Source organism: Drosophila serrata, unplaced genomic scaffold (genome assembly GCF_035046125.1).
Source record: "Drosophila serrata isolate PLE 108 unplaced genomic scaffold, ASM3504612v1 contig_21, whole genome shotgun sequence".
Lineage (NCBI taxonomy): Eukaryota > Metazoa > Arthropoda > Insecta > Diptera > Drosophilidae > Drosophila > Drosophila serrata.
In genome coordinates, this window is record NW_028256919.1 from 1,007 (window position 1) to 145,185 (window position 144,179).

Sequence of the window (144,179 nt, forward strand, 5' to 3'; positions counted from 1 at the left end):
GAGTTGGTGCTGCCGCAGCTGATCCCGGAGTTTCGCTGCTGGCTGCTGTCTTAATGGCAGATAATAATGACATCAATTTTGCCTTGGTCACGATGCTAAGTTCTTCCAACTCGTCGCCATATTCATCGCCACTATCTATTTCTTCTATCTGTTCTTGGATTTGATTTGCCTTGCTAATTGAAGCATTTAAGTTTTCGAGTCGACATTTCAATTCTTCTTCTAAAATCGGAATCGAACCCTGTTCCAGCCGCTCGTTTAATCGGCGAATGGTTCTGACCCTATTTTGAAGCTTGCTTTTTAACTCCTCCAGAAGAGATTTATTCTTTGTATCCTGGCTCATTTTTACGAATTAATTAAATTAATTTTCCCAAGAATGATAATAATGGCCGAAAATTATTGTTTAAAGCAGAAAGACGACGAAAGTATTAATTATAGCTTTCGAATCTAATATAAATAATATCAAATAAACACTCAATTGAAAATAATAAAAATATATATATATATATAAATATTATTTTTAATTTAATAAATATTTAATATTAATAATTAATTAATTAATATTACAAATTAATATTTTTATTTTGTTCGAAAAGACTATTAAATATTTTTTCTGATGACAATAATTTATTTAATTGAAACGAGTCACGCAGTATCAATAATAATAGTGGGTGCAAGTGACGCCGAAAAGTGTATACCCGACAAAAACAGGGTAGCGCGTCACTTGGCGGTCCGCCAATCAAATGACCGAAAAAGAGTATACCCGACAAAAACAGGGTAGCGCGTCACTTGGCGGTCTGCCAATCAAATGACCGAAAAAGAGTATACCCGACAAAAACAGGGTAGCGCGTCACTTGGCGGTCTGCCAATCAAATGACCGAAGAAGAGTATACCCAGCAAAAACAGGGTAGCGCGTCACTTGGCGGTCCGCTAAATGAAGCGCGCCAAACTAAAAGAGCCCAACAACAACAACGACTACACCGGTGAAAAAGTTCACCGCTGCAGCTGCTAGTATATAAGGCTTTATGTATTGGTGCGCAAGCTTGGATTAACTTCCCAACTATTAAAGATAGTTCTAACGAGAGAGGGGGGGGGGCGACAGTGATTGCAATATAATACAATAAATAACATAAATAAATGTTGCGTCCAAGTGCGGTTCAATTTTATGTATGTATGTATATGTTAATTTTAGACAATATATATAATTGAATAAATACATGCAATGTTGCTCTACTATAATACGTATATGCCAAGAATTGAAAGCGAGGTGCAATATTTCAGCACAAGACAATAAACAATAAATTTATTTTACTCCAGCTTTCAATTTTTTGCACAAATACCTCTGATTGGTGATATATGTATATCAATATATTCCAGCTGCCACTTTCCTGTGCTTCTTGCTCCCTCGTTGATGGCAGTAGTTGGCGCAGCAGAGTTTTTTCTTTTCCGACCGACACGGTTAATTTATTTAAATTATTTAAATTAAATTTATTTCACACAGCGCGTCGCGGGCAACAATTTCTACAAGCACTAACCACTGGCTTGTTAAACACACTTATGTATTTTTATACCATGAATTTTTTATATATATGTATGTATTTATATGTATCTATATATATATATTGTGTCACTGTCACTATTATTAATTATTTAATTATGTTGCCTTTTTTTGTCTAGTCCACCCGGGGGCGCCATGAATTTTCTAATTAGTTTATTAGAAAAATTAAATAATTAAATTACGAAAAAAACCGAGTTGTGGTGGCAGACTTTTGGCGAACGAAAAAAAGTGGTGCGTCGCTTCGAGTTCAAAATGCGAATCCTCTATTTCATATGCTTAGCCTAGCTTATCTAAGGTTGGCGAAGGCGAGGCGAATTCGCGAAGAGCGCGAGAGAGCTTTATTGCGCTCTCGTCTTCGCCCTAAACTAACTACACTAGACTTCAAAAATTGTGAATTCTGTAGATCGCTGTGCTGGATGTCACAGTGCGCTATGCCCCCAGCGTGGAGCTCCTGCGCGCACGACCTTCTTAACGCCAGCTGGCAAAATGTGGCTCCAGATGTTGTGGAGCAATTGTTGACCGTGTGAATTGCTCCATTGCAATCAGCTATTATTCTGTCCTCCAGCCTGAGCATCGTGTCATGATGGGACACGGGAAAAACAGTGATTTTAATACACGACGATTTGATTATTGGAAATTTGATGACAAAATACAATAGGTTAGCGGACTGTAATATTTTAACGGAAGCAACGGACAATAAGTCTTTGATGGGGGTATCTGTGGGCTCTTCTATCCATATATCTTCTAGGTCTGCATGATCTAGTATACTAGGGCTCACAATGTTGGCCTTAGCTAGAGCTATCGCTAGTAATAAGTTTTGCAGCTCCATACTAATCATTCTATTTCGGGATAATAACATCTCGTAAAGATGCCCCGTGTCAACTTGGGTTCCCTTGGCTGACCTCAGAAGTTGGTTGACGGTGGTAGTAATATTATTAATTTGGTCTTGTACTTTACTATTGATGTTTATCTGCCTATTGTTTGCATTTATTAACTGAAATTCATTAAGTTTAATTTTCTCGAAATCCTCTGCATCTGGCGTTCCCGCCACTACCTTTAACGCCGCTCCTAGGAAATCCAAACTCCTAGCTACTCTGTGGTGGATGCTCAACGAGTCGAGCAGGTCACGCAGGTGAGCGACATCGACACTCAAAAGTTTCTGCATGTGTGACTGGGGAAACTGGCTGGTCATGCCATCCGTTTCTTCCACCACGCTCCTATATTCTGAGAGATTCGCCGAGTGTGTAACGGATGCGAATTCCTCCCAAATTAAAATTCTACCATCAATGATGGGAATATATTTGGCCTGCGAGTAGTCCGTGACGTGCCCCGATATTACGGTAAGCAGGACTAACAGGGATACGAATGCGAACCTGTAATATCGGATGTATTGTAGTGTTTGTTTAAAATATTGTAGCCCACCACCAAAGCATAAAGAAAAAAAACACAATTATAACAACAACTTATACCAAGTGAATAGGGGTGAGAAAATATGGAAAAAACTTATGCCAAGTGGCTAGGGATAAAATAATGTGGAAAAGAAAACTTATGCCAAGTGGCTAGGTGTAAACATTAGAAAAAATGAATTATTGTCTAATGTTGTCCTTGTGGACCACCCTCCCCTTAATGAGGACCGTGGTCCCCAGGTCCGCTTCAACAGCTTTTTCCTCACACAATGGCGTGAGTTTATTGCCAAGCCTTCGGTTTGACTTAACCAAGACTTTCTCGCCGACTTCGAACGTTCTGCATTGTCGGGAGGCATTTTCTCTGGCCCTGAGCGTGTTTTGTGCCCTAACGATCTTATTCTGGACATCCGTCTGTGGGTCATCTGGGTGCTTTTGCACGATATCGACTGGCCGTTTGTCAACGACAGAGTGAATTTATTTATTATATTTTGCGGTTGCCAATAAAATAATTTCCACAGTATCGGTTATCCCCTTGTCGATTTTTAGGCAACGAGCAGGCTCCAAGAGTGTGCTGTGAAAGCGCTCTACTTGCCCGTTTGAGACGCTATGAAGTGGTGGGGCATTTGCAATGCTAACACCAAAATGGTTGTCAAGCATGGCTGAGATAGTGTGCGAGTTTAACGAAGGTTCATTATCGCAATAGACTACTCGAGCCCTGGGGAAAAAGTTCATTATTTGGAGTATGGCCGGTTTAAGATCCTCGATTGTCCTAGAGTGGACATGTTGCACAACTGCAAACTTCGAAAACTTGTCGATGCAAGTGAGGAAGTATCTCTTGTCCGTGGAAAAGATGTCAATATGTAGCAGTTCTCCCACATGAGAGGGGATCGGAGTCTCGCCTAGCTCATGCTTCTTTGGGTGCCTATCGTATTTGGCTTTAGCACACGTTTTGCAGTTTGCTACAATCTCGGTGGCTAGCTTGGCCATTTTTGGAAAGTAGTACTCGGAGAGTATCTGCTTAACGTTTTCTTGGGCCGATCTGTGAGCCCTGTTGTGCTCGACGGTGAGGATTTCCCGTCTCTCAGGAACTGCAAAAATATCCGTTACACGGTTTTTGCAATGCCAAAATTTGGTGGTTGGAAACTGCCGAACCAATTCGTCCTGTATCATTGCCAGCGTGTGCAAGTCACAATGGATGGCGTTCACGCCTTTAGGAACGATTATGTTTGCACGGTCATCAAGTAATGACTCTTTACAGGAGAAGTTAATCACATGCCGCCTCTTGTTTCCAAAGAGGACGAAGCTGCGTTTTAACGGAAAGCGTGCCTCCTCCAGAGTTATCTGGTTCTGGAAGCAATTCAAAGGCTTGTCTGTGGTTTCAATGGTATAGGTTAGTGACAGCTCACTGTGAATCGTGGCCGCGCTAGAAAAAGCTTCTTCCTCTTCCACAACGTTAAGTTGCTGCCTTGAGAGGGCATCCGCAACGAGGTTATCTTTGCCGGGCTTGTAAAACATTTTAGCGCCGGACTCGTCGATGCGGGCTTTCCACCTTTTGATTTTCGCATTCGGATTGGATTCCGACACTGCGAAGGTCAACGGTTGGTGGTCAGTAAAGATATTTATATCTTTGACTGCATATAAATAGTGGCGTAGTTTGGCCAGTGCCCAAACTATAGCTAACAGTTCCCTTTCATTGGTAGCGTAGTTAACTTCCCTTTCCTTTAAGGTTCTAGAGATCATTGTTATGGGTCTCCCTTCCTGGGATAGGACTGCGCCAATGCCAAATGCCGAGGCATCCGTCGTTAGATCGAATGCCTTCTTATAATCGGGGTATCTGAGGATGACGTCCTCTGAAGCTAGAATGTTACGCAATTTTTGGAAAGCAAGTTGTTGCTGTTCACTAAATTGCACCTGGATATTTTTGGACCTGTGCCTACTGACACTTCCATGTTCCCCTTTAAGAATGTCGGAGATGGGCCTAGCTATTGCTGCAAAATCCTTAATGAAGCATCGGTAATAGCTGGCCAGGCCAAGGAATGATCTAACCTCAAAAACATTTTTGGGTTCTGGGAATTCTTGAATGGCCTTAATTTTTTCTGGGTCGGTGGTAGCACCGTTGTTGGTGACGATAAAGCCCAAAAAGCTAACGCTTTTTTTGAAAAATCGCGATTTTTGTGCTGACACCCTCATGTTGGCGTCGTGTAGGCTCTTAAGAACCCAATCTACGTGCCGTATGTGGGCATTTTCGTCTTCCGAGAAAACAATTACATCATCGACATAGACATAGCAAAATTTGCCAATCTGCTCTCGCAGTATGTCGTCGATGGTTCTTTGAAAGATGCTGGCAGCATTTTTCAATCCGAATGGCAGTCTGCGAAACTCGTACTTTCCTCCATTGACGGAAAAGGAAGTTTTTTCACGATCACGCTCTGCCAGTATGATCTGGTGGTAGCCAGACTTCAAATCGAGCGTTGTGAAGTACTTGGCTTTGCCTAAATTCCCTAGTATCATAGAGATATTTGGCATGGGATAGCGATCAGGTATTGTCCTCTCGTTCAACTTGCGAAAGTCCAATACTAGTCGCATCTTGCGGTTGCCCGTTTCGTCAGTGCCCTTCTTATCTACTACCCATATTGGGTTATTATAGGGGGACTTAGACTTCTGGATTATGCCATTTTTTAGCAGGTCTTGGATTTCATTGTTCACAAAATCTGCTGCTCCCATTGGGTATGGGTAAAGCTTGGCATAAATGGGCTCCTCGCTAGTCGTTCTGATGGTAGCTACCACCGACGTATTGTAAGGGAAGGCCTCATTTGGGCTTGCGAAGGCTTTCTTCCTTTCGCCAAGCATTTTTATGAAGGCTTCCCTAACCAAAGGCGATGCGTCCGAGCAGTCAATGTCAGTAAAATTGACTTCGGGGCACGATTGGAACTCTAGTTTTTCTTCTTCGGAGCCCCATTTGAGGTGGCCGGAAGCTAAACAAAGTGATGCCCCGGCCTCTTTTAACAGGTCGAGACCGATGATGGCATCAAAGGAGGACAAGTCTGGTAAAATGAAGAACGTGGCCTTCAAGTTGAAAAGGGAAATGAAGCACTTCTTGGTAATGGTTGTGACGCCATGGATAGAATGTATCGTAAATGGCGATTCTACTGGTCGGACGCCTTTCAATCCTTCATATGGACGGATGAAATTTTTTGACGCGCCCGTATCTATTAAAAGCCTCATATTCATCCCCGCTACTCTTCGTCTGATGACGGGTAGCAGGGATTTTCCCCTAAAAAATTAATAACGTCCGAATCATATTCATGAATCGCGTCGTCATTGATTTCTTGAACCGCGCTCGAGGCTGTGGTTGTGTATTTTTCTTCAGTTTCGTCTGCGCTCTGCGTGACGTGGTTAACCCTTTGTCTTTTAACGGAGCCTGAGCGGCCGGATGCAGCTGACCTCCCGTTTTGGGTCGGTTGTCTAAATTTAGAAAGAGATGGATCGATCTCCATTGGTTCTTGGGCATCATTCCGCGGTGCAGGATGCAACTGGGCTTTGTGCTGCTTTATGTAATGTGTATTTTTGCCGCCACTATATTGGGAGTTAGCATGAGGGGCGGCCTGCTGACGCTCTTGCGCCTTAGGAAATTGTTTCTTCTCCCTATCTTCCTGGCTTTTTGCAAATGATGATGCAAAGGTATACCTATCATGGTTCGCCTCTACCTCTTGAGCCAAGGCAAGTGCTGATGGCATGTCCTTGGGCTTCGCCGCGAAGAGGACGTCAGTGAGGTTGCGTTTTAATCCAGAAATAAATACGCGAAGGGCATCATCCCGGAATTTTTCGCATAAAACCTGTGCAGCCGAGGCTTCGTACGACATGGTCGCCTTGTTGGTGAGGAGGGTGAGCTTCCTTTCAACTTCATCATAATATTGTAGAAGCGAGAGATTCCCTTGTCTGAGGGTGCCCATCTCCTGCTCTATGACATGCATTGTACGCTTATCACTATAAGTAAAGTCGATTCGATTTATAATCGCGTCGAAATTAAGCACTGTGCCAAATGAGGACAGTACTGCATCGGTCGGGCCCCTTATTTTGCTCCTAATTATAATAACTGCCTGATAATGGCGTGAACTTCCTACGAAATCTTTAAAAATATAGTATGCGCCTACTGCCGCCTGCCGCCAAGAGACGTATGTTTCTTGGGCTCCCGAAAACTCGGGCAGGCATTTGACAGCGTCTAGTGGTTCATTACAAATGACGGTGTTATTAATGTCTATGGGTGTATAAACTTTAATCTGAGGAGTTACTGTAGGGGCGGGTGCGACCTGTATCGCCGCCACTTGGTTGGCCAGTTGTTGAATAGTCTGGCGCAACTCATTCTCCCTGCGCTGGCCGTCAATGGCCGCTTCTTGTAGGGCATGGTTGACGGCAGCCTCTACTACCGCCTTTATTTGATCTGGGTTAAATGCCATGTTTCTGACTGAGGGAGTGCCGACGTTTACACTCTTTGGTGTAGAAGTTCTTGCCGGCCCTTCGGTCTCGGATTCAGAGTCGCTGGGGACCTGCCTGTTGTTTCTATATTGCTGGAATGGGTTGCTCATATGGAGCTGCGCAAGCTAAATTGGCCCAGCGATTTAATGCATGCTCAAGCGGTCTTGCCCATGGATATGGCGAGGGGGCCACGGGGGCTGAGATGCCGCTTGGTAACGATGGACGAGAGCTCGTTGAAAACTGAGTTGTTGCCTTGCCAAGTAATGTCAAGCGGAAGGGGATCGCGGGGACCGGGTCTCCGCTATGGCAAACAAAAATATAAACAACAAAAATTGACACAGTAAAGATCCGTGGTGGCAAAGCTGCCGTTTTGGAAAGACAAAGAAGCGAAGCTAAACAAAATCGGAATACAAACGTCGCGGTGTCGAGTTCGAGTGTCGCAATGGAGTGGGTAAGCGATGGAAACAAAAACAAACCCAAGATTATTTCAAAGCTAACACAAAGAATTTAGGTGTAAGCAAAAAGACGACTACATATAAGGGGTAAATTAAATGCACAAATTTAAATGAGACAGTGTCCGTCGCCAATAAAAATATATCAATAAATGCACAATTAATAAATTTATTTGCTGGCGGCGCCTTTGCGTCTAGGCTGGGTATTAAATATGTAGTTTGGTAGTTATATTGGCGATAATATTCGGCACCAAGATATTTTTTTTTTTTTTTTTTTTTTTAAATGCAAACAATGGAAAACATAAATAATATCACTTATGATTACACCAATAAAATTGTCAAACAATTAGTGAGTATGTTTATTTAAAATGTTAACACGAAACTCTAATACAGAGCTGCAGAAAATATAGCGTATTTAAATATTTCACAATGCAGATGCCGGAAAATTTTTTTGGAACAGAAGTGCTCACTTACATGATTTCCCCGACTTAGATGGGTAATTTAACGTTGGGCGCCAATTAATATTGTGTTGGGCGGTAATGAGTCGTCGTCGACAATTCCAATTCCGCCACGGATCGTTCCTGGAGATGTAAGGTCGGGGCGAGAGGCCCTTTGATGTCTTCTAGCCGGCTGGCCGTAGAATATTTAGTTAGGATGATTATGTTGGAGGGATGACTGTCCCTCTTTATCTGCTGGCCTAGGGACTCAGTCAGATTTGTAATAATAAATGCTTTACGACGGATCGTCGGAGTTACAGTAAGAGAGCGATGGCTCTTTATTTCATAAGTGTCAAAACAGAACTGAACTTAAAGCTAACATAAAAAGGGACTCATAGCGGCCACTCCAATGGGTAGTGTTTGCCGGCTATGCACGCGCTTCCGGCCAGACGCTGTGTCAGCAATTTGGCCGGAGCGAGCTTTCGGACGATCGGTCATTGCCGTCGCCCGGTTAACTTAGTTAACTTGTACATACATACATGCAGGCACCTAACACGCATTTGGTCAACTTTGAGTGCCTACCTCACCAGAAGACGATTTCGGGTGTATTGTTGCATACATACATAAGTATGTATGTGAGTACGTTCTGTTATTATTATTTTCTAGTTTACAATTAATTAATTAATTATACAATTAGTTTCCACTTATAATTTTATAAATATGCAAATGTACTGAAACAAATAAAAATGTTTTAATACAATATGGAATGCAATAATAATTTCTGGTCGGTCAAAAATGCCTTTTGGGAAAATATTGTCAGACAAAAAAAATTAAATTAAAATAAGTGGTAATTATAGTTAGATAACTTAAATAATTTGTCCCCCAATGCAAGCGCTAGCCGCTAAGCATTGCTGTGACGTCATAAGCAAGTGAGCCGTCGCTTCGGCCCACTGGCTGTGGCCGTCCGAAACCTATGAAAAAGACTCTGCGAACAGAAATTTGCACACGCATACAAACGTGTGAGCGCTTGTACACATATACACATATACACAGAAACGAGAGTACAGCGCAAAGAAACGCACCCCTGCTCATCCTTACACAGCCGATCTGCCACTGAAAAGTGAATTCTTCTTGTGCTCGGTTTCGAACGACTGCTTCGAACTCGAAAAAGCCGAAGGCACTCTGGGGTTCTAGACATATCGTTCGAGTGCTCTGGGGTTCCAGGCTCAGCCGTTTTTGTGATAGTACTTTTTGGTACTGTTTGACTCCTCTATGTATTTCTTGCTTAGTGGTCTTACGTAGCCAGCTTTTTTATACCCTTGCAGGGTATTATAATTTCAGTCAGAAGTTTGCAACGCAGTGAAGGAGGCACCTCCGACTATATAAAGTACATATATTCTTGATCAGGATCAACAGCCGAGTCGATCTAGCCATGTCCGTCTGTCCTTCTGTCCGTCTGTCCGTTTCTACGCAAACTAGTCTCTCAGTTTTGAAGCTATCTTAATGAAACTTTGTAGTTAGCCTTCTATATACTCTCACTCGTATATATTTATGTCGGAACGGGCCGGATCGAACGACTTAATCATATAGCTGCCATAGGAATGATCGGAAATTTTTGCAAAAAATTTTTAATTTTTTCAGTTTTTAATGGAATTGGATCAAATTTGAGATATAGCCATTTTACAATACTGTACAATTTTGCATAAAATTTTATGAAAATCGGACTACTATATCATATAGCTCCCATAGGAACAATCGAGAAATTAATACAATTAAATTTATAACTTTTTCAGTTTCCAGCTGATTTTCATAAAATTTGAGGTATAGCCATTCTGTATTAGTCTTAAAAGTTGTGTCAAATTTCATGAAAATCGGACGACTATATCATATAAGTGGCATACAAACAATCTTTTGATATAGAGGAAAAATGCAAATCTGAGATTGTAAAACTGCAAATATAATATGTATAGGTGAATGAAATGAAAGCAGGTATTACTTCATTGTTTTTTAACACAAATATATATCATTTATATTGTATGGATTCCTATTCATAGAAGTTCTATCTACAAGGGTATATAAACTTCGGCGTGCCGAAGTTAGCTTCGTTTCTTGTTTAACTTTTATTCTGATAGTCTTTCGTTCTCATCTCCGATTATTGTTCTCACAGAAACCTGGTTAAAGCAGTACATTTTTTATCTTCAAAGTTTTTCCAGCTATGTTATGGTATATCGCCTAGATCGGCTTATTAGACGTGGGGATGGGGTTCTCATATCGGTTGACTCAATGCAACGATGTTGAATTTCTCTATGTTAAGATATCAGGTTACGCCCTTTTTTATTGCATGTTCCTGCATTTCTCCATTTATTGGAAACACCTTTCCGCTATTCAGATGGTTTCCAATAGACTTTAATAATTTTAACAACCCTAAGCTATTTGGCCTTCAAATAATTTCACAAATACTTTTCTAACTTCAACATGATTTTTTTGCTTGCTTGTTCATTTCCCTGTCCCAAGTCAACCATGTACGAAATTTTGGTTTGAGTGTGATGCTTACGGAACGCGAAGATCCCTATCATCCCATTTATATGTGACTCTTTAGATTGGGACTGATTTACGAAATATATATGACCAATCAGTGTTATAATAACTATTTGACTTTTTTTTCACATGGTTACATAAAAAATTGGTTAGATTGATCAAGAATAAGAGAATTGTTCATTTTGTAAAATAAATTTCAAAAAAAAATCGAAGTCAAACACGCGTAAACGCAATTTATGTTATTTTTTGTCAAAAAAAAAGGAATGTTTTGTTTTGATGCCAATTTTTTAATCAAAAGCATTTTGCTTTGACATTTGCTTTCTAATATCACATAGAAAACCCAAAGAGTCAATATAAAATGCAAAAGGACAAATGCGTTTACCAATAGTCGTACAGTTTTAATTTAAATTATCGCTTTCAAAAATTAATGTAATACAATTTTTCATCGCGTTTTGCTGAAATCTTAGGTTAAACTTTTTGCCAATGAAACTTCTGTTTTTGTCGCGTGCGAATGCAGTACATTTTAATGAATATCTTGGGAACGAACAAGGGCCCAAAATCGATCTTAGCACCAATTATAGTGCTAAGAGCTATACGTTTCATATTTTGTAAAATTAAAATAAAGTCGGCACATGTTTTTTTTAGTTTGAATGCGTACGAATGTCGCATTCGACACCAGAATATTTCCCAAATGGGCAATTCGATTTTGGGACCACAAACAAGTTTTCAAGATATTCACTAAAATGTACTGCTTTTGCACGCGACAAAAATAGAAGTTACATTTGCAAAAAACCAGTTTAAGCTGTGACTTCAGCGAAATGTGATGAAAAATTGTTGTACACTAAATTTTAATGAATTACGCACGCGACATTTTGGAAAGTGATAATTTAAATGAAAACTGTACGACTATTGGTAATCGCATATGTCCTTTTGCATTTTATATTGACTCTTTGGGTTTTTTTTGTCATATTAGAAACTGTTTGTAGGGGGGCGATCCTGCCGCTGAAGATGCTGTCTTGTCAAATGTAGCCCAATGGAAATTCCCACGTCGCAAGCGAAGGTGAAAAGTAAAAGACGGGGGCGTCGTGGGCAAATCAAATGGTCAGCTTTATTGCGCTGCATACCTAAGACTAACTCTAGCTTAAATGTAAGGGCCGCGCTCCCGACCGATAAGCTACGCTTGACAGTGGACAGCGGGCCCGAGAAGTGGAGCGCGAACAAGCCGTCCCTCAGCTCGCTTAGCAGCGAGCGAAGCACGGGAATTCGGGAGCGGGCGTTCGCGAACATCGAAGAGTGGGCGCGGGAGCGCTTAGACTAGCCCGATGAGCAGTGCTTGAAGAGCCGACTTGCGGGAGTGCAAGAGCGGCCAAGGCTTTGGAGGCTCGGTGGACAGAGGCGGCGCCGCGGCCGCCGCGAAGGGCCTTCTGACGTGAACATTCTCCCCCCCTTGCAACTACTCGGGTTGCAACATATTCGTCCTGTATAACTGCCGCGTTCTGCAGGGGGTCCTGGCTAGCGGCGGAAATTGCCTATGCGCACCGGACTGGAGCGGTGGACGGAGGCCGTGGAGTGGCTGAGGAGGGGCGCAGGATCCTAGAGGTGACGTCGACGTCGGAAGCGGATGAAGCTCGGTGGCAACCTCGGAATCGGTTGGATTGGACCTCTGATCAGAGCGTTCGCGTGGTGCGAAGCGGTGGCATCTTCTCGAAGCGGACTGGAAAAAAAGTATCATTTAGAAGAGCGGTCAGTAAATAAGCACGGAGTCATCCGATGCTGCGATCGGGGTGCGGGAACTGGACTTCCCGGCATATGCAGGAGCGTGTGGTGATGCTGATTGCACGTCTTGCATCGGTCACCACTGCGGCACTTGCCTTGGGAATGTTCGTGGGCCAAACAGTTCGAACAGTAGCGGTTGGTGGACACCGCGCGGAGCCTCTTCTCAGCACTAAGCCTGAGGAACTTGTGGCATTTTCGAAGCGGATGGATTCTGCTGCAGACTCAGCACGGGTAGAATAAAATCGGGAACGTCTGCTCTTGATGTCGTAGGGTACCCAGTAATAGAAGGCGTTGGGAGTAGTGATTCGCGTGGAGAACGCGGATATCCTTTGGGTCGGTGCAGTTACTGGGCTGGAAGGTTCAGGAGGAGTCTAAACACCGGAGGAACAGTTTCTGGGAAGCAGCAGGGTGTGTGCAGCTTAGCGCACTCTTGGACTCTTGGGGGATAGCCTGGATGTTGAAAAGGATTTTCAACTGGCTGTTGACCAACAACCGCCGGTTCTCGAAGCGGTCGGTAAGGCTTTGCCAAGCTGCGACGAACCCCTCATTGGTGAGCGGGGCTTTGGAAACAATGGCGTGCGCTTCGCCAGTTGTCTTGGATAGTAGGTGGAACAATTTCTCCACCGGGGTGAGACTAGGGTTGTGGATATATACCGCCGTGAAAAGGTCTCTGAATGTGGGCCACCGAAGACAGTCACCAGCGAAAGTTTCGGTGTCCACCGGTGGCAGGCGACAACCAGCGGACTCTGGGACGGACGAGTTTGGGGAAATCGGCACGGACTGAGAAGATCCCTTTTCCATCAACTGTTGGAGGTCGGCACTATATCTTTCGTAGACCGAGAAACAATGCTCATATCTGGACTGGAGCATTAGCCTGCTGGTGTTACTCTCACCGGATGCCGAAATAAGATCCGAACAAATATCGTAATCCCTTTCGACCTTTTCCCACAGTGCGCGAATCTGATCGCGACGCACTTTACACGTGGAAGGAGAGGGCTGGGCGGTTTCTGGGGCGTCTAGAGGTTGGATCTTTGCCTCGAATTGACTCAGACGGTCTGTCGTGGCAATAAACTTCCTCAGCGCTATGTCGATGGCGGTTTGAGCCATTTTTGTAGTCGAGCAGTGGATTTTAAGTTAATCGGAGAGGGTCGCGGAAATGCGGACTGGGATCTTCCCAAACGGATTGACGGAATCGGCCGTAATTAAAATACAGGAATAATTTTAATTCGAAATTAAAAAGCCTTGTGTATTATAGAATATATAATATATTTCGGACGTGGAGGTTTGCTTATATTTTGCTCAGAAAATTGGGCACGAATTGTGGATGGATCCCGTAATAAATTAAATACGAATTTAGGAACGTATTGGTCGGAAGTAATTAATTGTTGCCAAACATATTGATCACGGATGAAATGGTCGAAATAAACCCTTGGCTTTAGTTCGAGAGAAAAACCTCAGTGGGTCATGCCGTCGGCAAAGCCGTGCGGAACTCAAAAGAACCCAGAGGAAAAAACAACACGACCGTTGCGGCGACTCAGTTGAAAGGATTGAATTTAAAATTAATTAACTTAAATTAATTAATTAAATTCAAATTCTGGATCTATTAATGAATGTTTAACTATGAGCCGTAGATGTTTAATTATTTAAACGCTAGGAAGGTAGAATTTAAAAAACAAACATCCGTTTCTGGTCGCGGAGAAGAGCTCACTGGGATAAGCCGTCGGCAAAGCAGTGATGAGTGAGGGACCCAAAGAACTTAAGGGGTGGCAACAACACAGCCGTTGCGGCGGTTAAATCGAAGACAATTAAAAACACTCGTTTGTGTTTGGGTTTCGATGCTCAGCGAAGAATAGCGCGAAGCTTGTATGTATGGAGGTATGTGTGTAAATTTGTATTTCTTTCACCTAAATGAAAATAGGATAAATAAAATTCGGATAATTTTAAATTCTTGGCTCACGAAATTTCCTTAAAATTGTAGGTGGCGGATTTTATCTCGTCGGCACTGTTCGGCTGTGGAAAGTATGAGTGCAGGTGCTTGTACACGCTCTAGGCACAAAGAGGAGACGAAAAAAAATTACAAATAATTACTTGCCCTTATGCGGGCGTGGGTATATATGTATGTAATAGCTTGGATCGGTCAGCGCAGAATAGCGCGAAGCTTGCCCAATATATACGTATGTATGTAAAAAAAAAATTGAAATAAATAAAAACAGGATTTATAAACTTCGGATAATGTTAAATCCTTGGATCACGAAAGTTGTGGAAAGTTGTAGATGGCGGATTTTGTCTCGTAGGCACTGTGCGGCTGTGAAATGTATGAGTACAAGTGCTTGTACACGCTCTAGGCACAAAGAGAAGGCGAAAAAGAAATGACCAATAATAACTTGATATGCCCTTATGCGGGCGTGTGTCTATACATATGTATGTATGTAATTGGAGATCAATGCTCAGCGCAGAATAGCGCGAAGCTTGCCCAATATATATGTATGTATGTATGTAAATAATTATAGAGATCAATGCTCAGCGCAGAATAGCGCGAAGCTTGCCCAATATATGTATCGTAAATTGAAATAAATAAAAAATAGGATTTATAAAATTCGGATTATTTTAAATCCATGGTTGACGAAATCTGTTTCTTGAACAACTGTAGGGTTTGTATTGGCACAGTGGAGCGTCGAGAAGTGGACTGTATTGAATTGTGCGAACAGAAAAGTGTGTATGGATACAGCATACAAAAAATATCGTGACAGCGGCAGACTGTTCGGCGATCAGGGTGAATTCCCGAAACAAGCGCACACCGGCTGGCCAATATTAATTATGCCTTTCTTTTTGAAACACAATTTCACTGTTCACGGAGAACTTTTTTTGCACGGAAATATTAGCACAAGTTTAGAATGCGTGTGTGTGTATGTGGCTGCACATAGGCCTCGACCGTTGGCAAGTGGATGAACAACGGGGAATCGAAGAGACGGCGAGGAGGATGGCGGCGCACACAAAACGGACACGGATGGAAAATTTCGAAGTTCGGAGGCGAATAGAAAAGTGGAATTTCTCACTACCGTGGTGTCAGGAAAACTCGGACGGGGAGTTGACACGAACGAAAAACAATAAATTTTGCAGCGGTGCGACCGAAATTAAATGTTCGGCCCACTGTCTAAGACCGGCAGCGAGAACAAGACGGAATCAAGCATATACTTATCTCAGCGGAAAAATCACCGGGAACTGCTGGTGAAGGGACGGAAGGATATCCTCATCCGGCTCGAAGGACCATGTTTGTAGGGGGGCGATCCTGCCGCTGAAGATCCTGTCTTGTCAAATGTAGCCCAATGGAAATTCCCACGTCGCAAGCGAAGGTGAAAAGTAAAAGACGGGGGCGTCGTGGGCAAATCAAATGGTCAGCTTTATTGCGCTGCATACCTAAGACTAACTCTAGCTTAAATGTAAGGGCCGCGCTCCCGACCGATAAGCTACGCTTGACAGTGCGAGAGCGGGCCCGAGAAGTGGAGCGCGAACAAGCCGTCCCTCAGCTCGCTTAGCAGCGAGCGAAGCACGGGAATTCGGGAGCGGGCGTTCGCGAACATCGAAGAGTGGGCGCGGGAGCGCTTAGACTAGCCCGATGAGCAGTGCTCGAAGAGCCGACTTGCGGGAGTGCAAGAGCGGCCAAGGCTTTGGAGGCTCGGTGGACAGAGGCGGCGCCGCGGCCGCCGCGAAGGGCCTTCTGACGTGAACAGAAACCAAAAGTCAAAGCAAAATGCTTCGGTTTAGGAGATTGGCATCGAAACAAAACATGCCATTTCGTATTCCTTTTTTTTTTTGATAAAAACAACATTATTTGCGTTTGCGCGTTTTTGACATCGATTTTTTTGAAATTTATTTTAGAAAATGAAAAATTCTCATAGTCTTGATCATCCTGACCAATTTTTTATGTAATCATTTCAAAAATACTAGTTTTTAAGCAATTTTAAGTTTTTGGCCGCGGTGGACCTTTCTGGAGAATTGCCCATATACTTTATATGGTCAGAGGTGCCTCCTTCACTGCGTTGCAAACTTCTGACTGAAATTATAATACCCTGCAAGGGTATAAAAAGTAGTTTAGGGTATACATGATTGTAAAGTCTACAAAAAGGATTTTGTTTTTAATTTCTGTGTGGTGAAACCTTTTATTAATGTTAGTTTTTCATAGTATTTGCAATATTTGGATTCACGAAAAATTGTGGACTAATTTATTAATTAATTAATTAAATTTAATTAATTTATTAAAATTAATTAATTCTGAAGCAATCGTAACCTTAAACAAACTACAACAAATATTTTATAAAAAGAGTATTTTAGAAATAAGTTCGCCTGCAATGTACATATGACTATAATTCGTGTTGTCAAGTACGAGTAATGAGTATAAAACTAAAAAAAATGTGTTTAGGCTTCCATTTTTTGTATGTACTGAAAATCATTTCTCTAATGTACTTGAAAATATATTTCAGATATTTCGCAAGGAAAGATATGATAAAATAAGAAACAGTATCTTAGGAGATATTTTATCTTCAATTGATCGCTTACCTTCATCGAAAAAAAATCTACGACCGTACAAACTTACAAATAATGGTGGAAATATTCAAATGGTTACAGCCCTTGTACTGCAATTAATTCAATGTGCTACTATATTACCAGACTCACTTTGTGATAATGGAAAGCTTATTAATAAAACTCAAATGATTAATTTGGCCGACAATCTTTCAAGCGGAGCTAAAAAAGTAGTAAAACCTAATACGGATATATTGGTTTTAAAAAAGTATGATGTCGCTGTCAGTATCGGAGGAAATTTTTTAACAACTTTTTTAAATAAATGCAAATCTCGGTCAAATGAAACTGATTTTCGACCTCTCTTTGAAAATTTCATTCATGATTTGCTTGCAACTGCCAACAAACCCGAATGGCCCGCATCTGAATTGCTACTTTCACTTCTCGGAACAATGCTAGTTCGCTATGTTTCTGATAAAAGTATAGAACAAAGTATTCGCTTGGTCTCTTTAGATTACCTTGGAATTGTGGCTGCACGATTACGTAAGGACACTGTTGAATCTCGATGTAAGGTTAACATAATAGATTCTATGATTAAATCAATACAAAAAGAACAGGAAAAGGAAGGCGATTTACCTGTATGTATTGTGAGTAACATTTTTTTTCTTGTTATGGAAAAACTAAACCTATAAACTTACTTTACAGTCTCAATCGGAGTTACATGGCGAGGATCAAAGAACAGAATTCCTGCAAAAAATGCTTCTCGATTTCTTAGCTGTAAATGCTGAGGAAGAAAATTTAATATGGGATTATGCTCGACACTTTTACTTGGCACAATGGTATCGGGATATTATTTACCAGAGGAGAAGGATAACAAATGATGATAAAGGACAGATTTTTAAAAAATCCAAATGTCAAAGTACTCGGAGAAGTGGTATGTATATAAATATTGATTATCAATGAACATTCCGGTTCAGTTCAGCTCAGTTATTTCCACTCTCTGATGCTTATCTCAAAATCTATCGAGATGAGGGAGCTTAGGATGGATTTGACCTTTATATAATTGCACATTTATGTCTAAGAAGGTAACCATCGCGTATTCTTTGTATTGATTTATCGACGTGACTCGCCACTTCATATGGTGCAGTCTCGGTTAATCGTTCTTTCCTGTATGCAAGCAACGAGTCCAATAGGTGATAATTATTTATCTTGTCTCTTATTGACGTGCCGGCAGGTTTTGTTTATTGGGCTTGTGTATTTTGGCAAGGATTTTTACTATCTTTTCCTAGTTCCACAATCTGAAAAGCTATGTTGCAACGACTCTACTGGCTAGGTCACTTCGGACACCTTCTCCTACCCTTGATAAATCTCCGTGCTAGAAAATACAAAGGTAAGAACTTTCTTATTGTTATCGTTACGATATAATAATAATATAATCTAATCAAAAAGTGACTCACCTCTTTCATTTGGTTCCGCGCTTTCCCAGAGCGTGTGCTTCTATGCGTATCATCCGAGCACCAGGGTCTTATTTGTGCCATCGGTCCGTTGCAGCAGCTGAACTACCGATTCTAGTGGAACCTTATGCCCGTGGGCCATATTTTCTGACGTAATAAACATTTCAGTCCCTTTTGCTGTCATAAATCTGGAAACTATTAAATCAATGTTCTCAGTATAAAATAAAAAACTGCTTATAGTTCTTTATTACTATAGTTGCTCTCGTCCTATCCGCCAAGCTCGTAAGAAGAGGGTATCCGGATACTTTCCGTCCTTAGTCCATTGTTCTTGAGTAGCGAAATATTGATATCGTTCTCTCTTAAAAGGAACGTTAAGTATACCAAAGCGTGCAATCTGCGCTTAAGATTAATTTGTACGACTGACGGCATCGATGTGGGTGGGGGTGGAGCGATTTGACGTCGATAAATATTTCCCCAAAAATCCCCTAATATCTCGTCCGCTTAGGCTCTTGCGGATTCTGCTTTCTCGCCTTACCCCTTTGGCAACTCTAGTGTGGCCTACACATTCCTCGAGGAAACTCCTTAAAAACCCGTGAACGCACCTGATTACAGAATGTCCTATGACCATATTCTTAATGTTGAAAAAGTGGAAAAAGAGGGAAAAAAATATACGATTGGCTGACAAAGGTTGTTGACGATGGAATGGGATGCATTTACTTTCTCGATGCTCTCGGTGGGATTGGGAGACATTAGTCATTTCACTGATTCTGTCAACTATTCGGCCAAGATCACGAATAGATGTTGGATCAAATGGCATTGCTGGCAATGGCAATCTTCTTTCTGTTGAAAATTCAACGTGCACAATAGCCAAAAATTCGGAGACAACAAAATTGATGCAAGAATGAAAAATGTATATTTGGGTTGAATGCACGATGGAGCATAAATGAGCTTTGAAAGCAGTAGACCGATCGATGAAGGATTTAAGAGGTGATTTAAGATTGTATCGTGGGACTTTGATATTGCTATCCGGAGATTTTCGTCAAAAACTTTCCGTTATCCCAAAATCTATAGCTGCAGATGAGGTTGTGGTGCGAACTTAAGAAATTGAAATTGAACGCAAACACGATAGACACTTTACAGACGCCTGGTTGAATTCTTAAGGCATCTGTGGGCACTTGGCAATGTCAATACTCCTGTTGATGCTTCAAATGGATATCGTTCCCGGAAACTTTTTGCGTATATACGTCATTAAAGGAGGAACTCATCAACAACGTTTTTGCCGGCATTTCCCAAAATTATAAAAATTTTGATTAGTTTAGTGAACGAACAAAACTAGCATCGAAGCATAAGGATGTCGATAGTTTGAATTCCATTATTCAAATTCAAATTGCTGGAGAACTGCATTTATACAAATCGGTCGACAGCGTGACCAATTCATGCTGTGGAATCTGAATAATGCCAAATTGTGCAATGTCCGTCAAGAAACTAATGAACAATGTAACTCGAGCAAGAATCACCAAGGGATCTCAAAAAATATATTTAATAGTATTGCTCTTAATTAATAAGATTTAAATAAATAACCTAGGCATTTGAATTATATGCGTTTTATTATCACCCTGGGACTATAAAAAACATCAATTTGGGCCGAGACCAAGTTCGCCAGCCCAGCTTGTTTCTGTATATGTAGCGCAAGGAACTAAGTAATTCCAACCAAGTTTTTTTTTTAATTTGACTGTTTTAATATTTGAATTTGAAAAGGGACAATATATATGTAAGGCATTAAATCCGGTTTATTAATTTTATTATGAGCCATGAAAGAATCAACGTACTGTAATGCCCAGACTTAATCCCTCGGTGACTTATTGGACTTTTAGACGATTGAACTCTAACTTGCCTACATCGATTTGCCACTTTTCTGTAACGCTTCTCCACCGGTTTTTTTTCGACGCCAAGTGCCTCTTTTCTCTAGAGATGTTCTAACACAATCGTGATCTTCCCAGTCGTACTTTTTAGCCAGATTCCTCCTGACTTTCGTTCAGTGGGTCGGACCCACCGTTTATTTAAAGTTCTCATTCGCTTTTATTCATGCGTGAGCGGCGTAATTCATGATGCCGCAGCGCTCAGTGATAAAAAATACATATATATGAAGCTTCTATTTTTGTACAAGCTGATTTTTTTCCATTGGTTACATTTAATTGTAGTAAATTATTTTTAACCATACTTACAAACTTTTTTAGAATATTATACGACTAACTGGAGATTGAACCTGCTTCATAATGTTTAACAGTCCGGTCGGTAAAACATCGCCCAACGCAGACAACTTAAATTGCGTCGGCGATGTACAAATATGTGCATATAGCGTGTAAGAGGGACCAAAACTGGCAAACCCTTTTAGGACATTTATTTTTTTGCTCGCTTGATATTTGATATTGCCGTCGCCTCCTTCCAAACAGGCTAGTTAATTCAATTAAATTATTTTTTTTTTATTTATGTTTGTGTTAGGGATTAACCAACAAATTTCAAATAAATCAATACATGTGGTTAAAAAGGATTATAAAATTATTATACATAAAAAGTACACAAATTCTTAAAAAAATATTTTGAAGTTCATAGATAGATGCTCTAGTTATTTTCCGATTTTCATTTAGAGGAATTCTTGGTAGTTTAAAGAGCGAAACGTAATATAATTGCTGAGTTTTTCGTTTTTATTATCGCCGCACTTCGTGTTAAAAAAATATCGCGAAATGGAAATACTTTCCTGAGCAATCAGCACTGAATTCTACATTCAACGGAGCTGCGTTCGATTCTGGTACTGAATGCTGCGTTTGCCACATTGCTGAACTGGCCATGCGTAAGGCCATCCCTGCTCGACATAGTTTTCTAACTTGAGTCGTTCACCGCATGAAGCAAAGTCCAACTGGGTCTTCTTACACGTTAACACGTTATTAACCATCGATAACTGCAACTCTGCTCTACATATACTTTTATACAGAGGTGGTCAAAAGTAGTTTCACAACTACTTTTTTCACAGTAAAATGTCTTTTATTTGTTATTCTTTTTGTTGTTGACCGATTTCCCCTATCGTGTAGAATCCATTATAAGCTGATGCAATATTACCATTTTTGTGAAATTAGTATTTCTGACGAAATACCCGAAAATGTGTATTCGTACACAACTACGCAGTTTCAATGCACCGACACGGCCATCCTGGCCCTAACACGACCTCGTGTAGAAAATAATAGCATTATTATTTCCTTTTCCTTTTTTTGTTTATTAGACTGAACATTAAAAAGTTTCATAACAATAGCCAATTTTTCAATCTTAATTTACAACAAATTATCATATTAACAATTTCACAAAAGAGTATTGGTTTCCATAAACATAATTTTCATCACTTCAATTCAATTTATTCATTCTTCTTCATTATTCACTCTTATTGTCAGATAATCAAATGCCCCACATGCCATGATCAAAACAAACAATATCTTTTGCAGTTGTGCTTGCATACTATTTTATGGTCTCAGTTCTCTGCCATTTCCGTTGGCCAGCAGTACAACTTCGTCACCCTTCTTGGTGCATTTCACTTTCTTCTTCTATACTATCAATACTCTCAGTACTTGCATTTTCACTCTCTTCACCTTCTGCAACGGCTATATTACCTTCAACAATATTATCATAATTATCACACACATTTAGCTCTTCGGGCACTTGCCCCTCTGGTAATTTTCTTAAATCCTCATATGCATATTTATAATTTCTTTTATTAGTTAAGGACTTTAAAACGTATTTGTCATTGTCGACGATCGAATATTGTAATCGATAGGCGCAGTTAGTATATTTAGTATCGACGAGAAAAAAATTATGGATTTTGGGCCCAAGTTTGTACGGCATATTTTTATCGATAAGTTAACCGCCAAAATTGTAGTGCGAAAAGCTGGAGGACACACTGCGCTAAGCGCGTGTAAGAGTTTAATGAAATGTAAAATTAAGCTTAAGTTCATTTCCACAGAATAAAACATACGTAGTACTTCATATCTGACTGTCGGCCTCGGGCCAGGAGTTTTCCCTTTGTTTGGCGGGAATTAGAGATGTGGAGCCGTTAAACGCAAATCAAAGGGACGCACGACAACTCCTTTTATTCGCAGTCCGAGGGAGACTGCGAAGCAACGTGGAAGCGCGGGCGGCGCCCAACGTGTCGATTGAGGAGTCGCAGAGACAACTCCTTTTATTTGCAGTCCGAGAGAGACTGCAAGAGCAACTTGGGAGCGCAGGCAGCGCCCCAAGTGTCGGTTGCGAAATCGCAGTCAGCGACAAGGAGACGCGGGCAGCGTCAGTTGAGTCGCAGTCAGCGACGTCGAAGAGACGCGGGCAGCGTCAGTGGAGTCGCAGTCAGCAACAAGGAGACGCGGGCAGCATCAGTTGAGGAGTCGCAGACAGCGACAAGGAGTCGCAGACAGCGACGTAATGGAGACGCAGACAGCGACAAGGAGACGCAGGCAGCGTCAGTTGAGTCGCAGTCAGCGACAAGGAGGCACAGGTACGCCATTTGAAGCGCTCACCGAGGAGGAGCGTCCGGCTGAATGGAGGGGAAGCCACCCCTATAACAACCGAGTGGAATGGAGGGCAGCCACCCCTATAACAACCGAGTGGAATGGAGGGGAAGCCACCCCTGTAACAACCGAGTGGATCAGCAGCGCCATTTGAAGTGCGCTAAGTCAGCGCCCTATTGGAATTGGGAAGATGCAGCGCTCACCCAGGAGGAACGCCCGGCCGACTGGAGGGGAAGCCACCCCTATAACAACCGAGTGGATCAACAACCAGTAGTGAAACAAAAACCGCTTGTAGACATAACCACGGCAGCGGCTATACCTAGCAAATCCACTACGGAGATTACATCAGCTCTACAACATGGAAGCACTATGTTTCAAAAGGACACGGAGCAGTTAGAGCCATAGAGCTGCACGTGTTCGTGGATGCAAGTCAATCTGCATTCGCGGCGGTGGTCTACTGGAGAGTCACATATGAGGACGACAACGTGCTGGTATGCGCAAAGACGAAGTGCGACCCGATGAGAACGATGTCGATCCCACGGCTGGAACTGCAGGCAGCAGTTCTTGGAACCAGACTAATAAACAGTGTCAAGGAGGAGCACAGTGTGGTCATCGATGACGCCTTGTTGTGGACAGACTCGAAGACGGAGCTGAGATGGATTAGCAGCACACACCGCTGGTTATGTGATCCTGCCTTGCCCGACGAGAGTGGCGCAAGGGTATCCAGGAGGAGGTCTACAGCGACGATTGAATATTGTAATCGATAGGCGCAGTTAGTATATTAAGTGTCGACGAGAAAATACTGATGGATTTTGGGCCCAAGTGTGTATGGGCATATTTTTATCGATAAGTTAACCGCCAAAATTGGGCATTCTTATTGTCGTGCGAAAAGTAGGAGGACACACTGCGAAAAGCGCGTGTGAGAGTTTAATGAAATGTAAAATTAAGGCTAAGTTCATCTTTTCGCAGAATAAAACATACGTAGTGCTTCGCATCTGCTTGTCGGCCTCGGGCCAGGGGTGTTCCCTTTGTTTGGCGGGAACTAGAGATGTGGAGCCGTTAAAGGCAAATCCAAGGGACGTACGACACTCACCTTCTAGAACTTTTACTATTTCAAAAGGCCCCTTGAATTTCGGACCTAGCTTGGTTTGGTGTCTTTCATTTTACATTTACATGTTACATTTACCTTACTTCTATCAAATCGTTTTTTATCATAAACTACATTGGCTAATACATTCTTTGAAGCTTGCGCTCTTACGTTTGGCAAATCAATAACATTTTCTATGTCACTAGGTGGAAGTAATCCTTATGGGCGTGCTACCTTTTCCAATAATATTTCTAAAGGACTTGCTTTCGTAGTGCGGTTGGTTGTGCAATTGATTGCCAATTGCACCTCTCCCAACACATCCTGGCAAGACTGTGTTCCAGTTTCAACCGCCGTTAACATATTCTTCACCGTGCTCATGGTTCGCTTCACTTGACCATTAGCTCGACTTGCAGCAGTGGCTATCAAATGCAAGTTTATTTCTTGATCTAAAGAAAATTGACTGAACCTTGCGCCTGTAAAACGCCTTCCCTGGTCAGCTATTATTCGTTTTGGTTCTCCAAACAATGAAACAGCAGATTGAACGGCTTTTAGCAACTCTCACTGTCTAATTTAAAACTATGACTTAGATAGACGTATTTGGTAAACACGTCCACCTGAACAATAACATACTCCTTCTGGTCACTCTTGCCACTTAATTTTCCTGGTCACCACCATCGATGTTTTTTCACACAACTCCGAAAAAGAAAACCTTGGAGAAAATGAAGACACTTTAAAATATTGGAAGGAAAGACTTTAAAATTGTTATGCGGAAAATGCTAAGTAACCATTTTTTTTTATAGATGAGTACTGATTACTGCTCTTTAAAATTGGTAGCAGCCAAATACTTGTCTAAACAAGTCAGGCGAAGCGGAAAGAGTGTTCAGCAAAGCTGGACAAACCATTAGTGACCGCAGGACAAGGCTCTGTGAACAAGCTTTTATTTAACAATAAGAATTCACATTTCAATAATACTATTGATAGTCCTGATATCACAGATCTCGAATAAAATCTAGTCATATTGTTAAATTCAATTTTTTTTAGAAACATCGATGTTTCACTCGATGTTTTTTTTTTAAACATTGAAAACATCGATTGACGCACACATCGATGTTTCTGTATCCCTATTATGTTCGTCTTCCATTAGAGCGAAGCTTGTGAAGTTTACTCCAGCGACGACGGCAGTACGCAGTAAACTGATCTGTCGTCCTCATCGCTTCTATCTCTTTTTCTTAGAAACACATTTGGCGACAGCGACACAACGCTGTCGCCCCGCTAAAACGGTTCTTCCCAAAACTACACTACACAGACACAGCACAATTATAAGCTGATGCAATATTACCATTCTTGTGAAATTAGTATTTCTAACGAAATACCCGAAATTGAGTATTCGTACACCTCTACGCAGTTTCAATGCACCGACATATATATATATACGATTGCCAATTTTTTTTTCATAAGCCTCTGCGTTAGTTTCGATAACAAGAAAAGAGAACAAGCGAACAAGATTAAAGCAAATGTTTGAAAATGTTTTGTGTATGATTTGTGCATATACAGTGACGCTCAAACTGTTGGCACAGTTGTAAACTTGAACTTTAAGTGATATTTTCAGGCGTTTACATTATTTTATTGAACAAATTTTTTTTTTTAATAACTATGTATTAAATAACCTTTTTTTTATATTTTGTTTCATATATTTAAAACTATATCAACTTTTAAAGAAAATTACCATATTTCATGACACAGAAATCTTGGCACAGTTATTATTTTTCCTTGATTTATTTTAGACTTAAGGCCTTTATGTTCTTATTTTTTTAACAAATGTAAAAGGGGACTTTTTTTGAGCACATTGCGTCACAAAATTTCCAAAAATATTACATTTATCTACAGTTCTTTTGCCTTTTGCCTAAATTTTTTGAAAATGGAGAATACGCGAAAAGAATCCAACGTAGCTCAAAGAAAAATTGTCCTTCATCTGCACAATGAAGGCAAATTGTATGGCGAACTTGCCAAAATTATGGAACTAAGCCGATTTTCCATTAGGAGCATCGTGCAACGCTACAACGGAGTCGAAAGTTGGAGAGCGCACCAAAATCTGGGCGTCCCAAGGCTTTAAGTCACCGGGAACGCAACGCGGTGATCCGCAAGGTCAAAGTGGACTCCAAAACATCGTCCTCCCAGACCGCCGCTGAAGTTAAAACCGAGTTTGGGAAGGATAATCATCCGAAGGCCGTAAAAAGTGCCCTGCCCGAAACCAACTTACATTGGCGTGCTGCTAGGCGAAAGCCGTTCATATCTAATATCAATAAAAACAAGAAAGGAAGCTATTTTCAGCACGCACAAGTTTATATACCCTTGCAGACAGAACTTCAATGACTAGGAATCAATACAATATAAATTAATGTTAAACAACAATGAAGTAATACCTGCTTCCATTTCATTCACCTATTTATATGATATTTACAGTTTTACATTCACAGATTTGGATTATTCCTCTATATCTGTATGATATAGTCGTCCGATTTTCATAAAATTTTACAAAAAATTTTAGAATATAAGATGCCTATACCTACAATTTTATCAAATTCTGTTGAAAACTGAAAATGTTATAATTTTTGTTGTAAAAATTTTCCGATCATTCCTATGGCAGCTGTATGATGATAGTCTTCCGATCCGGCCCGTTCCGACATATAGGTATACGAGTGAGAGTATATAGAAGACTAACTACAAAGTTTCATTCAGATAGTTTCAAAACTGAGAGACTAGTTTGCGTAGAAACGGACAGACGGACATGGCTAGATCGACTCGGCTGTTGATGCTTGGTCAAGAATATATGTACTTTATATGGTCGGAGGTGCCTCCTTCACTGCGTTGCTAACTTCTGACTGAAATTATAATACCCTGCAAGGGTATAAAAAGCGTTTGGCCTACGCTAAAGGGTATCTGAGCAAGCCAATTGAATTTTGGGATCAGTTACTTTTTTCGGAGAAAACCGAAAACTGAGTTGGATAAAAGTAACTTGGCGCAAAAGTCAAACACGGTGGCTGAGGCGTGATGGTATGGGGATGCATGTCATCCGATGGTGTTGGTAACCTGGTGTTCATCGAGGGTATCAAGGATAAGGTATATAACTCAATATATAGAAGTGTGCCAAGACTTTTGTTTCACGAAATTTGTTGTTTTTGTTTAAATTTAAATAGTTTTTAGTACGTTAATGAAAAAACCGAGCAAATGGTGCTTTTAAGAAAATGTTTAATTTAACTATGTAAAAAAAATTGACTTATTATAATATCTGAAAAGCCTGGAAATGGCACTAAATGTTTAAGTTTACACCTGTGCCAATAGTTTAGTGCGTTACTGTATAGTGCTTCTAGATTAAAATACCTGATTTCTAATTTATTTTTTAAGGTGAATATTTGGATACATCAGATTCTGGATCATGTGATGAAACCGATACTGAAGGATTACAAAAAAATGACAATTTAACAAATAATGTTATGGATTTGGAATTAAAAGTCGAGATGTTTAATACATTGGATGCCAGAAAACAATATTTGATCAGCAAAATAAAGCCATATTCAATATCTGGCGAACAAAACCTAATATCCAATCAGCACATAAAGACATACATAGATTATAATAATGCACAGCTTATTGCGCAATATTTAGCTACCAAAAGGCCTTTCAGTCAATCATTTGATGGATGCTTAAAGAAGATTATATTAGTCGTTAAGTAAGTATTAAATATTATATTATCTGCATTATAGTTGTAATAATTTGCGCTTTCTATTTAATACAGTGAACCGTCCATAGCAGTAAGGACACGTGCAATGAAATGTCTTGCAAATATTGTAGAAGTTGATCCATTTGTGTTGAAACGAAAAGATATGCAAATGGGTGTAAACCAAAAATTCCTAGATACAGCTATTTCAGTTAGAGAAGCAGCTGTAGATTTGGTTGGAAAATTTGTACTAAGTAATCAAGAATTAATTGATCAATATTATGACATGTTGTCGACACGAATATTGGTGAGTTTCAATATAAATTATATCCTTTTAAATATATAATAAAAATTGTATTGTTTTTTTTAGGATACTGGTGTTTCCGTACGAAAAAGAGTAATTAAAATTTTGAGAGATATCTGCATCGAGTATCCAGACTTCGGTAAAATTCCAGAAATTTGCGTTAAAATGATACGGCGTGTTAACGATGAAGAAGGCATTCAAAAACTTGTAACTGAAGTTTTTATGAAAATGTGGTTTACACCATGCATCAAAAATGACAAAGTAAGTATTAAAAACTGAATGATATTTTCTAGTAAACAACTTTAACATTAATCAAAGCACGAATTTTTAGAAGATAATTATATTTCAGTCAGATATACGCCCCGTAGTCCAGGAGACATTTTCAAGTCTTTAATGTATATGCATATATGTTTGATCAGTATAAAAAGCCAAAAGATCAAATGTTGTCCCTTTCTTCAGCTTTACTCACTTTTTGAATAAAATGGTGAAGATATTTTCATTTCTTTTGCAGGTATACATATGGGCAATTCTCCAAAAAATTAAAAGCTCTTAAAGTTCTTAAAGTTCTTCTTGTCGTATTGATTAAGATTAAAAGAATTTTTCCATTTTCTAAAAAAATTTCGATTTATGTTATTTTTATTAAAAAGGTCATAAAAAGGCATGGCAAAAGCATTATGCTAGATAGACTAAAAATGAATTTAAAAAATAACTGCCTAATATTATATTTTAAAGTCAAACAAAATACATTATTAAGATAATTCGTTGCATATTTCATTAAAATGTACTGTTTCACTGAAATCGGAGCTTAAACTGATTTCTTGCAAATATAACTTCTGTTTTTGTTGCGTGCGAATGCAGTATATTTTAGTCAATGTTTTGGAAACGAAGTGCCCAAAATCAATCTTAGTACCAATTATAGTGCTAAGCAAGAGCTATACGTTTCAAATTTTGTAAAATTAAAATAAAGTCTTGGCACATGTTTTTTTAGTTTGAATGCGTACGAATGTCGCATTCGATATCAGAGACCATACATATATATATATTGAAAAGTTTAAAAATCTATGTTTCATTATTTACCTGGCAGTGGAACAATCGGTAAATGGATATAACTAAATGATAACATGATTTTTTAACTTTGTTCATAATTTAATGTTAATCTAACGATTTTTCTTTTATAGCCTTCATAGAACACATTTGGAAAATAAATAGAAAAGAATAAGGTTATGTAAGTTAAGGTTAAAGTGGTGAGGCTACCCAGTTAACCTTTTTTTTTATCCACACCCTAGGTCGTAATTGACTCCCCATCTTCAGTACCAGACCGTGTCATTTAGGTAGGCTAGGATTTCAGTCACTGACTGTTTCCCCACTTCCCCTAGTAACCTGAGCTGGTGAGCTCCGAAGTGACGAGCCCTGATTTGGTTAAGCACTGAGCAGTGACACAATAAATGCTCTGGTGTCTCCTGCTCCACCGGTTCCTTGCAACTTCTGCAGTGTGTGTTGTAGGGTAGGCCCATCTTGGAGGCGTACGTACCTATTGTCCAGTGGCCGTTATCCTTCTGATGTCTTTTTTACTCTTGTAGATCAGTTCCCCTGTCCGTCTCCCGTTGTAATTTGGCCAGCATAGCTTTGATCCTCTGTGCTCTGCGTTCATTGACCATTCCTTGCTGGCAAATAGTTTGAAATGGTCATGAATTTCCGTCTGGACTGAGTTCAGAGAGAATAGTGTGACTGTTGTTTTGGATCTTTCCTCTGACCCTTTCCTTGCCAGCTCGTCCGCTTTCTCGTTTCCTGGGATGTTGTTTGTCGGGGTACCCAGGCTATTTGTACCCTATTGTCCTATGCTAGTCTGATTAGTGTTTCTTTGCATTTGGCCACTAGTGTAGGTGTAGACCTTGCTGTTGCAAAAGATTTTTTGGTGGCTCGGCTATCTGAGTGGATCCTTACCTTGGAACTCCGTAGGTCTCGAATTAATGTTGTCATTGTCTTTGTTGAGTTCATCGTGGTATATGGGTTCCCGAATTGTAGTTCGGTTGTCATTTAATCAGTGTCCTTTGTCATCCGATAGTTCATTTCGTGAAGGATCGTACAGTGCCCTGTGTCGAAGCTCTTCCATCTCTGGCTTGCCTTCAGTCGTACCGCACTTTGGGTTGCTGTGTTCCTGATGATATGTTCTATTGAAATAATGTTTAGGATGACATTCAGTGCTGTTGCGGGGCGTAATCTAAGTGTACCCGTTGCACCGGGGCATTATTATCTTGGGGAGGATGCCCACGTTTTTTTTCGAACAACCACCTACGGGAGTAAAAAGCTATGCTAGCTTATTTGACTCTTTTTTTTGATGTTTTGTTTCCATAACAGCTTCGCATCGAGTATCACTCTTAGATACTTTGCTTGTTGCGATAGTCCTGACTCTATAACTTTTGTCTGAGGTTTTTTGAAATTGGCAATCCTTGTTCCTCTTGTGAGCAGCATAAGCTCCGTTTTACCTGGGTTGATGCCCAATCCACAGTATTTTGCCAATGCATTGAGTTTGGTGAGTCCCCTTCGCTGATGACGTCGGGGAAGGGTCCTGAAGGACTAAGTCGTCTGCGTTTGCTACCACTTTTAGACCTTCACTGTTAAGCGCTTTTAATATGTCATCCATGTTTATCAGCCATAGCAGCGGAGACAGAACTCCTCCCTGAGGTGTGCCTCTCTTCACAAATCTTGTGTGATGAACACCACTCAGTTCGTCTGTTATCCGTCTGCTCGTAAGCATTGCGCCTATCCAGGTTCTAATGCCATCGTCAACTCCTACCTTGTTGAGGGAGTTCAAGATGGAGTTTGCGTTTACGTTATGAAAGACCCCCCCTCTATTTCTAAGAAGGTGGCCAGAGTGTAATTCTTGAAGAGCAGTGCCTTTTCTATGTATCGTATCACTTCATGTAGTGCGGTCTCTGTGGATCTGGCTATTCTTGTATGCATGTTGTGTGTCGAAAAGGCTTCTACTTCTGATGTGGATATCTAGTATTCGTTCCAATGTTTTCATGAGGAATGAGGTCAGGCTAATCGGCCTGTAATCCTTGGCTTGGATGTGCTCTTCCTGGCTTGGGTATGAAACCTTCTCTTGTTTGTGGTATTTGTGCTATTTTATACATGCTTTGAAAATTGTTGTAGCCACCTATCCATGTATGTTTTTGTTTTTTGTAGCATTGCTGGTATAATTCCGTCCGGACTTTTGTACTTGTCGAAGGAGTCGATCGCCCAATGGATCCTTTCCTATTTATCTATTCCACTCATATTTGTTGGTCTGTTCTATGCCTTTCCGCTGTTCCAGATTCTTCTATCTGGTTTCCTTGAAAGTGTTTGTCCTGTAGAGTTTCTAGTGACTCTTCAGCTGAAGTCGTCCCTGTTCCGTCAGGCCTGTTTATAAGAGTAGGGCTAGTTCGCCCTGTTGCTAGTATCTTGCTCAGCCTAGCCGTGTCTTTTATTCCTTCTAGCGATTCGCAGTATGTGCTCCAAGATAATTCGTTTTCTTTCTGTATCTCCATGTACGGTCGCCAATCCTTGGCCTCGTAGCTTGTATTAAAGGCCTTCCTAACCTTTTTCCTGAGTACTCTTAAATCTTTGTTCGACCATTGTGGGTATTTTTTCTTTGAGTACGTGAGTCTGCATAACTCCTTGTACGCGTTTTTTAGAATGTTACTGAAGTCCTCGACATCCTTGTCGATTCCTTCTGGGGTAGACCGAACCTTTGTTCTTCTGTTTCTCGCCTTAGACTGAAAAATTTTCCCGTATCGCTGTCCCATGTGTCGGTATCGAGATTTCGAAGAATATGTACCTATGGTCTGAAAATGAGTGATGTGTCGAGACCCTCCATATTCCTTCCTTGTAATTGCTGTGGTCTACTCTGAGAGTAATATCTAGGACCTCTTTCCAGCATTGATATTTTTCCGTACTTGGAAAAATGAAGGTGGGTGTGTCGCCCTTGTACAAATAGTAACGTCACAACATATAATATAACATATATAACATATAGTGCGAAAAAAGACATCCCTATCGTTTGTTTCCTTACTTCCCCTAGCGTTGTGGGCCATGTAGCCGGAAGCTATGAGTATGGCTGTCCCATTTTATGCTTCAAACCTGACCAATGCTAGATTTGAGTTGCAAAGGTTGGGATATAGAAGTGCGTTAAGGTTGTTTTTGGTAATTATACCCGCCCGCCGCCTACCTGTTGAGTTGGTGTATATAATTTTATATCCTTTTAGAGCCATCCCTAGACCATAGATCTTTTATTAGGACGATGTCGATGTCCTTCTCTCGGAGAAGGACTGCAGGATTTGTTGAAGCGTGCGAGCTACACTTCAGGTTTATCTGCATCACAGTCGGCATTATTGCGGGGTGGTGTTAGGGGTATCGTCATCGATAGCTAAGTCGTCCAACAGCTTGTTGGTGTCGTCGACTTCGTCTTCGAGAACATCGTCCGTCTTGGCTAGAAAATCCCTAATCTTCGCCTTTCTAATGCCATACCGAACCTTGTGGTCTTATTCTGACACTTGATCTAGGCATCGCTGGTTGATAAGGAGCAAGAATGGCTGGCCTGTCTTCATCTCCCGCTCCGCCTTGAGGATAGCCCAGTCCTCCATAAGGACCCCTGGATTCTGTGCCCGCAGAGTCTTGAGCACCCTTTCATGGTTTGATTGCCCCTTTGGCAACCAGCTGCGAGCCCGGTGTCTCCCTGGGATATCATTGGCAGGGACTAGCTTCATGCTAGTGCCTTTCCATGCGTTGCTAATTTTAGCAACGCGCTTTGCCAGAAAGTCCCTCAATGACTCGTCGTCGCAACTGATCACCCGGTGCCCTCTAATCATGTCTGAAGAGTCAAAAGTGTCGGACCAGATGGCTTTAATAGTAATTTGTCAGTTACAATCTCAGATAGTCTGGTCTCGACCTCCTCCCATTTCTCCATCAGCAGGCGCCCATCGTCATTGAGCTCGTCCACCACTGCTATGGCAAGACTTTCTCTAGCCATCTCAATGACGAAGGATGTGGCTCTCCGGGCCCCTTCTGGTTCTTCGCTCTCTTCGGGGCGCTCTCGCTTACTTCATGCGAGCTGTTGAGCTTCGGCTGCGTGGGCAAGAAAGCTTCTGAGTGCTTCTCCCCGTACCTCTCTAACTCCTCGACCGGGCTTGCTGGCCTGCGACTTCGAATGGCTACCCCTCTCACCTTGACGTGGCTCGTCTTGGCGGAGTTTATTATTTGTTGTGCAGCTTGGGGAGTGCTTGCCTTAGCACTGCCTTTCGAACTTTACGGAGTTAGAGTCTCGTCATACGAGCGCAGCAACTCATCTTCGTCGATTTCGGAGATGGAGTGGGGTTTTACCCCTCTCAAGAGGTCCGAAGCGGACTTTTCGTCGCTTTTCATGTTCATATGTATACGCCCGCGACGCTCGGAAAGGCGAGCCACCCTCGCTCGCCTCTGATGATGCAACATTTTTTAAATTTAAATTCAAACTCTTATAACTAACAAACGGAACGAGATATACAAAAAATGTAAATGCAGTTTTGTTTAGTAGGAGTTATTTATTAATTTAGATACTTTATTATTTTTAAATACCATTAGTTAACTCCTAAATCTAAAAAAAAACTAAAAATACCGAATTTTTTCATGTCACAGCTTATTTCGTGCAAGAACTTTAAGTACACTAAATTTGTAATTTGTTAATCTTAAATAACTTTTTCTTGTTGCAATCCATTGGAGAAGATATCAACTTATATATTTATAACTTTTTGGCGTTTGATTACACTAAAAAAAAGTTTTCTTTGATTTACCAAAATAAGCACGCGTACACCCATGGAGCAAAGCAAATTGGTCCTAAATCACATCAAAAATGAAAAAACTAAACTTAATTTTGCTGAAATAGTAAACGTGAGCTCTATTCCTGTTCAATATATCATCCAATGCTTCAACCGAGAAAATCTATTAGCAGATAAAGGCCAAATGCTCAGAATAAAACTTTTACAGGTATGGAGAAAAGGCGAATTATACCCAAAAATTAATTAAATAAATTAATTCATCGCCAAAATTGGGCACCAAAACATACAGTAGATATTGAGCATGAAATGGGAAAAGGTGTCGTCCGCCGCGACTTGCGGAAACACAACTTTAATGGCCAAGTAGCCCGCAAAAGGCCTTTTATTAGGCCGAAGAATCAGAAGCGCAGGCTTAAATTTTCCAACGACCATGTAACTCATCCGTTATCGATCTGGAATGATGTTATTTTCATAGACCAAGATTAACATATTTGGCCAAAATTGGGAAGGGTGGAATGCAGTATTCTTGGTGTCAACTAATTACAGAGCTGCACAATAAGAATTTAATACCTACGGTCAAGCATGGTGGCGATAGAATCATGGCTTGGGGATGCATGGCGGTATCCGGAGTTGGAATGTTGGCGTTAATCGAAGGAACTATGCACAAACATAAGTACCTTCAATAGTTGAAGGATAATTTTTACCATGAAGCCAAGAAATTGACCATAGAGAAGAACTACCAATTTTACCAGGATAATGACCCAAAGCAAAAATCAGATTTTACAGACCTGGATGCAATGGAATTACCCAAACTTAATAGATACACCTGCCTAGTCTCCTGACCTTAACGTCATTGAGAATTTTATTTATTATTTATTTTTTTCCAGATTTTCATATAATTTTTGGTACTTTCTCATCAGTTCAGAACGTCTGAACCGATTTGCATGAAATTTTTTTTTGGTTGTTTGAAAACTGCCAGCGAATGTGTTGGTTGCTAATAAATGTTGGTAAACCTTTTTTAAAATTCTTTAGGGCCTTAACAGATTTTGACAACACACTGTTAACGTATACAGTAACTTTAGAGAGCTCAATTATCTAAGTCAGCTTTGTGAGAGTTTTTTTTTTTTTTTAATAATGCGTGCTATTAGTCGATCAAATATTTTACGGCGTACACGTACCGAATAAAAAGCCTTATGACGTAACCAACATGGACAGGTTCGCCTTGCAAGTACGCTACCTTATAATAGATGAAATATTACTAGAAGAAGTTAACTTGTAAATTTTGACTTGAATCCCTCTGATTCTGGCAACTATTCAGTCAAGATTACAAATAGAGTTGGCTCTTGCATTATGCCATTGCTTTCACTTTATTGGAAAGCTGTCAAACTGCACATTCCGCATTGAAGGTGGTCTTGAAACTTGTTTCGGTAGAAGTCCAACGTGCACAACATCCAAAAATTCGGCGACAGCAAAATTGATGCGAGAATTTAAAGTGGCACATAAATGAGCTTTGAAAACACTGCCCGATCAATGAAGATTTTAAGAGGTAATTCAAGATTATTTGGTGGGGCTTTGATAAACACTTCCCGTCATCCTAAAATTTACGGCTACCGATGAAGTAAATGCGTGCCTGAAATTGTCCTCTTTGTGTTTTCAAGTCAAGAAATTGAAGTTGAATACAAACTTCGAGAGTCACTTTAAAGAGTGACGCCTCTACTGCTGAATTCTCAAGACAACTGTTGGCGCTTGGCAATGGCAATATTCCTTTTAATGCTTCGACTAGATTGATATCTTTCTTTTTGCGAATATACGTAATTAAAGGAGAAACTCATCAACAAAGTTTTCCCCGGCAGTGCCCTAAATTATAAAAATCTTGATTGAGTGGGTAGTGAACAAGCAATACGATCGATAGTTTGAATTCCATTATTCAAATTTATTACGTTGGAGAATTGCATTCATACAAATCCGTCGAAGGCGTAACCAACGAGGATGAAAAAACGAACTATTATTATGTTTAAGATGTGTCGTGATAATATGAGTGCCTTTAAATCTACCGCAAAGCAGTATCTATGTGTGCCCGGTTTCTCCTGCCTGAAGGCTGCAACATTTGGAAAACTCGTATTTCAAAATAAAAACCATTTTGATAATATGACATAAAAAATCTTTTTCTTTTTTAAACATCAATTATTAATTGATAAGTTGATAGTTTTCATGAAAGTAGTCACAAACATCAATGCAAGCAAACGTCGATGTTTCTGCACCTCTAGTAAATATGTTGTCGTGTAAATAATGTTGATTACATCGATATAAATGTGAAAGGCGTTTACTCGGAGACCAATCCAGATTTTAAATGGAAGAAGTCATCGTCGACCATATAAAGTATATATATTCTTGACCTGCATCAACAGCCGAGTCGATCTAGACATATCCGTTTTTTCGTTCGCCTGTCCGTGTCTACGCAAACTAGTCTCTCAGTTTTGAAGCTATCTGACTGAAAGTTTGTAGTTAGTCTTCTATATACTTATTTATTCATTTAAAAAACTTTATAATTTGTTCAATGATTACCACAATTTTTCTTAGCATAACTTCTTGCATTTCCCCTAAACGTATGTGCACTTTTTAATTGGATTATTAAAATAAAATTATTATCTAGACCGACTTGGTGGCAAGAATTTGGCACGGACGAAAATGATGCGATGCTTCGAATTCAAATTATGCGAGTGATCTATATTTCTTAGTTAAGCCGCGAGCTTTATTGCGATCTCGCCATCGCCCTAAACTAAATACACTAGACTTAAAAAAAAATTATCATATCAGCCAACACCGGCCCCGTTGAACGCCTCCACGGCTTCAACATCCTGGAAGCGGCGCCAGCTTGTGAATCGCCCTCCGGAATATGGCTCCATCGCTCCGTCTAAGATCGACGACCCTGACAGGGGAGGCCCTGCGTGCGTCGCGACAATCCGCCCAAGTAGCCACTGTTGAGGCGGCAGGTTGTCCTCTGCCACGATGACGAGCTGTCCCTCCTTTACATTGTCCTGCTCGTGGTGCCACTTGCCTCGGATTTGGAGGCCCAGCACATACTCCCGGGACCATCGCCGCCAAAACGTTTGCTTGGCTGACGAGGCAAGCCGCCATCTCCGCAAGCAGCTGAGACCCGCTTGGTCCGGGATCCGCAGTGCTGGTGCTGCGACGAGGGGCCCGCCTGTCAGCAGGTGTCCGGGAGTGAGTGTCTCTCCGTCGCTTGGGTCCTGGCTGAGAGCTCCGAGGGGCCGTGAGTTCATGATGGCCTCGATTCCGACGAGGACTGTCCCCAGCTCTTCTGCGTTGAGGAGTGCGCTGCCCACCGCTCGTAGGAGTAGGTGCTTGGCAGTTTTCACACCTGCCTCCCATAGTCCGCCCATGTGCGGATCCCGAGGGGGTGTGAACGCGAATTCGCATCCGCTTTTTGATACGAATTCGCGAATCGCGTCCGCCTGCTCCTCGAGCCTCTCGCGAAGAGCCTGGAAGTGGCGACTCGCTCCGACGAAGTTCGTCGCGTTGTCGCAATGCACGGTCTGGGGACATCCTCGGCGACCAATAAACCTTTGAAAAGCCAATAAAAAAGAGTCAGTACTTAGGTCTGAAACAATTTCTTAATGAACCGCCTTGGACGCAAAACAAACAAATATGGCTATGTAGGACTTATATGGGGGCCTTCCTCGGATTTTCAATGTCGTATAAACAGGGCCACAAAAATCAATGCCACATATTTCAAATGGGTGAAGAGCACGAAGTCTTTCTGCGGGAAGATTTCCCATAATTTGAGTCATCAGTCGGGGCTTGTATTTTAAACACCGCACACACGATCGAACTGTCTGACTGCAGAGTTCCTGAGCGTTTATGGTCCAAATACGCTGTCGTAGGATGCTCACAAGTGCTCGAGGAGCGACATGAAAATTTGTGTGGTGCAGATGCCGGACGTAGCTCTGCACAAATTGGGAGCGTTTCGTCAACAGCAAGGGAAACTTGGCATCGTAAGATATAGGAGCGTTTGCTAGTCGCCCCCCAACTCGCAACAATGAAAAATTGCCGGCGTCTTCATGGATGAATGGGTTCAATCGCTGAAGACTTGGGCCGACCTTGGAACCTTTACGAATTTGTACTATTTCTACTTGATAGATGCTTCAGTATATTCAGTCGGTGACAGAGTTTTTTCGAAAACTATACTCTTGCCTTTACATTTTCTTATAAAGCGGAACATATAAGCGAACACTCTCAGCAGTTTCAGTTGTGACGAGAATCCCTCGATGACGTCTAGCAAATCGGAAGTTTGCACCGCAGCGGTCAGTCCGACCACAGTCTTTCTTGATTCCTGCCGCAGTTCTCCTCCTCGTCCTTCAGAAATTGGGGCCCCGTGAACCAGATCGACTGTCCAATTTCATCGACGTCACAACCTCTAGACACTATATCTGCTGGGTTCTGCTTCCTTGGAACATGCTGCCATGTAGCCTGTCCTGACCATTCTTGAATCTCCGCAACCCTGTTCGAAACGAATGTCGACAACGACGATGGATGGGATCGGATCCAATGGAGAGTGACTTCCGAATCCGACCAGTAAACGATTCGCTCGATAGGGACATTTATTAGGGACATTTATTCTCTGGCAGAGATCTGCGAGAAGGTGAGCGGCACATAACTCAAGCCTTGGGAGCGTTTTTGTCTTGAGCGGCGCTACTTTCGACTTTGAAGTCAACAACGATAATTTGTAACCTTCAGCAGATTTGCTACGAATGTAGACGCAAGCTCCATAGGCTCTCATGGATGCGTCGGCAAAGGCATGTAATTGCACCGGTGACATCGGATCAATATGCACAAACCGAGGAATAGCTATCTTATCCAATTGAGTCAAGGTGTTTTTTTAGCATATTCCATGCAGTTTCTAAATTCAGCGGAATTGACTCATCCCAGTCTAACTTCTTAAGCCACAGTTCCTGCAATAGGATCTTTCCTTTTATTACGATGGGACTAAATAAGCCGAGGGGGTCAAACAGCTTGGATGTTACCGATAAAACGTTCCGTTTTGTCGCTCGGACACCCATGACAGAATCGTCAATTTTAAATTTGAAGGCATCTTCGCTAGGCAACCAAGATATTCCTAACGCCTTAGTTGACTCTGAGTCCGAGATAGGTATCGACTTAACTGTGCTCTCAGATGCAGTGACCTCAGGTGAGTTTGAAAACCGCTTTGTCAATTCAAAACCTGCTGTTTGAAGAACCTGAGACACTTCAGACTTGATTGTCCGTAGCTCCTCTACGCATGCAGCACCAGTTAGCATGTCATCGACGTAAAAATCGGATCCAATTACGTCGGCAGCTCTAGGGAATGAAAGTTTCGCAGATTCACTCAACCTTTTTAAACACCGAATAGCAAGACAAGGGGCTGGTCCAGTACCATATGTAACGGTGTTGAGCTTGTATAATCTCAAGGATTCAGATGGGTCTCTTTTCCACACTATGAGTTGAAACTGCCTATCCGCTTCGTTAACCATCACTTGGCGATACATCTTTTTTACATCGGCAGTCAGGGCATACCTGTGCAGCCGGAAGCGGAGTAGAGTGGAGTACAACTCTTCTTGGATTGTCGGTCCCACCATCAAGACGTCATTTAAGGCCACCTGAGTCGATGTTTTGCACGATGCATCGAAAACAACGCGCAACTTTGTTGACGTACTCTGGGGCCTCAACACACATTGATGGGGAATGACATAATGTGGAGTGGAAGGAATTTTGTTGTCTGTAGGCGACATATGACCTAAGGCGAGATATTCTTCCATAAATTCCAAGTACATGGCCTTTATGTCAGGATCTCGAGACAACCTTCTCTCAAGCGACAAAAACCGCCGTTTTGCAACTTCAAAAGAATTGCCTAACCCCTTAGGGTCAGATTTAAACGGCAGCCTTACTTCAAACCGACCTGATGGCAATACCTGAGTAGTCTTCCTGTTGTACTCTTCACATAACTTGTGCTCAGGCGACAGAATTTTCTCTGGATTTGGCATTTCCTCCAGTGACCAAAATTTCTGTAGCGTGGTGTCGATCGACACTAACGATTCTTCTCTACAACTGAAACTATTCACAACTTGCTTCGGGACTGCAGATTTATATCTCCCCGAGACAACCCAACCAAGAAGGGTCTTTTGAAGAGTTGTATAGTCAGGACCTTGTTTAATTTGACCAACAGCTAGCAATTCGAAAAATGATTCGGCTCCGATTAGCATATCAATTTTTTGGGACTTGTAAAAGTAGGGGTCTGCTAATGGGAGGTTCTTTGGGATCTTCCAATCGTTGACGTTGACCGATTGATCGGGATGATAACCGGTGATCGATTTCAAGATCCAGAAATCGAACGAGAACTCACTCCCATTGATTCGTGACTTCACCACGGTGTGTATCTTTTTCTTGACTTGAGAATTGGATTCGCCAATACCAAGTAAGTTGATACACGACTCCTCTCTACGAATCTGTAAGCGGTTAGCTAATTTTTCTGTTACAAAATTTGTTTGAGACCCAGAGTCTAGAAGTGCTCGGGCTAAAACGTATTCGCCGCTTTTGACGATTGACGTAGCCAAGATCACCCTGTCCAATGACGTAGCATGCATAACATGTGACGTGGAAGGCTGCTCTTGGTTAAAGGGAGGAGAAATATTCTCTTGAAGGGGTGGCAACGCTAAACTTTTATCAGGCACTGTGTACCTGTGGAGCAGAATGTGATGTGAGCGGTCACAAGCTCTACACTTTTTTCCTTTGCATTTTGACACAGTATGGCCTTTTCGCAGACAATTGATGCATAAGGAGGCTGACTTAACAAACTTGGAGGATGAACACGAAAATGAGCTTCGATTATGTGGTTTGCTTGACGGTAATTTTTCCAGCTTTGGTTTTGCCGATTCTTCAGCCGATAAATGCTGGTATCGGCGATTTAACATCTTGTCACAATCGGACCAAAGTGGCAATGTCTCATAATCGAGCTGTTCCTCCCATTTTTGTTTAGTCACTGGGTCGACTCTATTTAATACCAAATATATCAACATTGCGTTCGAAATTTTTGTATCATCTCCTATCGATAGCAGAGAACCGTAAATCGACGAAACAGTGTCGATAAGATTTCTCAAGGAGGATGCGGATTGATGCGATATTTTTGGAAGACTAAACAATGTTGAAATATTATTCATACAGATGAGGCATTCGTTGTCGTAAACCTTTTTCAAACTGGCCATCGCCTTTTCGTAATTACTCTCGGTGACTTGGTAAGCTTTAATTGTTCCTAAAGCTTCACCAGAGAGACATGAAATTAAATGGTTAAATGGTTATGGCTGCTGTCCTAATGGCAGATAATAATGACAATAATTTTGCCTAGGTCACGATGCTAAGTTCTTCCAACTCGTCGCCATATTCATCGCCACTATCTATTTCTTCTATCTGTTCTTGTATTTGATTTGCCTTGTTACTTGAAGCATTTAAGTTTTCGAGTCGACATTTCAATTCTTCTTCTAAAATCGGAATCGAACCCTGTTCCAGCCGCTCGTTTAATCGGCGAATGGTTCTGACCCTACTTTGGAGCTTGATTTTTAACTCCTCCAAAAGAGATTTATTTTTTGTATCCTGGCTCATTTTGACGAGTTAATTAAATTAATTTTCCCAAGAATGATAATAATGGCCGAAAATTATTGTTTAAATCAGAAAGACGATGAAAGTATTAGTTATAGCTTTCGAATCAAATATAAATAATATCAAAATAATATCAAATAAACACTCAATATATATAAATATTCTTTTTAATTTAATAAATATTTAATATTAATAATTAATTAATTAATATTACAAATTAATATTTTTATTTTGTTCGAAAAGTTTATTAAATATTTTTTCTGATGACAATAATTTATCAGTATCAGTATCAGTATCAGTATCAGTATCAGTAGTATCAATATTAATAGTGGGTGCAAATGACGCCAAAAGTGTATACCCGACAAATACAGGGTAGCGCGTCACTTGGCGGTCCGCCAATCAAATGACCGAAAAAGAGTATACCCGACAAAACAGGGTAGCGCGTCACTTGGCGGTCCGGTAATCTAAACGCGCCAAACTAAGAGAGCCCAACAACAGCAACGACTGCACCGGCACAACTTGAGTGAGTTTATGACGTGAGCGCGTATGCTGAAATGGTCAGTTAGTGGAACTTGGGTATTCGAACCGATCGGAACTCGCTGTGCAGCTGCGTCAATTATCAAAAGTGTTAACATGGATAACATACCCTTGCCGCCGACCAACATACCCTTGCCGCCGACATCAGAAGTGGGATTGGCTCCGCTAAAAGAGGACAGCTCTAGTCTATATAGGGCAGCCTTAGAAGAACAAAATCGGAATTTAATGGAAATAATAAAATCCATGCAGGCACCAAGAGCACCGGCAATAGACGGGAGAGCAATCCACGTCACTCTACCCAAGTTTTGCCCTGACACAGCTGGAGCAGATGCATCAGCTTGGTGTACTACAGTGGACTTAATTTTTGCGGATAATGCTCTCGAAGGCAGTACGCTTGTGATTGCGTTAAGCAAATCATTAGAAGGCAGTGCATCGCAATGGCTGTCCCAAATATGCTTCGCTGGCATCACATGGCCGCAGTTTAAGGAACTCTTCATCCAACGTTTCGTGGGCATTGAGACAACTTCTGCCATACTGATGAACATTTTGAACGGACGTCCCAAAACTGGAGAGAGTTTCGCTGAGTACGGCAGTCGCATTGTCACCCTATTGCTCTCTAAGTGGAAGGCAAAGAATTTGGAGGAGATTGCGGTATCAGTAGCGTTAGCTCACATGGCTCAAATTGACAATAATTTGTTGCGTTGGCTGTTTACAACGAATGTGACGACTCGTAATGAGCTGCAGCAACAGCTACAGGCTTACGCTTTCAAGAAGCGTATCCACGAGGAGGATGGATATTCGACGGGTCCGGATAAGAAGAAAATAAGAATGCAGTTGCAGGTGAAGTGCCATTTTTGTGGAAAGGCTGGCCACAAATATGCAGAATGCCGCTGTCGAATGGAGAAAGCATCAACCCCAACAGAAAGGAGTTATAGCGTGAGCAGCACGGCCGGAGTGAAGGATCGATCAAAAATTAAATGTTTTAAGTGCGATGAAAACGGACATGTGGCTTCTGTATGCCCCAAAAATCTTACTGGTGGAAACAGCTAGAGCTACGAGAGGCGAATTGACGTTTGTACCGTAGCTCCACCAAGTGGAACAATTACCTTATCCGGTGAGTCTATTTCATATTGTTTTGATTCTGGAGCCGAATGTTCACTGGTCAAGGAGAGTGTTGCGGATAAATTCACCGGAAAACGATTTAACAATATTGTAACTTTAAATGGCATAAGTAACGATTCAATTTGTAGCACATTGCCAATTCTGAGTAATATTAATATTGAACAATATTGTTTAGAAGTTTTATTACATGTAGTTATGGACAAATATTTGAAGCATGACGTGTTGATTGGCCGTGAAGTTTTAAGCCTGGGCTTTGGTGTATCAATTGATGCAGATAAATTTTGCTTTGATAAGACAAAAAGAGTAAATGTTCTGAGCCTAGTGAAGTATGAAGAAATCATAAATTCTGATACCAATTTAAACGATTCCGATAAGACGATATTAAACAATATGTTGAGATGTCACTCTGATAGGTTTATTGACGGAATTCCAATGACTCGTGTGACGACAGGTCAATTAGAAATTAGGCTAATAGATCCACAAAAGACTGTGCAACGCCGACCTTATAGGCTTAGCGAAGATGAGAGGAAGCACGTTCGGTGCAAAATTGATGAATTGCTTACATCAAAAATTATTCGTCCCAGCTGCTCACCATTTGCTAGTCCCATGATGCTGGTTAAGAAGAAAAATGGCACAGATCGTCAGATTACTGCGTTTTAAACGACAATACAATTGCCGATAAATATCCTTTGCTATCTTATTTCGGATCAAATAGCTCGTCTTCGTGGTGCAAGGTACTTTTCGTGTATAGATATGGCAAGTGGATTTTACCAAATCCCTGTACACCCAGATTCAATTGAGCGAACGGCCTTCGTTACACCTTTGGTCTGAAGAAAGCACCTTCTGTGTTTCAGCGTGCAATAATAAAGGCCCTGGGTCCGTTGGTACACACATTCGCAATTGTTTACATTGACGATGTTATGGTAGTAGCTAAAACAAAAGATAAAGCGTTAGAACGACTAGAGATAGTGTTGGACACCTTAAGTAAAGCCAGATTTTCATTTAATATAACGAAATGTGCGTTTCTTAAAACTAAAATCGAGTACCTTGGGTTTGAAATAACGAATGGAGAAATTCGGCCAAATGCACAAAAGATCAAGGCATTGATAGGGTTGCCACCTCCGGAAACTGTTACTCAATTACGACAGTTTATTGGTTTAGCTTCTTACTTTCGACAATTCATTCCCAAATTTTCCGAAATATTAAAACCATTGTTTACGCTTACTTCAAAAAATAATGCTAATTTTGTCTGGTTGCCAGAACATGAACAAATACGTTTGAAAATAATAGGTGTATTGACACAGGCCCCAGTATTAACTATATTTGATCCACAATATCCAATAGAATTGCACACAGATGCCAGCTCCATTGGTTACGGGGCGATATTGTTACATAAAATCGAAAATAAATCCTATGTAGTGGAGTATTATAGCAAATGTACTTCTCCGGCAGAAGCAAAATACCACTCGTACGAACTCGAAACTTTAGCAGTTGTCAATGCTATGAAGCATTTTAGGCATTATTTACAAGGTCGTAAATTTGTCGTTTACACTGATTGTAACTCTTTAAAGGCCAGTCGCACCAAAATGGAATTAACACCAAGAGTGCATAGATGGTGGGGGTTTTACAGTCATTTGATTTCGATCTTGAATATAGAAAAGGGGAGCGAATGGCGCATGTCGATTTCCTTTCCCGAAATCCACTGTCAGAAGGAAATAAGTGTGTGGATAAAATAATTGAGAAGCGTATTAATCTTACTGAAGTGACCGACAATTGGTTGGTGTCCGAACAGCAGGACGATCTTGAAATAATCAATATTTCATCCAAATTACGCAATAACGAGTTACCGGAAAATTTAAATAAAACATTTGAATTAAGAAAGGGTATATTGCATAGGAAAATACAGAGGAATGGTAAAACAAGGTGCTTGCCGGTAATACCAAGGGCGTTTAGGTGGGCAGTGATCAAAGTTTTAGACGGCGATCGATATGAACTAAAATCATTAATTAATAAGCGAACGTATTATGTTTGTAAACGAAAGGAAATTGTGTTTCCTAGATAAGAAAAATTGTCAGTTAATGCTTGTGTAAGCGGCTCTGTAAGTTTGTAAATTGTTAGAGAAAGTTATGTTATTAAAACTAAGAGATACCACAATTAAAAGAGTCTGGTATGTGATTTGGACATGGGTGGTGGATGTAGCACACGAGGACGTGTGATAGGTCAGGAAGGCCGTGTCGCAGTGTGATTCCTAGTAAATGTAGCATTCTGGTAAATTGGGAATTCGGGGAATTCCCTGCTTCTGCTTTACTAGCTGATATTGAGCGAAAGCACGGCAGCAGAGGCAGAGACGCTCTGCTGCTGAGTGAGGTTCGATGGTAAGATACCAAGAGTCTTGAGTAAAACAGAGATGGCTGCATACGCTCGACTTGAGTGAGTTTATGACGGGAGCGCGTATGCTGAAATGGTCAGTTAGTGGAACTTGGGTATTCGAACCGATCGGAACTCGCTGTGCAGCTGCGTCAATTATCAAAAGTGTTAACATGGATAACATACCCTTGCCGCCGACCAACATACCCTTGCCGCCGACATATATATTTTATATATATATGTATATAAACACATGTATATCTGTGTCACTGTCACTGTTATTTTGGTTTTTTTTATATGTTGCCAATCATATTCTTGTCCACCCGGGGGAGCCATGAATTTTTTAATTAGTTTATTAAAATAAAATTATTAACTAGACCGACTTGGTTGCAAGAATTTGGCACGGACGAAAATGATGCGATGCTTCGAATTCAAATTATGCGAGTGATCTATATTTCTTAGTTTAGCCTAGCTTATGCGAAGGTTGGCAAAGGCGAGGCGAATTCGCGAAGAGCGCGAGAGAGCTTTATTGCGCCCTCGCCTTCGCCCTAAACTAACTACACTAGACTTAAAAAAAAAGTATCATATCAGCCAACAGTATGTTACGGCTCTTTCCTTCCGGCTGTTGCCTAGTCAATCTATAATAATAATATAATGTATACACATATGTATGTTAGAATCAAATGGACAATATTTTCCATAATTACACACACCAATTCTAGAAATGAATTTATTAACTGAATACAAATAAGTCACTTACCCTTTAGCAATATTTAATAAATTACATTGCAAAACCCTTGTGAATACTTCAGCTGTTATTAGAGCTGCGAAAAAAATCGATTTCAACAACTAATTTTATTTTCGTTAAATAATTTTTTTCATCACCTCAATCTAATTTCGGAACCGCTGCTCCGAATCTCTTTGAATACAACAATTAATTGTTTGGCAGTATCCGAACACAGGTAGACTTTTTATTGCCTACTTTCGGAGTTCTCTTACCGAAACCCATGAGATTTGTTTTTGTTTTTAGAAAATGACACCAGGAATCGGACAGGAAAGAAATTTTGGTACTGAAGGGATTGAACTAGGAGAGTTGACGTTCAAGCCTCGGTCTCGAGCTTTTGTGGTTCTTGGTGAAATTCGAAGATTCTAAGACAGAGCTTAATTTTGGAGCGTTGTGAATTAATTCTTTAATTTATCTCGGATTCGAGTGCATTCGCTTTTGGATACAAGTGCTTTTTTAAAATTTGTTAATTTTGTTTTCGAGTTAGCGAGTCAGAACTTTGAGCGCGTGAAAGTGACAAATAGGAGGGAATGTATAGGCAATGAAATTGTTTTTATTGGGGACTCGTGTGAAGTTGTGGTGTCCTATGACTGTCTGGTTATCATTTGATGATGATGCATAGTTTTAGGGTAGCATAGGATTTAAGTGTTTATAAAATTCGTAGAATATGATGGTTACATATGTTGAATAAGTGGTATGTGCTAAAGTATGTGGGACTGTGGATATGAAATTAAAAGAAATATATGTATACATATATACTAGGAAACCTGGCGAACTTCGTTTTGCTTCCAAATGGCGTTTTATGTAACATTTCTTTTGGTGATCAAAAATAATGAAAAAATATTTTTTATATTTGTTTTATATTTGAAAAGTAATGAAGCCACTTTAACTTTTTCACTTGCGCAGCACAATCCCGCCATTTCTCTTTTGAACTTCAACGCATTGCAATATCGGCATATAGTCGTCATTGGTCCAATATCTTAATTTTAATTATCACTGTAGTTCTCCGTTGATGCCAATGATCTTCGTGTCCTCGCGCGTTTTCTCAATAGGACACTTTCTCTTATTATATTTTTTCTTTCTTCGTGTAAGTTCTGTGAATAGACGTCGTCCTTTTGGACTATAACCTCAAATGGACGATCCACATAAAAAACCCATTTCAACACACCACCCCACCTTAAAGACAAATGCCTACACTTTATTTATTTTATTGTTTTCAATTAAAATGTTGGTGTCGACGATCGAGTATTGTAATCAATGGGCGCAGTTAGTATATTAAGTGTCGACGAGAAAATACTGATGGATTTTGGGCGCAAGTGTGTACGGGCATTTTTTTAACGCTAAGTTGACCGCCAAAATTGGGCGTTCTTATTGTCGTGCGAAAAGTAGGAGGACACACTGCGGTAAGCGCGTGTGAGAGTTTAATGAAATGTAAATTTAAGGTTAAGTTCATTTCCACAGAATAAAACGTACCTACATACATACAGAGTGCTTAACATCTAATTGTCGGGCTCGGGCTAGGAGTCTTCCCTTTGTTTGGCGGGAACTAGAGATGTCGAGCCGTTAAAGGCAAATCCAAGAGACGCACGACAGTTAGGAAACGACTACTTGATACATTGGTTTGTAGTAAATTCTATATATCAGAGATGGATTTTCCGCTTTTCTCTTGATTTCCTGTTCCTGAATTATTATTCCTCCTAACCTCAAGGGAAATCGGTTCGTGCGTTCTGGAGTTAAATCATCTAAAACGAAAACCAGACTTATTTTTATATGGAAGATATAATACACTTACTATTCACAGAAATGCCACATTTGAAATATTACAAGAAAAGCTAACAAAAATTAAAATGTCAAAATAACGAATTACACTGTCAAATGCTCTATGATACTAGTATAGTCGTTTAGTAGTCAGTAGTGCTCTTCCGACAGGTGTACTAATTTTATGACTCTAGTAACCTGCACTGTCAGTGTCACTGTCTCCCAACTCTCCAAGAAAATGTAATTGATATTTTTAAAACTATTTTCAGAAGTTATAATAAACTTTAAACAATAAGCAACGCTAACTTCAGCACGACAAAGTTTATATACCCTTTCAGATAGAACTTCGAAACAATGAGGTAATACCTGCTTTCATTTCATTCACCTATACATATTATATTTGCAGTTTTTCATTCACAGACTTGCATTTTTCCTCCATTTCTAACAATCGTTTGTATGGCACCTATATAATATAGTCGTCCGATTTTCATAAAATTGTACACAAAATTGTATAGGAAATGGCTATATCTCAAATTTAATGGAAATCTTTTAAAAACTGAAAAACTTATAATTTTTAATTGTATTAATTTCTCGATCGTTCCTATGGGAGCTATATGATATAGTAGTCCGATTTTCATAAAATTGTACACAAAATTGTAGAATAATATAAATGGCTTTATCTTAAATTTGATCAAATTCTGTTGAAAATTGAAAATGTTATAATTTTTGTTGTAAAAATTTTCCGATCATTCCTATGGCAGCTATATGATACGGTCGTCCGATCTGGCCCGTTCCGACATATATACGAGTGAGAGTATATAGAAGACTAACTACAAAGTTTCATTCAGATAGCTGAGAGACTAGTTTGGGTAGAAACGGACAGACGGACATGACAGATTGACACGGCTGTTGATCCTGATCAAGAATATATATACTTTATATAGTCGGAGGTGCCTCCTTCACTGCGTTGCAAACTTCTGACTGAAATTATAATAAACTGCAAGGCTATACAAATTGATAACGTTATACGTCATGCCACCGGGATTTCAATTTAAATCTTCTTTCTTGTGTTTATTATACCCTTGCAGGGTATTATAATTTCAGTCAGAAGTTTGCAACGCAGTGAAGGAGCGCCTCCGACCATATAAAGTATATATTCTTGATCAGGATGAACAACCGACTCGATCTAGCCATGTCCGTCTGTCCTTCTGTCCGTCTGTCCGTTTCTAAGCTCTAGTCTCTCAGTTTTGAAGCTATCCGAATGAAACTTTGCAGTAAGTTTTCTACATACTCTCACTCGTATATATGTATGTCGGAACGGGCCGGATCGGACGACTATATCATATAGCTGCCATAGGAATGATCGGAAAATTTTTACAAGAAAAATTATAACATTTTTAGTTTTCAACAGAATTTGATCAAATTTGAGATATAGGCATTTCGTATTATTCTACAATTTTGTGTAAAATTGTATGAAAATTAGACGACCATATCATATAGCTCCCATAGGAACGATCGAAAAAATAATTCAATTAAAAAGTATAACATTTTCAGTTTTCAACAGATTTTCATCAAATTTTATACATAGCCATTTTATAAGAAGTAAAAGAAATTAATAAAATTAAAGATTATAACTGTTTCAGTTTTCAGCAGATTTTCATCAAATATGAGATATAGCCATTTTATATATATATATCTTATATTGTATGGATTCCTAGTCATCGAAGTTCTGTCTGCAAGGGTATATAAACTTCGGCGTGCCGAAGTTAGCTTCCTTTCTTGTTAACTTATGTAAGTAACTGAGTTTATTTCTCAATTTTAATTGCGCTTATTGTGCTTCCTTTTTCATTTTTTTGCATTCCTTTTTATGCCTTCCCCGTTAAGCCCGTAGTAAGCTTCGTAACTTGTATTCTGATAGCCTTTCGTTTGCCTCTCAGGTTATTGTGCTAACAGAAACCTGGTTAAAGCCGAAGATTCTGAGCTTCGAAGTTTTTTCAGCTGTGTTCAGAGTATATCGGCTAGATCGCCCTATCAGGCGCGGGGGTGGAGATCTTATAGCGGTGGACTCTTCACTCACGTTAGATTTATTAACTTTCGAGGAATGCAACGATGTTGAATTCCTCTGTGTGAAGCTATCTATTGAAGATAGCTCCATTTTTATTACCTGTTTCTACATACCTCCATTGTCGAAACTTCCTATTTATTGGAACCACCTTTCCACTATTCATTCCGCTATGGACTTTTCGATAGAGACTAGTTGGTAGTCCTAGGTGATTTTAATGTCCTGCTAGTTGGTGCTCAAATAAATCCACAAATACTATCCTACAACATAGTTTTTGTCACTGGCTTGTTCGACATTTCGCTGCCTCAAGTCAACCATGTGCGAAATTACTTACAGCGCTTGCTCGATCTTTGTTTCGTCTCTGATCCTGCGAGAGTCAGTTTATCCAAGGAGGCGCCTCTGACGCAGCCCAAAGATCCGTATCATCAAATTTTTGATGTGACTCTTGATATTGGGTTGATGTAAAGAATATATCTGACCGTCCAGCCAATAAAGTCCTCTGTTTTCGCAAAACGGACTTTGAACGGCTGAATAATTTTATATACGAGTTCAATTGGTCCGATCGATGTTCATGACATGGCAGTTGCCGTGGATATTATTTATAATGCCATGAATCCATTTTTTACTGAATGTGTTCCGTTGTACTTTCCTCCAATCTCGAATAAACCGCTGTGGTTTACTAAAGAGTTGAGCCGATTTAAAAATAAAAAATCTAGACTGAATGCTAAATTTAAATTCACCGGTTTTCAATCTGCCCTTTCATCTTATTTATCAGCTCGGTCAAACTTTACCGTGCTGAACGCGCAGTGTTATAAAAACTATTTGACTCGTTGCAGGGTCCAGTTCTCTCAGGACCCAAATCAGTTTTATTATTTTGTTAACACTAAACGTTAGCCTAACACAAATCCTTCGTCGCTTACATTTGAAAATACTACCGCAAATAATGTCCTGGCTATAATCGATCTATTTTCGCAGTTTTTTCAAACAACTCATTCAAACTCTTCGAATTTAAATTAGACTTATTCCTACGTTATACTCAAATCGAACTTAATTTTCAGTTCTGGCCTAAACAAAAGCTTTCTTATTTTTTATCTTTATCGTGTCAAGCCAGTTTATTCGCCAGGTCTCAATAGAATTTCCTGATGTATGGTCAGGTATTGTGCCGACGCCCTGTGCTATCCCCTTCTGTAATTGCTTACCTCCCATTTTTCCCTTATTTTATTATTTATTATTCCTCTCCACAGAAAAAAGGTAGCAAATTGGATGCCTACAATTATAGAGGAATCTCTAAGTTATCGGCTATCCCAAAACTTTTTAAAAACATAATTACTCCTCACTTGCAGCATTTTTATCGACCAGTTATTTCTCCATGTCTAAATAGTTTTACATTACCAAATGTTTTGTTTTATAATTTGGGAAGAGAGCCTATATTATAAAGGGCTTCCATAAAAATTTTTTGACAGATGTAATCTATACTGATTTCAGTAAAGCATTTGACTATGTTAACCATTCTTTCCTCGCAAGGAAATGTCAATGTCGTTTTAATGGGTCAAAGTTACTGAACTCAATGAGGGCTACAATCTGTAGCTGAACAAAACTAAAATCAATGAATGAAATAACTTCAATATAAAATTTTTACAATATGCTGAGTTTTTTTTTTCAAAATAGAACCATAAAGTGTCAGTTTGACCTCTTTTTCTTTATAAATTATAATTTAAAGGAGCAAGTTTGTTGAAGAATTTGTAATGCAGAAATTTCACATAACAAAGAACTTTTAAAGGATTTATATCATAAGAATGTATGATTGATGAGTTAATTTCTTCAAAATTATGGGATTATATATTCTTGAAACCACGATCGGAATTGATCCCCTAGATATCCACGAGGAACTCACTGCAGAAAAGGAAGCACAACGCCTTGTTGCATTAGAACTGAGTGTTCAATTGGCCGAAACATGAGCATTGTATCTGAATATATGATACCAAGAACATTCCCGATTATTAAAAGAAAAACATTTAACAAAATCTGCAGATTGTTTGTAGGGATTCTTACAGGTCATTGCCTGGTTGCGACGCATGCAAGGCTAGGCATCACAGACAATTGCAACTGCAGCGATCAATTCGAAGCAACCAAAACTTTAACACAGCAACTAAGCTCCAAACACAACTTATTTGGTTCTTAAAATTTTTTTTCACAATTTTAGAGATCGGAAAAGAATTTGCAAGGGTTTAGAGGTTTATACATTTATACGTGTCTTATAACATAGTTAAACTTATCAGATTTGGTGCACTAAGGTCAGTACATTCAAGTGGCCCGTATGACACCAGGCACGTGCCTTTTTGGGTTAGGTGTTAGTAGGCGCGATGGAAAATATAGGACAGAATACGAGGAAATTGACTACCGGCGTGCTGCCAGATTGTTAGCTTGCTAACTAACTGGGTTAGTATTAAAGATTTTAATTTGGGAAGGGTCTCTACTTTAGAGATTAGTGTGTACAAATCATTATAATTTGCACATTGCACTCTAAAAGGTTCATTCAGTTCAAAGGAGGTTCTACAGTGGCGCAACACTAAAGGCATATAGGATCTAGGAGTTCTACATGGTACATGGAAATTAAGCTGACTCAACAAGTCAGCACTTTCCACATCACCATGGATAAGGTTAAAAATAAAGGTTATCCCTAGCATCGTTCTACGATTGGCTAAGGACGGCAAGTTTATTAATAGGAGTCTACTAGAGTAGGAAGGTAATCTTTGGTTTGCATCCCAATTTAAACCGCGTAGAGCGAAAAGTAAAAAGTTCTTTTGAACCGACTCAATGCGTTTACTATGGACGCCGTACTGAGGGCTCCAAACGCAGCATCCATATTCTAGGATAGGACGAACTAAGGAAGTATATAAGGATTTAGTAACATAGAAGTCATTGAATTCCTTCGACCACCGTTTAATAAATCCAAGCACACCCCTGGCTCTATTCACCATAGACGAAATATGATCAATAAAGTCAAGTTTTGGATCCAAGCGGACGCCCAAATCGTCAACTGTATTAATTCTTTCCAAAGAGCAGCAGTTCAGCGTGTAAGTAGCAAGCTTAGGAGCGACACGAGAGAATGTCATTAGCTTGCATTTCGAGCCATTTAAGTTTAATAAGTTTACACGGCACCAAGTTTGAAAATTATTAAGATCTGTTTGTAAATCCGATTGGCAGGCAACGTCATTGTATTGCACGCAAAGCTTGACGTCATCCGCGTACATAAGCACTCTGGAGTTAGTCAAGACTGTGGGTCATTTATAAATAATGTAAACAATAAGGATCCCAAATGGCTTCCTTGCGGGACGCCAGATGTTACCCTTAGAACATTGGATAAATTATTCTTAAAGAGGACCTTTTGTCTCCTGCCATTCAAATAACTAGAGATCAAATTAAGAAGATCACTTGGAAAACCCATTGAATCGAGTTTTCTAACGAGGAGAGAATGGTTAACAGAGTCAAATGCTTTATTGAAATCAGTATAGATTACATCTGTCTGACAATTATTATGGAAGCCCTTTATAATATAGGAAGAGAGCTCCAAAAGATTTGTTGTTGTTGATCTTCGCTTAATAAAACCATGTTGACATGGAGAAATAACTGATCTGCAACGGTGCTGTAAGTGAGGGGTGCTAATATTTTCAAATAATTTAGGGGTGGCCGACAACTTAGAGATTCCTCTATAATTGCTGGCATCCAATTTGCTACCTTTTTTGTGGAGAGGAATAATAAACGATTCCTTCCAAATAATGGGAAAGTGGGAGGTTTCCAAGGACAAGGTAAACAATTTCAGAAGGGGATAGCACAGGGCGTCAGCACAATACCTGAGCACACAGCCAGGAATTCCGTCGGGACCTGGCGAATAAACTGGCTTGACACGATGAAGATCTAAAAGGAGAGAGCTTTCGTTTAGGCTAGGACAGAAAATTAAGTTTGATTTGGGTATGTCGTAGGAATAAGTCTGGTGTAAATACGAAGAGCTTGAATAGGTTGTTTGAAAAGACTGCGAAAATAAATCGGCTATTGCCTGATCATTATTTTCAAATGATAGCGAGGAAGGATTTGTTTTAGGCTTACGTTTAGTGTTAACGAAATTAAAAACCTGTTTTGGGTCCTGTGAGAACTGGGCCCTACAACGAGTTAAATAGTTTTTATAACTGAGCGATCAGCACGGCAAAGTTTGACCGAGCTGATAAATAAGATGAAAGGGCAGATTGAGATCCGGTGAATTTAAATTTAGCATACAGGGTAGATTTTTTATTTTTAAATCGGCTCAATTCTTTAGTAAACCACGGTGGTTTATTCGAGCTTGGCGGATAATATAACGGAACACATTCAGTAAAAAATGAATTCATGGCACTGTAAAAAATATCCACGGCAACTGCCATGTCAGTGCACATGTATGGATCGGACCAATTGAACTCGTTTATAAAATTATTCAGCCGTTCAAAGTCCGTTTTGCGAAAACATTCTGTACATCACACCCAATATCAAGAGTCACATCGAAAGTTGGATGATAAGGATCTTCGGGCTGCGTCAGAGGCGCCAACCTTGCTAAACTGACTCTCCCAGGGTCAGAGACGAAGCAAAGATCAAGCAAGCGCTGTAAGGAATTTCACACATGGTTGACTTGAGGTAGCGAAATGTCGAACAAGCCAGTGACAAAAACCATGTTGTAGAATAGTATTTGTGGATTTATTTGAGCACCAACTAGCAGGACATTAAAATCACCTAGGACTACCAACTAGTCTCTATCGAAAAGTCCATAGCGGAATGAATAGCGGAAAGGTGGTTCCAATAAATAGGAAGTTTCGACAATGGAGGTATGTAGGAACAGGTAATAAAAATGGAGCTACCTTCAATAGATAGCTTCACACAGAGGAATTCAACATCGTTGCATTCCTCGAAAGTTAATAAATCTAACGTGAGTGAAGAGTCCACCGCTATAAGATCTCCACCCCCGCGCCTGATAGGGCGATCTAGCCGATATACTCTGAACACAGCTGAAAAAACTTCGGAGCTCAGAATCTTCGGCTTTAACCAAGTTTCTGTAAGCACAATAACCTGAGATGCAAACGAAAGGCTATCAGAATACAAGTTAGGAAGCTTACTACGTAAGCCTCTTGCATTCTGATAGGAAATACCTAGGGAGTAGGTTAGTTTTTTGGGTCGGGATTGGAAGACGTAGAAGGCGCAGTGGTATGATCAGGCCTGGGAAGAGTTATTCCTACAGGCCGTTTTTTTATTTTCTTCGCTTCGAACTCCTTATTTACGATATATTTTGGCCAGAAGTTGGGAGAGCAAATAGTGTTAAAGAGCCCGTTAGGGACATTTATTTTGAAAGATGAAATGTCCCTAGCGTAAGAAAATTTAAACTTTTCCACCTTTATTTTAATTTTTTCGGCTCTGGTTTTGTCTTGTATAAAGGCGAGAACATCTTCCGGTGTTTGATCAGGGGAGAGCCGCGAGAAAAATATGTCTCGTCGGTGGAACCGCTATAAGGGCTTTTAGCAAGGCAGATTGGTTATCTGCGGTGCCATTGTCGGCCGGTATTCCGGGCCTAACACCCTGGGCAGATATATCGTTAAACACGGGACTTTGAGGGGTCAATATTTGCGACCCCCCCGGGACGAAACAGAAATCACCGGCGGTACGGCCACTCCCGCTGCACATTCGGGTACCGAATCTTTTCTAGCGCTCGATCTCAGCACTCTTGGAATTAATGCTGAGGTCGAGGGCTAAGCCGAGGGAGGCTGCTGCTGAGAGCCCGTTGCAGGTAGTTGGGGTCCGTCTACAAGCTGCCCACCAATAGCAGTTTTTTTGCGCCTAGGAGACTCATTTAATAGCGTAAGGCTATTAAATTGGGTGTCCAGCGCCAAGAACATATCAAGAGTTTTACGAAAACTCGTTAAAATGCCCTTAAAACCTTTTTTGGTTTGCAGCATGAAAGACATCATCTCCCTTTCTACATCGCGACAGGCCTCACAACAGTAACGCAGGCCGATATTTTTTTTACATCGTCCACCGTCCGAGCTGCAACTCCAATACACTTGGCGTGCATGACGTTGTCCCACAGCCAGCAGCCGATTGTAAGGTCACCTGCAGCAATTGCCTTTTTGCAGGTTTTGACGAAACAGACAATATTTACAGACATTATAAGGACTTACCACTGTACTTGTACTTGGAAAAAAAACAACAGAGCTATGAAGATAAGAAGTGAAGAGTCACAGCGAGAGCGAGAGAGCGGGGGAGCGTATGAGATCAGATAAGATAAGAAGTGCAGCGGCACAGCTAAAGCGAGAGAGTGGGAAAGCGTGGAAGATAAGTAGATAGCAAAAACGTTTAGCTGTTGCGACGGCGCAAACAAAAGCTAGACGAAGAAGGCACAAAAAGGAATGCAAAATATGCAAAAGCTAACACTAGCAGCACTAGTAAATTGGAAAATAAAGCCAATTATGTACACAAATTAGAATAGCTGCATACACACGCGAAGTGAACGGGAAGTTATAAACACAAATTAGAAAATTTAAGTTAACCCCGGTGGTAAGATTCAAACTTTTACACAAAACGAGAGCGCAAGAAAAAAAACACGTCCGTTCACTTGGAAAGATGAAAGATTTCGTAGATTAATTTTTTTTTTCGATCTGGTTTTATATTTGGACGAGATTTGTTAAAAACAAAATTTTTTTTTATTTTGATATGATTAACTTTTATTTATTTTATTCTTTATTCTTATTTTTTAAGAAAATTTGTAAGAAAAACCCTTGAAAAAGTCCTTCTACATATTAATATGCAAAAATTTGAAGACAAAACAAAAACTTACCGATTAAATTCAAACCTAAAACTGTATAAGCGTTAATGACAATGTTACTTCTTTTTAGCACGGCATACAGCGGAAGATTAATCAAATTATAGATGTGGTAAATACGGCGCATGATACTGGAACAACGTGGTTGGAAGGTCTTTTAATGAGTGTAAGGTCAATGCTTTTGTTTAACATACCACAAAGCCTTTTTATATTTTTATATTATTATATCACATTGTTAAATAGATCTTTAAACCAAAGGATAATTTACTGAAGTCTGATGGAAGTGTTAATGACCCTATAAAAAAGAATACGGAACCTCCACAGGACATCATATTAGCTTGTCAACAATTAGCTGATGGATTGGTTGACAGACTAATAGAATTAGAAGACACTGATAATTCACAAATGTTAGGGTGTATAACTACACTACATTTGCTAGCTAAAGTACGACCCCAATTGCTGGTCAAACATGCTATGACGATTGAGCCTTACCTGAATATAAAATGCCATTCTGCAACAGCCGCTAAATTTATATGTTCAGTTGCGGACATTCTTGAAAAAGTGGTACCTCTCGTTAATAATGCGAGCGAATCTTTTTTGGCAGCATTGGAAGAGCACTTAATGCTACTGGTCGTTTCGAGAAACCAAGCAGAAGTAACTAGTTGTGTATCATGTCTAGGTGCACTTGTGAATAAAATAACACAGAATTACAAGCTGATTCGAGACTGTTTTCAAAAGTAAGTATTAATTTAAAAGTTCAATAAATATTAAATAAAATATCTTGAAAAAATTTAGTATCGATGGACATTTGCAACCAATTTTTAGAATATTTTTAGAGTCGAACACTATGCTCCTTTAGCACACGATCATTTAGTTCTAAGAAAAACCTCAGACTTTGTTCTGATAATACAAATCCAGAACTCGATGAAGTTATCTATTTCTACATTCTACTTGCCACAGATACCTTAATTGAGGATGTAGTTACCTGTATGTAAACTAAACTCTTTAACTTAATAATTCTGTTGTTGCCATTTTGTTTTGTCTTTTTAGGCAATACCAGATCATTCGCGGTGAACTCCACCCGCCAAAAACAACCTTTTTGTTTTCTATTGACATTTCTTTGTTATATTACGTGTGGTTGTTTAACAGGAGTCTATTTGTTGTCGGTTACACAAATTATTATTCTACAAATTCTTATTTCGATTCCTAGGTTTTTTTCTAATGGATACAAAACCTACGTCTTTTCTTACTTCTTAAAAATTTTAAAAGCTTACAGTAACAAACATAATAGTACAGTAAGTCTGGATCTGAGCAAACCCAGTAATGTGTTGTTGTGTCGTTGTGTCCTTTCTTTGTTTTTGCAAGTGTCCTCTAATCTAAAATTCAAAATTCAAAATAATTAAACATTAAACGAGTCGAGTTAAAATATTAATATTATATTTTTAGTAATTACTTATTCAAATTCCATATTAAAATCTGCCGGAATGATTCAATTAAATTACGCATTAAAAATAATCAGAAAGAAATATAGGGAAAGAGTGCGAGGAAATGAACTACTGGCTTGTTGCCTAATTATTTTCTTGCATGCATACTCAGTGGTTTAGTATTCAATTTTTAAGGTTAGAAGGCAATCTATGTTTGAGGTTTTTGCTTATAATTTGTATCTTTGTAATTTGTATAGATGACTCTAAAGGGTTCATGCTTAATGTTTTAGTGGCCCAAAAGTAAAGATAAATAGGATATAGTTTTTACATGGTACCGCAAAAACTGATCATCAATTTCTATCCAATTAAGGTGAAATCAATACTCTCCACTGTAGCTAAAAAAATATAAATGTTCTCGATATTTGTGTAAAACTTTTGATGTTTACATGTAACATCGATAACCGATTTTTTTTTATATAAATAATTTTTTGAATTATTTTAAATTTTTTTAAAATTGACAGAAAAATTAACAGATTATGACAATTTGATTTTTATTCATTTGAAAAAATTTAATGACGGATATATTTTTAAATGGAATTAGATTATTTTTAGATCCATTTGGTTTTATTTAGGTAATTTATTTGGTATTCATCAGTTGAGAGCGATATGATAAACTATAATTTTTGATTGATAAGCAACGAAGTCGGCTTTCCAACATGGGAACATGCTACGTACAACTGACCGCAGTATTATTATAATATACCAAGCGCCAACAGCTGTCTTGGGAATTAAGCAGCAGAGCCGTCATTCTGAATAGTCACACATGTTTGTGGTCAATTTAAATTTCTGACTTGACACCACAAAGATGACGATTTCCGGCAAGCATTAATATCATAAGCAGTTGTAGATTTTGGGAGGATGGGAAGTGTTTGATGAAAATGTCCGGATAGGAAAATAAAAGCCCCACCAAATAATCTTAAATTACCTTTAAATCCTTCAACGATCGGTCCCAGTTCCAGTCCCGCCGGGAGCATGGAGAAAATAAATGCCTCCTATTCCATCAACAACCTTCATCAGTGAATAGGTAATTTTTTTTGCTCTGCTTTTGAAAGCGGCACATGGCTTTAAACTTTTTCTGACAGTTCATCTCGATCATAGTCTTGCTCCCGTTAAAACTTGAATGCATCGTGCATTAAGTGCTTTGGTGACGGCATTCCTAATGTCGAAAACAGCCTGCCACACATGGGCACGCACATGTCTTCAATCATTTCATAGTTTATTTCAAGATCGAAATTAGAAGTTGTCGTTTGAACTCTTTGCAAAATATCGTCTGCAATCTCGTCCTTGTGTTTGTACTAAAACTCAACTGTGTTCGACGGATGACATGTCGATATGTTCGAATTTGATTCGCTGGGTTAGGAACAATTGCATCGGCGAGTGTTAAGTCGCAATGTGTATAGTTTTCGAGTAAATTCAAACGTTGGCAAGCCTCGCGAAAAGTGCCGCACAGCACACCATCCACAGTACGCAGTGTCTCTAATATTTAAGGGGGTAGACCACCTTGAACGCATGAAAATAGAGTGTTTTTAAAAAAGTCATTTTGACAAAGTTGTGAAGAATACAACTTTTTGTTTATTAATATATCAAAGTACATATGTTAAACTAAAAAATACTTATTGAAAGAAATAAAATATTTACGAATGGCGGAGATATAGCCAGTCAAAAAAGGCATTTTTTTAGGGAATGGTCGTATGGTGTTTATGGTAGTTTTTTTTTTTTAATTTTTGTTTAAAAATTTAAAACTTAAAAAAAAAAATCATATCGCAAAATAGAGAAGATAATAGAGAAGCTGTATAAAAAATTTGAAGAGAATCGGTCCAGCAGAAATCATGTACACCGTTTTAAAAAACCTAGTTTTGAGAAAAACGCAAAAGAAGATAAAGACTGTAGAATCCACAAGTAATGAGATATTTTTAAGCCCGATGTCTTAAAATTACCGTAAGAATATCGGCATCAATGTCAGGGTGGTTTCCCCCCTTAAGAAAGAAATAAGTAGAAAGGGTTGGCATAGTCTTATTTGCCCTCTTTTCTATGCTCTCACTACCACGATAACATGTAAAAATAATGTTAGCGATTATCCACTAATTAATATTTATTTTTATTGATTAAATGTTTGATATCAAATTCATTTCACATAGCAACCGCGTCGGCATTTTAAAACTCGTGTTCTAAGCAGACATTTTAGTTACTCAGCTGGATAATAAACAAATCATAGCTTCAATTTTATATATGCAGTAGCAATTTAACTCTCATAGTGATCAGACGTCTATTTCTTCCCTTAACTACAATCTCAAAGCAAACAAGAAAAAAACAACATAAACCACCAACAACTAACAAGTGTAAAAAAAATCTACCAACTGTAATAGATAATAGATAGATGTAGTCGTAGAGATGGGGGACCCACCCGATCGCGGCCGATCAAACGCTGCAACAACAGAAAAACTCCTGAAATCCCCAGGGCCAAAATATTTAATAATCTCCAGATCCGACCCCGGCCTCGACCTTCACAACATCAACCCAATCCTAGTTAAAAAACAAATTGATTTTGCCTGTGGTGGCGAAATAAAAGAATACAAGAGCCTCCGAAATCATCAATCGGATCACTGCTTATAAAAGCAAAAACCAGCATACAAGCTCTGAAACTAATGCAAACTTAAAGCTTTCGGTTTCAAAATCATGATGATTGAGTATCAGAAAGCTGCTTTCAGGGCTTATATCCCTCTGCCGTTAAGATACAACAATTGCTTCAAAAACGGCAAGACCAACAAAATTTGCTACAACTGCGGATAACTTTAACACATAGACCCCTATATCAACGAAAAATGTTCCAGAAATGCACTAACTGTAACGAAAAACAACAAACTAGCCCACATAACTCCACCAGTAAAAAATATCCTGTATTCCTCACACAGCAATGAACTTTAAGCCATAAAAACTACACACAAATGCGACAACATAACAGCCCACACAATACTCTAAGCTCGCATCAGTCACCAAGAACCAAAACCCAAAACAATATAGTAATGCACCAGGACCTCAACAAGTAACCGTCTCCAGACCACCACTAATACCATCTCACCTCTCACAACGACTAAATCCCCAAAAAAACACATTAAAATCCTACCTCTAAACACACCCAAACGATTAATTGCTTCCATGAAAAACGACGCCAAAAGAGCGACTTAGGAGAGATGGATACCTGTTAATAAGTGAAAAATCACACATCAAAGCTAAAATATGTTAAAACTACTACAATGGAATAATAAAGGTTACAGAAACAATGACTAAGAATTACAAATAAAGAAAAAAATCATTAAACATTACCACCCCAAAGCATAGTAATCCCCATAAACTTCTCCCTATACTGCAATGACAGCAGCAATTTAATCGGAGGAGCAGTTCTTTTGGTGCACAACTCCGTCTCACACAAAAAACCCTCAGCCCAGACTTAGAAGCCACTGATATCTTTTCAAACCTAAAAACAAAAATAGACCTCATATCAATCTACATTTCTCGCGTCGACTCTCTCTACTATCGTACTAGGAGATTCTAACAGCTGGCACCCATACTGGGGCTCCTCCAGAGCCAACTCTAGAGGCAACAGAATTGCAAAATTTATCGACAAATCCATCTAAACTTCACTAAACGACAAATCTCCTACACACTATTCGACACACAATACATTCACCCACATCGACCTCTCTCTTGCCACAGCTAACATTTTCCCTGAGATCTCTTGGAGAGTCCTTAACGATCTCCATGGTAGAGACCACATCCCTATCCTTATTTCATTTATTTATTTATAAAAGCGAGTTTTTTAAGTTTTTTTAATCTATTATTTAATTAATATTTTTTAGTGTGGGTACCTATCAACGTGTGTTTTTTTAATTTTCTAAGGAATCCGTTATTGTCGTATCAAATTTATCATTTTTTATTAATTTTTTTATCAAATTATTGCATTGTCATCGGACCTTGAGAAGTATGCAAAGTTTCAAGCTTATCAGATATCTGGAAACCCTTGAAAATAGTGTTTAAAGATTCCGTTACATACATACCTACATACATCCCGAACTAATAAATGCGTATTAAAAACACTTGTCAACACTATCTCTAGTCTTCGCCAAAACCTTTGACAAAATTGGGATCCAAAGCCTCATCCAACAGTTGGAAGAATGGAAACCCGCATAATAAAATATATATACAACTTCATGACTAACCGGAAAATCATAGTAAAAAAAAAGAACTTCCCTCTCTTATAGCTTCCCACTCGATAACAGTATCCCTCAAGGATCCCCAATATTAGTTATCCTCTTCCTAATTGCCGACAACTCCCTCACAAATATATAAAAACATATAAAATTCACTGCCTACGCAGATGATTTTCATCTCATAATAGATTACAACTGTAACAAAAAACCTTATTTAAAGAAACCGGAGAATTAAAAATCGGAGAATTAAATTAAAATTAAAAATATATAAATAAAAAGTCACAAAAGAAATGTACGAGTACTTAGCCTTTAAACAAACTTCACCTAACTGAATGCTTCCAGGCGCTCTTCTCCTATTCTTCACACGTATTCGGTGCATACGGGAATTGCTAAGCGCTATACAGGTAGTATATATGTCGGACCGGAACAAAAAAAAATCAATGCTGGAGGCTCTCAGCTATACTCTACTCTATACTCTACAAGTGTAGTCATATGCGTTTTTAAACCAACTCAGAATGTTATTTATTCAGCGGTGGTTTTGTTTTGATCATATTACTTAATTTTCTAATTTCGGTTAGGACTGACCACCACAAGTTCTAGTTTTCCTCTTCGCGATTGGTTTAAAAAAAAGGCAAACGTTTGTGAAAATTAACGAAATTGTTTCTAAAATGTCAAAATTTGTTAATGGCAAACCCGTTTTGTCTACAAAACTAGCGGGATATTCTAAAAATATTGTAACGAAAACCGCCAGATTCGAAGAGTCCGCGATATTTATGGCCGTTGGCAACGCGAGAAACCGCGAAATTCCTTATAGACACAATTATGAGAGCTTTTGACAGCCAGGATGCCTGGTCTCTCTAAGCGCTCTCGATTTCCTTCTCTTCTTCTAACGAACGTGTCCGGAAAAGCACGCGTCTCTAATCACTAATATAGAAAAGTTAAGAAATAACCACCTTTCAACATGGGGCCAAGTGTAGATTTGGACAAGTGAGTGGATCCGACCGGGTTCTAGGCAGCCACACCTATTAAAAAGTTCCGCTCGGCTTTCCGTAGTGAAATCTGCCCGTGGTTTTAGGTATTTACAATAAAAATTGTTATTGTGAAATTATTTTCTGTGATTTACTATTTTTTGTGTATTTTTAAATGATTACTTTTTCGGTGTATTATTTGAACGTTATTTTATAGGTTTAAATAGTGTTTTATATATGAAAACCCCCTATTCGCCCTTTGCGAATGGTATCGGTGTATTTGTTAATGTTTTAAGATAATAAAAATATAATAAGTAGCTGCTGATATTTGCTGACTTGCCTATATTCATTAATACACTCGGGGTCTAATTTTCAGCGCAATCTGCTCCTCTTCCAATGTTTGCTCATCATTTGTTGTGTTCATTTGTTTTTGATATTTCTGTTTATAGACAATTTAACTCATTATTATTTCCCATTATCGTTTTCTACAGGCGCTTTGTTTTTTTTTTATGCATATTGATGCGTAAAAAATTGCTTTTAATTTTTTTTGGGAAAATTGTTTAACTACAAGTACACATATCTCAACGGAAGGTCGATGGTCCGTACAAGTGGAAGCACTGTGCGCTGTAAAACACGTTTTATTCTAGTTCTAATCAAAAGAGAACGAACATTTAACCAGTGTATTTTTAGCTATTCGAGCCTAGGGCCTTGCCTAATCGTGTATTTAAATTAATATCTGTTCTTTCTTTTATTGTATTTAAAATAACTCGATCCGAGCCTTTTAATAATAAAATCCGTAATATTGTAATTATTACAATGACCTGATTCTTCATTTAAGGTTTTATCGAGTACTTGATGTTTCCCGAAGTCAAGTAGTTCAAAAAAACTACAGTGTAGATAGTATTTACACTCCTAGTTTTCGGCGAAGTCTTTTTACGATTGGAATTTTAATGCGCTACTTCGATTTTAAATCGTCCAGTGCTTTAGGTAAGTATGACTGATTAAGTATACAGCGATAATTTTACTTTAAAATTGTATTTTATAGGTGCCAAAAATGGTGAACTATCTGCATCGATATGTGATGATGTATTTGAATGCTTAATGTTTTTCTGTACGTGCGCAAATCTAGAAATTCGAAAGCAAGCGCTGATCTCACTTGGGTCATTTTGCGTTTTAAACGACGAATATCTAACTAGAATAGAGCTTAAAAATTATTATTGCGATGTATTAAGGTCATCAGCAAACGATTCCGGTTTCAAGATAATTTGCATGCGTAATATTTGGATTTATTTGACTGAATCTGAAATGTTTATGCACAATAAAGAAAAAGAATGTTAGTATACTTTATATGGGTATGGGAATAAAAAAAAGTTCAGCTATGTTTCGCTTAGATATATTTGTATAATAATATAAATAAAATTATTATTTTTTTATAGACGATTCACCTAAAAAACGAAATAAAACACATATGTATACAAGATAACAACAAATTATAATTACTTTAATGTTCGTGCTTTCATTGAACATTTGTAGCGACTGACTAACAAATAGTTCTTTTTATTTATTCTACATAGTACAAAGTAAAGAAAAATAGTTGAACTTTTCTTAAATTCCCTTTTCATGAATTTGTGTATAATTAAAAAAAAACTTAATTTTTAGGGGAAAAGCAATCAAAGCATGAAGATCTAAAGGAAATGAACGACGTTTCATCTGGAATGGCAAGTCGAATTATTCAACTTTATTTGGAAGAAGTACTGGAATGTTTTTTGAATCAGGATGACTCAGTGCGTTTATGGGCCGTTAAAGTAATTCAGATTGTTCTTCGTCAAGGATTAGTTCATCCTGTTAGAATGGTTCCATATTTGATATGCTTAAGCACTGATCCAAAAGTAGAGGTATGCTATACCCTCTTTATTGAGAAAATGGAGTTCTAAAACGGTGTATTTTATTAGTCTGCACACAGAGCTGATGCCCTTTTAAAAGATATCGACAAAACTTATTCTGGTTTTGTAAATATGAAAGTGCAATTTGGGTTGCATCTTTGCTTCAAGCTACAAAAAGTTCTCCAAATTAACAACAGAGGAAAACTCGATATTATTCGAGGTTATGCGTAAGTTACAACTAGTATTTTTTAATTTAATCTAATTGATTTTGTTATGCTTTCAAGGAAACGCGGAACAGATCAGGTAACAACATCATTAAACGATTTTCTTTATACCTTATTACGCACTACTAAGCCACAAAGACGTGCCTTGGTGCAAACTGTTACAAAACAATTTGATGATCAAAAAACTTCCCTACAACAAATGTTGTACATTGCCGATAATCTGGCTTACTTCCCATATGTGGTTCAAGATGAGCCTCTATATCTAATACATCAAATAGATCTACTCATATCAATGGCAGGAACGCATTTACTTGCGACTTTTAAAGAGCACCTAAAACCAAGCGACAAAGAAGGAGATGTATTAGATGATGACGATGACTTGGAAGATCCGCAAGTTTTGTTTGATCGCTTGCCTGAAGATATGACCGAAATAAAAAAATGTATAACATCTGCTCAAGCGTGTATGCTTCTACTAATACTAAAGGATCATTTAAAGGATATGTATGGAATTACCGATAGTAAAATTTCAAGATATTCTCCCTCTGAACAGAAGATTTATGAAAAGGCTGTTACGCGTAGATGTGTTACTGACTTTAATCCAAAGACAACTATTGATGTCATTAAAAAACAAATGGCACAACAGGTGTTAAGCCCAGAACTCAATTACCCTTCTAGACCTCTGAATACCGAGGAAAAATTGGACCTTGTTGTAAAATACCTTGATGTATGTATGATAAAATATATTTTTTTATTTACTATTATTTTCTATTATACACCTGTATATTGTATATTATACTATGTATACTAATATTTTGTTTTAGTTTAAGAAACTTATGTTAAAACTGGACCCAGAAGAAAGAGATTCTGATGCTGAGGAATTACGTGAAAAATCCATCTTAAATAACTCGACTGAATCTGACAATATCGTGTACATCAATTCAACTAAGAAATCCCTTATCTCAGGCGATTGCTTAAACTTAAGTCACATTCACTCGTCTACTATATCGGATACATCAAAGGAAGTAAGTTTTGGTGATCAATATCTTTGCAATTGGTATAATATTTTCATTCAGAAGTAAGCAAAGGGCGAATGACCACTTTTATTTATTTATTTATTTATATAAAGCTAGCAGGTTGTGTTAAACTAAAGTCTAACTTAATTAATGAGCATTGGCTGCTTTGGCCCACCTCTCGATTGGGTATGCACAAACCCTATGCATATTCTGGATTAAGCAAAATTTTCCCTATCAATGTAACTTTTATCAATTTTTCTGCTATGCATGTGAATTTGCTAATGCTTTTGTCGGATAGAACGTTTACTTTTTGCTGAGAAACATAAAACCATAATTTTCTTTGTTGTCTTTATAGTATTCCTAGTTGTCTTCAAACCTCTTTCAAACCTCTTTCAAACCTCTCTTGACAAATGCTTCAATCCAGATTTGCGGGCGGACTTGCTTGAAATTCCCCTCCATAAAAAGGGTAGTGGTCGTATATTTCTAACTTTAAGAAGACTTTAAAACTTGGGATCGTTCCCAAAATTATTTGAACAGCTATTTACCCCTCAGCAGCAACAAAAATGTGCTTCAATAATTAGACCTCCTTAGCATGACCTTATAAAGAATCAATCGACTATAACGGCTTAAAAAAAAGTGAGTCATATGTTTTATTCACCGAAATTAGTAAGGCTTTTTGATTGTCCATTAATCTTAACTTTTTAAAAACTTGAATTGGTAAATTTGTCGAATACTTACTAAAGACCTACTTAAACGAATACAAAGACTTTTATTCAACAACCCGTTGTCTAATATTGTCTTTATGGCAGGTGTGTTATTCCTAGGTCCTGATTGTAACAGGCCAGTTAATATTAGTCTGCTCTGGCCACACTAATCGATATGTTACGCTCTCATGAGAGAGCGCATCTCTTGTAAATAGATGGTTGAATACAAGCTGCCTGCGAGCAGCAGATCACTATTTAAACGAGAGCTTTAGAAGAAAGAATAAACGAAAAGTGTAAATCAGAATTTAAGAACAAACGAAGAATTTAGAAACAAAGAATTTAGGAATGAATAAAGATAAAGAATTGGAGTAACAACCTGTCACATTATATATTTTGATTATGTGTCCGTATCACACTTGCGGCTTTAGAATCAGATAAATAACATCAATACTGTTCACGAAAGTATTTTTGAGTATACCTCAGCGTGGTGTTCATAAATAAGCTCAATCACGGTCAGGTTGTCTTAGGTATCTTGATAAACCATATACAATTTTGGATTCCGGCCAGAGCTTTCCCTTCAGTACCATTCCTCTCGGATTCAGGTCTGAATCAGGTCGAATTGTTGAGTACTCCTTCCTAAAACATACCTGAATTTTCATACAACCCCTCCAGTAAGCGTTAGCAAACCTGAAATCGGATTTCCCGAGGAATCATCCGGGAATCCGTCAGTACTCTTGCCAGGAATTTGCAGTGAATTTCGATACGAATTCACTTCGGTATCAAAAGGGAATTTATAAGCGGATTTCGAGCAGAATCAGCCAGGAATTCTAAACGGAAGCATCCAGAAATAGTAGGGAAATTTAAAGCAGAATCAGACGGGAATCCCAGCGGAAAACGTGCGAAAAATCCTCGGACCCCCCCTTTTAATTTTCGGCGGAATTTACAATTTATTTATTTATTTATAAAACTTTATAATTTGTTCAATGATTAGCACAACTTCTTGCATTTCCCCTAAACGTATGTTACGGGTCTTTCCTTCCGGAAATGTATAATTAAAATAATATGTATGTTGGAATCAAATCAATATTTGCATAAATATTATTTGCACCGTTCAAAATCAATTCTGCAAATGAATTTATTAATTGAATACCATTTGTATCTAGTCACTTACCTTTTAACAATATTTAATAAATTACAACGCAAAACATTTGTGAATACTTCAACTGTCATTACCGTCTAGGTTCAAAAGCAATTCTGGAAATGAATTTATTAACTGAATACAAATAAGCCACTTACCCTTTAACAATATTTAATGAATTACATTGTAAAACAATTGTGAATACTTCAGCTGTCATTAGAGCTGCGAAAAAATCGATTTCAACAACGAGACTATCGATTCTTTTTTTCTTTAAATAATATTTTTCATCATCTCAATCTAATTTCGGAACCGCTGCTCCGAATCCCTTCGAAAACAACAATTAATTGTTTGGCAGTATCTGAACACAGGTAGAATTTTCATTGCCTACTTTGTTTCGGAGTTCTCTCACCGAAACCCATGAGATTTGTTTTTGTTTTTATAACATGACACCAGGAATCGGATAGGAAACGAATTTTGGTACTGAAGGGTACATATAGACATACATCCCGAACTAATAAAAGCGTGGCGGTTTATTTTTTATTTATTTTTTTTTAATAAGCAATAAGTTAATTTTTTTAAATAAAAAAAAAAAAATTATTTAAAAAGAACGCTGCGTGAGTAATAGTTAATAGTTAATAGTTGAAGAAGTAATCAATTATAAAACGATTTTTAGTTTTCGTGTACACCGACTTTTAAAATGACTTTAAGAGAGCGCTGTAAGAAATAATCCTAAAAGCCACAAACACATTACAACAATACTGTGTCTTATACTGCAAGCCTTCAAAATCTGCTATGAAAATACAGGCAAATATGCTATATGCACCGATTCCCCATCCCCAATAATATTTATAACAAACACCAACAAGTATTCCTACTACTTCACCACATTTAGAAACAATTACCAAACTCTTTCCAAAAATAAAATTAATTTGGATCCCAAGAAACATTGTCATAAAAGTCAACCAAAGAGCCGACAAGGCTCTCAAGAAGACTTACTGCAAAGTTTCATTCAGATAGCTTCAAAACTGAGAGACTAGTTTGCGTAGAAACGGACAGACGGAAATGGCTAGATCGACTCGGCTGTTGATCCTGATCAAGAATATATATACTTTATATGGTCGGAGGTGCCTCCTTCACTGCGTTGCAAACATCTGACTGAAATTATAATAACCTGCAACGGTATAAAAATTAATAGACTACGCCTAGGACACACACAATTCACAAATGCCCATTACATCGATAGAACCCTCCAATGCATATCCTTCTCTCCTTCGAAAACCCAATCCAACTCCTAGCTAATCCAGCAACAGCAAATTCAAAGAAAATCCTGTCCTTCCTCTACAAACCCAACCTCACCCGAAAAATCTTATCCTTAAGCCCACATTCCTTAAAATTCAAATCTGTAAATACTTTGTCGAGCGGTAGGCCATAGCAGCCAAGGCTTCTAATATTAAGGGGTTAGACCACCCTGAACGTATTTGTATTTTTAATAGCTTTGGCAAAATTGGAGAGTATTTTAAAAATTAATTTTGCCAAAGCAAATTTGGAGAGTATTTTAAAAATTAATTTTGCCAAAGCTATTAAAAATACAACTTTTTTTTGATTGGAATATCAAAGTACATATGTTTAACTAAGAAATGCTCATTGGAAGAAACAAAATAAAAACAAATGGCGGAGATATAGCCAATCAAATAAGAAACTTTTATTGCGAAGGGTCGTATGGTGTACATGCTGCATAGCACATTTTTTATCCGAAACCCAAAAACAATTTATTGAGAAAATTTTTTTTGAGCAACTGCGATACAACAGTTCGTTCTTAGAACTATGGATCTAAGAATATGGATCATACGTTTGAAGCCCTCAGTAAGGCGTCCATAGTAAACGAATTTAATCGGTTCAAAAGAACTTTGTTTTTCGATCTACGCGGTTTAAATTGGGATGCAAAGCAAAGATTACTTTCGTACTCTAATAGACTCCTCCTAACAAACTTACCTTCCTTAGCCAAGCGTAAAACTATGATTGGCGTAACCTTTTCTATAACCTCATTCATGATGACGTGGAAAGTGTTTACTTGTTGAGTCAGCTCAATTTCCACGTACCAAATAGAAATACTATATCGTATTTACCCTTATTGTAACACCACTGTTGAACCTCCCTTGAATTTGAATAGTCTTCCCAAACTAAATACTTTAATCCTAACCCACTTAGTACAAATGCAAACATACAATCTGGCAGCACGCCAGTAGTTAATTTCCTTGTAGTGTTTTTCCATATTTCCTAACCAAACAGGCACGTGCTTGGTTTCATACAGCGCACTTGTATGTAAACCGACTATAGTGAATACAGCCGAGTCGATCTGGCCATGTCCGTCTGTCCGTTTCTACGCAAACTAGTCTCTCAGTTTTGAAGTTATCTGAATAAAACTTTGTAGATAGTTTTATATATATTCTTACTCGTATATATGTCGGAACGGGCCGGATCGAGCGACAATATCATATAGCTGCCATAGGAATAATCGGAAAAATAAAAAAAGAAAATGACAATTTCTATTTTCAACAGAATTTAATCAAATTTGAGAAATAGTCTTTTTTATATTATTCTACAATTTAGTGTAGAATTGTATGAATATCTGACTACTATATCATAAAGCTCCCATTGGAAAGATCAAGAAATTAATAGAATTAAAAATTATAACTTTATCAGTTTTCAACAGATTTTCATCAAATTCGAGATACAGCCATATTATATTATTCTACAATTTTATGTCAAATTTTACGACAATGTCATATAGTTGTCAAACAAACGATCGTTAAATATACAGGAAAACGCAAAACTGTGAATGTAAATCTGTAAACATGTTTTTTTTCACATAAATATAAATATATATAATTGATTCCTAGTTATCGAACTTCAAACCTGCAAGGGCATACAAATTTCGGCGTGCTGAAGTTAGCCTTTTTTTTTTGCTAAGAATAAATTTTTTTAACAAATGGGAGCACTTAAAAAAAATTCAACGTCATATCCTACGTCATGCCATAGAGGATGTTATGGAGAAGCTGTGTAAAAAATGAAGAAAACCGATAGATTAGTTTCTGAGAAATCATATACAAAGATAAAAAAGTACTCTAAGGTATACCGGCAGCGTTCATTTCTAATAACTATAATATCCACAAATAATGAGATATTTTGAAGCCTGATGGGACCCTAAGAATATCGGCATCAAAAAATTATGTAAAAATAAAGAAAAAACTATTTTTAAAAAAGTTCAGGGTGGTCTAACCCATTGAAGGGTTACATACAGTTAGAGGGCCAAAAAAAATTGCATTTTGTCGAGTGTTTTTTGAAGGAACTTTTTAACTCATTGATCCAAATTTTAACACATATTAAAATATCTTTTAACTGTATTTTAAGACTTAGAACTAGTAAAAATATTTATTTGGAAAAGAGTTACAGCTGAATTCCGGGAGCTCCTCTTAAAAAAGACGTTTTGCGGTGACCACTTTATGTCGGAACTGAATCATCCGAAAATAAAAAGCCAAACAAAATTCGTAAGAGTAATGTCAAATCTAGTAATTAATCGAAAGAAAAAAGCAAAATAAATTTGTTTGACAAAATGGCGGTTTGGAAAAAAAAAAACGATTTTTCACCGAAATTTCCGCTTTAAATTGTTTATAAAAATAAATTATTTATTGGAAAGAAAAAATCTTCGATTAATTTCTAAAAAAAATATATTTAAGAAGGTCGTGGTAAAATTTGAGACTAATCGGTTGGTCACCGACTTTAAAAACACCATTTTGAGAAAAACACGTTTAAAGTTTGGAATGCACTTTACTTAGGAGCAATTTACATAGAACACCCCGAAACGCCTTTTCAAATTTACTTTTTACTCAAGAAATATTCACCGGAACTAAATAAAACTTTCTGTGTATAAATATATTTACATTAAGAAAATAAAATAAAAATAAAACTTTTTTTTTTTTAATTCTAACTGTTTGTTACCCCTTAAGTTAGTCTTAAGTTTAGAACAATCTGGTAGCTTTATATAAATAAATAAATAAAACAATAAAATATTTCCCGTTCCCAAAGTTGATAAAAATGAGTGGAAAAACAACTTAGATATAATTAATTTCTATTAATTTTGTATTATTTATTTATTATTATTTTCTTGATTTATCGATGCTTCCTACGCTATGTGATATAGTCGTCCGTTTTACAGAAAAATAAATACGAGATGCAAATATTTAAAAGTATATAATAATATTTATAAGTAGAAGAAAGTATATTTAAAACAAGAAAAGAAACTAACTTTTGCTTTGCAAATTTCTGACTAAAATCTTAACATCCTGGAAGTGTTACAAAAATAAAAAACCAAACCCTCCGTTAATGATGTGCATTATCACTTAATTAATTCAGCCCAAGACTATTTTTAAATTCAGAATACCTTTTATGCAAACATCGGCCCAAAATCTAAGACTTTCCTTTTTGTGGTGATTGTTATATTATATAGTGGTTTATTCCGATCATAATACAAGAGGTGTCTTTTCGAAATTGACAAATGAGAGAACCAATGGACAAGGTTCGTGTATTCTTCAACTTAATTTTTTGTTATTTTTTTTTTATTTACACTGTGCTATAGCTTTCCTACTGGTTTGCTTGTTTTAACGTTCTTCTTCCATCAAAAATTATATTTTTAGGAAGCTCCAGATGTACCCATGACTCACATTGGAAAGTCAACGAGTTTACTTGCGAAACCAAGTGCTCGTAAACCATATCAAGTACGGGCTAAAAGAAAACGAAGGAAAATTGAATCATCTGATGATGAAAACAGCAATGAAGATATTGCGTGAGCGCATAAGTTTTCTATGTTATGCTATAGGATGGCTATAATAAACAAATTGTCAAAAATATTACATGTACAATAAGTAATAATGAAAAGTTCATATATAATTCTAATTAAAGATATAAAATAAGAATCTGAAACTTAAATTAATTAGTCAATAATTTCCTTTGATGAGAGGTTTAAAATTACGCTGTGAATTTGAATTTCTTGTATATCTTATTTCAAAACAAAATAAAATAAAAAAGATTATAACTTAATCTAAACCGAGTTATGAATGCAAAATAACACTTTTAAAAAATATGACATGTATAGAATCTATTGTTTAAATACTTACAGTAATATAAAAAGTACACAACTGCAGCTCATAAAGCACCACTGGTAAATATATTCTGGTTACATCAAAAAAGTGTTGTAGCTACGTTTGCAGTCTTTAAATTAACTAATAAGACTAATTCCTTAAAACATTATATGAGAAAATATCTTAAATTACAGAAAACTTGATTTGTTAATTAAGCATATACAAAAATATGTACATTTATGATAATGAAATAATATAAAGTAATATAAAATGTGAATATATACTATATATATAAATTAAATTTTAAATTTAACTTAAATTGGTTTATTGATTTAAAGAACAATTGATTTTTAATATTAATTGTCTTATGATGATGATGTCTTATTATTTTTTCTAGTACTAGAAAGGAATCTGAAGCTATGATAGTGTTCGGATGAATCCTAGTATTTTTGTTTGTGCATTCCCTTCTATTGTAATCGAGTAAAAATTGTGCATTCTCTTCTATTGCACGATGCAAAAAATTTATTTATTTTCATCGAAGTTAACTTTTTTGTACCAGTGAATAAAAAGGCGACCAGTCTTCCAACAATACTTTTTTTATGTTGTTCCAAATGTCCTTTTGTATTTGCATACTTCTCAAGGACCGATGACAATGCAATAATTTGATTAAAAAAATTTCATTATCCTGATTAGAATCTTCAGGATTGATAAATTCTTTTATAGATCCTAAACGGTATTCGCATTGAAGAACTTGATTGCTCAATGTTAACAGGAAAAACACCATGCAACAAAGAGGCCCTAAGAGGCCACGCTTTTAACGCTGAATTTAGTGATCTTGTTTATAATAATATACTATTGCTCAGAATTTAATAATTTTGTTTGCAATTATAAATTTTTTTTCTTCTTTTTAGTTCGGTTATTTTAAAAGCATTTTTTTTAATTTTTTTTTTAACTTTTATTTATTTTAAACTGAACTGAATTAAATCTTTTATGTTAATGAGGTTGCTCGGAGCAGACCGCTAGCGCCTAATCATGCGCGCATGGGTGTATGGCTGCACCTGCTGCGCTCTTAGCTTTTCTCTTTCGTAATCTATTTCTCTATCTCTTCTTCTTCTGTCGCCTTATCTTTATGCTAAGCTATATTGTATTGTTCGGATGTATCTAGTATGTTTGTTTGTGTATTCTATTGTAATCGAGTAAAAATTGTGCATTCTCTTCTATTGCACGATGCAGAAAATGTATTTATTTTTATCGGAGCTAAATTTTTTGTACCAGTGAATAAAAAGGCGACCAGTCTTCTAGCAATACTTTTTTTATATTGTCCCAAATGTCCTATTGTATTTCAGGTATGATTGTATTCTACGGAGACCTTCTGGCTAGCTTTGCAGCTTTCTCGGCTAACTCGATTTTATATACATAGTTCTATATGAGCCGCAGATGATATATTTTCCCTTGAGTTTGAGGGCAACACCGAGAAGTGGTGAGGTTGTCCCTATGAAACTCAAGGTGTTCCTTGAACGAGAGCCGGGTGTAAAGGATAACACAAAGGTGTTTAATAGTCCTATGCGATGGTGGCTTCACCAAAGGAAACCTCCTCCGTTTCAACTGATTTCCGACTAGAAACCAGGGTCGCCTCCGACTTGTGTACCCATAGCTCCAGGCCATCGCTCGAAAGACGCGTTTCAATAGCCTTAATCGCTCTTTTCGCCTTCCTCTCCGCTGCTGTCTCTCATGGACTTAGCGTTCTCTAAAACTGCCTTTGGCTACTTCCAAGAGCGCGTTTCCTCTAGCCGGTCCTTTAGCTGGCTAACTTTCCTTTATGTGACCAGGGCGCTTTCTGCGGGACGGTCTTTTTTATATTGACCACCGTTCTTCATGAGTTTTCGGCAGTCCCGGGCTCGGGCTCGGGCTCGGCATTAGGCTTCCCACCTGGTATGCTCTAAGCGCATTTGCAGCATACGCAGCCAAAGCGACCGGCTGCTCTTCCTCCCAATATCGCCCAATGCAAGGCTGCATTATTTTGGGGGTTTCATAATTCTTTAAGCCGCTTAATTGATCTGTGCTTTGTCTACGATCTTGTAGCCGTACGCCTTACAAGAGTTCCTCCATTGACGGAACCTGAAGATCCTTATCATCAAAATTTCATAGTGACTATCAATATGGGAAATATCTTAGAAACCTGATCGAATAGCTGACAACAGTTCGCTGTTTTCAAAAAGCTGACTACGAAAAGTTAAAAACTTTAGGTTAAGTCGTTGCTTTTTTCATGGAAGTTTCTATATGAGTTTATTTGCGCCCTGCGTATTTCCTTCTTCTTCGTTAATATATAATATAATAATTTTTCGCTTATTCCACTACGATGGCTTTGTCCACTTCCTAGGGTCTCCAGGGAATTTTCAATGTCTTTCGCAGATTTTACTGTACCCGGAAAGGACCCAAGTCTTGTTGGAATTGTCTTTATAAACTTTCCCCAGTTAGTATTTCAAGTCGTATTGAAAATGAATGTACTTGTGTGCTGAGAAGAATGGTCTCTCGAGGACTTTCTATTATGATACCCCGTCCCACTACGAGCGTTATATCTAGCACGTTTGACGATGTTGGACCTACGAACCACTTTGTTTGCTATGTGTAGATTAGTGGAGAGAATGTATTCCAAGAGTGACTAACCTCTGTTGGTTATGTCGGGGCTCTCCCATCCCACGAGCAGCAGCTGGTTTTAACCTGGCTTCTGACTTCCTCCGGTGGGGCTGTACTTAGGTGGGGGCTGTTAGCGTGTACAGCCTTCCGTAGGAGCACGGTGGTTCTGTTTCTGTTTACTGATGGCTGGGTGACGTTTTTTGAGACTCAGGTAGCTACCCATGCCCCACGACATCTTCCCGTATCTGGGATAAACAGTATCTTCCACCTCCTTGTCGACGAACCGCGCGTGCACCGTTTCTCCCCGCGCTTCGGTTATCTTGCGTTTGGGTCCCTTCGGTCTATGCTGATATATCAGTCTCCCAAGATCTTGTGAGGAAGTGTGGCGTAGTGCAGCCTGCCCTCTTCAGTCCGTGGCTTTGCTCAGGCTAGCTTTGCCTTCTCTTGGAAGAGGGACGCCTTGTTCTAGAGCCTGCTCTGGATCTTGAGAGCCGCTTTGTACCATACAATACCTTTTATTCCTTCGCTTGACCATTGCGGAGCTGGTGCCTGGTTTCGGAGAGTGGAGAAGACGAGTCTGTACCGACGAATGCACCCGAGCGGCACAGCTTGCTCTGACTTGTCGTGGTGGTGGCAGTAGTGGTTCAACTAGTATGACCTGCTCCCGTCGTGCTAGAGGTGTGATTCTCGCCGGTGGTAGCAGTCACGCCTTTCACCGACTTTTGGGCTGACATCCCAGCCCTGATTGAATTTTTTTGTTTCGTCCATTCAGATAAAAACTTAAACGTTTATTTTCCGGGGAACCACCCACTTGTGTTAGGACTTACGCCAGGCACCTCCAAACAAAGCTAATGATTCATTTCCTCCGGCTTTAGGAGAGAGGAATTGAACCCTAGTCTGGAAAACTGCATTACCGCGTACGGAGCAAGCGGCAGTGCATTATCCTTGGTCTGGGGTAATACAGGGTCTATTGCCCAGCCGGCGCCCTCGTGGAGGGTTCAGCTGATGGATTTTCGTTTAATACTTTAATATCCGAATTTAATTGGTTCGATCTGTATATGTGCTCTGGCATGGCAACCACCGTGGATATTTTTTACAGTGCCATGAACTCTTTCTTTTCTTTAAGTGTTACTGGTTAGGTTACCAACTATCCGTTGGTTTTTAATAAAGCACATTGGTTTCAATTAATACATTTTTTTATTTAATTATAAAAAGAAATAATATATATATATATATGCCCTTATTAAACTATACCCTTACCTCTGCACCACAAAAGAGAGTGTTTTTTAATGATGTGCTCCGACTCACAAGAGGTGGGCAGAGGCAAGGATAGGTGTCTTAACATATTACGCACATTTGTTTCAATAGACAATTCAACGTGTAACAGAAAATATTATTTATTGTACAGGGACCATAGGACACGGAAAGGATCATGCTCGTGAAGGGCACATAAAGGGCAATTGGACGAAAATAATTTATTTGCTAAAAAGTTTGGTGGAGCAAATATGTCCGTTAATATTTATGCAGGAACATCACACCGTGGCAGGTTCGACGATCCTTAAGTTGGGAAGGTTTAGTAGGCGCCATCTCTCGGTGTACGAAGGAGGACGACTATGTTGGTCCCAGCGAAATCTACATAGAGCAAACAAAATGAATTGTTTCTGAACAGATTCAATAAGGTCTTGATACTTCGCGTATTGAGGTGACAATACACACGAATAATATTCAAGAATGGGACGAACAAGTGAGATATACAGTATTTTTGAATTGTAAGGATCATCAACCTCCTTTGACCATCACTTAACAAAGGCAAAAACCCGTCTACCTTTACCAACAATGATACCAATGTGGTCGGTAAAATTTAAGGTATGGTTGAATAGACCTCCCAGATCTGTTACCGTATAGATGAGTTCAAGATCGCTCGCACCTATAGTGTAATTGGCGTGTAGGCAATTTTTCCGGTTAAACGACACAAGATTGCATTTGGAGATGTTGAGAAATGGAGATTATTAGTGGACGATATTTGCATGATATTTAAGTCAGTTTGCCGAAGCGTATGTGAATAAGAATTCGTCAATGGCAAACATAGTTTGGCGTCATCTGCGTAAATCATCACATTTGAGTGTAGAACCACTTCAGGCAAGTCGTTGATAAAGAGGCCGGACAGAAGTGGCCCAAGGTGGCTCCCTTGAGAACGCAGTAGAGACAAAAACCCGGTTTGAGAGACAGCGCTTAAATGCAAGACGTTGAGTACGGTTGGATAAATATGTTGCAATCCAGTTAGTCAATAAAACAGTAGTAGTAGTAGGTGATTTACCGAGTCAAAAGCTTTGCTGAAATCGCGGAAGATAACGTCAGTTTGGGAATTCAATTTGAAAGCGTTTCATCTCAAAATTCAAGAAGGTTTTTCATAAAGTCACGTTGAGAGGGGGACACAATTAACCGGCATTGGTGCTGCAGTTGCGCAGCAATCAGAAGTCCGAATAACTTGGGGAGAGCACTAAGCTTTGCAATCCCTCTGATTTATTGCTCTTTTTATGGAGAGATATGATGGAAGATTCCTTCTAACTTTCTGGGAAAAATGAAATGAAATGAAAGGACATCAAGGGCCTAAAGCATCAGCACAGTGTCACAAAACTCAGCAACGCGATCTTGACCAGAAGAAAAATAAGGCTTTAGTGTCTTGAGATTCTGAAAACATCGTCTTTGCATATAGTGTGCATGAACATGAATTTAGAGTGTGGAAGAGAATAAGGATAGGAAGAAGTTGTATTGTAGCAAATAGATGAGTACGTAGACTAAACAAATTTTGAGCATAGGTTCGTTTTATCAGGCTCATTAGTCGCGGACTCAGTTTCGAGATGAAGACAAGAAGGAAAAAGTTGGAATCTTTGTTTTGAATTAACAAACGCATAAAATTGCTTAGGATTAGTCTGGGACTCATTTCTACACCGATTTCATTCAGAATTGTGGGATAAGTTTGTGCGAGTTGTCAAATATCTAGAAAGGTTCACTTGCGACCCAGTTCTGGAGAATTTCTTGTAAAGTCTAAACTTCAAGATTTTAAGGTAAGAAAGTCGACGAGAAAACCATGGGGGCTTGTGAGACACTTCAGGTGATGGAAAGGATGGGACATAAATGTTAAAAGCAGAGTATAAAATGTCATAAAAGCGCATAACTATGTTAATGGGGTCGTCTATAGGATTGTATAAAAGTCAAATCAGATAAGGATGAATAGGAGTTAATGCCATTGAAATTAGCTTTGCGGAAGCGGCGAAAAGTTGTTGGAATGACTTCTGGACTAGGAAGTAAAGGTGACGACGCTTCAAGAATTATCTCCAGTGTGAGGTGTCAGAACAGGACAGGAGATAGGGTCAATTCTTTAGACAAGGACTTTGGCAACTCAGACGCAAAAATAAGGTCTAAGATCTTATCACCACAGTTCTTAACGTAATTCAAATGGCCCAAAGAAAGGTCAATAAGGCCATGAACTAAGTCATGAGGTGCAGTGAGAACCAGAAAACTAATGTGAGGTGATGGCATCCAAGATATGGAAGGAGGGTTAAAATCGCCCATAAATATAAAATGGTCATTAACACCCAGAGTTGATTGAATTCCCTAGAAAGGTGCTGTCTGAAGCCGCCACACATGCGCATTCACAAGCCGTCACACCGACGCACTCAACAGCCGCCACCCTAGTGCATCCACAAGCCGCAACCCAGGCACATCAACAAGCCATCTTACAGGCGCACCCATAAGCCGCCACCCTGGTGCAACCACAAGCAGACACACTGGCGCATTCTGAAGCCGCCACACTGGCGCATCCGAAAGCCGCCACACTGGCGCATCCAAAAGCCGTCACATTGGCGCATCCGAAAGCCGCCACACTGGCGCATCCAAAAGCCGTCACACCGACGCACTTAACAGCAGCCATAACAGGACCACGACTTAGCAACCTGGCCACAGCCGGAGGCCCCTCTCCAAGTCGCTCCACGAGCGCAACTGCAGAGTGACCAGCTCACGACCACTTAAACCCACATACTCCAGCAGAACACACTAACGGAGGTCATACACGCAGGTCCAAGGTCAGGCCCTAGCTGGATTGGAGCCTTGCCCGCCACCGAGCCCCCGGCAATCCTACGAAACCCGTTTCGCAGGAAAACTAGACGAGTTAGGTTTCAGGACCCGGAACCAGATCTGCAACTATATGCATTCCCTCATGCGGAATTGCCGACGCTGAATTTGACCCCAATGACCACACAGAGATCTATCCAGAACCCTGGGTGGGACAGTGCCTCGAGCGAGAACTTTCTCGGTTCGACACGCTTTTCGGCATCTCCCACATCCTGCAATGAGAGCCGTCATCGACAAGCAGATCGACGAGCTGCTCCGCGACGGTAGGATCGAGCCTACCGCCAGCTAAATGACAACTCAATTCCTGACGCATATCCACTACCGAGGATCCATCATATTTTGGAACAATTGCGCAACGCCCGTTTCATATCGACGCTGGATCTCAAGAATTGATATTGACAGATACCAGTAGCTCCTGCCATCCGCGGACGTGGATTATTTCATTGGAAGGTGATGCCTTTCGGTCTACACTCGGCCCCGGAAACTTTTCAACGTGCTTTTCGCATATTTGAATGACTATGATGATCGGATCTACACTACAGGAACACGTCCGGAATCTACGCGAAGTGTTTAGACACCTGTGGGATGCCAACTTCCGCCTGAATCGGGACAAGTGTAAATCCTTTCAACGGAGTATCACATACCTTGGACATGTAATTAGTGCAGCAGGGACTCACACGAATCCAGATAAGATTTCCGCCATACGGGAGCTAACAGCGCCGACGAACCTCAAGGAGCTTCGCCGATGCCTCGGCATTGCGTTCTGTCACAGACGCTTTGTACCGAACTTTGCCAGCGTAGTGGAACCAATGATTTCCCTATTCAAGAAGGATCGGTAGTGGGAATGGTTTGTTTTGAAGCAGGAGTATGCTTTTCAAGGATTGAAAGAGCTGTTGGCGGAAGCCCCGATTCTCGCATGTCCCGACTTCTCGGCGTAATTCGTTCTCCAGACCGACGCCAGTGAGTATGGTATTAGAGCCATCCTGACCCAAACCATTCAACAGCAGAAACGCGTCATCGCATACGCCAGCCACCAGGCTCAACAACCCCGAGCGGAACTTCTCGGTCACCGAAAAGGAATGTCTAGCGATAGTGTGGGCTATCCGCAAGATGCGATGCTACATGTAAGGGTACCGATTCGCGGTACTCACCGACCACTACTCCCTAAAGTGGTTCAATTCCATCGACTAACCCACGGGACGGATCGCTCGGTGGGCGTTGGAATTAAAACAGTTCCAAAACTTAGTTGCGGACGCCCTGTCGCGCCAACTACTTGCAACCGACACTTGCAACAAGCGCAGGTGCCGGATAACATCTGCAAATCAATCAATAAGATGCTTCGCCGGACTCAGCAGGAACCCGCCAAGTATCCCGACTACCGCGAGGAGAATGGACGGCTATACCGACGTATAGGCTTGCGTCCGGAAGAGGAGGACTACACCCCCTGGAATCTATGCGTGGGCGCTAGCTTTCTCAGGAGGGTACTAAAGGAATGCCACAATCATCCGACCGCCGGACATTTCTCCTTGTGTTTCTGGACTCGTTCAGCAAATAGGTCGAGCTAATCCCCCTGCGACAAGCCACTGTGCTATACTTGAAGCGAGCCTTCCGGGAAAGGATATTCAGCTGTTTCGGAACCCGGAAGACTCTGGTTTTTGACAACGCGACTCAGTTCACAAGCGGAGCCTTCCGGGGTTTCTGCAAATCCATTGGAATGGATCTCCAACATACCGCCCCATACACACCACGACAGAACCCTACAGAGAGGGCAAACTGCACCGTAAAGACTCCAGACGTAAAAGACCATAAAGAGCTAACGGCTACACAGCATCTTCAAAGTTGCTCGTGACAACGCCGAACGTGCTATCGCCGAGCAAGGCAGGCACTAGAACTCACGCCGAAGGGAATGGAGACCAGCAGTGGGTGCTCTAGTTCTCGTTCACCGGCAGGCATTATCCAATACTGCCGAAGGGTTTGTTGCAAAGCTAGCAGCCAAGTATGACAGGCCTTATCAGGTCGTCAAATTCCTGTCGCCGAACATAGTTCGTCTAAAAGATCCAACTACTCGCATCAACAACCTGAACCCGTATCATCATCACATCGACAGCGACAGCGACAGCGAACACGAGCGCACGCTCGATGACCATGACGATGACCACACTCGTGCCCTGGCCGAAGATACCAGGGCGTCACGTGGGCCACTTGCTGGAGAGCGCGCTCGCCCAACGTCCCCACCCCCCACGGAGGAGAAGGAGAAGCCGTCATCGGGCCTGGCTGCAGGACCGTCGGCCGTGGTACCCAAAAACCATACGGCTGCCCCTTTGGGCGCCGTATATGAGGACATCTCGGATGACGAGGTTATCGAGATTGGATCCTCACCCGTCATCGACGACCCCGGCACCTGGGTGTGAGGAACCGATGGTTTCCCACGCACCAATGTAAATGTTTGTAGATGTAGTTTTGTATATAGTACCCAAGGAGGGCAATGTCGTCGCCAGACTAAAGTCCATAAACTATAACGGGTTCTACACACCATCGCTCGAGCCGAACTGTGGTGTTGCTAGAATTCAAGAAGAAGCACCTACTGGTAGCTTCCTGCTACATGGCACACGATAGGCCAGCTCCACCGGAAGAACTCAGGAGCCTGGTAGAACCCGGCCCAAAGGACCAGCAACTAATCGGGGGTGCAGACTCCAATGCGCACCACAGCGTATGGGGAAGCCCCGACATAAACGACAGAAGTAAGTCACTTTTACACTTTATTCCTTCTATTAATTTATATTTTGCAAACGTGGGGGAGGAACACACTTTTGTAGGCCCCACCTCGTCCAACGTGATAGATATAACACTCGTAGCGGGACAAAGTACAATGGTATCAGACTGGAAAGTCCTTGAGAGACCATCCTTCTCAGACCACAGGTACATACAGCTCCAATGCGAATTCGATCACTCTACAAAACCAATAGCCTTTAGAAACCCCCGGAACACTAACTGAGGAAAGTTCAAAGAAATTATCTATCGAAAACTCGCGACTCGTCCGAGCACAGTAAAATCCGATGAAGATATAGAAAAGTCCATAGAGACCCTCTCAAAGGAACTACTAGGCGTATATCACGCATCATGCAGAATTTCAAGAAGCAAGAAAAGGACCAGACCACCCTGGTGGAGCAAGGACCATTCGCTCCAACGCGATAACCTTAAAGAAATCTTCAAAATCGCCAAACAGGCGAAGGATAATATAATCAACGAGGACTACAAAATCCTGTTTAGGGATTACAAGAAGGAAATACGATGGGCACGAAGAAGCTCTTGGAGGTACTTCTGATCTAACATAGAGACGGCCAAAGAAACGGCTAGACTCCGGAAGTTGCTTTCAGAGCAACCCACTATACAGAGTTAGCTCAAACACGATGACGGGCAGTGGACTGAGGACAGCGACGAGGCCCTAACAGCACTAATGCACGCGTACTTCCCAGGTTGCACAGAGATCACCGGAGCTAACAAGCACCAGGTACTAGCAACCAGGGAAGAGCATCTCCCAAATAAACTCTTATCCTCTAGAAGAATTCACTGGGCTATAGACTCCTTCGCGGGGATAAATGCGCCAGGACTAGATGGAATATTTTCAGCCATGCTGCAGGTGACCAAAGAAGTCATCAATCCATGGGTATACGCAATCTACACAGGTTGTCTTAGTACGGGCTATATCCCAATCCAATGAAGGACCTCGAGGATTGTATTTCTGCCTAAAGGAAAGAGCGGGCACGTCAGTCCCAAGGACTACAGACCAGGCTCACCTCCTTTTTACTCAAGACGCTAGAAGCTGCTGGACCTATATATCAGAAACAATATGGGCAGATTACTGTCAACCAACCAGCATGGACTGCGGCAGTTGCATTTAGTGTGACGAACTTTTTTCCATTGTTTTTTTTATACCCCTTTAGGGTATTATATATTCAGCCAGAAGAAGCAAAGCAGTGAAAGTCATCTCCAACCATTCAAAATATAAATATTCTTGATCAGCATCAATAGCCGAGTCAATCTAGCCATGTCCGTCTGTACATTTTTACCCAAACTAGTCTCTCAGTTTTGAAGCTATCTAAATGAACCTTTGTAGTTAGTCTTCTATATACTCTCACTCGTATATATGCCGGATCGGTATGAATGATAAGAAATATTTTACAAAAAAAAAATTATAACATTTTCAATTTTAACAGAATTTGATAAAATTTAGGTATAGGCATTTTAAATTGTTCTAAAATTTTGTGTAAAATTTTAAATTTTAAAAATTGAGATACAGCCATATTATATTATTCTACAATTGTTTGTCAAATTTTATGAATAGTGGACTACTATATCATATAGCTCCCATAAGAACGATCGAGAAATTTAAACAGTTGAAATTTATAACTTTTTAAGTTTCCAACAGATTTTCATCAAATTTAAGTTACAGCCATTTTATGTTATTCTACAATTTAGTGTAAAATTTTATGAAAATCGGACTACTGTAATATTTAATATAAGTAAGTGATATTTAATAGTTCAGACGTAATATTTGATAATTCGAATGAGCCATTCCCTTTTGTGAAATAAGTCAAGGGCACGTCTTTACCTTTTGTGTTCCGTTTCTCGACTGTGTTTTATTCAAAGTTTTTCTTACAATTCTTAGCTTTTGTTTATATAAAGAGAGAGAACCGCATGCATGCATATGTGTACGAGCGATAAGAGATCAGCGTGTGAACGCTGACTTAGCATTGTTTTTAGGTGGCGGTCATATATCACGCTCACTTGAATTGGGTTTGTTTATGTTCAGCGCTGGTATGCCGCTGCTAAGCTTATACCAAGTTCTTGTTACAGTGCTATCAATACATGTGCATATTACATCTCCCCCCTTCGGGAAAATAACGTAACTAAGTGAAGTTATGTTAGATGTACATACATTTTTTGTATCTATATTTATAATTAATTGTATTAATATTATTTTTATTTTTTAACCTTATTAATTAATTTTTTTGTACATATTTTTGTGTGTTAGATCAAAATCAAATCAAGTAGAAAAAGGAATTTTAAATATATATAGTGAAGTGTTTCTGTTTTGTGAGTCGAACTAATGTCCCGTCAGTTGACTAAGGACAACGCTAAGTTGAATTAATAAAACGAATATTCCGCTTCACGTCTTTATTCAAATGATCTCAGCTTAAGACTAAATTATTGTGACAAAAATCTTACTTCTACTGCCCTTTGTTTAAAAAAGTTGGGGAGCGAGATCGCCCGCTTGGGATATTGATTGAAGAATTATTTATGTTATTGAGAAGGAGCATTGCTTGCTCCGGATGTGGATTGTTTACATTGGTTCAGCGTGGGATCGCCTACGCTGCAGATTCATATTTCTTGGAACATAACAGAATTTGTGAATATGTCACTATATATATATTTTTTTTACTCTTTTTTTTTACTCTTGCGTACTTATTGTATTAGAAATTAAAAATTTTTAGTCTATCTTTATGAAGTATCTGCTTTTTATTTTTATTTGCTAAAATAACTACATTTTCATTATCTTCTATGCTTTCTACCTTATAGAGCCCAGTGTATTTATAATCTAATTTATGTATTTTTAACTCAAGGTTATTATTTAATCTGTTTTTGTTGTATTTAATATTTTTATAAAAGCATTTGTAACTGTAGCTATTGTATTTGCTATATAAATGCCATGCTGAATTTCCTGGCTCGGAATAAATACACTGTCTTCTAATGAGTTTAGTTTTCGGACGACATGGGATCGTGCTGGCTGTTTATGGGGAAAACAACGAATTTGCCACCCTTGAGCAATAATAGCTAACGCACGAATAGGTTGTTTGTTTGTAGTCGGAGCTGCAACAACCGATCGAACGCTTAGCTTCAATACATAATACGCTTACAATGTAGCTTAGCTTAAAAGATAAGGCGACAGAAGAAAAACAGAGAGAGAGAAATAGATAATAAAAGAGAAGAGCTAAGAGCGCTGCAGGTGCAGGCATACACCTATGCGCGCATATTTAGGCGCTAGTGGTCTGCTCCGAACATATTCCCCCCGTTGAAAGAGGTACTGTTCCAACTACATCGGCATCGTGAGGCAGAACTGCTAGCTTGGCGACTGCCCTCTTAATTAGACCCGTCGCAGTACGAACCATGGCTACTCGGATGACGCCGTCCTTGCCCGGAATGATTTCCTCAATGCGCCCAAGCTGCCATTTTATAGACGGAATACTGTCCTCCTTCAGCAACACTATGTTTCCAACCTTGATGTTGGACGTTTCGAACAGCCACTTTCTCCGTTCTTGAAGTAGGGATAAGTACTCGCTGCTCCACCTCTTCCAAAAGTGCTGCTGCATCTGGGTCACCCGTTGCCATCTGCTGAGGTGGCCTTTACGAAGATGAGTCACGTCGGGCTCAGGAAATCGGCCGTAGGTGGAACCTCTTAGGAAGTGAGCTGGCGTTAGAGCTTCCAGGTCATTCGCGCTTTCTGTAAGTGGACAGAGTGGTCGGGAGCTGAGAATGGCGGAAATCTCATACGATAGGGTTCGCAATTCATTAAGGGTCAAGATGGAGCGTCCGATGACCCTGTAAAAATGATGCTTTGCCGCTTTGACCGCCGCCTCTCATAAACCTCCGAATAAGAGGCACGCGGAGGGATGAATTTCCAGTCGATCCCATCAGCCAAGCAGGCAGATGATATCGATGCCGTGTGTTGCTCGCTCCCAAACAATGCCTTTAACTCGGCAAGCTCGTCGCTTCGCACCGACGAATTTTGTTGCTTTGTCGCTCCAAATAATACGCGGACTGCCCCTAAGGCTAATAAACCTATTCAGGGCTATTCATGCTAGAAAGGAATCGGTTGTGAGGTCCTGAACGCCCTGTGCCGCCTTCGTGGAGAAACAGACACTTGTGAGGTGCTTTATTCCTGCTTTCCGCTTTGCAATAGAAAGGCCCACAATAGTCCACTCCTATGACATGAAATACAGGATTAGGTCGCACTCTATCTGCTGGTGAAAATATCGGATGCATTTGTTGAAGACGCAAGCTACGAATTTGCGGCCTCCAATTGGTCAATAACTTTGCCGCAATGTGGCAAGCAATGCTTGTGGTCCTGCATGTAAATATTTTCTATGAAAATAAATGACGATCGCCTTGGTGACTGCGTGATCCTAGGGTAACTATATCGGATGCCTCATATCGTAGTCCAAATTCTGCAACCTTCCGCCAACGCGCAGTAAGCCATCGAATCCGAGCATTGGCCTCAGTGAGATCAGTATGCTCTCCTGAGGACACGCCTTGTCCTGGCTGAGAACCCTATACTCCTTGGCAAAGTGAACCTGTTGAATGCTCCTCAGAAGCAGCACAGTACCAAGGTTGATCTCCTCAACCGAAAGAAGGCCTTTTAATGGCACAGCTTTGCCTTTGCAATTGGCAATGAAAGGATGAATATATGCAAATACGCGCTGCAACTTCTCGAAAGTGTTGATGAATTTGCAACTCGATGAAACGTCAATGCAAACGGCTCCAACTAAAGCTGCGGAATGACGCTGTGGAAGATCTTTAACTGGCTCCAGCAGAGAGGGCCAATTCGACGAGCTTTGAAGCAGGAACGAATGTTCGTTAGCCCAAAGGGAATGATCTAGCAATTCTCTTAGGTACATCCTTTCGACACGACATCTGCCTGGTTTAAAATTGTCGGAACGTGATGCCAAGTCATGTCTTTCGTCATCTCCTGTATTTTCGCGATTCGATTTGACACAAATACGTTGACCTCCTTTGGGGGCTGGCGAATCCATGCCAACACAATAGACGAGTCAGACCAGCAATGAAACGCGCAGTCGAAATCTATACCTTCCTTGACGTTTACTATAAGCTCAGCCAATAATAGTGCTGTTGAGAGTTCCAATCTTGGAATTGTCAAAGCCTTCAAGGGAGCTACTCTCGACTTGGCACAGAGCAAATGGACCTTTAATTCTCTATTAACCTCAAATTGCAAATATAAACACGCTTCATACGCAAATAGCCTAGCATCGCAGAACCCATGCAATTCAACGGATGTCTGTGGGGGCATTGCGAATCGTGGAAATTGTATGTTCTGGATAACTACCAACTGAGAGGTCAACTCCCCCCATGACAAAAGAATGGGTTCTAGCAATACGTCATCCCAATCCACGTTAGCACTCCATAAGGATTGTAGAAAGATTTTAGATTTTGTGATGATTAGTGTAATTAGTCCAAGTGGATCATAGAATTTGGCAATTGTTGACAATGCAATTCGCTTGGTGGGTCGATGAGCTGTCGGTATTTTAGAGAAATTAAATAGGAGCTGATCAGACGCCGAATCCCAGGCCAAACCCAAGGACTTGGAGATGTCCGATCCATCCCTAACGCAGTCAGATTCCCCTTCGAGAGCTTCTGCATCAATCGAACACCATTTGCGGATTGGAAAGTGCCCTCGCGACAGTAGCTCCTTTACCTGGCAACGAATTTTTCTCATCTCTTCAACTGAATCACCACCAAAAATCAAATCATCCACATAGAAATCTTTACGAACAATTTTAGCTCCAACCGGGAATGATTCCTCCTCATCGTAAGAGAGCTGATGCATGGCTCTTATAGCCAAGACGGCAGCTGGCTCAGTTCCATAAGTCTTTGTGTTTAACTTAAAAACACTTAGCTCGTCCGTGGAGTTCTCTCGCCAAACGATGCACTGCAAAAAGTTATCAGAATGCGAACAGCGCACGCAGCGGTACATCTTCCAGATATCTCCACAAAGGGCAACTTTAAAAAATCGAAAGCGAAGCAGGACGTTGAAGATTTTTCTTTGAATTGTTGGCCCTGCAAGAAGTAAGTCATTCAGAGACCTACCAGAAATCGATTAAGCTGATCCATCAAACACGACACGCAGCTTGGTCCTCGTGCTTTCTTGCTTATGTATGCAATGGTGAGGGGGAAGGTATTGTACCGATGATGCCCTTGTTACACTAGACATGTGCCCTAGCTCGATATATTCCCGTAAAAATGCAGAGTTCTGAGTCTTCAAAGCATGGTTCCTATCCAATTTGGCTTCCAAACTTTTGAAGCGACGACGAGCCAGGCAACAGGAATCACCTAAAGATTCGAATCCTGATGTGGACAAGAGACGAACAGAATACTGCCCATTTTCAAGCCTAACATAACTTTCCTTGAAAAGCTGCTCGCATCGCAAGTCCTCAGGCAACAAAACTGGTTCTGACGAACTGAAGTCCTCGCAAATGTGTCATCATCAGAATGATTAGTAGGATCCTTGACGATGGCAGCTAAGACAGACTAATGAGTTGAACAAGTTTGGTGTTCTGAAGTGTTGGCAACGCGCTATCCAAATGAATTTGTCCCGTAGCAATTATTTCGAAAAAGAGGCCAGCACCATTTAGAAGATCTATTCGTTCTGATCGATTGAAATATCAATCAGCGTATATATGCCGGATCGGACAACTATATCATATAGCTGCCATAGGAATGATAAGAAAATTTTTACAAAAAAAAATTATAACATTTTCAATTTTAACAGAATTTGATAAAATTTAGGTATAGGTATTTTATATTATTCTAAAATTTTGTGTAAAATTTCCAAAAGGAACGATCGAGAAATTAATACAATTAAAAATTTTAACATATTTAGTTTTCAAAAGATTTTTATCAAATTTGAGATACCATATTATATTATTCTACAATTGTTTGTCAAATTTTATGAAAAGTGGACTACTATATCATATAGCTCCCATAATAACGATCGAGAAATTTAAACAGTTGAAATTTATAACTTTTTAAGTTTCCAACAGATTTTCATCAAATTTAAGTTACAGCCATTTTATGTTATTCTACAATTTAGTGTAAAATTTTATGAAAATCGGACTACTGTAATATTTAATATAAGTAAGTGATATTTAATAGTTCAGACGTAATATTTGATAATTCGAATGAGCCATTCCCTTTTGTGAAATAAGTCAAGGGCACGTCTTTACCTTTTGTGTTCTGTTTCTCGACTGTGTTTTATTCAAAGTTTTTCTTAGAATTCTTAGCTTTTGTATATATAAAGAGAGAGAACCGCATGCATGCATATGTGTACGAGCGATAAGAGGTCAGCGTGGGAACGCTGACTTAGCATTGTTTTTAGGTGGCGGTCATATATCACGCTCACTTGAATTGGGTTTGTTTATGTTCAGCGCTGGTATGCCGCTGCTAAGCTTATACCAAGTTCTTGGTACAGTGCTATCAATACATGTGCATATTACATCTCCCCCCTTCAGGAAAATAACGTAACTAAGTGAAGTTATGTTAGATGTACATACATTTTTTGTATCTATATTTATAATTAATTGTATTAATATTATTTTTATTTTTTAACCTTATTAATTAATTTTTTTGTACATATTTTTGTGTGTTAGATCAAAATCAAATCAAGTAGAAAAAGGAATTTTAAATATATATAGTGAAGTGTTTCTGTTTTGTGAGTCGAACTAATGTCCCGTCAGTTGACTAAGGACAACGCTAAGTTAAATTAATAAAACGAATATTCCGCTTCACGTCTTTATTCAAATGATCTCAGCTTAAGACTAAATTATTGTGACAAAAATCTTACTTCTACTGCCCTTTGTTTAAAAAAGTTGGGGAGCGAGATCGCCCGCTTGGGATATTGATTGAAGAATTATTTATGTTATTGAGAAGGAGCATTGCTTGCTCCGGATGTGGATTGTTTACATTGGTTCAGCGTGGGATCGCCTACGCTGCAGATTCATATTTCTTGGAACATAACAGAATTTGTGAATATGTCACTATATATATATTTTTTTTACTCTTTTTTTTTACTCTTGCGCACTTATTGTATTAGAAATTAAAAATTTTTAGTCTATCTTTATGAAGTATCTGCTTTTTATTTTTATTTGCTAAAATAACTACATTTTCATTATCTTCTATGCTTTCTACCTTATAGAGCCCAGTGTATTTATAATCTAATTTATGTATTTTTAACTCAAGGTTATTATTTAATCTGTTTTTGTTGTATTTAATATTTTTATAAACGCATTTGTAACTGTAGCTATTGTATTTGCTATATAAATGCCATGCTGAATTTCCTGGCTCGGAATAAATACACTGTCTTCTAATGAGTTTAGTTTTCGGACGACATGGGATCTTGCTGGCTGTTTATGGGGAAAACAACGAATTTGCCACCCTTGAGCAATAATAGCTAACGCACGAATAGGTTTTTTGTTCTCTAGTCGGAGCTGCAACAACCGATCGAACGCTTGGCTTCAATACATAATACGCTTACAATGTAGCTTAGCTTAAAAGATAAGGTGGCAGAAGAAAAACAGAGAGAGAAATAGATAATAAAAGAGAAGAGCTAAGAGCGCTGCAGGTGCAGGCATACACCTATGCGCGCATATTTAGGCGCTAGTGGTCTGCTCCGAACATATTCCCCCCGTTGAAAGAGGTACTGTTCCACCTACATCGGCATCGTGAGGCAGAACTGCTAGCTTGGCGACTGCCGTCTTAATTAGACCCGTCGCAGTACGAACCATGGCTACTCGGATGACGCCGTCCTTGCCCGGAATGATTTCCTCAATGCGCCCAAGCTGCCATTTTATAGACGGAATACTGTCCTCCTTCAGCAACACTATGTTTCCAACCTTGATGTTGGACGTTTCGAACAGCCACTTTCTCCGTTCTTGAAGTAGGGATAAGTACTCGCTGCTCCACCTTTTCCAAAAGTGCTGCTGCATCTGGGTCACCCGTTGCCATCTGCTGAGGTGGCCTTCACGAAGATGAGTCACGTCGGGCTCAGGAAATCGGCCGTAGGTGGAACCTCTTAGGAAGTGAGCTGGCGTTAGAGCTTCCAGGTCATTCGCGCTTTCTGTAAGTGGACAGAGTGGTCGGGAGCTGAGAATGGCGGAAATCTCATACGATAGGGTTCGCAATTCATTAAGGGTCAAGATGGAGCGTCCGACGACCCTGTAAAAATGATGCTTTGCCGCTTTGACCGCCGCCTCTCATAAACCTCCGAATAAGAGGCACGCGGAGGGATGAATTTCCAGTCGATCCCATCAGCCAAGCAGGCAGATGATATCGATGCCGTGTGTTGCTCGCTCCCAAACAATGCCTTTAACTCGGCAAGCTCGTCGCTTCGCACCGACGAATTTTGTTGCTTTGTCGCTCCAAATAATACGCGGACTGCCCCTAAGGCTAATAAACCTATTCAGGGCTATTCATGCTATAAAGGAATCGGTTGTGAGGTCCTGAACGCCTTGTGCCGCCTTCGTGGAGAAACAGACACTTGTGAGGTGCTTTATTCCTGCTTTCCGCTTTGCAATAGAAAGGCCCACAATAGTCCACTCCTATGACATGAAATACAGGATTAGGTCGCACTCTATCTGCTGGTGAAAATATCGGATGCATTTGTTGAAGACGCAAGCTACGAATTTGCGGCCTCCAATTGGTCAATAACTTTGCCGCAATGTGGCAAGCAATGCTTGTGGTCCTGCATGTAAATATTTTCTATGAAAATAAATGACGATCGCCTTGGTGACTGCGTGATCCTAGGGTAACTATATCGGATGCCTCATATCGTAGTCCAAATTCTGCAACCTTCCGCCAACGCGCAGTAAGCCATCGAATCCGAGCATTGGCCTCAGTGAGATCAGTATGCTCTCCTGAGGACACGCCTTGTCCTGGCTGAGAACCCTATACTCCTTGGCAAAGTGAACCTGTTGAATGCTCCTCAGAAGCAGCACAGTACCAAGGTTGATCTCCTCAACCGAAAGAAGGCCTTTTAATGGCACGGCTTTGCCTTTGCAATTGGCAATGAAAGGATGAATATATGCAAACACGCGCTGCAACTTCTCGAAAGTGTTGATGAATTTGCAACTCGATGAAACGTCAATGCAAACGGCTCCAACTAAAGCTGCGGAATGACGCTGTGGAAGATCTTTAACTGGCTCCAGCAGAGAGGGCCAATTCGACGAGCTTTGAAGCAGGAACGAATGTTCGTTAGCCCAAAGGGAATGATCTAGCAATTCTCTTGGGGTACATCCTTTCGACACGACATCTGCCTGGTTTAAAATTGTCGGAACGTGATGCCAAGTCATGTCTTTCGTCATCTCCTGTATTTTCGCGATTCGATTTGACACAAATACGTTGACCTCCTTTGGGGGCTGGCGAATCCATGCCAACACAATAGACGAGTCAGACCAGCAATGAAACGCGCAGTCGAAATCTATACCTTCCTTGACGTTTACTATAAGCTCAGCCAATAATAGTGCTGTTGAGAGTTCCAATCTTGGAATTGTCAAAGCCTTCAAGGGAGCTACTCTCGACTTGGCACAGAGCAAATGGACCTTTAATTCTCTATTAACCTCAAATTGCAAATATAAACACGCTTCATACGCTAATAGCCTAGCATCGCAGAATCCATGCAATTCAACGGATGTCTGTGGGGGCATTGCGAATCGTGGAAATTGTATGTTCTGGATAACTACCAACTGAGAGGTCAACTCCCCCCATGACAAAAGAATGGGTTCTGGCAATACGTCATCCCAATCCACGTTAGCACTCCATAAGGATTGTAGAAAGATTTTAGATTTTGTGATGATTAGTGTAATTAGTCCAAGTGGATCATAGAATTTGGCAATTGTTGACAATGCAATTCGCTTGGTGGGTCGATGAGCTGTCGGTATTTTAGAGAAATTTAATAGGAGCTGATCAGACGCCGAATCCCAGGCCAAACCCAAGGACTTGGAGATGTCCGATCCATCCCTAACGCAGTCAGATTCCCCTTCGAGAGCTTCTGCATCAATCGAACACCATTTGCGGATTGGAAAGTGCCCTCGCGACAGTAGCTCCTTTACCTGGCAACGAATTTCTCTCATCTCTTCAACTGAATCACCACCAAAAATCAAATCATCCACATAGAAATCTTTACGAACAATTTTAGCTCCAACCGGGAATGATTCCTCCTCATCATAAGAGAGCTGATGCATGGCTCTTATAGCCAAGACGGCAGCTGGCTCAGTTCCATAAGTCTTTGTGTTTAACTTAAAAACACTTAGCTCGTCCGTGGAGTTCTCTCGCCAAACGATGCACTGCAAAAAGTTATCAGAATGCGAACAGCGCACGCAGCGGTACATCTTCCAGATATCTCCACAAAGGGCAACTTTAAAAAATCGAAAGCGAAGCAGGACGTTGAAGATTTTTCTTTGAATTGTTGGCCCTGCAAGAAGTAAGTCATTCAGAGACCTACCAGAAATCGATTAAGCTGATCCATCAAACACGACACGCAGCTTGGTCCTCGTGCTTTCTTGCTTATGTATGCAATGGTGAGGGGGAAGGTATTGTACCGATGATGCCCTTGTTACACTAGACATGTGCCCTAGCTCGATATATTCCCATAAAAATGCAGAGTTCTGAGTCTTCAAAGCATGGTTCCTATCCAATTTGGCTTCCAAACTTTTGAAGCGACGACGAGCCAGGCAACAGGAATCACCTAAAGATTCGAATCCTGATGTGGACAAGAGACGAACAGAATACTGCCCATTTTCAAGCCTAACATAACTTTCCTTGAAAAGCTGCTCGCATCGCAAGTCCTCAGGCAACAAAACTGGTTCTGACGAACTGAAGTCCTCGCAAATGTGTCATCATCAGAATGATTAGTAGGATCCTTGACGATGGCAGCTAAGACAGACTAATGAGTTGAACAAGTTTGGTGTTCTGAAGTGTTGGCAACGCGCTATCCAAATGAATTTGTCCCGTAGCAATTATTTCGAAAAAGAGGCCAGCACCATTTAGAAGATCTATTCGTTCTGATCGATTGAAATATCAATCAGCGTATATATGCCGGATCGGACAACTATATCATATAGCTGCCATAGGAATGATAAGAAAATTTTTACAAAAAAAAATTATAACATTTTCAATTTTAACAGAATTTGATAAAATTTAGGTATAGGTATTTTATATTATTCTAAAATTTTGTGTAAAATTTCCAAAAGGAACGATCGAGAAATTAATACAATTAAAAATTTTAACATATTCAGTTTTCAACAGATTTTTATCAAATTTGAGATACAGCCATATTATATTATTCTACAATTGTTTGTCAAATTTTATGAAAAGTGGACTACTATATCTATATATATATATATATATAGCTCCCATAATAACGATCGAGAAATTTAAACAGTTGAAATTTATAACTTTTTAAGTTTCCAACAGATTTTCATCAAATTTAAGTTACAGCCATTTTATGTTATTCTACAATTTAGTGTAAAATTTTATGAAAATCGGACTACTGTAATATTTAATATAAGTAAGTGATATTTAATAGTTCACACGTAATATTTGATAATTCGAATGAACCATTCCCTTTTGTGAAATAAGTCAAGGGCACGTCTTTACCTTTTGTGTTCTGTTTCTCGACTGTGTTTTATTCAAAGTTTTTCTTACAATTCTTAGCTTTTGTTTATATAAAGAGAGAGAACCGCATGCATGCATATGTGTACGAGCGATAAGAGGTCAGCGTGGGAACGCTGACTTAGCATTGTTTTTAGGTGGCGGTCATATATCACGCTCACTTGAATTGGGTTTGTTTATGTTCAGCGCTGGTATGCCGCTGCTAAGCTTATACCAAGTTCTTGGTACAGTGCTATCAATACATGTGCATATTACATCTCCCCCCTTCGGGAAAATAACGTAACTAAGTGAAGTTATGTTAGATGTACATACATTTTTTGTATCTATATTTATAATTAATTGTATTAATATTATTTTTATTTTTTAACCTTATTAATTAATTTTTTTGTACATATTTTTGTGTGTTAGATCAAAATCAAATCAAGTAGAAAAAGGAATTTTAAATATATATAGTGAAGTGTTTCTGTTTTGTGAGTCGAACTAATGTCCCGTCAGTTGACTAAGGACAACGCTAAGTTGAAATTAATAAAACGAATATTCCGCTTCACGTCTTTATTCAAATGATCTCAGCTTAAGACTAAATTATTGTGACAAAAATCTTACTTCTACTGCCCTTTGTTTAAAAAAGTTGGGGAGCGAGATCGCCCGCTTGGGATATTGATTGAAGAATTATTTATGTTATTGAGAAGGAGCATTGCTTGCTCCGGATGTGGATTGTTTACATTGGTTCAGCGTGGGATCGCCTACGCTGCAGATTCATATTTCTTGGAACATAACAGAATTTGTGAATATGTCACTATATATATATTTTTTTTACTCTTTTTTTTTACTCTTGCGTACTTATTGTATTAGAAATTAAAAATTTTTAGTCTATCTTTATGAAGTATCTGCTTTTTATTTTTATTTGCTAAAATAACTACATTTTCATTATCTTCTATGCTTTCTACCTTATAGAGCCCAGTGTATTTATAATCTAATTTATGTATTTTTAACTCAAGGTTATTATTTAATCTGTTTTTGTTGTATTTAATATTTTTATAAACGCATTTGTAACTGTAGCTATTGTATTTGCTATATAAATGCCATGCTGAATTTCCTGGCTCGGAATAAATACACTGTCTTCTAATGAGTTTAGTTTTCGGACGACATGGGATCTTGCTGGCTGTTTATGGGGAAAACAACGAATTTGCCACCCTTGAGCAATAATAGCTAACGCACGAATAGGTTTTTTGTTCTCTAGTCGGAGCTGCAACAACCGATCGAACGCTTGGCTTCAATACATAATACGCTTACAATGTAGCTTAGCTTAAAAGATAAGGCGACAGAAGAAAAACAGAGAGAGAAATAGATAATAAAAGAGAAGAGCTAAGAGCGCTGCAGGTGCAGGCATACACCTATGCGCGCATATTTAGGCGCTAGTGGTCTGCTCCGAACATATTCCCCCCGTTGAAAGAGGTACTGTGAGGCAGAACTGCTAGCTTGGCGACTGCCCTCTTAATTAGACCCGTCGCAGTACGAACCATGGCTACTCGGATGACGCCGTCCTTGCCCGGAATGATTTCCTCAATGCGCCCAAGCTGCCATTTTATAGACGGAATACTGTCCTCCTTCAGCAACACTATGTTTCCAACCTTGATGTTGGACGTTTCGAACAGCCACTTTCTCCGTTCTTGAAGTAGGGATAAGTACTCGCTGCTCCACCTCTTCCAAAAGTGCTGCTGCATCTGGGTCACCCGTTGCCATCTGCTGAGGTGGCCTTCACGAAGATGAGTCACGTCGGGCTCAGGAAATCGGCCGTAGGTGGAACCTCTTAGGAAGTGAGCTGGCGTTAGAGCTTCCAGGTCATTCGCGCTTTCTGTAAGTGGACAGAGTGGTCGGGAGCTGAGAATGGCGGAAATCTCATACGATAGGGTTCGCAATTCATTAAGGGTCAAGATGGAGCGTCCGACGACCCTGTAAAAATGATGCTTTGCCGCTTTGACCGCCGCCTCTCATAAACCTCCGAATAAGAGGCACGCGGAGGGATGAATTTCCAGTCGATCCCATCAGCCAAGCAGGCAGATGATATCGATGCCGTGTGTTGCTCGCTCCCAAACAATGCCTTTAACTCGGCAAGCTCGTCGCTTCGCACCGACGAATTTTGTTGCTTTGTCGCTCCAAATAATACGCGGACTGCCCCTAAGGCTAATAAACCTATTCAGGGCTATTCATGCTATAAAGGAATCGGTTGTGAGGTCCTGAACGCCTTGTGCCGCCTTCGTGGAGAAACAGACACTTGTGAGGTGCTTTATTCCTGCTTTCCGCTTTGCAATAGAAAGGCCCACAATAGTCCACTCCTATGACATGAAATACAGGATTAGGTCGCACTCTATCTGCTGGTGAAAATATCGGATGCATTTGTTGAAGACGCAAGCTATGAATTTGCGGCCTCCAATTGGTCAATAACTTTGCCGCAATGTGGCAAGCAATGCTTGTGGTCCTGCATGTAAATATTTTCTATGAAAATAAATGACGATCGCCTTGGTGACTGCGTGATCCTAGGGTAACTATATCGGATGCCTCATATCGTAGTCCAAATTCTGCAACCTTCCGCCAACGCGCAGTAAGCCATCGAATCCGAGCATTGGCCTCAGTGAGATCAGTATGCTCTCCTGAGGACACGCCTTGTCCTGGCTGAAAACCCTATACTCCTTGGCAAAGTGAACCTGTTGAATGCTCCTCAGAAGCAGCACAGTACCAAGGTTGATCTCCTCAACCGAAAGAAGGCCTTTTAATGGCACAGCTTTGCCTTTGCAATTGGCAATGAAAGGATGAATATATGCAAACACGCGCTGCAACTTCTCGAAAGTGTTGATGAATTTGCAACTCGATGAAACGTCAATGCAAACGGCTCCAACTAAAGCTGCGGAATGACGCTCTGGAAGATCTTTAACTGGCTCCAGCAGAGAGGGCCAATTCGACGAGCTTTGAAGCAGGAACGAATGTTCGTTAGCCCAAAGGGAATGATCTAGCAATTCTCTTGGGGTACATCCTTTCGACACGACATCTGCCTGGTTTAAAATTGTCGGAACGTGATGCCAAGTCATGTCTTTCGTCATCTCCTGTATTTTCGCGATTCGATTTGACACAAATACGTTGACCTCCTTTGGGGGCTGGCGAATCCATGCCAACACAATAGACGAGTCAGACCAGCAATGAAACGCGCAGTCGAAATCTATACCTTCCTTGACGTTTACTATAAGCTCAGCCAATAATAGTGCTGTTGAGAGTTCCAATCTTGGAATTGTCAAAGCCTTCAAGGGAGCTACTCTCGACTTGGCACAGAGCAAATGGACCTTTAATTCTCTATTAACCTCAAATTGCAAATATAAACACGCTTCATACGCTGATAGCCTAGCATCGCAGAATCCATGCAATTCAACGGATGTCTGTGGGGGTATTGCGAATCGTGGAAATTGTATGTTCTGGATAACTACCAACTGAGAGGTCAACTCCCCCCATGACAAAAGAATGGGTTCTAGCAATACGTCATCCCAATCCACGTTAGCACTCCATAAGGATTGTAGAAAGATTTTAGATTTTGTGATGATTAGTGTAATTAGTCCAAGTGGATCATAGAATTTGGCAATTGTTGACAATGCAATTCGCTTGGTGGGTCGATGAGCTGTCGGTATTTTAGAGAAATTTAATAGGAGCTGATCAGACGTCGAATCCCAGGCCAAACCCAAGGACTTGGAGATGTCCGATCCATCCCTAACGCAGTCAGATTCCCCTTCGAGAGCTTCTGCATCAATCGAACACCATTTGCGGATTGGAAAGTGCCCTCGCGACAGTAGCTCCTTTACCTGGCAACGAATTTCTCTCATCTCTTCAACTGAATCACCACCAAAAATCAAATCATCCACATAGAAATCTTTACGAACAATTTTAGCTCCAACCGGGAATGATTCCTCCTCATCATAAGAGAGCTGATGCATGGCTCTTATAGCCAAGACGGCAGCTGGCTCAGTTCCATAAGTCTTTGTGTTTAACTTAAAAACACTTAGCTCGTCCGTGGAGTTCTCTCGCCAAACGATGCACTGCAAAAAGTTATCAGAATGCGAACAGCGCACGCAGCGGTACATCTTCCAGATATCTCCACAAAGGGCAACTTTAAAAAATCGAAAGCGAAGCAGGACGTTGAAGATTTTTCTTTGAATTGTTGGCCCTGCAAGAAGTAAGTCATTCAGAGACCTAGCAGAAATCGATTAAGCTGATCCATCAAACACGACGCGCAGCTTGGTCCTCGTGCTTTCTTGCTTATGTATGCAATGGTGAGGGGGAAGGTATTGTACCGATGATGCCCTTGTTACACTAGACATGTGCCCTAGCTCGATATATTCCCGTAAAAATGCAGAGTTCTGAGTCTTCAAAGCATGGTTCCTATCCAATTTGGCTTCCAAACTTTTGAAGCGACGACGAGCCAGGCAACAGGAATCACCTAAAAATTCGAATCCTGATGTGGACAAGAGACGAACAGAATACTGCCCATTTTCAAGCCTAACATAACTTTCCTTGAAAAGCTGCTCGCATCGCAAGTCCTCAGGCAACAAAACTGGTTCTGACGAACTGAAATCCTCGCAAATGTGTCATCATCAGAATGATTAGTAGGATCCTTGACGATGGCAGCTAAGACAGACTAATGAGTTGAACAAGTTTGGTGTTCTGAAGTGTTGGCAACGCGCTATCCAAATGAATTTGTCCCGTAGCAATTATTTCGAAAAAGAGGCCAGCACCATTTAGAAGATCTATTCGTTCTGATCGATTGAAATATCAATCAGCGTATATATGCCGGATCGGACAACTATATCATATAGCTGCCATAGGAATGATAAGAAAATTTTTACAAAAAAAAATTATAACATTTTCAATTTTAACAGAATTTGATAAAATTTAGGTATAGGCATTTTATATTATTCTAAAATTTTGTGTAAAATTTCCCAAAGGAACGATCGAGAAATTAATACAATTAAAAATTTTAACTTATTCAGTTTTCAACAGATTTTTATCAAATTTGAGATACAGCCATATTATATTATTCTACAATTGTTTGTCAAATTTTATGAAAAGTGGACTACTATATCATATAGCTCCCATAATAACGATCGAGAAATTTAAACAGTTGAAATTTATAACAGATTTTCATCAAATTTAAGTTACAGCCATTTTATGTTATTCTACAATTTAGTGTAAAATTTTATGAAAATCGGACTACTGTAATATTTAATATAAGTAAGTGATATTTAATAGTTCAGACGTAATATTTGATAATTCGAATGAGCCATTCCCTTTTGTGAAATAAGTCAAGGGCACGTCTTTACCTTTTGTGTTCTGTTTCTCGACTGTGTTTTATTCAAAGTTTTTCTTAGAATTCTTAGCTTTTGTATATATAAAGAGAGAGAACCGCATGCATGCATATGTGTACGAGCGATAAGAGGTCAGCGTGGGAACGCTGACTTAGCATTGTTTTTAGGTGGAAAGGAATCGGTCATATATCACGCTCACTTGAATTGGGTTTGTTTATGTTCAGCGCTGGTATGCCGCTGCTAAGCTTATACCAAGTTCTTGGTACAGTGCTATCAATACATGTGCATATTACATCTCCCCCCTTCGGGAAAATAACGTAACTAAGTGAAGTTATGTTAGATGTACATACATTTTTTGTATCTATATTTATAATTAATTGTATTAATATTATTTTTATTTTTTAACCTTATTAATTAATTTTTTTGTACATATTTTTGTGTGTTAGATCAAAATCAAATCAAGTAGAAAAAGGAATTTTAAATATATATAGTGAAGTGTTTCTGTTTTGTGAGTCGAACTAATGTCCCGTCAGTTGACTAAGGACAACGCTAAGTTGAATTAATAAAACGAATATTCCGCTTCACGTCTTTATTCAAATGATCTCAGCTTAAGACTAAATTATTGTGACAAAAATCTTACTTCTACTGCCATTTGTTTGGGGAGCGAGATCGCCCGCTTGGGATATTGATTGAAGAATTATTTATGTTATTGAGAAGGAGCATTGCTTGCTCCGGATGTGGATTGTTTACATTGGTTCAGCGTGGGATCGCCTACGCTGCAGATTCATATTTCTTGGAACATAACAGAATTTGTGAATATGTCACTATATATATATTTTTTTTACTCTTTTTTTTTACTCTTGCGTACTTATTGTATTAGAAATTAAAAATTTTTAGTCTATCTTTATGAAGTATCTGCTTTTTATTTTTATTTGCTAAAATAACTACATTTTCATTATCTTCTATGCTTTCTACCTTATAGAGCCCAGTGTATTTATAATCTAATTTATGTATTTTTAACTCAAGGTTATTATTTAATCTGTTTTTGTTGTATTTAATATTTTTATAAAAGCATTTGTAACTGTAGCTATTGTATTTGCTATATAAATGCCATGCTGAATTTCCTGGCTCGGAATAAATACACTGTCTTCTAATGAGTTTAGTTTTCGGACGACATGGGATCTTGCTGGCTGTTTATGGGGAAAACAACGAATTTGCCACCCTTGAGCAATAATAGCTAACGCACGAATAGGTTTTTTGTTCTCTAGTCGGAGCTGCAACAACCGATCGAACGCTTGGCTTCAATACATAATACGCTTACAATGTAGCTTAGCTTAAAAGATAAGGCGACAGAAGAAAAACAGAGAGAGAAATAGATAATAAAAGAGAAGAGCTAAGAGCGCTGCAGGTGCAGGCATACACCTATGCGCGCATATTTAGGCGCTAGTGGTCTGCTCCGAACATATTCCCCCCGTTGAAAGAGGTACTGTTCCAACTACATCGGCATCGTGAGGCAGAACTGCTAGCTTGGCGACTGCCCTCTTAATTAGACCCGTCGCAGTACGAACCATGGCTACTCGGATGACGCCGTCCTTGCCCGGAATGATTTCCTCAATGCGCCCAAGCTGCCATTTTATAGACGGAATACTGTCCTCCTTCAGCAACACTATGTTTCCAACCTTGATGTTGGACGTTTCGAACAGCCACTTTCTCCGTTCTTGAAGTAGGGATAAGTACTCGCTGCTCCACCTCTTCCAAAAGTGCTGCTGCATCTGGGTCACCCGTTGCCATCTGCTGAGGTGGCCTTCACGAAGAGTCACGTCGGGCTCAGGAAATCGGCCGTAGTTGGGACCTCTTAGGAAGTGAGCTGGCGTTAGAGCTTCCAGGTCATTCGCGCTTTCTGTAAGTAGACAGAGTGGTCGGGAGCTGAGAATGGCGGAAATCTCATACGATAGGGTTCGCAATTCATTAAGGGTCAAGATGGAGCGTCCGACGAACCTGTAAAAATGATGCTTTGCCGCTTTGACCGCCGCCTCTCATAAACCTCCGAATAAGAGGCACGCGGAGGGATGAATTTCCAGTCGATCCCATCAGCCAAGCAGGCAGATGATATCGATGCCGTGTGTTGCTCGCTCCCAAACAATGCCTTTAACTCGGCAAGCTCGTCGCTTCGCACCGACGAATTTGGTTGCTTTGTCGCTCCAAATAATACGCGGACTGCCCCTAAGGCTAATAAACCTATTCAGGGCTGCTATAAAGGAATCGGTTGTGAGGTCCTGAACGCCTTGTGCCGCCTTCGTGGAGAAACAGACACTTGTGAGGTGCTTTATTCCTGCTTTCCGCTTTGCAATAGAAAGGCCCACAATAGTCCACTCCTATGACATGAAATACAGGATTAGGTCGCACTCTATCTGCTGGTGAAAATATCGGATGCATTTGTTGAAGACGCAAGCTCCGAATTTGCGGCCTCCAATTGGTCAATAACTTTGCCGCAATGTGGCAAGCAATGCTTGTGGTCCTGCATGTAAATATTTTCTATGAAAATAAATGACGATCGCCTTGGTGACTGCGTGATCCTAGGGTAACTATATCGGATGCCTCATATCGTAGTCCAAATTCTGCAACCTTCCGCCAACGCGCAGTAAGCCATCGAATCCGAGCATTGGCCTCAGTGAGATCAGTATGCTCTCCTGAGGACACGCCTTGTCCTGGCTGAGAACCCTATACTCCTTGGCAAAGTGAACCTGTTGAATGCTCCTCAGAAGCAGCACAGTACCAAGGTTGATCTCCTCAACCGAAAGAAGGCCTTTTAATGGCACAGCTTTGCCTTTGCAATTGGCAATGAAAGGATGAATATATGCAAATACGCGCTGCAACTTCTCGAAAGTGTTGATGAATTTGCAACTCGATGAAACGTCAATGCAAACGGCTCCAACTAAAGCTGCGGAATGACGCTCTGGAAGATCCTTAACTGGCTCCAGCAGAGAGGGCCAATTCGACGAGCTTTGAAGCAGGAACGAATGTTCGTTAGCCCAAAGGGAATGATCTAGCAATTCTCTTGGGGTACATCCTTTCGACACGACATCTGCCTGGTTTAAAATTGTCGGAACGTGATGCCAAGTCATGTCTTTCGTCATCTCTTGTATTTTCGCGATTCGATTTGACACAAATACGTTGACCTCCTTTGGGGGTTGGCGAATCCATGCCAACACAATAGACGAGTCAGACCAGCAATGAAACGTGCAGTCGAAATCTATACCTTCCTTGACGTTTACTATAAGCTCAGCCAATAATAGTGCTGTTGAGAGTTCCAATCTTGGAATTGTCAAAGCCTTCAAGGGAGCTACTCTCGACTTGGCACAGAGCAAATGGACCTTTAATTCTCTATTAACCTCAAATTGCAAATATAAACACGCTTCATACGCTGATAGCCTAGCATCGCAGAATCCATGCAATTCAACGGATGTCTGTGGGGGCATTGCGAATCGTGGAAATTGTATGTTCTGGATAACTACCAACTGAGAGGTCAACTCCCCCCATGACAAAAGAATGGGTTCTAGCAATACGTCATCCCAATCCACGTTAGCACTCCATAAGGATTGTAGAAAGATTTTAGATTTTGTGATGATTAGTGTAATTAGTCCAAGTGGATCATAGAATTTGGCAATTGTTGACAATGCAATTCGCTTGGTGGGTCGATGAGCTGTCGGTATTTTAGAGAAATTAAATAGGAGCTGATCAGACGCCGAATCCCAGGCCAAACCCAAGGACTTGGAGATGTCCGATCCATCGTGGAATTTTATTAACTGTTCCCTAACGCAGTCAGATTCCCCTTCGAGAGCTTCTGCATCAATCGAACACCATTTGCGGATTGGAAAGTGCCCTCGCGACAGTAGCTCCTTTACCTGGCAACGAATTTCTCTCACCTCTTCAACTGAATCACCACCAAAAATCAAATCATCCACATAGAAATCTTTAAGAACAATTTTAGCTCCAACCGGGAATGATTCCTCCTCTGATGCATGGCTCTTATTGCCAAGACGGCAGCTGGCTCAGTTCCATAAGCTCGTCCGTGGAGTTCTCTCGCCAAACGATGCACTGCAAAAAGTTATCAGAATGCGAACAGCGCACGCAGCGGTACATCTTCCAGATATCTCCACAAAGGGCAACTTTAAAAAATCGAAAGCGAAGCAGGACGTTGAAGATTTTTCTTTGAATTGTTGGCCCTGCAAGAAGTAAGTCATTCAGAGACCTACCAGAAATCGATTAAGCTGATCCATCAAACACGACGCGCAGCTTGGTCCTCGTGCTTTCTTGCTTATGTATGCAATGGTGAGGGGGAAGGTATTGTACCGATGATGCCCTTGTTACACTAGACATGTGCCCTAGCTCGATATATTCCCGTAAAAATGCAGAGTTCTGAGTCTTCAAAGCATGGTTCCTATCCAATTTGGCTTCCAAACTTTTGAAGCGACGACGAGCCAGGCAACAGGAATCACCTAAAAATTCGAATCCTGATGTGGACAAGAGACGAACAGAATACTGCCCATTTTCAAGCCTAACATAACTTTCCTTGAAAAGCTGCTCGCATCGCAAGTCCTCAGGCAACAAAACTGGTTCTGACGAACTGAAGTCCTCGCAAATGTGTCATCATCAGAATGATTAGTAGGATCCTTGACGATGGCAGCTAAGACAGACTAATGAGTTGAACAAGTTTGGTGTTCTGAAGTGTTGGCAACGCGCTATCCAAATGAATTTGTCCCGTAGCAATTATTTCGAAAAAGAGGCCAGCACCATTTAGAAGATCTATTCGTTCTGATCGATTGAAATATCAATCAGCGTATATATGCCGGATCGGACAACTATATCATATAGCTGCCATAGGAATGATAAGAAAATTTTTACAAAAAAAAATTATAACATTTTCAATTTTAACAGAATTTGATAAAATTTAGGTATAGGCATTTTATATTATTCTAAAATTTTGTGTAAAATTTCCCAAAGGAACGATCGAGAAATTAATACAATTAAAAATTTTAACTTATTCAGTTTTCAACAGATTTTTATCAAATTTGAGATACAGCCATATTATATTATTCTACAATTGTTTGTCAAATTTTATGAAAAGTGGACTACTATATCATATAGCTCCCATAATAACGATCGAGAAATTTAAACAGTTGAAATTTATAACAGATTTTCATCAAATTTAAGTTACAGCCATTTTATGTTATTCTACAATTTAGTGTAAAATTTTATGAAAATCGGACTACTGTAATATTTAATATAAGTAAGTGATATTTAATAGTTCAGACGTAATATTTGATAATTCGAATGAGCCATTCCCTTTTGTGAAATAAGTCAAGGGCACGTCTTTACCTTTTGTGTTCTGTTTCTCGACTGTGTTTTATTCAAAGTTTTTCTTAGAATTCTTAGCTTTTGTATATATAAAGAGAGAGAACCGCATGCATGCATATGTGTACGAGCGATAAGAGGTCAGCGTGGGAACGCTGACTTAGCATTGTTTTTAGGTGGCGGTCATATATCACGCTCACTTGAATTGGGTTTGTTTATGTTCAGCGCTGGTATGCCGCTGCTAAGCTTATACCAAGTTCTTGGTACAGTGCTATCAATACATGTGCATATTACATCTCCCCCCTTCGGGAAAATAACGTAACTAAGTGAAGTTATGTTAGATGTACATACATTTTTTGTATCTATATTTATAATTAATTGTATTAATATTATTTTTATTTTTTAACCTTATTAATTAATTTTTTTGTACATATTTTTGTGTGTTAGATCAAAATCAAATCAAGTAGAAAAAGGAATTTTAAATATATATAGTGAAGTGTTTCTGTTTTGTGAGTCGAACTAATGTCCCGTCAGTTGACTAAGGACAACGCTAAGTTGAATTAATAAAACGAATATTCCGCTTCACGTCTTTATTCAAATGATCTCAGCTTAAGACTAAATTATTGTGACAAAAATCGTACTTCTACTGCCATTTGTTTGGGGAGCGAGATCGCCCGCTTGGGATATTGATTGAAGAATTATTTATGTTATTGAGAAGGAGCATTGCTTGATCCGGATGTGGATTGTTTACATTGGTTCAGCGTGGGATCGCCTACGCTGCAGATTCATATTTCTTGGAACATAACAGAATTTGTGAATATGTCACTATATATATATTTTTTTTACTCTTTTTTTTTACTCTTGCGTACTTATTGTATTAGAAATTAAAAATTTTTAGTCTATCTTTATGAAGTATCTGCTTTTTATTTTTATTTGCTAAAATAACTACATTTTCATTATCTTCTATGCTTTCTACCTTATAGAGCCCAGTGTATTTATAATCTAATTTATGTATTTTTAACTCAAGGTTATTATTTAATCTGTTTTTGTTGTATTTAATATTTTTATAAAAGCATTTGTAACTGTAGCTATTGTATTTGCTATATAAATGCCATGCTGAATTTCCTGGCTCGGAATAAATACACTGTCTTCTAATGAGTTTAGTTTTCGGACGACATGGGATCTTGCTGGCTGTTTATGGGGAAAACAACGAATTTGCCACCCTTGAGCAATAATAGCTAACGCACGAATAGGTTTTTTGTTCTCTAGTCGGAGCTGCAACAACCGATCGAACGCTTGGCTTCAATACATAATACGCTTACAATGTAGCTTAGCTTAAAAGATAAGGCGACAGAAGAAAAACAGAGAGAGAAATAGATAATAAAAGAGAAGAGCTAAGAGCGCTGCAGGTGCAGGCATACACCTATGCGCGCATATTTAGGCGCTAGTGGTCTGCTCCGAACATATTCCCCCCGTTGAAAGAGGTACTGTTCCAACTACATCGGCATCGTGAGGCAGAACTGCTAGCTTGGCGACTGCCCTCTTAATTAGACCCGTCGCAGTACGAACCATGGCTACTCGGATGACGCCGTCCTTGCCCGGAATGATTTCCTCAATGCGCCCAAGCTGCCATTTTATAGACGGAATACTGTCCTCCTTCAGCAACACTATGTTTCCAACCTTGATGTTGGACGTTTCGAACAGCCACTTTCTCCGTTCTTGAAGTAGGGATAAGTACTCGCTGCTCCACCTCTTCCAAAAGTGCTGCTGCATCTGGGTCACCCGTTGCCATCTGCTGAGGTGGCCTTCACGAAGAGTCACGTCGGGCTCAGGAAATCGGCCGTAGTTGGGACCTCTTAGGAAGTGAGCTGGCGTTAGAGCTTCCAGGTCATTCGCGCTTTCTGTAAGTAGACAGAGTGGTCGGGAGCTGAGAATGGCGGAAATCTCATACGATAGGGTTCGCAATTCATTAAGGGTCAAGATGGAGCGTCCGACGACCCTGTAAAAATGATGCTTTGCCGCTTTGACCGCCGCCTCTCATAAACCTCCGAATAAGAGGCACGCGGAGGGATGAATTTCCAGTCGATCCCATCAGCCAAGCAGGCAGATGATATCGATGCCGTGTGTTGCTCGCTCCCAAACAATGCCTTTAACTCGGCAAGCTCGTCGCTTCGCACCGACGAATTTGGTTGCTTTGTCGCTCCAAATAATACGCGGACTGCCCCTAAGGCTAATAAACCTATTCAGGGCTTTTGCTATAAAGGAATCGGTTGTGAGGTCCTGAACGCCTTGTGCCGCCTTCGTGGAGAAACAGACACTTGTGAGGTGCTTTATTCCTGCTTTCCGCTTTGCAATAGAAAGGCCCACAATAGTCCACTCCTATGACATGAAATACAGGATTAGGTCGCACTCTATCTGCTGGTGAAAATATCGGATGCATTTGTTGAAGACGCAAGCTCCGAATTTGCGGCCTCCAATTGGTCAATAACTTTGCCGCAATGTGGCAAGCAATGCTTGTGGTCCTGCATGTAAATATTTTCTATGAAAATAAATGACGATCGCCTTGGTGACTGCGTGATCCTAGGGTAACTATATCGGATGCCTCATATCGTAGTCCAAATTCTGCAACCTTCCGCCAACGCGCAGTAAGCCATCGAATCCGAGCATTGGCCTCAGTGAGATCAGTATGCTCTCCTGAGGACACGCCTTGTCCTGGCTGAGAACCCTATACTCCTTGGCAAAGTGAACCTGTTGAATGCTCCTCAGAAGCAGCACAGTACCAAGGTTGATCTCCTCAACCGAAAGAAGGCCTTTTAATGGCACAGCTTTGCCTTTGCAATTGGCAATGAAAGGATGAATATATGCAAATACGCGCTGCAACTTCTCGAAAGTGTTGATGAATTTGCAACTCGATGAAACGTCAATGCAAACGGCTCCAACTAAAGCTGCGGAATGACGCTCTGGAAGATCCTTAACTGGCTCCAGCAGAGAGGGCCAATTCGACGAGCTTTGAAGCAGGAACGAATGTTCGTTAGCCCAAAGGGAATGATCTAGCAATTCTCTTGGGGTACATCCTTTCGACACGACATCTGCCTGGTTTAAAATTGTCGGAACGTGATGCCAAGTCATGTCTTTCGTCATCTCTTGTATTTTCGCGATTCGATTTGACACAAATACGTTGACCTCCTTTGGGGGTTGGCGAATCCATGCCAACACAATAGACGAGTCAGACCAGCAATGAAACGTGCAGTCGAAATCTATACCTTCCTTGACGTTTACTATAAGCTCAGCCAATAATAGTGCTGTTGAGAGTTCCAATCTTGGAATTGTCAAAGCCTTCAAGGGAGCTACTCTCGACTTGGCACAGAGCAAATGGACCTTTAATTCTCTATTAACCTCAAATTGCAAATATAAACACGCTTCATACGCTGATAGCCTAGCATCGCAGAATCCATGCAATTCAACGGATGTCTGTGGGGGCATTGCGAATCGTGGAAATTGTATGTTCTGGATAACTACCAACTGAGAGGTCAACTCCCCCCATGACAAAAGAATGGGTTCTAGCAATACGTCATCCCAATCCACGTTAGCACTCCATAAGGATTGTAGAAAGATTTTAGATTTTGTGATGATTAGTGTAATTAGTCCAAGTGGATCATAGAATTTGGCAATTGTTGACAATGCAATTCGCTTGGTGGGTCGATGAGCTGTCGGTATTTTAGAGAAATTAAATAGGAGCTGATCAGACGCCGAATCCCAGGCCAAACCCAAGGACTTGGAGATGTCCGATCCATCGTGGAATTTTATTAACTGTTCCCTAACGCAGTCAGATTCCCCTTCGAGAGCTTCTGCATCAATCGAACACCATTTGCGGATTGGAAAGTGCCCTCGCGACAGTAGCTCCTTTACCTGGCAACGAATTTCTCTCACCTCTTCAACTGAATCACCACCAAAAATCAAATCATCCACATAGAAATCTTTTAGAACAATTTTAGCTCCAACCGGGAATGATTCCTCCTCTGATGCATGGCTCTTATTGCCAAGACGGCAGCTGGCTCAGTTCCATAAGCTCGTCCGTGGAGTTCTCTCGCCAAACGATGCACTGCAAAAAGTTATCAGAATGCGAACAGCGCACGCAGCGGTACATCTTCCAGATATCTCCACAAAGGGCAACTTTAAAAAATCGAAAGCGAAGCAGGACGTTGAAGATTTTTCTTTGAATTGTTGGCCCTGCAAGAAGTAAGTCATTCAGAGACCTAGCAGAAATCGATTTCTTGCTTATGTATGCAATGGTGAGGGGGAAGGTATTGTACCGATGATGCCCTTGTTACACTAGACATGTGCCCTAGCTCGATATATTCCCATAAAAATGCAGAGTTCTGAGTCTTCAAAGCATGGTTCCTATCCAATTTGGCTTCCAAACTTTTGAAGCGACGACGAGCCAGGCAACAGGAATCACCTAATGATTCGAATCCTGATGTGGACAAGAGACGAACAGAATACTGCCCATTTTCAAGCCTAACATAACTTTCCTTGAAAAGCTGCTCGCATCGCAAGTCCTCAGGCAACAAAACTGGTTCTGACGAACTGAAGTCCTCGCAAATGTGTCATCATCAGAATGATTAGTAGGATCCTTGACGATGGCAGCTAAGACAGACTAATGAGTTGACCAAGTTTGGTGTTCTGAAGTGTTGGCAACGCGCTATCCAAATGAATTTGTCCCGTAGCAATTATTTCGAAAAAGAGGCCAGCATCATTTAGAAGATCTATTCGTTCTGATCGATTGAAATTTCAATCAGCGAGCGATATATTTTGTGTAATTTTCCATGATGTGGCATTTATATTGAAATGGGGCTGATACTCAGTGATACTAATAGTAACGACCGCGGAGAATGAGGCACGTTAGCTTTCATCCCGGGATTACTCTAGAATTTCGAACTGCCTTATCAGAACTCTAGGAAGATTCAACAATCCCAGAGACTAGTGTATACAACCTTCGATGATTTAAATTTAGTTGATTCGCTAGACGAGAAGTTATGAAATTTATCTGAGACGCCGAGTCTGAGATTGCTCGGCAAGGCATAAATTCTCTAGCCTCATTTCTCACATATTAATAGCGGTTGGCAGCAACATGTAATCAACGGGCCGAATATCTGTGGGTTTTGGTGAAGGGTTTGATTAATAATTATCAGGTTGGGATGATAATTGCTAACATGATAATAATGCTGATGAAGATGATATTGATGGCTGAGAGTTTAGAAATGGATCAGATGATAGTGATGAGACTGCGGTGGATGGTACGGATGGGTCTTGATTGATATGCAACAAAACCAAAACCATTGAGGTACAGGTGCAACTTCTATGCTTTTCGAAATTGAAGATTTGTACTCAAATTTAAAAAATCGAGAGCATTTTGGCAAAAAATGATCCCACGCATCACAAAATATACATAGCGGAAGATTTGAATGAATGTGTTTGAGCTATACCTATGCAGGGGTTTTCCCACCTGATGGCTTGGGCTACACCTCCTCTGCAAGAACGACTCCATATAATGCCAAGTAGATATGTAAAATGTAAAACTTTATTATCAAATCTATTTGTGAGTAAATCCAAAGCCTTTTAATAATAGGCATGTGAGGGCTCAAGCGAACTTATGGTCTCTAAGCCATAATTTTTCAATAACGCTTAGCTCCTCATCATTTCCGATGACCGTGGTGAACGTCGCAATAAATTCCGGCCAATCAGAATAGGGTCCATGGAACCGAGCTATCTCCAGAATTGGCAACCGAGGCTTCCTAGATCGGAAATAAAGATCCGGATAATTAATAAAGTCTATGGATTTTGAAATTGCAGCGGTTTGCAGCCTCGATTTATTTTCGCCTTCACATCACTGAACGCTGTGGAGAATTTAATACGATGGTCGCTTGCTATTTCCGAAAAGTCAAATTTTTCCAGCGAAGTCTGTGCGGATTCAAAGGCCAGGTTTAAGGAATTATTCCACTCCATTCGCGTCAGTAAATCAGCTTCATCAAACTGATCTACCGTTTCTGGGTTTATATAATAATTCATCGAGATCAATTGCCGCAAAAGGGATTGGGCTTTGTCTCGGTAGAAGTCCACGTCACTTGGTGGCTCATTTTTCTGCTGAACCGAGTTTTTCATATTAGGCATTTTTATTTTCTCACGCGAAGTAATTAATAAAGCTGCAACAACCGATCGAACGCTTGACTTCAATTCATATGATTACAATGTAGCTTAGCTTAAAAGAGAAGGCGACAAAAGAAGAAGAGAGAGAGAAATAGATAAAACATTAGAATTGTTGCATTATGTTATCGGAACATAAATTGGGTATTTTAAATTATTCGGTCTAATTATAAGGCAATCTTCGAATGACTTAAAATCTAATTGACAGTTTTATTTTTTTATGAAATCTATTCCAAGCATTCCAGCACAAGGGATAGCGAATTTTAAGTTAACAATTTGACAGTCGTGTGGAATTATATATTTTGAGGCTTGTATTTCTATTGAAGCCAGATCTTGTGACTTAGTGACTTCTTGACTTATCCCCTATATATTAATTATTTTGTTTGTTTGGATGTCTATTAATAATACTAATTCTTTTCCTGCTTCTAATTTTATAAATACTGCGAATGTGCTTAAACAGAGATTGAACGCGTGAATCCTAATGTTCTCTGCTGCTGAACATTCAAAGGGTTTTTGGAGTTTCCCCGGGCGTTTTGAGCCATTTTTACATTATTATTGTTGTAACTGTTATTGCCGTTATTGAAATAGCCTCCATTTTGGTGGCTATTCCCTCTGTAACCTCCTCTATTGTTTCCTTTATTTCCTCTGTAATTATTATTATTATTATATCCGTTATTTCGACCATTGTTATTGTTATTATAGTTGTTATTACCATTATAAAAACCACGACCATTGCCTCTTCCGCGATAGTTACCTCTATTGTTGTAACTACCACGATGACTTCTGCCTCTTCTGGGCACTGCGTTTGCATTTCCATTCATTTCTGTACTACATTTTAAGTACTTTGTTATGGCCTCATTCATGGACTTAAAGTTTCCTGCTTCAAGGATTGTTTTTAATTTCCCATGTTCACAGTTTTTAGTCATCGAATTTATAGCTTCTTAAGTGCTGAATTTGTTAGCATGTTCGGCCGTAAGTCCTCAATGTATTTCGCAAATTTTCGATTTCACTGGAAAACTTTTCAGCAGTTTAACATTTTTGTTTAGTCATCGACAATTTAGCATTTATGTATCGCCTACTATTGTTTCTTACAATTTTTTTATTATTCCGTCTATTGGGATTTCATTCGGGTATGGTACCTGAGATTTCTTTAATGTATGCCCTTTGGGATGCTGAGTCTGCCATTATATTTTATTTTCCATCTGCTGTGGTAAATCAGATTCCTCCTGTTTCGGTAACGTTATTACCGCAGGAATTGTTAGATCGTGTAGATCTTTTTCATTAAAAGTTTCTTCACCCGATTCGGAATCTTCTTCCGTTGAATTTTTTTTTCTTTTCTTTGCTGATATCTATCGCCAAGGGAGTATATAGGATTGTTAGTATCGAAATATTTAAATGATACCTTTCCCTGACATTTATTAAATTAAAACGTAACTTGATCAACAATTTAGATATTCTTGACCATTTCGCATCGTTTATCGTTTTCCTATTTTCGTGCACTAAATTTCTTGCCTTGTTGAAAGAATCAACGAGAATTTCGGCATGTTTATTTAGTGTTTCTTTCTAAATATTTCTATTTTGGCTTACAAACTTGTAAGACTTATAAAAAATGTCCTTAATCTCTCTAATCTGGAGACTGAGTTGCTCCCATTCACTAATAAAGTTGATCAACAAAATACTAACATTTTTTTTAATTTTGTTGAGATCGTTACCTCGGCTTACAAATTTCTTTTTTAGTTATTTTTATCAAGCAAATACAATTTTAGTACAAAATCTGCCACCAAAACGGACAATTTAGCTAACAACATTGTAGTAATCATTTCAAAATGTGGCGACACATTTACAACTACTACTTTGTTTACCACATTAGCGGTGGTAACCTCGATGAGGGTGCGATGAGTACGCACTTGATATACCTTTGCAATCCCTTATATGGGATGCTCCTCGTCAACAGATTTTACTTTTACATAAGGCAGTGTTGCCAAAATTATATTTTTTTCTAGTTTACTGTAATGGATTATTGGGCTACCTATATCCGTTTAGGGCTTGTATAGCTTTTTTACGAAAATTTTGGTTTGAATTATAAAATCTATCCGCTTCAAATTCTAACATATTTTGTTTTTATTTCTATATCTGAGTAACGCGAGAATACACATATGTGTGTAATATTATAAAAAATGTTGTATTTGCTTCTGGGCGTTATACCCAGTGCCAGAGACGTGGAAAATTGTTATCAAGCGCTTTTACGCGTATGCTTGTTTATACTAGAGGCAGGTCAGACATTGCCTTCCTGCGTTACATCGCAACATTGCGAAGTTTTTTATTCAGTTCCTGAAGCTTCTCCTGGTACTTCTTAAGCTTCTCTGCGCTTCTTTCCTTGGTCATCAGATCCTTTATTAAACGCCGCTTCTGAAGCAGTTTAACTTTCCTTCCACTCCTTTTTGTTTTGGGGGTTTCCCTTTTCTTTGTCCTTGCCCCGTTCTCAGCTATTGTGAGTGGGCGGGGTCCAGCGCTTGGGCACACCTCTAGAGCCTTCTTAATGCTCGGTGCGTCCTTTTGCTCGATACGAGCAGCTTCCTGAAAATCGCTCATCAACTTTCATCCAACGGTGGCGTAAAAGACGGCACCGCAGCTTAATTGACAACGCATCCGCGTTATATAGTTTCCTCTCATCGTTAGGCTCGGATGTTCAAATTTCTGAGGCAATGGTCATTTACGTGGTCATGGATAAGTGCGACCAACAGACCAAAACAAAATGGAACGAATACCTGGACTATCTCACTCTACTATCCTGAAGCCTGTGTACCCAGCTGCTTGAACGCCAGTGCCAGTTTCTCTTGTCTTCTGGGCAACCCCATGGATCCGAGCAGTCAAGATCGACTCGTCCCCCAGTTAGATCTCACAACTCGTCGTTTTCGCTAACCAACGCACCATGTGTACACTGCCTGGCACCCTCGCACAAATTGCTTAGCTGTGACAAATTTAAGGACCTCAGTCCAATTGCGCGATTTGACGTCGCTAAATTTAAATCGTCTCTGCCTGAATTGCCTGTGTAGTGGTCACCAACTCTCAAACTGCCCAAAATCGCTGTCGCACCTGCCACAAGGCACATCATACCTTATTGCACAACAACCATTCACTGAACGTGTCTCGCTCGCATCAACCGGTCCCAACCGCACCACCATTGAAAGCAGCAACCCACTCACATTCCGGCCAGAAATCACAGGTTTTACTTGCCACTGCGATGGTTCTCGTAAAGGATGCATTTGGAACGTATAAACCTGGGAGAGCTCTTCTTGATTTCTGCTCCCAAGTGAACTTCGTTACGGCCGATTTTGCACAAAGGCTTCGTCTACGAAGGGAAAGACATCCAGTGCAAATTCGAAGCATCGGCCATTCGCAAACAGATATTAAATATTGCACAACCACATCTATCGAATCTCGCATGACATCTTTCGTGCTCTCCGCAGATCTTTGTATTACGCCACAGATTTCATATCAGCCTGATCTCGCCATTGACATTTCATCTTGGAATTTGCCAGAAAACACGCCTCTCGCTGATGAAAAATTCTACCAAGCTCGTCACGTCGACATGCTTTTGGGAACCGAAGCCTTCTTCGACGCCTTGTCAATAGGGCAAATAAGGCTGGGACCTCGAGGCCCGCTGCTGCAGAAATCTCTCTTTGGCTGGGTGGTGACTGGACGACTTCAACAAAACGGATCAATAGAAGTTTCCACTTGCATGGTTTTAAACGCAAGGTCAATTGATGTCAATCTCAAACGCCTATGGGAGCTGGAAGCGGTCGACTCGACTCCACTGCAGAACCTGGAACATTCGAGTTGCGAGAAACAGTACGAAAAGACCACTCGCCTCGACAGCTCTGGTAGGATTGTTGTCAAACTCCCATTCAAGGATGACCCAAGCAGATTGGGAAATTCGGTTGATATCGCCCGTCGTCGGTTTTTGAGCATGGAAACTCGTCTATCGAAAGCTCCAGCGCTTCGTCAGCAATACTGCGACTTTATGTATGAAAAATAAATTGAAAGAGCCGCACTATTACATCCCCCATCACTGCGTTCTTAAACTTAAAGTGAGTCTACCAAGCTCAGGGTAGTATTTGATGCCTCATGTCGGACTTCAAATCAAACATCGCTTAACGATTTGCTATGCGTCGGCCCAACACTCCAGGAGGAGTTGTACCTACAGCTTTTAAAGTTCAGACTCTATCGTTACGTCATCACTACAGATGTGACCAAGATGTACAGGCATGTAAATCTCGACATTATTGATCGCAAATACCAGAACATCCTTTGGAGAGCATTTCCAGAAGACACGATGCGCATGTATCAACTAAATACAGTGACCTACGGCACTGCAGCTGCCCCATTTTTGGCAACACGCAGCCTAAACCATCTTGCTGATGTCCACCGAATCGACTTTCCCATCGGCTCCGCCATCATAAAGACGTCCTTTTATGTTAATGACTTACTCACGGGTGCAGACGACATAGCGACACTTCGCATTATCAAGGATCAAGTCACAGAAATTCTTCGACGAGGACATTTCCCGCTTGCCAAATGGCATTCAAACCATGCTGAATTTATGGAAAATCACGCAGCTAAGGAACTCAATTCGTGTGGAGAGGGATTAGCCAGCGCTCTTGGTGTGAACTGGAATCAGCACATGGATATGGAAGTATTTTGTCCATTGCATCCACCTTGTTCGACCCGCTTGGATTGCTCATACCGCTTGTTGTTGTCGCAAAAATACTTCTTCAATACCTTTGGCTCGCTGGCCTGTCATGGGACGAGAGCGTTCCAGAAAACATACACACGGCTTGGAGCAAATGCCTAGAGTCATTCGAAACTGTCTCAATTTTGTCGATTCCCCGCTACTGTTTCCAACACAAGGTTCGATCACTTCACCTTCATGGATTTTGTGATTCATCGATCAGAGCTTACGGATGCTGCTTTTATCTACGTCAGAAACGTCGACGGGAGTTATCGCAGTGCATCTGTTGACTGCTTAGTCGAGAGTAGCTTCTGTTAAGAAAAAATCTCTTCCGAAACTGGAGTTGTGCGGAGCAATTTGCTAGGCCAATTGTATGCGAAGCTAAGGCCCCCATTAGCGGACAGAATATACTCTGCATATTTTAAAACTAAAACCGCACTCAGTCACACTTTCAGCTTTCGTCGGAAATCGAGTCACCGAAATTCAAGAATGGACCGGAGATGGTCAGTGGAAATTTGTGCCGGGTGCTAGCAGCCCGGCATATATTATTTCGCGCTACTGTCAAGGCAGACCAACGTAAGAGCACATTCAGCGCTACTGTGTTCAACAATCATGTTCTTTAACAGTTGACTCTCATTAGTTCATATATTCGCTGCATTCGATTGATATCTCATGCAGCACAAAAAACGCTTTGTGCATTAAACATGAGCCATTCCCTTTTGTGAAATAAGACAAGGGCACGTCTGTGACTTTTGAGTTTCATTTCTCGACTGTGTTTTATTCAAAGTTTTTCTTACAATTCTTAGCTTTTGTGTATATAAAGAGAGAGAGAGAACCGCATGCATGCATATGTGTACGAGCGATAAGAGGTCAGCGTGGGAAAGCTGACTTAGCATTGTTTATAGGTGGCGGTCATATATCACGCTCACTTGAATTGGGTTTGTTTATGTTCAGCGCTGGTATGCCGCTGCTAAGCTTATACCAAGTTCTTGGTACAGTACGCTCTCAATATATGTACACACAACACTACTGTGTCATATAGCTCCAATAGGAACGATCTTTAGATATAGATGAAAAATGCAAATCTGTGAATGTAAAACTGTAAATATCATATGGGCATGTGAATGAAATGAAAACAGGTATTACTTCATTGTTTTTTAACATAAATATGTATAATTCATATCGTATTGATTCCTAGTCATCGAAGTTCTATCCGCAAGGGTATATAAACTTCGGCGTGCCGAAGTTAGCTTCCTTTCTTTTTAAAGAGATAATGTTCCTTTAAGTGCATCCAAAGCGTTGACCGTAAACTGATTTTTCTCAATATAGGACGGAATGAATATCCAGTATTCAAACTCGAACGTGGCTAGGCGAGTGTTATTAATAACTGAAGGCCTATAAATCCTTCGCGACTGAATTGAAAATTAAAAGCACAACAATAAAATAAAGGGAAAGAAAAATGTTTCTGCCTCTCGTCCTACCTAATTACTCGTTAGTCTGGCAACCGTTTTCCAAGCGCCTGATAATGCTTTTGCAAAAACAAGAATGAATGCAAGTTACAAAAAAAACGTCGGAACGATAGTTCTCTTACTCTAAGGTAAAATTGTGTTTGCTTACGAACATGTTGATGGATGCAGATGTGTGTGGGCAGTGCACAGTCCACATTTCTTATCACCAAAATTGACGACTAAAATTCTCATTGTCCATTGAGACAGTTCGGTGCAAAGAAAAACACCAAAGAAGATAAAATACATTTAAAATAAGAATGCTATCGGTAACTTAAAAGAAAAACGTGCAGATGCGTTAATTATTAGACTTAGGCTTTAATCAACATATGGCATTCTTAACTAACTTAATTTACTCTACTAGTGTGAGGAACCGATGGTTCCCCACGCACCTATGTAAATATTTGTAGATGTAGTTTTGTATATAATAGGAATGGTATAGGAAACCAGACAGGAGGGGAGCCAAGGAGCCAATGTATAGTTAGTAGTAAGATTAGCATTAGGGATAGCGTTAGGAATAGTAACAAGAATAGTAGTAAGATTAGCTGTGGGGACCAGAGTAGGAGCAACACTCCACCGAATGCAACACGCACACGGTAGGGCCACACACACGGCAGGGCTACACACATGGCGAAGCCACATACCTCACGGCAGAGCCACACACTTCACCGTATTTAACACACACACACGGCGGAGCTAAGCACACGGTAGAGACACAGACACACAGGGCAACACACATGGCGAGGTTCGATTGTGCAAGTCGCGAGTACGGTTGCACTGCGGTGGTGCTCCCGCAAATTGTGCGCGGTGCGTGGGTGGCGGCAGTGTCCCCTGCGCAACGGGGCGCCGATAGGCTGCGTAAAGTTGGCGGTGTTATCACTTGCAGCGTCGGGTCCCAGGCGTCCACGGAGGATCTGGTGAACCAAATCTCGGATTCCAAAGATCTGAGTTGACGGATTTCCCCCGACGTTCGTCATGTCTTGTTGTTGTCTCTGTTTTTTCGAGTTACCTCTCCCGCCGTAACAGTGGCTGCCCCCGCAGTTTTTGCTAGTCACGTCAGCTGTTGGCGAGATCAGCTGCGTCTAGTGTTGAGGAGTGTCTGGAACCAACCCGCTCTTGCAGCTCCCCGCCGCCACAGGTGGCGTCGGCTACTCGATCGGCATGTGGCGCTGTCAAGCCCCTGATCAAGCCCTTGCTCACGCTGTAGAAAGCTTCATGTTGCGACACCCAAGTCTGCTCTGCATAAGCTGGATGTAGCATACATTTTTGGTTTGCTGCTCTTGATCCTTGGCAAGAGGTGATGGGAAGTGGGTGAAACCCGTGCCCCAGGCTGCACTGGGAGGCCGGAGGGTGGTAGAGGTCAAGGAGCTGACCAACTGCCAACCCCACCGGTACGCGGCACACCTTTCCAAACGGGGCTCTGGCGACCGAGCAGGAGCGGTATAACTCCCACCTGTTCAGTCACGGGGAAACTCCTGGCCAACGAGGGACCCCGAAAGTGCACTGGCCTTTCCTACCCAACCCCCTCGCAGCGTCGGTCCCAAAATGGGCGGCTGCGAGATCCGCGTCGGTGCCATAGTCTTCGGCGGTGAACCAAGCCTGGCAGCAGGCGTAAGCTGCACATAATTCCAAACCCAGGTAGCGTGTGACCCACAGTGGGCGGCTACCTGGTCTGCCCGTGTGCCATAGTGGCCGGCAGCCAATGAACCTAGCAGAAGGTATAAAATGCGCCCTTTATACGCCCGGCGTCCCCGGCGCCGGCGAGGAGTAAAACCGGCGATCCCGCGGACTCGGCCAAGAGGGGCAGAGACCCGGCCAGCCCGGTCCCTGGGGCACGCTTCCGAAAAGGAGCAAAGCTGCCCTGGAGGAGCCCCCATCTGACACTGAGGAGGATAAGGAGCGGCTGCAGGCTCGGAAAGCTGATGGACGAGCTCCACAGCCTTGTTCATGAGAAGCAGGTGCACAACATTAATATCGCCATGAAGTCGATGATTGACGAGATGCGGAAACTAAAATCCTGTATTGAGCTGGCGGCCGAAGGGCCTGAGGAGTCCAGAGAGCCGTACGCTCATAGTTGCGAGGAAGGCGCTTTAGGTGGCCATAAAAGGTGCAAAGAGAGACCGTTTCCTGCAGCGCTGCGACGAGGCGGAGGACGACCCCTTGGCCGGAGCGTACCGGATGGTGGTCAAGGACCTGAGAGCTGGCAGCACAGCTCCATCGGACCCCGAGGAGCTGGATGGCATCGTGAGAGCGCTGTTCCCGAGTGGAGCTCCGGTGACCGTGGAGCCGAGTGCGGACCGCCACCCCAATGTCGCCTGCGTAGTCTCGGAAGAGGAGACGATCCGGAGCGTGCGCCACAAGAAGGCGCCGGGGCCGGATGCTACACTCAAGAGGGCTCTAAAAATATCTATTGCGCTTCGCCCGAGGGAGTTCGCCACCATGTGCTCCAAGTGCCTGGAGGAAGGAAACTTTCCGGAGAGGTGGAAAAGGCAGAAGCTACTGCTGCTCTCCAAGCCGGACAAGCCGCCGGGGGAGCCATCCTCCTATAGGCCGATCTGCCTGACCGACACTACTGGCAAGGTGTACGAGAAGATCGTGGCAGCCAGACTGCCTGCTGCCATCGAGGAGACCGGAGGTCTTTTCCCGAGCCAGTTCGGTTTCCGGAGAGGGAGGTCCACGCTCGATGCCATTGGGTGGTCAAGGACATAGCCCGTTCGGCCAAGTCCAAGAGCTTCTGTCTTGTCGTATCGCTGGACATAAGGAACGCCTTCAACACCGCGGACTGGAACCGAACATTGGAGTCCCTCGTCGCCCTAAATATCCCAGGGTACTTACTAAAAGTAGTAAGGAGCTACATAGTGGTGTCAGCTATGGGTTCCAGAGCATACGAAGTCTCAGCCGGAGTCCCCCAGGGCTCCGTTTTGGGACCCCTGCTCTAGAACACCATGTACCACGGGGTTCTGCGACTCCCAATGCCCAGTGGCACTACTGTTGTCGGGTTCGCCGACGACGTGGCAGTGGTCGTAACCGCCAGTGAGCGCACCGCAGCGGAGGACCTGGCGAACGTAGCGATCGGATCGATCGAGGCATGGCTTACGTGCGCTGGCCTCGAACTAGCGGCACACAAGACTGAGGCAGTCCTGATCTCGAGCAGGAAACGGCCTAGATTCAAATCGGTGGAGCCGTGATTAGATCGCAGAGGGCGATTAAATACCTTGGCGTCCTAATAGACACACGGCTGTCATTCAGGGAGCATCTGGAGTATGCCCAGAAGAAGGCCAGTGGGACGGCAGGCATACTGCTCAACACAAGAGGGCCCAAGCAGATCACCAGGAAGCTGCTGTCGAGCGTCCCAGATCCTGTATGTGGCGCCGGTGTGGGCAGAAGCAGCCGAGACGAAGTCCTACATGCGGGGCGTAGAGGCCATAAGCGATCTCGGACGTCGCCGTTCTGATCGCCGGCATGGTCCCCCTGAGGGAGCTGGTCCGCGAGAAGGTAGAGATTCGATGTGTGCTGCAAGGACACGAAGGACCAGGAGGCGTAGCTAAAGCCGAGGCGAAAACCGCGGCCAGAAGAAGTAGCTATGAGAGCTGGCAGGTGCAGTGGGACGCCTCGTCCAAATGGCGATGGACGCAAAGACGGGTTCCCAACATAGAGGCATGGATGGAGCGGAAGCATAGGCAGGTGGATTTCTACCTGACCCAGGTATTGAACGGATATGGCTGCTTCCGAACCTCAAGAGGTTCGGCCATGATAATGAGGATGGTAGCCCGGAGTGCGGATCTGAAGTTGCTGAGGATGTGCACCACGTAGTGTTCGAGTGCCGCCGATTCGATGATGAGAGGGCCGCCCTGGAGGAGGTAGCAGGAGCAGAGATCAGGGTGGATACGCTGGTGCCGCTGATGATCGAGACTCCCAGGATGTGGGAGCGACAGCGGCTTTCTCTACCAAGGTGCTGAAGGCTCTTAAACTGCTGTAGAGGGGTAGAAGGGAGCGGACAGGCTAAGAGGCCTACAATTGTGCATTGCTTTGCGGCCGTAGCGCACAATATGGGTCCTTGCCCCGTTCCTAGTTATAAGCATTTATGTTAATTTAGGTGTTTTTTTTCAATCTAAAATAAAACGAATAAAGACGAATAAAAAAAAAAATAAAAAAAAAATACACACATGGCGGTGCCACACCCACGGCAGGGCAGGGCAGTTTTCGGTGGGGTCAACTCTTAAACATTAAACCATTATTTGTGAATGCTTCAACTGTGTTTTTTCCAATTAGGGTTCCCCCCCTCCCCTATGGTACCACCCAGCTTGGCGGCCAAGGCGCGAACGGCTCACGGCTGACGGGGCCGTGACCGCCTATCAGAATTCCTCTCCGGGCGTAGCGGGCGGCACACGGGTGACGTGGTCGCCATGCCTATGCCCGGAGGTGTCCTTCCACACAGGCGAGTCCTGCAGCAATGATACCTTGGTGACGCGGTCGGGGACGTGGGCCGCGCTTTGGTCGGGTTGAGGGAAGGTCGGCACCCGGCACCGGGCCGACCCAACCTCAATCCGAGCGAGTCCTTCCTCCCTGACCGAGGAACACGACGTCGGTTGACGAGGCGTGGACCGAAACTGAGCCGCAGATGGCCGCACATTTCCAGGACACCAAAACCACCGGAAGTCTTGGTGGATTAAAACCCCCACGTCGCAGCCGACGCCGCCGACAGTAGAAAACATATGGCCCTATCTGTTTCGCACGCCATGAGTTTTATATACCAGGAGAACGTCGAGGACGGCTGCTCCGGCATATAAAGCCGACGGCCGATAGCATCGAGGATGAGTATTCACCTAGCAAGCAAACAGTCCACATCGAACCAATCAGAAGGACAGTCTTCAACAAGCAAGCAACCAGCCTACAGCCTGCATCCAGCCAAAGGATAGTCTTCAACGAGCAAGCGATCAGCCCACATCCAGCACCCAGCCAACGGACAGTCTTCAACGAGCAAGCAACCAGCCCAGATCTAGCATCCAGCCAGAGGAGTCTTCAACAAGCAACCAAACGGTCAACATCAAAACTCAACAACAAAAGGTCAGTCTTTATCGACCGCTCAACCAGCTCACACCCAACAAAAGGAAAATCTTCAACAAGCAAGCAAACGAGTCACACCGAATTGATAGCCACCGAACGCGAGTGCACACAAACCCGACTCGGCCGTTTTCCCGAACATTTATCATCAAATACAACGACATGGGAATCACCTAGATCTCCTACCGAAAGAAGCATGAGCTCGAAGCCATCCTTCTGGAACTCGCCTAGAACCAAGTGATAGAGTCCAGGAGCATTCGCACGTCAACCTGAACACTCGGACACAGTCCTGACCCAGTTTGGGCAGATGGAATTCAAGTACGGAAATGTCCCTTCCGGGGACATCAAACCACAGTCTCCGCTCTCACCCGAGATGAAAAAGCCCAGTGACAACCAGATATTCGCGATTTCACGAAGTACCTCACCTTCGGCTCGGAAGTCGGAAGGTAACACACGAACAACCACACAGCTGGACATGAACACCTGCTCTCTATTAGTGGACAAGGTCACCAAGTGGGGACTAGTGTTTGAGGGAAACTCAGACGCGCTTAGTTTCATAGAGCACCTGGAGGAACGGGCGGATACCTACCGGATAGAGAGAAAGTATCTGTCCCAAGCACTCATCGTCTGGACCTGGAAAGTGCGCCGAGAATTCATGGAATACTTCCTCCCGCTACGATATTACAAACGATTGGATGGCGAAATCCGCACACGCTACCAACGGAACAATGAGCCATTTAAGGAATATCTGGTGGATCTACGACTCCAAATGCAATGCGCAGGATTCACAGCACAGCAGGAACTGGAACGCATCTACGAGAATATTCTTCTCGAATCACACACGTCGACAGGATTTCAGGACTTTGGCCGAGTTAACACAACTAGTCGTTAACTACGAAGTCGTCCGCCGCCGCCGCTCCCCGCTGGACATATAACCAGCGGAACAATGGCCAAACACACATACCAACCGACGAACAAGGTGAACGCGATCTACACGACGAGTGTCAGCAAACAACAAGTGTCAGCTGACGTCACACGCCGGACTCCACCCGTGAACCAGAGCTACCAGTCTCTGTCATCTCCGCCCATGGGGCGTATCAACGTACACACTGCTTGCCACAACGGCGAACAGGAGGGACACGCCTCCAGGGACTGTCGCAACCCTAGAATTATGTTTCTCTGGGATAGTAGCCGCCAAGGCACTCGAACCATCGAATGACCACTCCGATGAGGCGGACACCGACACATGTTCCAAACGTCCACGCAACTTAGGGCAACACAAGCCTCCACGAAGACACACATCGATGGACCAAGCCGCCGCGAAGTCGCGCCAAAGCAGACAAACGCATCCACAGCCGCCACACAGGCGCACCCATAAGCCGCCACACGGGCGCATCCTAAAGCCGTCACACCGACACATTCAACAGCAGCCACAACAGGACCACGACTTGGCAACCAGGCCACAGCCGAAGGCCCCTCTCCAAGCCGCTCCACGAGCGCAACTGCAGAGTGACCAGCTCACGACCACTTAAACCCACATACTCCAGCAGAACACACTAACGGAGGTCATACACGCAGGTCCAAGGTCAGGCCCTAGACGAGACGCTTCTTCTTTGTTTTCGCTGCTTCTGGAGGGTGGAATCTTGTGTGCAAACGGAGTAAGTGGACAAGTTGCGTGCGAGACAAGAATTTACCGAATTTTCAAATTACATGATTTTTGGGTTGGTGAGTTGCGCTAAGTTTGTTTTACGTTCGGCAGCATGAACTCTGATTCGGAGGCTCCGACTTTGGAGCAGTTAGCAAATTTGCAGGCAAATCGTTACCAATCTCTCAAATCGGTCTTGCAGAATTTTAAGAAGGATTCGCAATCGAGGAAAACAAGAATTTATCTAAAGAAGCGTCTGGAACAAGTGGAAGAAATTAGGAACGCGTTTCGGGAGACGGATTCCGTGATCGTGAATCTAGAAGAGTTTGCGGGCTCAAGCTATGCCGGGAAAAGTTTCCTGTCGGAATTCGAGGAGCGCTATATGGACGCCTATTGCGCCATCGCGGAGGACTTGGACAAACTTGGATCCGAGATTCCGGCACCGCCGCCCCCAACAGGTGGGGGCGCCGACCCGGAAGTGCGACTGAACATGCCACAGATGGCAGTTCCCAAGTTCTCCGGTGAGTGTGTGAGCTGGCCAGGATATTATAACGCCTTCATGAGCCTCATACACAACAACAACAATTTGAGTAATGTTCAACGGTTACACTTTCTCAAAGAGTCGTTGCCGCTAGGGCGCGATAATGACATCCGACAAATGCAGCTCATGTAGTCAAACTACGCCGTGGCGTGCCCATGTTGCAAAGAGATAGTACAGAATTAATAAGATCGATGTTAAGCACGGTCAATGTTTGCCTGGCTGCATTCCGACCCGTTCAAGCCTTGGACGGGGAATCGCAGCACTGGTTGGCGCATTACGTAGCATCGAAGCTGCCCAAGGAATCCTATAACGCTTGGGAGCATCATCAAGAAAGCGGCGCCGCCGTTCCGACCTACAAGGAATTGGAATCATTTTTGAATGATCGGCTGATCATAATGGATGCGATTGAGAACCGAAGCTCGTCGTACGACTCCAATATTTGCCCAGGATCCACCGACCCTAACAAACGAGTGCGAGTGTATAATGCACAGGAGCGCTTAGGACGGGCGAATAGCGCCTCTTACCACTGTGGGGGCGACCATATTCTGCGTCGTTGCACAGCCTTTCTGGCCATGGACTGCTATCAGAGAAAGGATATAGTGATCAGAGCGAAATTATGTATTAATTGTTTGAGCAAGTCACATGCGCTGCCGCGCTGCACCAGCAACAAGAGCTGCCAAGTATGTGGGCAGCGCCATCACACCCTGTTGCACTTCCCAGTAATGGCTCAGCCGGTCCGGCCTTCAACGCCGCATCTTAGTGCACCCACTGCCACGGAGAACATATCTCAGCAGAGCCGGCGGTCAACTTCGAGTCAAAACCCAAGCGCATCTTACAGATGCCATTCGGCAACGTCGCCGAATGTTTCTTCGAGGAGCGTACTTCTCGCCACTGCTCGTATCACCGTGCGAAATCCGGTCAACGGGCTGCAAGCCATCATTAATGCTCTCATTGATCAAGGATCTGAGGCGACTATAGTATCTGAGCACGTCGTACAGTCCCTGCATCTGTCGCGGGCCAGTACCCGAGCGTCCATTTTTGGGGTCGGCCCCGGGGTTGGTCGTCATTGCAAGTATACAGTCAATTTCGAAATCGGCAGTATTATTAACCAAACTTTTTCTTTAGAGGTCGATTCAGCATACGTTCTCCCTTCAGTTACTTCCTGCCTGCCGAGTCTTAGCTTCACGCCACAGCGTTGGGATCATATTCGAGGGCTCTCGTTGGCAGATCCTCACTACTCCCGGTCGAAGCGAGTCGACCTCATCTAGGAGTGGACATGTTGGCGCAAATAATGTTGACAGACACCAGGATCGGACTGCCCGGCGAGCCCTTAGCTCAGAATACGCACTTCAGATGGATTTTCTCTGGACGTGCAGAAGGCGTGAGAGAATCAACCCAGTTGCGCTGTCATCGAGTGCTTTTGGACACCGAGGCATGGCTGAAGCGCTTCTGTGAGGTAGAGTCAGTCCCAGAACGCCCTTCGTTATCGGAGGGGGACCTCTGGTGCGAGGCCTTCTTTCAGAAGACTTACGTACGTCGAGGGGATGGCCGCTATATAGTGCGGTTGCCCTTTAAAACCTATCGGGACCCAGCCATGGTCCTAGGAAGATCTCAGCAAATGGCGCTTAATCGGTTCCTACAATTGGAAAGACGCCTGTCCAGCAGTTCAGACCGGTGGAGCAAATATGTGGATGAGATCGATATACTTTGCGCTCGAGCAAATAGCGCCGGCTGTGGGCAGTGAAAGTAGTTCAGTAAAGAATACTTCCACTAATATGCATGTAACCTCTTGTGTACTCCCACATTACGCTGTCTTCAAGAAGGAGCCTCAGTCGGCAAAACAGCGAATCGTCTTCGACGCCTCCTCAAGGACAAGCAACGGAAGGTCGTTAAACAATATTCTGTGGACTGGGCCTACACTGCAAAACGACATGTCGGTAGTCATACTCAATTGGCGGAAATATCGTTTCGTTTTCACGGCGGATATACAAAAAATTTATCGCTGCATTGAAGTGCACCCTGAAGACGCCCAATATCAGTGGATTTTATGGAGGGCGGCGGATGGATCGATCCACGTTTATGCATTGTCGACGCTAACGTTCGGAACGGCTTCCGCGCCCTTCACGGCCATCAGGGTCATTCAACAGCTAGCGAAGGATGAACGGCGTTCATTTCCTAAAGCGGAAGAGGTGTTGATGCATGAGATATACGTGTACGACATTCTTTCCGGAGGACATTCGATAGAAGAGACGGAAGACAAGAGGACCCAGGTGGCGGGGGCGATAAAATCCGCGCGCATGGAGTTGCGGAAATGGTCCAGCAATGAAGCGAGTATCCTGCTCTCTATTCCGTTGGAGCATCAGTGCTGTCAGACACGTTTAAACTGGGACACCACGGATCCTATCAAGGCGCTAGGATATTGGCTTCCAAATAAGGACTGTTTCAAATTTCGGATCAATTTTGAGATACCGGATAGCTTAACCAAAAGGATGATTCTATCGAGCATAGCAAGGCTGTTTGACCCGCTGGGTCTCATCGCGCCGGTCATCATCTCGGGAAAGTTAATACTGAAGGACGTAACTATGGCGAAGAAAACGAATGCAGACGAAACTCTGGCAACTCTGAATTGGGACGGGTCGTTTTGTGACGGGTCGTCGACATCCTATGCAGCTGCGACTTATTTAAGGCTCCAGCACCAAGATGGAACGTGCTACGCCTCTTTGTTGGCCGCAAAGTCAAAGGTTACTCCTACCAAACCCTTGACCATACCTAGGACGGAGCTGAGTGGTGCCGTACTGGCCGTCAAGTTGGTGAAATGGTTAACCGCGGCCAGGTGGACCTCCCAATCCAGACCTTTTACTGGACGGATGCTACAATTCTTCTGCATTGGCTACATGGGGACGTCAATAGATAGAAGACTTTCGTCGCTAACAGGGTCGCCTTTATTCTGGATCATTCTGCGCCATCGCAATGGGGGCATGTAGGGACTAGCGAGAACCCAGCAGACTGTGCGACAAGAGGGCTATCTCCGGGTGAGCTAGCGGGCTACGGCTTGTGGTGGCGAGGCCCGGAGTGGCTTACACGCTGTCAAGATGACTGATGCCGCCCTAGAGGCGAAGACGGATAAAGTACGCGTTCACCACACAGTCCCGCTGCCATCGTTGATTGAGAGATTTTCGAGTTTCACCCAGGCCGTGACAGTCGTAGCGTACGTAATTCGGTTTAAGTCCAATACTGCCGGAAAAGGAGAGAGGCGCACCTGTCCCCTAGGCATCGAAGAGCTCGACCATGCTCTATTCGCTATCGTGTGCATCGTCCAAGGGGAGTCTTTCACATCGGAGCTAACCGCAGTAAATAATTCTAAACGGCTGCCCTCCAGAAGTAAGCTCTCGAGCTTGTCACCGATCTTAGTAGAGGGCATACTGCGAGTAAGGGGGCGATTGCGCCATTCTGGTCTGTCGCACGAGCGTCGCCATCCAATAATCATTCCAAGCTCTCATCATTTTACACAACTAGTAATACGCTATTCGCATATCTTGACTCTGCACGGAGGTGCGCAGCTAACTCTGGCGCACACTCGCCAACGGTTCTGGATACTGACAGGAAGGCAGGCGGTGCCATCGATTGTACGGAAATGTGTGAGGTGCTTTCGGGCCCGGCCAATCACGTCGACACAGCTTATGGGAGATTTGCCGATACACAGAGTGAACACCCCTAGTCGGCCATTCCTGGCGACTGGAGTTGATTACACAGGCGCTATAGAGCTGAAGGCAGCGCGGTTGCGAGGAATTGCCGTTTACAAACGTTTTCATTTGCCTTGCAACAAAGGCAGTGCATCTAGAAGCGGTGACAGGCCTCACCACGGAGCATTTTCTGCTAGCTCTGGGAAGGTTTACCGGTCGGCGAGGGATCGTTCAACATCTCCACAGTGACAACGGAACCAACTTTGTCGGCGCGGACAATCTGATGAAGGCATTCTACGGTAAGCTTCAGGAGGACTATGAGAAGCTCATAGCCCCCAAGCTCGCTTCGCAGCGGACCACCTGGCACTTTAATCCTCCGCAGTCGCCCAATTTTGGCGGGCTGTGGGAGGCTAATGTGATGTCGGTGAAACATCATCTCAAGAGGGTCATTGGGGATCGAAGGCTCACCTATGAGGAGTTGTCAACGGTGCTCATAAGCATAGAGGCGTGCCTCAACTCCCGACCGCTCTGCCCTCTTACAGCTGATGCAGATGATCTCGAGGTGCTCACACCGGCGCACTTTTTGATTGGGGACTCCATGGTGACGCCTCCGGAATTATCGACCTCAGTCCAAGTCCTGGGAGGAGCAGTTTCTAGTCCAGCAATCGATGATAAGGCATTTCTGGGAGGCTTGGAGTCGAGACTGGCTAGCCAATCTGCAGCAGAGACCCAAGTGGCGTCAGGAGACTGAGGACATTCAGCTCCACGACCTTGTCATCATAAAGGATGACCGATTTCCACCGTCGCAATGGCTACTGGGGCGTGTCGTGGAGTTGCACCCAGGGACTGACGCGTTGGTCCGGATTGTAACGCTTAAAACCAAGCAAGGCCATTTAAAACGGCCTGTGTCAAAACTTTGTCCGCTGCCGATCATTCTTAAGAGCTCTCACTTTGCGCACCTCAACCATAATGAATTGTTTCTTGCGCACTTTTCTTGTCTCATTTCTCCATACTAGATTCTACCCCGCCTACCACCATGCAGGATCTGGACAAGCGGAGATGTTTCATGCTCAGTCAAGCATTGGCGGCCGGCATGTTTGGTTTGGTCGCTTGTCCCATTGTGCGGGAGAGCGGCGATCAGCTGGTCGCTCGCTCGGTGTTGGATAGTGCATACGAGGGAGAAGGGATGAGACGATAAGAACAGTCTGCATTTGCGAACGTCGAGGACGCACGCCGCCGATCTAACGCCGTACTATTACGACACACACGCCTGTATATAGAAGGTAAAATTAAATATTGAATTTATTCGTTGAGTGTTTGATCTTGCCTGGGTCACCCCCCTTACAATGACCTCTTGCTAATGATACAAGGGGACACAACTATTCACATACCTTGGACATCTAATTAGTGAAGCCGGGATTCACACGGATCCAGATAAGATTCCGCCATACCGGAGCTAACAGCGCCGACGAAACTCAAGGAGCTTCGCCGATGCCTCGGCACAGCGTTCTGGTACAGACGCTTTGAACCGAACTTTGCCAGCGTAGTGGAACCAATGACTTCCCTCCCCAAGAAGAATCGGTAGTGGGAATGGTCTGAGAAGCAAGAACAGGCTTTTCAAGGATTGAAGGAGTTGTTGACGGAAGCCCCGATTCTCGCATGTCCCGACTTCTCGGAGAAATTCGTTCTCCAGACAGACGCCAGTGAGTATGGTATTGGAGCCGTGCTGACCTAAACCATCCAACAGCAGGTTGTTTGCTTGCATGTTTACTAAGTGTGTTAGTATTAAAGATTTTAATTTGGGAAGGGTATCTACGTTAGAGATTAGTGTGTACAAATCATTATAATTTGCACATAGCACTCTAAAAGGTTCATGCAGTTCAAAGGAGGTTCTACAGTGGCGCAACACTAATGGGATATAGGATCTAGTAGTTCTACATGGTACATGGAAATTAAGCTGACTCAACAAGTCAGCACTTTCCACATCACCATGTATAAGGTTAAAAATAAAGGTTATCCCTAGCATCGTTCTACGATTGGCTAAGGACGGTAAGTTTATTAATATGAGTCTATTAGAGTAGGAAGGTAATCTTTGGAGCGAAAAGTACGCCGTACTGAGGGCTCCAAACGCAGCATCCATATTCTAAGATAGGAGGATCTAAAGAGGTATATAGGGATTTAGTGACATTGGGGTCATTGAATTCCTTCGACGACCGTTTAATAAATCCAAGCACACCCCTGGCTCTATTCACTATAGACGAAATATGATCAATAAAGTCAAGTCTTGGGTCCAACAAGACCCAATTAAGTCAACTGAATTAATTCTTTCTAAAGAGCAGCAGCTCAGCTTGTAAGTAGCTAGCTTAGGAACGACACGAGAGAATGTCATTAGCTTGCATTTCGAGCCATTTAAGTTTAATAAGTTTACACGGCACCTAGTTTGAAATCTGTTTGTAAATCCGGCTGGCAGGCGACGTCATTGTATTGCACGGAAAGCTTGACAGAGTACATAACTCTGGAGTTAGTCAAGACTTTGGGAAAGTCATTTATAAATAATGTTAACAATAAGGGTATCAAAAGGCTTCCTAGCGGGACGGCAGAATTAACCCTTAGAACATTAGATAGATTATTCTTAAAGAGGACCTTTTGCGTCCTGCCATTCAGTTAACTTAAGATTCAATTAAGAAGATCACTTGGAAAACCCATTGAATCGAGTTTTCTAACGAGGAGAGAATGGTTAACACAGTCAAATGCTTTATTGAAATCAGTATAGATTACATCTGTCTGACAATTATTATGGAAGCCATTTATAATATAGGAAGAGAGCTCCAAAAGATTTGTTGTTTTAGATCTTCGCTTAATAAAACCATGTTGACATGGAGATATAACTGATCTACAACGGTGCTGCAAGTGAGGGGTAATAATGTTTTCAAATAGTTTACGGATTGCCGACAACTTAGAGATTCCTCTATAATTGCTGGCATCCAATTTGCTACCTTTTCTGTGGAGAGGAATAATAAACGATTCCTTCCAAATAATGGGAAAGTGGGAGGTTTCTAAGGATAAGGTGAACAATTTCAGAAATAGATAGCACACTCAGCCAGGAATTCCGTTGGGACCTGGCGTTCAGCTAATGGGTCGAATACTTGAAACGAGTCTTCCGGGAAAGGTTACTCAGCCGTTTCGGAACCCCGAAGACTGGTTTGTGACCACGGGACACAGTTCACAAGCAGAGCCCTCCTTGGGAATGGATCTCCAACATACCACCCCATAAACACCACGACAGAAAGAAAGAGTCAACGGCTACACAGCATCTTCAAAGTTGCTCGTGACAACGCCGAACGTGCTATCGCTGAGCAAGGCAGGCACTACAACTTACGCCAAAGGGAATGGGTGCTCTAGTTCTCGTTCACCGGCAGGCATTATCCAATGCTGCCAATCTAGCAGCCAAGTATGACAGGCCTTATCAGGTCGTCAAATTCCTGTCGCCGAACATAGTTCGGCTAAAAGATCCAACTACTCGCATCAACAACCTGAACCCGTATCATCATCACATCGACAGCGACAGCGACAGCGAACACGAGCGCACGCTCGATGACCATGACGATGACCACACTCGTGCCCTGGCCGAAGATACCAGGGCGTCATGTGGGCCACTTGCTGGAGAGCGCGCTCGCCCAACGTCCCCACCCCCCACGGAGGAGAAGGAGAAGCCGTCATCGGGCCTGGCTGCAGGACCGTCGGCCGTGGTACCCAAAAACCATACGGCTGCCCCTTTGGGCGCCGTATATGAGGACATCTCGGATGACGAGGTTATCGAGATTGGATCCTCACACGTCATCGACGACCCCGGCACCTGGGTGTGAGGAACCGATGGTTCCCCACGCACCAATGTAAATGTTTGTAGATGTAGTTTTGTATATAGTACCCAAGGAGGGCAATGTCGTCGCCAGACTAAAGTACTCAAGCTATAACGGGTTCTACACACTATCGCCCAAGCCGAACTGTGGTGTTGCTAGAATGCAAGAAGAAGCACCTACTGGTAGCTTCCTGCTACATGGCACACAATAGGCCAGCTATAACAGACAGAAGTAAGTCACTTTTACACTTTATTCCTTCTACTAATTTATATTTTGCACACGTGGGGGAGAAACACACCTTTGTAGGCCCCACCTCTTCCAACGTGATAGATATAACACTCGTAGCGGGACAAAGTACAATGGTATCAGACTGGAAAATCCTTGAGAGACCATCCTTCTCAGACCACAGGTACATACAGCTCCAATGCGAATTCGATCACTCTACAAAACCAATAGCCTTTAGAAACCCCCGGAACACTAACTGAGGAAAGTTCAAAGAAATTATCTATCGAAAACTCGCGACTCGTCCGAGCACAGTAAAATCCGATGAAGATATAGAAAAGTCCATAGAGACCCTCTCAAAGGAACTACTAGGCGTATATCACGCATCATGCAGAATTTCAAGAAGCAAGAAAAGGACCAGACCACCCTGGTGGAACAAGGATGATCTCATATCGCCTATCCCCTCTCATATCCCCTGGGCTATAGGCTCCTTTACGGGGATAAAAGCGCTAGGTCTAGGTGGAATATTTCTAGTCATGCTGCAGGCGACGAAAGAAGTCATCACTCCATAGCTATACGCAATCTACACAGCTTGTCTTAGTACGGGCTATATCCCAATCCAATGGCTCTGCCGATCCTTGGCTCTGCCGTTTAAGGGCGTATCCCTGTCGGTGCGTGTGTCTGCCGTGGTGTGTGGCTCTGCCGCACGGCTTGTGTTGTGTGTCCGTGGACTTGTTCTAGATGGTAGCATCCCGTCGGGCGTGACCCAACTTCGGGGATCGTCGATACACCCAAGCACTACGTCCCGGCCTGGTCCAGGGTGCACTCCGATGGCGTCCTCGTCGGATAGGTGGCGTTGGCGGTGGCCGTACCTCGTTTGGCGTCTCTGGTGTTGCGGTAGTACCCAGCTCGTCGCTCAGCTTCTCGCCGCGGCGGCGGTCTGTGGTAGCGGCGTACTCGACTGGGGGACGCCGTCGTTAGTTAACGGTTGTGCGATGAGCGAGATCTGGTAGCTGTAGTCCCTCCACGTGAGGCTGTAAGTCTCCGGGTCGCAGCGAGCAGCAGTAGCTCGAAACGGCCATACCGGCAGGAATTCCCCGCTGTTTGGCCATGGCTGTGGGGCTGGCTCCCAGCAGCTGTGATGGGACCAAGTGAATGGCGCGTGCGGGATGGGTGCCATGATCCTTGTGTTCGCGGAGGAGTCATTTCCACACGCAGTGGGCCGGAACGGTCACCTCCGGATTCCCCTAGCATCGGTGGATCGTCGTCGTGGTGAGGTCGGTGGTTGCCTTTCAAGCGGAGGAGCTCCTCATCCATGAGTCGTTTCTAACTGGAGACGTGCCTGTGTCTTGCGGCAACGACCCCTCCATCAGCTCTGCCGCTCCCGTTTCCCGGTTCACTGGTTGGTCCTCCTGCTAGTGGTAATGGTTGGCCGCTTGGCCCTAACACGGTTGCTTTTCGGCCATCGTGGGAATGTGTGCCGCGGTGGTCAGGCTGCCGGCTGGCGAGCGGCGCTGATGTAGCGGCGGATGCGGGCGGCGCTGAAGTTGCAGTTGTTCGACGGATGCGGGCGGGGAGCAATTGGTAATACTGCTGAATACGGCGGCTTGGCGGATGTAGTGTGATCCGTGAGGTAGATAAAAAGAGAGCGTTAGAGGAGTCCTCTCATAGAACCCTACCTAACGAGACGTGGCCTAAGTTGTTTCGTCCGCCTACGAGTGACCTCGGCATGCGGCTGGGCGTTGCTTCAGGTTCCCTCGGGTTTGATATTCTCTGCGGCTGGTTCTGGTGACTGCGGTGTATTTGTCCTCGTTGTCGTCGTCGTCTGCCTCGGTCACCTCGTTGTAATACGTCTTCATTTGGCTCAGGCTTGCAGTTCGCCGACGGCGTCTGCCGGGCACATGTAACTCTACGAAGTTTGGTGACGAGAACCTCGTACTTCGCGAAGTGGCGTCTACTGGCTTCCATATTCGTCGACCTAAGTTGTAGTGCCGACCTTAGCCACCCGCGGCGTGTTCGGCGTTGCACGACGAATATGTTTTGGAGCTGTTCGCTTCGTTCGGTTGGGGACACCCGGGGGTGCCGCGACCAGGCGTGACCTCGTTAGACAGCGTCTTTGGTAGTCGAGTTTCTCGTCCTAGCGTCAGGAAAGCCGGACTGAATACCGTCGTGTCAGAATTCTTGCTGTTGATGCCTAGAGATATTTCCGGCAATAGTTCGTCCCATCCATTCTGCGGTTTCCCGACCAAGTATTGGGCGATTATCGACTTCATCGTTCAGTTTCCATTAGATTTTGTGTCGGTCTGTACGGCGCGCGTATGCTGGAGTTCCATGCCCAGAATCTTTATCGCATACAAAGGTTCTCGAGACACCGAATCAACTTAGAGTTCGTTCCCGAAACACGCGTTAGAGTTGTGTTTTGGTAGCCTTGCGTAAGGGAACTACCTATTTGCTAAAGGCATCCGGGAACACCAAGAGGATGGTTTTGCCCTGCTTCGAGCGTGGAAGGGGCCGACGAAGTGTTCGCAGAGAACGAGAAGGGCTCCTCGAACAAATGAGTAAATATCCTCCCGGCAGGTTTCTCCTGGCTGACTTTGTACCGCTGAAAATAGCGAGCTACTTCTTAAACCCGGCCAGTAATAGCACTGGGCCACGCGATTACTTGTTTCGGGTGGGGTTATCGTTGCTCTCCTCGAGAACACGGTGGCGATAGTCAGTGCCTACGCACAGCTTCCAAGGCGTGAACTCCTCTTCCTCCGGCCGTAGTTTGATGCGGCGATATAGTTTCCCATCTTCCAACCGGTTGTCTGGGAACTTGGCTGGCTCCGTCCGAACCTTCTGGAGCATCCTTGCGATCAACTCGATCCTCTGCTGCAACTCGAGCGCCCAACGAGCAATCCTGCCCGTTGGGTTGTCAGTTGCATACTTACATTTCAACAAGTGTTCATCCGTGAGAAAGTCGAAGCAAAGAACACAAATCCTTCCTCGCTTTCATTTGAAAAACAATACTGAAAATGCTGATCACACAATAGCCGATATATTTTGGCAGTTTTTGCAAACATCCTGGACTCTCTCTGGACTTAAATCAGACTTACCCCTACAGCATGCCCAAGTCGAACCTAATTTTCAGTCCTAGTTTAAACAAAAGCTCTCTTCTTTTAGATTTTCATCGTGTTTAGCCATTTTTTTCGCCGGGTTCCAATGGAATTCCTGGCTGTCTGCTCAGGTATTTTGCCGACGCCCTGTGCTATCCTCTTTTGAAATTGTTCACCTTATCCTTATAAACCTCCCACTTTCCCCTTATTTGGAATAAATCATTTATTAATCCTCTAAAAAAATGGTATTATAGAGGAATCTCTAAGTTGAGTGCTTCCGCTTTATTACCCATCATACATAGAACTAACTAGCTTAAACATAAGGGTTCGCTTAGCAGCGAGCGAAGTTCGGGAACTCGGGAGCGGGAGTTCGCGAACATCGAAGAGTGGAGCGCGGGAGCGCTTATACAAGCCCGATGAGCTGTGCGTGAAGGGCCGACATACGGAAGTGCAAGAGTGGCAAAGCTTCGAAAACTCGGTGGACAGAGACCTCGCCGCGAAGGGCCTCCTGACGTGAACACATATAATGTTGACATGGATAAATGTAAATGTAATAATAATGTAAATGTAAATGAGGAGCTTATACAATTTTGAAACTAACTTTTTGGAGCTCTTTTTCTATACTATTAAGGGCTTCCATAATAATTTTCAGACAGATGTAATCTATACTGATTACATTATTTATAAATGACCTGCCCAAAGTCTTGACTAACTCCAGAGTGGTTATGTACGCTGACAACGTCAAGCTTTTCGTGCAATACAATGACGTCGCCTGCCAGTCGGATTTACAACCAGATCTTAAACATTTTCAAAGATGCTGCCGTGTAAACTTATTAAACATAAATGGCTCTAAATGAAAGCTAATGACATTCTCTCGTGTCGTCCCCAAGCTTGCTACTTACACGCTGGATTGCTGCTCATTGGAAAAATATAATTCAGTTGATGAATTGGTCGTCCGCTTGGACTTATCGTTGTCGATCATATTTCGTCTATAGTGAATAAGCAAGCGGTGTGCTTGGATTTATTAAATGGTGGTCGAAGGAATTCAATGACCCCTAAGTTACTAAATCCTTATATATTTCATTAGTTCGTCCTATCTTGGTCTAAGGAATTGCGTTTGAAGCCCTCAGTACGGCGTTTATAGTAAACGCATCGATTCAGATCAAAAAAACTTTTTACTTTTCGCTCTACTCGGTTTAAATTGGGATACCGTAATATTTGTTTCCTATTCAAATAGACTCTTCTTAATTAACTTACTGTCGTTAGTCAATCGTAGAACGATTCTTGAATAATAATATATAACTAGCTGTACCCTGCCACGTTTCTCTGTGGCATATTATGGTTAAGAGGGCACTTCTGAATACATCAAGGTTCTGGCAAAATCATCTTCCTGGCATAAGGTGAAGAAGGCAGTCAGAGTTGTCGCTGGCGGATTCAGGACTCTTTCTTGCACATTTCTTTCTGTGAAATAGACACGCTGACCATTCTCCAAATGGACTGCCAAGTGAACTAAAGCTGGATAGCGTTCATGAATGGGGAACGAAAAAATTCTCCATGCAGCCTCGTTGCTGCTTATGTATCTTCCAGCCTGGTATTGAGATATTTCATCGACAACTCGTACTGCATTGTTGTCACCATTTTCTGCCTGAACACCGAAAATTTGCCATATCGCTGCCTTTACTCACGTACTTGCAGATATATTTAATCGATTTCACGGAATTGCAATATTCTACGTTGATGTGCGCTTTGTATGATTTTGACAATAGTGGTGAGTATGGAACCACCCAACGATTGTCTACCTCAATATCACCAATTCTCATGTTTAAATTTGCCGAAGTCCCTCCATCTTCAGTTGACCGTCTCCCATACAGATGATATCCATCGTCCCCTGTTACGGTGTTGGCTGTAAATGCTCGACGATATCGCTTGGAACACTTCCCGTCTACCATGCATGGTGAACATGGGTTGAGGGTACCACATCATGGGCCATGGATCATGTTCTTGATGACAACTTCATGTAAATCCGTATCAACCTCGGCCCGTGGAATCTCAGCGCATATAACATCGTCGATTTCATCTGGAGTAATTTTATCATAAAGCCAAATCAATATGCGCATGCGGCAATCCTCTCTTCTGCCATTCTACTGAATACATTCAGCACCGCACAGATCCAAAAACTCCATGTTTCACAATGAAATCCATCAGTGACTTGAGCTTTTGTCTGAAAACACGGGCTGTGATGTCATGCCTATCCCTATACGATTGTCCAGGAAATAACAGCTGTACTATCTCGTCCCAAGCTGGATTGCATGTGAAGGTGATAAATAAGTCTGGACGGCCGTGGCAACGAACATATGCCATGGCATTTTGAGCATATTCATGCATGTGGCGTGGACTACCTATGTATGAGGATGGCAAAATCGTGAGCTTTCCAACGTTGGTTGTATTACGGTCATTCATCACAGCATCCCGCAAATGGATATATTCATCGGACCGAAGTTTCGTCTGATTCAATCGGAGGAACAGCAAACGTTCTGTTGAAATTTTTGCATACATATCGACAATGTACTGATGAAACAACTGACGACATTTCAATATATGATTGCAATCGGTCCTCCGAACCAATGATAACCTGTATGAGTAAAAGTTAATCGCGCTGCACTTTTTATTCGTTTCTTCACCATTGACTGGATCTACCCTCTTCACATTGAAATGGTATCCATCGGCACCATCCCAGAAGATTAGTGGATACTGCAAAGCATCGTAACAACGGTGAGTTTCTGCGACGTTTACCAATCGATCGTTTCGTCGATGGAGAACAATATCTCGAGGTTGAAACTGATCCCCGACTATGACAATTGCCACTTCGTCTATAGTTGGAGCATTATATCTCCTGATATGTTCTCCAGCAGGCGTTTTGTCTGCATGAATGACAATTTTATGGGTATCCGAAGGCATCATATCGGTTACTGTTTTGAATAAAATCACCAAATTGATCCGTTCGTGAAAAAGCTTCTGTAGCTGCGAAATAATGTGCCTCTTCAGCGTATTTAGGTATTGATTCCATAACGTGCATCTACTTCATTTTCATCATCACCAAGAAGAAGAAATTTGTGTTCGCTGTCTGGGAACGGAAGCAGGGAACCGGCTTTATGATAGATTTGTCCTTTGATTTTAAAAGTTGGCATGAATTGTGCAGTTATAATTTCCGCACCAAATGACGTCATTTGAAAGCAAGAGTTGTATTTCCTAATGTTCGACAGGAAATGCTTCGATTCTGCAGTAGATCCAGCGAATAGAGAGTGCAGAGGCTCTCAATCCTTTTGGTTCGTTTTTGAATTTGAGAGCCTGACGGTATATGCAGACCTGATGCATTCGTCCAATAACGACATTCGATTCGAGCTGTAATCAATAGTTGGATTATATCTGAATGCAAGACGATTGTATTGCAGGTTTTGATCTTCTGCAAGCTGTAAACGCGCTTCAGCAACCCTTGCCCTGTCGCGTTCATTATTTTGAGAGTGAATCAAATCGATTGCTGCAGAACGCGACTGCCTAACTCTCAATCGTTTTCTCTCAAGCCTATCTGCTCGTCTTTCTGCTGATTCCTCGTTACTTACTTACTTACTGAACCTGAACAAAAAAATAAAATTTTTTTCTCCAATTCCTTATTTCAATTTTTTTTTTTAATGTTTGACAGGAAATGCTTTGATTTAGCTGGCTGCCTGTAGAGGGCGCAGCAGTAGGGGCACGGGGAAACGCTAACAAAATTAATATATTTGCAAATGCAGATAAGCTATCAACATCAAAAGTAGACAATAACCGAGCTGGAACCTCAACGCATGTTGTGTAAAAATTTGGGCTTAAACGGTTCAGAACTTTTCAAGTCTATGAAGGATGTAGACACGAACAGAGCATTTTTATATATATAGATAATATAATATAATAATATAATAATATAATAATAAAATAATATAATAATATAATAATATAATAATATAATAATAAAATAATATATTAATATAATAATATAATAATAAAAAAAAATAAATATAATAATATAATAATATAATAATATAATAATAAAATAATATAATAATATAATAATATAATAATATAATAATATAATAATATAATAATATAATAATATAATAATATAATAATATAATAATATAAAAAAATATAATAAATAAATACATATAGAAATAAATAAATAAAAAATAAATAAATGAATCAATAAAGAAATGAATAAATAAATAAATTAATAAATCTATATATATATAAATGCTCTGTTCGTGTCTACATCCTTCATAGACTTGAAAAGTTCTGAACCGTTTAAGCCCAAATTTTTACACAACATGCGTTGAGGTTCCAGCTCGGTTATTGTCTACTTTTGATGTTGATAGCTTATCTGCGGTTGCGAATATATCAATTTGTTTAGCGTTTCCCCGTGCCCCTACTGCTGCGCCCTCTACAGGCAGCCAGCTGAATCAAAGCATTTCCTGTTAAACATTCAAAACATATTGAAAGAAGAAATTGGAGATTAAAATTTTATTTTTTTGTTCAGGTTCAGTAAGAAACGAAGTCATGCCACCAAAGAAGTCGAGATTGGGTCGCCGTATTCGCAATACAGAAGTAAAAAGACGTAAGATTACGAATATGACTGACGAAGAACGGGCCTCCATCCGAGAGACGCGGCTGCGCGATGAACTTTTACTCATACAGGTTAATGGTTCGGAGGACCGATTGCAATCATATATTGTAAATGTCGTCGGTTGTTTCATTATTACATTGTCGATATGTACATATGCAAAAATTTAAACAACGTTTGCTGTTCCTCCGATTGAATCAGAAGAAAATTCCGTCAGAGGAATATATCCATTTGCGGGATGCTGTGATGAATGACCGTAATACAACCAACGTTGGAAAGCTCACAATTTTGCCATCCTCATACATAGGTAGTCAACGCCACATGCATGAATATGCTCAAGATGACATGGCATATGTTCGTTGCTACGGCCGTCCAGATTTATTTATCACCTTCACATGCAATCCAGCTTGGGACGATGTAGTACAGCTGTTATTTCCTGGACAATCGTATAGGGATAGGCATGACATCACAGCCCGTGTTTTCAGACAAAAGCTCAAGTCACTGATGGATTTTATTGTGAAACATGGAGTTTTTGGATCTGTGCGGCGCTGGATGTATTCAGTAGAATGGCAGAAGAGAGGATTGCCGCATGCGCACATTCTGATTTGGCTGTATGATAAAATTACTCCAGACGAAATCGACGATGTTATATGCGCTGAGATTCCACGGGCCGAGGTTGATACGGATTTACATGAAGTTGTCATCAAGAACATGATCCATGGCCCATGGGGTACCCTCAACCCATGTTCACCATGCATGGTAGACGGGATGTATTCCAAGCGATATCCTCGAGCATTTACAGCCAACACCGTAACAGGGGACGATGGATATCCTCTGTATAGGAGACGGTCAACTGAAGATGGAGGGACTTCGGCAACTTTAAACATGGGAACTGGTGATATTGAGGTAGACAATCGTTGGGTGGTTCCATACTCACCACTATTGTCAAAATCATACAAAGCGCACATCAACGTAGAATATTGCAATTCCGTGAAATCGATTAAATATATCTGCAAGTACGTGAATAAAGGCAGCGATATGGCAAATTTTGGTGTTCAGGCAGAAAATGGTGACAGCAATGCAGTACGAGTTGTCGATGAAATATCTCAATACCAGGCTGGAAGATACATAAGCAGCAACGAGGCTGCATGGAGAATTTGTTCGTTCCCCATTCATGAACGCTATCCAGCATTAGTTCACTTGGCAGTCCATTTGGAGAATGGTCAACGTGTCTATTTCACAGAAAGAAATGTGCAAGAAAGAGTCCTGAATCCGCCTACGTCAACTCTGACTGCCTTCTTCACCTTATGCCAGGAAGATGATTTTGCAGGAACCTTGATGTATTCAGAAGTGCCCTCTTAACTACAATATGCCACAGAGAAACGTGGCAGGGTACAGCTAGTAATAATATAATAATATAATAATATAATAATATAATAATATAATAATATAATAATATAATAATATAATAATATAATAATATAATAATATAATAATATAATAATATAATAATATAATAATATAATAATATAATAATATAATAATATAATAATATAATAATATAATAATATAATAATATAATAATATAATAATATAATAATATAATAATATAATAATATAAATAATATAATATATAAAATTATCCATAGTGATATGGAAAGTACTGACTTGTTGATTTAGCTCAATTTCCACGTACCATGGTGAAGTACTAGATCCTATATACCTTTTGCGCCACTGTATAACCTTCTTTGAACTGCATGAACCTTTTAGAGGATTGTGTGCAAATTATAATGATTTGTACACACTAATCTCTAACGTAGATAGTCCTTCCAAATTAAAATCTTTCATACTAACACACTTAGTAAACATGCAAGCAAATAACCTGGCAGCACTCTGGTAGTCAATTTCCTCGTATTCTGTTCTATATTTTCTACTAACACCTAATCCAAACAGGCACGTATCTGGTGCTATACGGGCCATTTGATTGTAATGACAACATCCATTAATAATTAAAAAACATCGCCAAGTCCTGCTTCCAGAATTTCATTACCCAGGGCTCTGGGTAGCTATGAGGCTCACACTCCTCTTGATCGGATGAATCGCGAT

General features: G+C 41.3%; 8 protein-coding genes, 2 long non-coding RNA genes and 1 pseudogene across 13 annotated transcripts; 4 read left to right on the top strand and 7 right to left on the bottom strand.

Annotated features, from left to right (window-relative positions):
- Positions 1-16,941: 16,941 nt before the first annotated feature.
- On the top strand, positions 16,942-74,260 carry Nipped-B (Nipped-B cohesin loading factor). 4 transcript variants are annotated; one of them, XM_086829075.1, is made up of 14 exons: positions 16,942-17,805; positions 17,864-18,092; positions 27,655-27,979; positions 28,046-28,274; positions 28,338-28,532; positions 57,255-57,347; positions 57,425-57,918; positions 64,680-64,828; positions 64,887-65,174; positions 65,501-65,736; positions 65,794-65,951; positions 66,009-66,672; positions 66,770-66,970; positions 73,498-74,260. In XM_086829075.1, the coding sequence occupies exons 1-14, from the start codon at positions 17,257-17,259 to the stop codon at positions 73,648-73,650; spliced, it is 3,963 nt and encodes a 1,320-aa protein (XP_086685201.1). In that variant the 5' UTR covers positions 16,942-17,256; the 3' UTR covers positions 73,651-74,260. The 4 variants fall into 4 exon arrangements, with proteins under 4 accessions (XP_086685201.1, XP_086685206.1, XP_086685214.1 ...); XM_086829080.1 differs by having other exon boundaries at positions 16,942-17,796; XM_086829088.1 differs by lacking the exons at positions 16,942-17,805; positions 17,864-18,092 and adding an exon at positions 27,419-27,595.
- LOC147645082 (uncharacterized) lies at positions 18,146-18,842 on the top strand. The gene is made up of 3 exons (XR_015270768.1): positions 18,146-18,243; positions 18,393-18,548; positions 18,608-18,842. It is a non-coding gene; the product is annotated as an uncharacterized LOC147645082 (long non-coding RNA).
- LOC147645083 (uncharacterized) lies at positions 18,624-19,071 on the bottom strand. Its single transcript, XR_015270770.1, has 2 exons — positions 18,864-19,071; positions 18,624-18,807 (listed from the first exon to the last, which is right to left on the bottom strand). It is a non-coding gene; the product is annotated as an uncharacterized LOC147645083 (long non-coding RNA).
- LOC147645084 (uncharacterized) lies at positions 36,820-37,467 on the bottom strand. The gene has a single exon (XM_086829100.1). It carries the CDS (start codon positions 37,465-37,467, stop codon positions 36,877-36,879), a length of 591 nt encoding a protein of 196 aa, XP_086685226.1. The 3' UTR covers positions 36,820-36,876.
- A 12,487-nt stretch (positions 74,261-86,747) lies between the features above and the next one.
- On the bottom strand, positions 86,748-87,083 carry LOC147645085 (uncharacterized). Its single transcript, XM_086829113.1, has one exon. The coding sequence runs from the start codon at positions 87,081-87,083 to the stop codon at positions 86,748-86,750; it is 336 nt and encodes a 111-aa protein (XP_086685239.1).
- Positions 87,084-92,153: 5,070 nt separating this feature from the next.
- LOC147645086 (uncharacterized) lies at positions 92,154-92,489 on the bottom strand. Its single transcript, XM_086829120.1, has one exon. The coding sequence runs from the start codon at positions 92,487-92,489 to the stop codon at positions 92,154-92,156; it is 336 nt and encodes a 111-aa protein (XP_086685246.1).
- A 5,090-nt stretch (positions 92,490-97,579) lies between these two features.
- Positions 97,580-97,895, bottom strand: LOC147645087 (uncharacterized; annotated as a pseudogene).
- A 4,460-nt stretch (positions 97,896-102,355) lies between these two features.
- On the bottom strand, positions 102,356-103,288 carry LOC147645088 (uncharacterized). Its single transcript, XM_086829108.1, has one exon. The coding sequence runs from the start codon at positions 103,286-103,288 to the stop codon at positions 102,953-102,955; it is 336 nt and encodes a 111-aa protein (XP_086685234.1). The 3' UTR covers positions 102,356-102,952.
- A 4,423-nt stretch (positions 103,289-107,711) lies between these two features.
- LOC147645089 (uncharacterized) lies at positions 107,712-108,644 on the bottom strand. Its single transcript, XM_086829106.1, has one exon. The coding sequence runs from the start codon at positions 108,642-108,644 to the stop codon at positions 108,309-108,311; it is 336 nt and encodes a 111-aa protein (XP_086685232.1). The 3' UTR covers positions 107,712-108,308.
- An 8,023-nt stretch (positions 108,645-116,667) lies between these two features.
- On the top strand, positions 116,668-117,930 carry LOC147645090 (uncharacterized). Its single transcript, XM_086829145.1, has 2 exons — positions 116,668-117,101; positions 117,168-117,930. The coding sequence occupies exons 1-2, from the start codon at positions 116,668-116,670 to the stop codon at positions 117,928-117,930; spliced, it is 1,197 nt and encodes a 398-aa protein (XP_086685271.1).
- A 10,407-nt stretch (positions 117,931-128,337) lies between these two features.
- LOC147645091 (uncharacterized) lies at positions 128,338-129,546 on the top strand. Its single transcript, XM_086829146.1, has one exon. It carries the CDS (start codon positions 128,338-128,340, stop codon positions 129,544-129,546), a length of 1,209 nt encoding a protein of 402 aa, XP_086685272.1.
- The last annotated feature ends 14,633 nt before the right edge of the window (positions 129,547-144,179 follow it).

Excerpts from the sequence above, each read along its gene's own strand:
- LOC147645088 (XM_086829108.1), bottom strand. The coding sequence starts at position 103,288 with ATGCAGCAGCACTTTTGGAAGAGGTGGAGCAGCGAGTACTTATCCCTA.
- LOC147645090 (XM_086829145.1), top strand. The coding sequence starts at position 116,668 with ATGCTTTTGGGAACCGAAGCCTTCTTCGACGCCTTGTCAATAGGGCAA. Across the intron at positions 117,102-117,167 it reads CAGCAATACTGCGACTTTAT|TGAGTCTACCAAGCTCAGGG; the intron begins GTATGAAAAATA and ends TTAAACTTAAAG.
- LOC147645091 (XM_086829146.1), top strand. The coding sequence starts at position 128,338 with ATGCATGTAACCTCTTGTGTACTCCCACATTACGCTGTCTTCAAGAAG.
- Nipped-B (XM_086829075.1), top strand. The coding sequence starts at position 17,257 with ATGGTTACAGCCCTTGTACTGCAATTAATTCAATGTGCTACTATATTA. Across the intron at positions 27,980-28,045 it reads AAGATTATATTAGTCGTTAA|TGAACCGTCCATAGCAGTAA; the intron begins GTAAGTATTAAA and ends TATTTAATACAG. Across the intron at positions 57,348-57,424 it reads TGGAAGGTCTTTTAATGAGT|ATCTTTAAACCAAAGGATAA; the intron begins GTAAGGTCAATG and ends ATTGTTAAATAG.
- LOC147645086 (XM_086829120.1), bottom strand. The coding sequence starts at position 92,489 with ATGCAGCAGCACTTTTGGAAAAGGTGGAGCAGCGAGTACTTATCCCTA.
- LOC147645089 (XM_086829106.1), bottom strand. The coding sequence starts at position 108,644 with ATGCAGCAGCACTTTTGGAAGAGGTGGAGCAGCGAGTACTTATCCCTA.
- LOC147645085 (XM_086829113.1), bottom strand. The coding sequence starts at position 87,083 with ATGCAGCAGCACTTTTGGAAGAGGTGGAGCAGCGAGTACTTATCCCTA.
- LOC147645084 (XM_086829100.1), bottom strand. The coding sequence starts at position 37,467 with ATGGGCGGACTATGGGAGGCAGGTGTGAAAACTGCCAAGCACCTACTC.